Here is a 144179-nt window from a genome sequence, read left to right as displayed (position 1 = left end):
AAGAATGGAGGCAATTGAGTGCTCGCTGCTGTGGTTTAGAACATAGTTCTTAGTGCGTTCAAAAGGATCTTCCATATCTGCCTTGATGCTGACCCTTTCACTAGCATTTTCCTCTGCACCGATAGCTTGTTCCAAAATCTTTAGTTTTGCTGCAGCTGCCTCGTAGTTGCTCTGTACCTTTAAAGCTTCAATTGCTGCCCTTTGACGTGCTGCTTTAGACGCTGCCTCAGCTTCCATTGCCGCCGCTTCGGCTTGCATTGCTGCAGCTTCAGCCTCCATGTCTGCTCTCTTTTTTGCATATGCGGCCTGTACTTTGCTAGCCTCTGCTTCGGCTCGGGCGTTTATAAGCTGTTCACTAAGCGTTGAGTGCCTTGAACTTCGGGATCTAGAGGAACTTTTAGAATGTCTGGTGGATACGGATCTGTGAGATACAGTGTCCTGTGGCTGCGTTAATTTTGCTTCTGCCTTTGCTTTAGTTAGCAGGATAAAGCTTTCTCTTTCCATGTTAAGAAGCTGGACATTGTTAAGTTGCTCTAATGATTCCTCAGTGTTAATGTTTTGCAGAATAGTTTTATATTTATTGCTTGTAGTCTGGTACAGTTCATATGAAGCAGAGAGATGCTTTATGGCGCCCTCTAGTTGCAGTACCTTATGGCTGGGACATGAAATCACATCAATGTGGGTGAGGATTTTATCCCAAATCTGCTTCAAACTGGTTGCTAGTTCAGTTCTCATGGATTCATAGTTCTCTTTAACCTTCCAAGTGGGTTTCACAGAGCGTTTAGGCAATGCACTGGGCTCTGGGTCCTCATCCTGGCTTTCTCCATGTGGTGCATGCTGTGGTGTTTCATCACACACTGAGCCTTTTCCACTCATGATGGCCTAAGGTACACAGGCTTGGCTGTAGCAGTGAAGAGTGTCTGTATACTGTGTGGGGCTGAAACAAGCTGTGCTGGGGCTGTAACAAGCTGTGCTGGGGCTGTAACAAGCTGTGCTGGGGCTGTAACAAGCTGTGCTGGGGCTGAAACAAGCTGTGCTGGGGCTGTAACAAGCTGTGCTGGGGCTGTAACAAGCTGTGCTGGGGTTGAATGCAGACTTCTCATACAATACACACAGTTACACTTCACTATGATCTGTCCTGTGACACAGCAATCTCTGTACAAGCTGCTGGATACGTTCTTTTACTATTCTGGAACGGCTGCAAAGGCTATGAATGTGGTTTTCAGGAGCACATGGCGCTCATTGCCCTGATGAGATTATCCATACCAAATCACCTTCCCAGATAGTTTACTCAGTCACAACTCACATGTAAGAAGATCTGGCGCTGTTTATTAGTCGTATGATCTGTAGAATGTGAAGTTACAACAGGTAAAAGAACGATTCTTCCAAACAGGTAGGAGAGATATCACAAGTCACATTGAATGTACAGCATAGAACACACTGGAACAGGAAAGGGGGAGGGGAGAATCTGAAGCATCATGCAAACTATGGAGTGGCCCAAGAGACAAACTTAAGATGAACATTAAAGAAACAGTACATTATAATAAAACAATATCATGTAACATGACAACACTGAATGAGCGTTGGGAGAGATAAGAGGAAAACCACGAGAGGACAGAGTCACAGAGACCAAGTGATTGAAGAGTTTGAAGAAGGAGAGCATGATCAACGGTGTCAAAAGCCGCTGAGAGGTCGAGAAGAATTAGTATGGAGTAGTGGCCTTTGGATTTAGCTGCGATTAGGTCATTAGTAACTTTGATAAGGGCAGTCTCAGTAGAGTGGAGAGGGCGGAAGCCAGATTGAAGGGGGTCAAGGAGAGAGTTGGAATTGAGGAAATGAGACACACGGGTAAAGACAAGTCTTTCCAGAAGCTTTGAGGAAAAAGGGAGCAGGGATATAGGACGGTAGTTAGAGAGGGTGGATGGGTCGATGCCAGAAGAGAGCGAGCAGTTGAAGATGTGTGTTAGAGAAGGCACGAGACAAGTGGAGAGAGATCTGATAAGGTGAGAAGGGACAGGATCGAGTGGGCAAGTGGTGGGGCGAGAGGAGCAAAGAAGAGCAGCCACCTCTTGGTCAGTAGCTGGGGAGAATGTCTGAAGGGTAGGAGAGGCATAATCTATGTGTGATTGAGAAACAGAAAGGCAAGGAGGGGAGAATTCTTTCCTTAGCTGTTCAATCTTGTCAGTGAAGTAACAAGCAAAGTTATCAGCAGTAAGGTTAGTTTTGGGGGTGGCTACAGCAGGGCGAAGAAGAGAATTAAAGGTGTCAAAGAGACGCCTGGGGTTGCGGGAACATGAACTAATGAGCGAGGAAAAATAGGACTGTTTGGCAAGGGCCGCACTGTATGAACACAATATGAATCTATAATGGAGAAAGTCTGATTGGGTACGAGACTTCCTCCAGGAGCGTTCAGCACAACGGGAGCATCTTTGCAGGTAGCGCGTTGATTTAGTATGCCATGGTTGGGGGCGGGTCCTCCTTGAGGTGCTTGTTTGGAGTGGCGCTGCAGTGTTCAAGGCAGATGTAAGAGTAGAGTTATATATGGAGATGGCCAGTGAAGGACAGGAGAGGGAAGGGATGGACAGCAGTTGTGAATCAATGTCAGCTGACAACTGTTGGAGATCAAGAGAATTAAGGTCCCTCCTGAGTTGAGGGGGGTTAGGCTGAGGTTGTTGGGTGAGGGGGTACATGAGAGCAAATGATAAGAGGTGGTGATCAGAGAGTGGATATGGAGTGTTGCAGATATTAGATACTGTACATGCATAAGTGAAGATTAGGTCAAGGGTATTGCCAGCAACATGGGTGGGAGAATTTGCCCACTGCGATAGCCCGAGGGAGGAAGTAATTGAAAGTAGTTTAGTGGCTGCAGAGGTCAAAGGTGGGTTTATAGGAATATTGAAGTCCCCGAGAATTAGGGATGGAATGTTAGAAGAGAGGATAGGGTAGCCAGGCAGCAAAGTGGTCAAGGAAGAGAAGAGGGGAACCAGGGGGACGGTAAATAACAGCAATGTTAGCAGAGAAGGGTTTGAAAAGGCGAATTGAGTGTATTTCAAATGACGGGAAAGAGAGGGAAGGGGGGGGGGGGTGGGAAGAGGTTTAAAAGAGCAGTGAGGGGAGAGGAGAAACCCAGCACCACAACCTTTACATTCAGAGTTTCTTGGGTTGTGGGTAAGTTGGAGACCACCGAAGGACAAAGATGCAGGGGTGGCAGTGTCAGAGGGGGAGAGCCAGGTTTCTGTTAAGGCTTGTAAATCTATTGAACGAGAGATGAAGAAGTCATGGACAGCAGTGGATTTAGTTATATTGCAAACAGAGCGTGCGTTCCAGAGGGCAGTATTGAAAGAGGATTTAGAGGAACATGAGATGGGTATGAGATTAGTGTGGGTCCTTGGGTTAGTATGTGCTGAGTTTGTTGAGAGGGGACCGGGGTTTGGAGAGACATCACCAGCTGCTAGGAGCAGAAGGATAGAAAGGAAGTGAAGGTGGGAGTAGGATTTAAAAGTTTTGTAGGAGGGTAAGTATGTAGAGGATGTACTTATATTAGTATTAAAATACACTATGTATGACGTTAAATATATATAATATGTATATATATTATATATGTATAATATATATACATATATTATAAATTTATAAATATATTTATTTTATTTTTTAACATGTCTAATTTTTTTTTTTTCCGGTCCCACCAGCAGGCGGACTGTCTGATATTTCAGAAAGCCCCCCTGCTGGCAGATAGACAGCCAGCTATAGGGGCCATGTGATCGCTCTTTGAGAGCGATCACATGGCCCCCGGTGGCCTGATTTGCCATGGGGGGGCTGCCTGGGCTGTGAGGCAGTCCTCCCGAAGCGGAGCGCCGGTAAGGTAAGTATACCGGGCGCTCCAGGGCTCAAAGCCGTTACGGCGTTCTATGCCGCCGCAACGGCTTTAAAGCCCACTAAATGCGGGACGGCATAGAACGCCGTAACGGCTGGAAGGGGTTGAAGAAACAATAACACTTTAATGGTTATTCGCTAAACAATGAATTGGGATGAATTGAAAATTAACTCGCAAAACGTAGTCTGAAATGGACAATCTGTAAAAACGGATGAATAGGAGAATTTTACCTGTGCAGTTATTTATGCTTAAAATGTGAAATTCAGTTTTCAATTCACTATTTAGTGATTAAAGATTTTTAGGTTTTTACTTGCCAGCTAGTTGGTTCTGCTCTGTTCCCAATACCTCAGTTAATAGCTTTATGTTTGTGAAACATTTTATTGATAATATTACACAGACAAACCCCATGGGACGCGCTTGGACTTTCCAGCGTGACAATGACCATAAGAACAAGGCCAAATTGACCTCCGGTGGTTACAGCAGAAAAAGGTGAAGGCTCGGGAGAGGCCATCACAGTCTCCTGACCTTAATATCATTGTGCCACTCTGGGGAGATCTGAAACGTGCTGTTCATGCAAAACGACCAAAGACTTTGCATGGCCTGGAGGCATTTTTCCAAGATGAACGAGCAGCTATACAACCTGCAAGAATTAGGGGCCTCATAGACAACTGTTACAAAAGACTGCACGCTGTCATTGATGCTAAAGGGGGCAACACAGTATTAAGAACTAAGGGTATGCAGACTTTTAAGCAGGGGTCATTTAATTTTTTTTCTTTGTTGCTATGTTTTGTTTTAGGATTGTGCCATTCTGTTATGACCTACACTGGAATATGAATCTAATAAGAAATAAAAGAAATGTGTTTTGCGTTTTTTTTTTAAATTGGTAAATATATTACCAATTCTCCAAGGATATGCAAATGTGAGCACAACTAATTTTATAATTACAATACACTAGTCAGAAAATAATTACTCTGGTAAGCATTCCTAAGAGCGGTAATGAACTAACCTGAACGCAGACCCAGATTTCCCATTATGCCTACATGTGCCTGTCCACTAGTTGAAGTTTGTTTTCAGCCTTGTGTTGTTTTTTTTAGCTTAAACAGGCTGATAGAGATAAGTACCAGGAGCATTAGCCAGTGTCCTCTGTAGTCCAGTCAGCCTTAAAAGTAGACGTAGTTACATTGTTACATAGTTACATTGTTATATAGGCCGAAAAGAAACATGCATCCATCAAGTTCAGCCTTCCTCACATTTGTTTTTGCTCTTGATCCAAAAGAAGGTAAAACCCCTAGTCTGAATCACATCGGATTTTGCAACAAACTAGGAAAAAATATTTCTTGACCCCAGCATGGCAGTCAGATCTCTGCTTGGATCAAGCAGCTATTACCCCACTAATTACAAATCATATCCCTGTATGTTATGGTTTTGCAAGTATTAATCCAATTGCTGTTTAAACATCTGTATAGACTCTGATAAAAACACCTCTTCAGGCAGGGAATTCCACATCCTTACTATTCTTACTGTAGAAAAAACAAATTCCTTTGCTTAAGACTAAATCTCCTTTCTTCCAGTATACGTGCATGGCTTTGTGTCCTATGTATAGCCCTGTTTATGAATAGATTTCCAGACAATGATTTGTATTGGCACCGAATATATTTGTATAATGTTAACATATCCCCTCTGAGGTGACATTTTCTAAACTACAGAGATTTAAATGTGTTAACCTCTCTTCATAACTAAAATACTCCATTACTTTTATCAATTTTGTAGCCGACCTCTGCAAGTTTTCTAGTGCCATGATAAGTTTTCTAGTGCCATGGTGCCCAAAATTGCACAGCATATTCAAGGTGTGGTCTTACCATTAATTTATAAAGAGGCAAAATTATATTCTCATCCTGAAAGCACTTCAACAATGTATATGGAGTGTTCCTTCAAAATATATATCTGAATTGCCAGAGCAGTCATGTTTAGAGTGACCTTAAACTTTTTAAATGAAGTCTAGTCTTATATAACGCTACATCTTGCAGGTACATGTTTTATGGTCACCACTACTCTTTGTCACCTGTAGCTGATCAGGTGGGGGTTGTACACTGACACCATCTGGTTACCTAGCAGTCAGAGATTTTGACTGACAATCAAGGGTCAGGCAATAAAGCTCTCTCATGAGGATTGCTGTGGGATAGTATTGTGTTGCTATCTGGGCAGACTAGATGGGCCGAATGGTTCTTATCCGCCATCACATTCTATGTTTCTATGTTTCTATGAAACTTGTTAATGAGACATAGTTGGTGTTTACAATTTTATAAAAAAGATCAACAGAATCAAAGCAGTAGACAGTGAGTCAGTGCCAATGATTGGGGGGGACCTGCTTCCATCATAATGAAGCATTGAGGTATTCCTTGCTCAGGATAGCATGAATTTTACATGACATGTTGAACACAATATCCAGTTTGTAATCATTTTTTTGTCCATTATAGATGCAAAGGTTAGAAAAGTTTAGTAATACAATAGTTTAAAAATACAGATCTCATCTGACTCTAAAGTATGAAAATGTTAGCATTGCCGGCATTCATTTTACAGACCCAGGCACACAATCGGTTAAACACATTAAATTCAAGACCCCACTTTACAATGCCAGTTATTTAACACAGGCCGCTGTTAAAGGTTTTTCACCACAGTGGAACTGATGCATTTGGATTTCAGAGCAGCAGTCGTCTAGACTACTAATTTTAGAAAGCCGCTTTGCCGATTGACCTATTTGAAACAATGAAGTTAGTTCATTGTAGTTCATTTTGTGGCGTTTTATCGTTTTACTTTTTATTGTAAAATGAGAAAGTTAATACTTAACCCCTTAAGGACCAAACTTCTGGAATAAAATGGAATAATGACGTGTCACACACGTCATGTGTCCTTAAGGGGTTAAAGGCAGACAGAGATTTCCAAGTGAGTTTAAGATTTTAGAATAAAAATCAAATTGGAAACATTCTCTAAGTCAACTATGCTTCCAGTTACTCTACTACTCTTGAATTTTAAATTCACTTTGAATTCACTTGCAATCCTTACTTTAGTGACAAATCCTGTCACAGACATTCACAGGTAATACTCCAGCTTCACAAATATTTTTGATTTTGTTGGCATCATCTATAATTACAATTAACCATAGTGATAAGCACTTGCAAACAGAAGAAAGATGAGCTAATTAACTCTTTAGCACCTGTATCTATAATCACTAATCTTTACACTGATGGAATACGTGTATTAAATATACTTTAAGCACCCAAAAACTTTAGCTTAAAGGGACACTATAGCCATCAGAACAACTACAGCTTAATGTAGTTGTTATGGGGTTTATATTGCCTGTCCCTGCAGGCCTTTTAATATAAACACTGCCTTTTCAGAAAAAAAGGCAGTGGGATAGCATTTGATTGGCTGAGATCTCAGCCCAGAGGATGGAGCCAGCTCAGATGCACCCACGTGGCACCTAGAAGAGGTGAGTAAAAACAACTTTGTATCCAGGGTAAAAGTGGGCAGTGGGTCTAAACCGTTATTTTAAAACTGTAGTGTCACAAATACACGTTTGTTTTCCTGACACTATTGTGTTCCTTCAATTAAAGGGACACTCCAGGCACCCAGACCACTTCTGCCCATTCCAGTGGTCTGGGTGCCAACTCCCACTACCCTTAACCCTGCAGGTGTAATTATTGCAGTTTTCATAAACTGCAATATTTACCTTGCAGGGTTAACTCCTCCTCTAGTGGCTAGAGGGCACTTCCGTGTTTATAGCACATGAAAAGTGTGCTATAGCGTCGCTGGACGTCCTCACGCTATGTGAGGACCTCCAGCGTAGCTGAAATCCCATAGGAAAGCATTGAAAGCATTTTGCAATGCTTTCCTATGGGGAGGTCTAATGCGTGTGCGCGGCATTGCCGCGCATGCGCATTATGTCTCCAGCGCTGGCGGCCGCGCATGCTCAATAGGTCTCCCCCGCCGGATGACGTCGGCGGGGAGGGGCGTGGGCGGACCCTGGCCCAGTGCCGAGGGACATCGGCGCTGGATACAGGTAAGTCACTAAAGGGGTTTTAAGCCCTTCAGCAACCTGGGATGGGGGGTGGGAGGGAGAGGGGACCTGCAGTGCCAGGAAAAAGGTTTGTTTTCCTGGCACTGGAGAGTCCCTTTAAGCAGTTTGGGTGTATAGCTCATGCACCTGCAGCCTCACTGCTTAACTCTCTGCAATTCAGGACTTAAATCTCTGCTCACTTTGTCTCTGTTTATGTACCCTAGTCACACCTCCTCTGGCTGTGGCTCACACAGCCTACACGAAAAAAATCTTTAATTTTCAATCAACACAGTGTGTTTATTTTTGAAATTTTTAGTAATTGAACTTTAATCACAAACAGGAGGCACCTACAGGCTTTAGTAGGCTATTAACGGAGCAGGAGATACTAATTTCAAAATTAGTACAGAATAGAAATTAGACCAGAATATGCAAAATCGAAATTAGAACAGAATATGCCGTAAAGGAAGTTAAAACATTAAATCTTTCGTTACAGGAAGTGTTTAGGAAGGCTGTGTAAGTCACATGCAGGGAGGTGTGACTAGGGCTGTAAAAACAAAGTGATTTAACTCCTAAATGGCAGATAATTGAGGAAATATACCGCTAGTGCATGATCTATACATCAAAACGGCTTCATTAAGATAAAGTTGGTTTGGTGCTTACAGTGTCCCTTTCCTTTAACAAACAGATACTGATACTAATAAACAGATACTGAAAATACAAAGTAGGAAAGTAAAGAGTCTGTCTCATGTTGAGAAATAGTATTTATAGCTGATAAATATGCACACATTGATAAATCGCCCTTTAATCTGGTTTTCCTCTGCAAATGTGCTGACTTGTATATTTATCCATGGCATACATGTTACATAAAGTTAATAAGATCAGGACTTTTCCTCTCTTTAATCTTTTGATCCTAGGCTTGTGGCAGTCATTAATAAAGCTCTTTAACAAAAATGTACTTTTTCCTTTATAGTTTACTTGTGTTATTACTGGAAAGGCTAATCCCAGATGACAGAGACTCAACATCCTTTATCCATGGACACCATCCTGCAGCTGAAATATTGTTGAAAATGTGAACTGATAAAACTCCTCAAATATAGTGAAATGGAATCTCTAACCACAGTTTTTGTATGGCTTCAAACCAGGTATACAGAGTTATTCACCAAGTACTGGATTTTGTCCAGATGGACAAAATACATTGAAATTTACAGCATTCCAACAACATGCAGTTTTTCTAAAGCCAAATGCGGTCACAATTCGGTTTGGCCCATCAGTTTCTACAATATTAGTTCAGAAACATTTGGAAAATCAGAAATATCCACATATGAACCGATTTAAAGCACAGGAATTGAAGATTTATCCTTTACCACATGGCAGCTGAAGATAAACCCGAATACATCTGGCTTGCTTTTTGCAAGTGAATTCATAATTTAAAGCTATTTGCTAGCTAACTAGCTGCTACATGAAAAAAGTAAAAATAAATTCAATAAATAAAAATCCTATGAGAGTAAAGAAGATCTTCATATTACCATAATGGAGATATTTTACCTCCCTATGCCACCTCCTGTCTGACAAATCTCATTAATGTTTAAAAATAGCGACTGGGCAGCCATTGGTTCCCAGTCGCTAGAAAATGCCTCATCCCAAGGAACAGGGGGGGGGGGGGGGGGGGAGGGGGGGAGGGGGGGAGGCAAAGAACCTCAAATGCCCCCACCCATGGGCATCAGAGGGGTGTAACTTTAAATAATCATAACAGAGACCTAGTGTCACCCCTGGTCCACACCCATGGGTGGCAGGTGTGGGCCCTAATTAATTATAAAATGGGGGCTGGTGGACATGCCATTGTACATTCCATCCCACCAAATAATAACATACATCCATGGGTGGCTGGTGTTCCCCAATCCCCTACTTGACCCCACATAGGATTACTTTTTTTTCATGTGGCAACTGGCTAGCAAGTGCTTGGCAATCGTGACATAATTCATTTTCGCAACACCAAATATTTCATTTAACCAACACTAGACACCTGGGAAGGGTCATGCGACTGAGATGCCCCTTGTCACTGCTACTGTTTACCTAGCCATAGATCCACTGTTACTAGCCATTGAGTCATTACCGGGTTATAGGGGTATTCCTATCAGGGATGTAACTATGAAGGTCTTGGCTTTCGCTAATGACCTACTCCAATATACATCAGAACCAGCCACTTCTATACCAACCCTTCTTAACCTACTTCAGAAATGTTATGCCCTGGCATGACCTAAAGTTAACTGGACTAAATCCAGTGCTCTACAACTGGGGAGGGAGCCACCCCCTTAGTCTGGGAGTGTACCATTGAAGAGGCAATCAACTTGGTTGATGTTAACCCGTATATGCAGGGTTAACATCAGGGCATTTAAGCTCATATTCAAGGCCTAGCAAGCACTGTGGTCTGCTTTTTAACTCTATATGGTTTAGTTGGGGAGACAGAAATATCTAAAACATAGAAGTAAAAATGCTTATCGGCACATATATATACACACACACACACAGTCTTTCCCCGAAAAAAAAGACCGGTGGGAGCACAGAGAACTCCTTTTCCGTCAGTCACTCTCTGCAGCAATGCCCATGGTATAAATTTACCGAGCTGGCAGGCTGTGTGATGGGGAAAAAACGTCAGCCATTGAGGGAGGGGGTTGGAGCAGCAAGGAGTGACCGTGGCCAATCTCTTCATGAGCTAAAGGCCGTTGGGATACATGACATCATATCCCGGTGGCCAAGTGCTGTGGAGAGCGGAGGGAAGCTACTATAGTGCAGCAAAACCTGGGGGACCTCTGTTTAGCGATGATAAGAAACAGTAAGTGTGTGTGTAAGAGCCAGTGAATGTGTGTTTGTATGAGCTGATATGTGTATAAGCAGTGTGTGTATAAGCAGTGTGTGTGTGCAAGAGTCCGCCTGTGTTTGTGTAAGAGCCAGTGTGAGTCAGTGTGTGTTCGTGTATGGAAAACCCGATTTATGTGTGTGTATGTATGTGTGTAAGAGCCAGTGAGTGAGAGTGTGACACAAGGGGGTAAAGAGATCACAAAATTGGGATAAAGACACAAAAACATGAAAAGAATGACAAACAGGATTCAATATGCAAAAAGGGAAAAAGAGAAAGAAAAAGGTGTCAAGATGCACAAAAGGGATATTAGACAGACAGGTGAAGACAAATTTTGGGGGCAGCAAACTGTGTCTTAGTTTGTGTAGACAGAAGTCCTTGCATCGGCCCTGCCCTAATAAAAGAAAAAAAAAAAAAAACTATAAAAAACATAATTAAATGCATGCAAGTGTTCATTGGGACATAGCTACTAAACAATGTTTTGTTTTGTTTTTTGGCAGTGGATTGTTCATTTAACAGTTTTTGTTACTGTAATTTATATATCACTAGGTTATTGATCACTTTAAATATATATTTTTTATAGCTGATAAATTTCATTAAATGCATAAAAAGTGAGAGAAAATACAAATATATCTTGCAACATTCCTTTCACTTGTAGATGACTGAATAATGCTATTAAAATAGCTGTGGTCGGAATTCTGATGTTTTCCTGTTTTAAATATGTGTCTGACTGTAAATATAATGTTGACTGTCTGTTGTGCAGTGATGCTTTAACATTCCCCTCTGGCTCTTTGCTCAGCAAATACCAGCCAGGTCTCATTCATTGAATGCAGCCCTGCTCAGTATTCTCAGTGAGCTCAAATGGTGATGTGACAAAACACACGTACTGAGCTCAGTTTATTCCATAGCACTAATGGAAAATCTGTCTGGCAAACTGAGCTAGCTTATGAGCTAACTGCTCTCAATAGTGATTATATTCATTTTTATGTGTTTCATTTTTTTTTTGCAAGCTGTACAGTTTTTTTTTTTTACATTTTCAAAATTAGGATAAATTCATGTAGAAACACAAAAAGGTAAAACGATTCTCTCTCTCTCTCTCTCTCTCTCTCTCTCTCTCTCTATATATATATATATAAATATATATATGATGTAGTGAGTGGCTGAGTTGAGTGGGTGGTATTTATTTTATAGGAAGTTTATAAAATACAAAAAAACTAAATGTAAAATAAATCTGAAATTTACAAGAGAATTGGAAATTAACTGAATTTGATAAACTCTTTGGTTACCAAAGACATACCTGGTCACCTGTGCTTGAATCCGTATATGCAGGGTTAACATCAGGGCATTAAAGCTCATATTCAAGGCCTAGTAAGCACTGTGGCCTGCTTGAGGCCTTTTAACTCTAAATGGTTTAGTTGGGGAGACAGAAATATCTAAAAGATAGAAGTAAAAATGCTTGTTGGCACATCTACTCTCTGTGCAGTCCAGCAGTAGCTGAATTAATCAGTCACATTTTAATGGCTCATGCGTGGTATTGCACTCTCAGAGTTAATCAATCCCTCTAAATGAAATAATAATGTATCATGAAGAGAAAAGGTTTGCACCTTTTCAGCCATTAGAGTCAAGTGATATATATATACTGTCTTTCCCCGAAAATAAGATCGGGTCTTATATTAATTTTCCCCCGAAAAATGCACTAGGGCTTATTTACGGAGGATGTCTTATTTTGGGAGAAAGCAGGTCTATGTTCGGGGGAATTCCTTTGAGCATAGACCAGTTCACTAGGACATGGAATCTCGCAAATCTATGTACTGGGAAAATTTAGAGAACATTTTAGCGAACTAGTGACTAGCGCCTGAGGCTTATTTTCGGTCTAGGGCTTATATTACGAGCATCCTCCGAAAACTAAGCTAGGGCTGCCAGTGTGTAACAGGTTATTGCAGGCTGTCTTGTTATTTTTACTGTCTCCCTTTCTCTGTGGTCAGCAAGAGGATAATTCGACTTGATTAGCAGGTTTTACCAGCTGATCAGGAGGTATATTTATAAATATGCTATTTCTATGTCATGCACCTATTTGCATGATCATTTGCATTTTAGAACACACAGTACTTGTTTTTAAAAAAATTATTTAGTCTTGAAAACGTGCCATTTGCATAATATTCACTTTGGATGAGGCAGCATCCATAAAAATTAAAACATGTAACAGGAAACAAGAAGATATTTATTTTTGTATTTTTTCATGAGTTATTGATATTTAGCAGTTCCATTTATTTATATAGCACCATCTTATTCCACAGCACAGTACAATAGGAAAGACAAGACAAACAAGTAATTCTAACAAAACATGTCTGACATACAGGAACAGTGGAAGGGCAATGCTATGCTTAAATTAGTTTACAATCTAAAAACTCTTTATTGCAGTACAGGACTAAATTAGAGCATCTGTTTATGATCTCACTGTTTCATCAGAATATTTTGCAATTTAGTTGTATAAGAGGCCATCAGTAAGTACTTTTCTCTCTGCCCTATTTGCAAATACAGAGCTGCTAAATAAGATTTCAGTATATTACGTTCTTAGAAGGTACCAAACTGATGACAGTATATTGCAAGGTCTAGTCACAGTTGTTCGCTCAATATTATGGTGTCTCCTGACAAATTATTCCCAATTGTGCCTTGGTAACAGGCCTGGACTAGCCATCGGCAAACCAGCCAAATGACCTGTGAGCCTCCGCAATGGCCATGTGCCAGGGCTGACATGTTCTCTCCTGTCATCCCATGCATCCCATGCACAGCTGGTGCTCCATTAGATTCCCCTACCCCATGAAAATTCCCTATCCCTGTCACTTCCAGTGATGCTATTGCACGGGAAGTAAGCCAAACCAGCTGTAGGTCGGCATACCTATGTGCAGAGCGTGTGCCCCACCAGGAGGTGGGTAGGGGATTCTCCCGATGTGCTGTTGTTGGAGCCATCAAAATACACTACTCTTAACTGCGCATGTGTACAACACATCTGATTCTGATGCATGCGCACTTGCACACTAAAAATACCCTACCCCACCATTACACATGCGCACGTCTGACGTAATGCCAGCACGCCCCCTACACGCGCATGCGCTGTACACAGGCTCCAGCAGCAGCACAGTGCATTAGGAGAATCACCTGCCCCACACAGGTGAGCCAACCTACAGCTTATTTGGCTGATTCGGGAGCTCTAGCTTGCAGTTCCACCGGGTGCCTCTCACAAGCTCAGAGCATTGCCATGGTTACCACTAATTCCTCACTATCAACCACCCTCCCCGAGAAAAGGTAAGAACGGAGGTGGGATATAATATCTTTTTTTTTCTTAAAAAAAATAAATACATTTGCATTAATCTTCCCCCCCACACACACACAACACTTCCCAACATATTTATACATTGAACCCCCACACACTGTATCCAACACACACATTGACCCTCCTACACGCTGCACCTTAGAGACACTGCACCCCCTCATACACTTTGCACCCCCTCACACACACACTCCACCCTTAAAAACAGACACTTCACCCCTCACACACAATTCAACCCCACACACACACTGTGCACCCCTCACACACACATTGCAACCCCTTACACACACAAATACATTGCAACCCCTTACACACACTGCACCAATCTCACAAACACACTGCACTCCTCCCACACATACTGCAACCACACATACACTGCATCCCCCGACACATACACACACTGCACCCCTCACAAACACATTACAACCCCTCACACACACATATGGCACTAGTTCACACACATTGCAATCCCTTACACATATTCCACCCTTAAAAACAGAAACTTCACCCCTTACACACAATGTAACCCCCCACACACAATTCACCCCTCACACACACATTGCAACCGCTCACACACACAAACACATTGCAACCCCTTACACACACAAACACATTGAAACTCCTTACACACACTACACCCCTCACACAAACACACACCCCTTTATACATACACTAGATCCGGTTCACAACTCTGGATCCTCTAAACACACAAATACACATACTAGAAACTCTATACACACTCTGGGTCCTGCATACACACTAGGTCCCCTACACACAATAGTTCCCCATATAGACATACACTGCATTGCTGACATACACACTCTGAATCCCTTCTGCATACACAAGATTCTGGGTAAGCAAACACACAATACATTCCCTAAACACATACTTTACAACCCCTACTACATCCTCTATACACACTATGCCCCCTATACACACACACACACACTTACTTTCTACAGTCCCTAGCCTCAAGTATTACACCACAAGCACAACACAACTGAAACCAACCTATTTACACAAACATCACACAACAATCAGCTCACTGTGACAGCAAACACAGCGCTAGCATGGTAATAAATTTTATCATGTGAGAGCTCTTCAGCAGGGCTCTGCGCATGGACTGCCCTGGAAGAGTTTTGAACCAACATGCTCACTTAGAGAGGGTGTGTGCTTGTCATTGGTGATGACAAAACAACGCCTCTCTGGCCCTGCCCCTTTCTCAGTGGACCGCTGTGATTCAAAAATCCCCGGGCTGAATTTTTTTCCCTGTCTGACCCTGCTTGGTAATAGTTTTCTTTACCTCTTTTAGATAGTGCAATTGTGAGTGTTCAGTGTTATTTGTCTCATGTGTTTACTTGTGTGAATACATGTAAATATTTGTACCTATGTATGTGCATATGTTTGTGTAAAAATGAAGCTTTGTATCTGTGAATATGCTTAAATATGTTTGTATGTATTTATGTTTTTCTGGGCCAGTTTGTATGAATCTATATTTTACCTACCACAGCAGGTGGAATGTCTAAGAGTTAGCTATAGCATTTTTAGCTATTGTGGAATGCAATTTAACAAAAACATTAAAAAAAACTTAATTTATGTAATGATGTAATATAATGTAATAATTCCAAAGCAAGTATTTTTGGAGAATAATCCCATTCTAGACTTTAAGCTATAAGTAATTAAATGCGTGTCCTATGACATATAGAGTCTTAGATAAGCAGAATCCTTAAATATGTTATCTAGAAGTGGAAAAACATCTAACACAGCTCTAGCAATTATGTTGTTACATATGAGATGATAAAGCAGTGAATCACAGGGAATGCTTCTATTTTAAGGCTAGAAACTATTTTAGTTCCAGGGTGATTCACCTTAATTCTAAATGGATTCTGTCTAGTTTCCTAGTGCTTCCTGAGATTTATGGATTTATCCAATTAGAGCCAGTAATGATTGTTATATATACTTAATATTGAAACAAATGGTCAATTAATTAAAATTATGAGTGGTTGTTACACATTTATTTCACTCCTTTACTGCCTGCTTGACTCAGTAGTAGTGTCAACAACATACAGGACAGATCCAATGGGACTTTAATGCTGGAAATTATTTTAGAGAACCATCAACAACATGATTATATTGTGTTCATGGGCTTAAAAAGGGTGTATTAAAAAAATCCTGATAATATTTTCAGCTAATACTGAATGCTGCACCTGGTTAGTTAGACAAAGGCAAAGAAAGAAAATTCCTTCCTTCCCAATGACATAATAGTGCCAGAATAACACATTCCCATTCCCCTCAACACCATTATAATAAATCGCAGATATTTTTGAATATTGATTAAATGGAATGATAGGTTTCAACTCAAGATTTTTCCAATAGGATTGGAGAGGTAAAAGGTGGAATATGTATTGCTTAAAAAGCTCTAGATGTAATTTAACATTGCTGGTTACAATTTTCAAACTAGTTATATATATATATATAGATCAAAAAGTATTAAAATATTACATAATTAAAATATTTGTCCTAATTTTAATTCATTTGAAAAACGAATGAAACAATATTAAAACAGGGCTTCTGATTTACAAATTTATTTTTAACGTTAGAATGTTTCCATACCTTTTCACAAGAGCCACAATATTAAGCTGTAGTTGTTCTGTCGTTTAGAACTTCCCTTTAATTTGGCTGATAGTAAATCCAGTATAGTTCTGAATTGGATTCATCAGATTTTATTACAATACCACACTTGAATAAAGAATAACAAATCTTTCTTTGAAAAGGGGGCCCCAAGTCAAAAGACTATGGGTAACGATTCTCAAAAAAAAAGTTAAATTACCCACATACAACATGTATAACCCAATATAATTGGTAAGAAACAAAAAAGTTTAAATATAAACTTTATTCGTATTTTAAGGGCATATCTAGATAATAGTGAAAAAACTAGACAAAGTGAAAAACACAAAAGTGACTTGTGAAAATGTAATCTTAAAAAGGCGAAACCTAGGGGGTTTGCCTATCTGACAGAGCAAGCGTGAGAAAATATACAAATTCTTGATCAACCCAAGTAGAAAGATAGTATCAAGAAAGACAGCTGTTTAGTAATAAAATGTTATTCCAAGTGGAAGGCTAAAATGTAGCCAATTAACTAGCAGCAGTCTATGGGGATCAGAAGAATAAAGCTTAGCATTTAGATTCAAAATTAGATATATATTGAAAATCAGAGATATTTAAAAAGGTGAATAAATGGTATGGGTAGATACAATGGTAGAGATAATGGAAGATAATGGAAGTAAACTGCTATATTAGTAGAGTCTGATTATAAGGAACAGGAGGGTAGGTGTATACAGTGTTAATTCGCCACCCTCACCTTAATAATTAGGCCAAACTCTACTTAAAAAAAGGGTGAATATGGGATTTAAAGGGGAAAACAGGAGGGTAGGAGTTCAGAACAATAATTACCTACCCCCTTCCCCACTACATACCACAACCTTGATTAAAGGTTACAAAGAAAAAAGTAAAACAAAAAACAAAAATAACCAGCAGTCATCCAAAAGGGCTGAATCAAAATAAATATATATGTGAGGTATCTGGGATTAGTCCAGGTAGCTAACCTAGGTGAATACTGAGTCCGATGGTACCTAAACCAGGGTTAACGCATACCCCGTAGACTCCCTATTGAGATACCTTTCTAAAGGTCCTAATCCATAAACCTTACTCTCATACTCAGGGTGGTACGAGTACTTAGAGGTAAAGGTAAATCCCTATCATATACAAATCAGAATCAGTCCCACACAGATCCTAACACACCCCAAATCTCTCCAGCTGCTTCGAGGCAGCTCTAAAATAAAGAAGCTAAGCTTACTATCCTGGCAAAGTGCTTGATGGCAGAGCCCCTAGGAAACCCTAATTAAAAAAAAAATTGCTTATAACGGCGTCCTCCTCAATTTTCCTGCCCATCTAGTCGTGTAATTTTTTCACAATACCACACTTATTTCCATTTTATCATTTTGACAGTAGCATCTACTGTTAGTAAATCCAGTATAGTTCTCCTGAATTGAATTTATCAGATTGTAGGGAATTCCTTAGACTCTATCTCCCCCTAGTGTTTGAGAGTTGATTAGATAAATAACTAGCTCAGTTACACAAACTGAACTAGCAGATCTTTTAACCCCCGTAGGACGGAGGAAATTGTCTAATTTCTACAATTTGCGCTTGTGTTTTAAAGGACAGTTATAGCTTTCTTTAATATCCTAAATGTATACGTAGAGATTGTAGCCGTATTAGTCCAGTGACAAAGATGTAAAAAACAGATAAAATTCGTATCTTGTAATACCTTTTTTATTGGACTTACAGAATTTATTAAGACAAGCTTTCGGGAGAACTTACTTTCTCAAGTCTAAAGCATTTCTGAGCAAGACGAAACATAGAATTCAAAGTTGAGTTGTGATACAAGGGATAAAGAGACGACATGAGTGCAGATAAGACAGGTTTGATAGAACATAGACACCATTCTTGCAGAGGGTCGTAAATATCTTATGCGAAGATCACAGAGTGAGAGGGGAGAGAGAGAAAAACAAACAAACAGACAAGTAAACAGTGCAGAAGATGGTGCTAGAAGGGGAGTATTAATATAAAGAATGTATGAACTCCCATCCAAGAGTTGCAGGATATGCATGAAGTCCTATATCCAGCATACACAGACACACGCACACTCATGTACATATACATATACACATGTAGTGCATATGTACAAGTATACACAAGAACATATACCCTATACACAAGTACATACAATATACATATAAATACAACCAAATGCCCAAATATATGTACATGCACACCTACATATACATCCACACACAAGCATCAATACATGTACCTACACATATACCAATGTGCCTACACATACATAGACCTATATATATGTATATGTACACATACACCTATTCACACACAGTGCCTTGCAAAAATATTCACCCCCTTGGCATTTTTTGTGTTTTTTTGCCTCACAACCTGGAATTAACATGGATTGTTTGAGGATTTGCATAATTTAATTTATGTTTGTTTTTTTTTTATTGTGAAGCAAACAACAAATAGGACAAAATAACAGAAAAAGTCAATGTGCATAACTATTCACCCCCCTAAAGTCAATACTTTGTAGAGCCACCTTTTGCGGCACTCACAGCTCCCTTAATAAAAATATAATGCCCTTAATAAAAATATAACTCCCCCAGGTGACTAGGGGTCACACCCCTCCCAAAAAAATATTTAACCCCTACCAACCCCCCTTACCCTAAAAATAACGAGGGGGGACCATTAACTAGGTACTTTAATAAAAATAAAAAAAAAAAATGAAACTTACCATTTGATGTCTTCTTTTTTCTAACATCTTCTTTTTTCAGCCCCAAAAAAGGCCAAATAAAAATCCATAATAACCGTTGCACTTTGAAACCCCCCCTCCTCCCCCCCAAAAAAACAGAGTGCAAAAACAAAAATCCATGTTCACCCATGGAGAGATCCGTGCAGCCTGTGCTCCGCAGGGTGGGGGAAGGCTTAGAAAGCCTTGCCCCGCGATGCAATAGGGCTCAGAGCACTCTGGTTGGTTGGTTTAAGCTAACAGGGACTGACAGGTAAGTCTCTACATTTACCTGTCACAGCACTCTGATTGGTTAGCTTTAAATCCAGCCAATCATAGTGCTCTGTGTCATTTTACACAGCGTGGGAAAGTTCTTTGGAATTTTCCCACGCTGCGTAATTTGACTCATAACTCACTGATTGGTTACTTTCAATTGTATATGACTGTTTCTATACAAAAACATTATGGTCTTAATATGATTTTTTTAAATAGTTTTTTATTTACTATTTTAATTTTTTTAATTACTTCTCTATTTTTATTTCCATCCTCTCTTTTAAATGTATTCTATACATACTGCATTTATTATTACATTGCCTGGATGTTTTATGAATATTCTGTATAAATAGGACTATCATCTCCTTAATCATAAAGACCGTGACTTCATATCGTGACGACGAGACACGTGGAACGCATAAAAATGAAGAAATATGGCGTCTGGAATGCATAAACCCGGAAGTGACATGCCGCGAACCTACGAACACTGAAACATACTCGTGAAAACGAGAACCTATCAAACGATTGGCTAATTGAGCTAAGGAGGCGGGTTCGAAGTACCCGTTTTCCGCGCTAAAATGTATTTAAATTGATTGTATGAAGCTTGCACAAACTGTGCACCTGAAGAAGATGTATCTTTATCGTTGAAACGCGTTGTGCTTATTGCTGAACGGCATCCCAGTAATCTTAATGTAAGATTTTATATTATTTTATAATAAATGTTATGTTTTAACACTAACTGGTGCTGCCTTTCTTGTGCCTCTTTCATTTGAGGATCAAACTTCAACCTGTCTGGATCCCCTACAAGTCGCATTTAAAGTGATACTACCTAAGCCAGTTTTTTTATATAACAGGCTCAATAAAATGTGAGTTGGACCATACAGAGATCTAAATACAACATTTATTACTATTACATTGTTGTGCTGTGAGATTTTCTTTTTCTCTTATATTGTATAGGAAAAGCTGTGCTGACATCTTTATTGTTGGGGTATATATACCTTTTTTGTTTCACTTATTTCACATTTATTCACTATATGAAACATTATATGTGTTAAGTGATATACACCTAAAGGTGTTTCTTTCAATTTGTATGCGCTGCACATTTCTTTGTGTTTCTTGTACACCCTGTTCTAAATTATTATGCAAATTATATTTTTCTCATTTACCTAAATAATTGATGTAAATAACAGTCAGCATAATTCTCATGTTATCAACTATTAAGAGGACAATTCAAATTTTATTGAACAAACCTCCTTATGATAACAGTAATTTTTTTTAACATAAAAAACTTACAATGCACTGTTCCAAATGATTACGCACAGTAAGTTTCAAAACACTTTATATGTTGTAAAGAACTGAAAATTGTCATTTGTTGTGTTTGCAGCATATTTACTGAAATCAAAAGCTATTTCAATCAAACTCATAACAACATTTTAACTTTTTAAACATTTTAACAGGTCACGTTACATTTTAACATAGGACCCCTTATTTGATAGCAGCTTCACAAGTCTTGCATCCATTGAACTTGTGAGTTTTTAGACAGTTTCTGCTTGAATTTTTTGCCAGATCTCAGAATAGCCTCCCAGGGCTGCTGTTTGGATGTAAACTGCCTCCCACCCTCATAGATCTTTTGCTTGAGGATGCTCCAAAGGTTCTCAATAGGATTGAGGTCAGGGGAGAATGGAGGCCACACCATGACTTTCTCTCCTTTTATCCCCATAGCAGCCATTGATGCAGGGGTATTCTTTGCAGCATGAGATGGTGCATTGTCATGCATGAAGATGATTTTATTATGGAAAGCATAGCTTTTCCTTCTGTACCAGGGAAGGAGATGGTCAGTCAGAAACTCCACATACTTTGCAGAGGTCATCTTTACAACTTCGGGGACCCTAAAGGGGCCGACCAGCTCTCTTCCCATGATTCCGGCCCAAACCATGACTCCACCACCTCCTTTCTGACGTCGCAGCCTTGTTGGAACAGGGTGGCCGTCCACCAACCATCCACTACTTCATCCATTCCGACCATCCAGGGTTGCACGGCACTCATCAGTGAACAGGACTGTTTGAAAATTAGTCTTCATGTATTTTTCTGCCCAATGCAGCCGTTTCTGCTTGTGAGCATTGGTTAGTGGTGGCCGAATAGAAGGTTTATGCACAGTTGCAAGACTCTGGAGGACTCTACACCTTGATGTCCGTGGGACTCCAGAGGCACCAGCAGCTTCAAATATCTGTTTGCTGCTATGTAATGGTATTTTAGCAGCTGCTTTCTTGATCCGATGCATGAATCTGGCAGAAATCTTCCTCAATGTGCCTTTATCTGCACGAACCCGTCTGTGCTCTGAATCAGCCACAAATCTCTTAATAGTGCGATGATCACGCTTATGTTTTCGTGAAATATCTAATGTTTTCATACCTCGTCCAAGGCATTGAACTATTTCACTCTTTTCGGCAGCAGAGAGGTCCTTTTTCTTCCCCATATTGCATGAAAATGGTGCTCTGCTTAATAATGTGGAAGACTCTCCTTTAGTAGTTTTTCCTTAAATTGGGCTCACCTGGCAATCTAATTATCACAGGTGTCTGAGATTGTTTTCAGTGATCAAAAGAGCCCTGAGACACAATGTCATCCATGAGTTAAACTGAAAAACAAAATATTTAATCTTTGTGACACTTAAATAGAATTTGCATAATAATTTGGAACAGGGTGTATAACTATATCCGTGCAGGGCCGGACTGGGGATACAAAGCAACCCTGGAAAAAAAATCTATGCCAGTCCCATAAGTCATTGCGCCATATATTGTCGCATGTATGATGTCTTGCCACCCCAGATGATTGAGTAATATATATATTGCCTTTTCTAATATAAAATATTGGTCCTTTCAGAGTAAAACGTTTAATTATGCAGTAAGCATACTCACATGCAGACACAGACACTCTAACTGACATACACAAGCTCATTGATACACAGACTCATAGACAATCTCACTGATATACTTAAGCTCATTGACATACAAACACAAGCTCACTCACTAGCAGGCACACACACAAATGCAAGCAAGCAAGCGCACTCACTAGCAGGCGCACACACACACAGCTTAATGTAGTGGTTCTGGTGTCTATTGCCTGTCCCTGCAGGCTTTTCAATGTAAACACTGAGTTTTCATATAAAAGGCAGTGTTTACATTGCTTCCTAGTGACAGACACTCAGATGGTCACTAGAGGTGCTTCCTGTGTCAGTGCGGATTGGCTGAGATCATCAAGCTTGATGATCTCAGCCATAGAGGCAGGGCCAGTTGAGGGGAGACCAGCACGACGTGAGGGGAAAAAAGGTGAGTAAAAACACTATTTTTAAAAACACACAGACACACACACATACCATGACAGACAGACAGACACACACACACCTTGACACACACACACATACCATGACAGACATACACACACCATGACACAGACAGAAACACACACACACCAGGACAGACAGACACACACATACCATGACAGACACACACACACATACCATGACAGACACACACACACACACACACCATGACACAGACACACACACACACCATGACACAGACACACAGACAGACACACAGACAGACAGACAGACACACACACACACCATGACAGACATACACACACCATGACACAGACAGACACACACACTGACCATGACAGACAGACACACACATACCATGACAGACACACACACACATGGGAATTATGTGATTGTTCCCACTAGTGTGTTTTAGCAGGAATTACCTAGCGCCTGATCTATTACACCTCCTTTTACTATTATGCTTATTGAATAGACCAGTAAACGGGTGGACTAGAACGGAACAAAAACTTCTCCATAAAATCACCTTAGCAACTAGATGAGCCATGGCCCAGGATTGGCTCAAGTCCACTATTTTCTCTATCTCAACTGTAATAGACAAAATAAATGACAACTGCCTTATAGATAAATTGACGGCACACGTGAGGAACTCTCTACATAAGTTTGAAAAGATTTGGTAACCCTGGACTGGGAGTGAGTTTGTTGACTGACTGAACCGTTACCTATCTAGTAGAACCCTCGGGCTGTGCTCCCTTCCGTCTGCCCCCTCTGCCCCTCCAATCTTTCATTTTTTCTATATATTAGACAAAAACCTGAATGGGTTGATAGTGAAAAGCCTCATGAGGTTCAGATCCTTATAAGTATCTCAAGGATCGTTTTATTTAAAGTTGGACACTGCTTGATAGACTGTTGATTTTTGAAATATAAAACAATATTCTTGTCTTGTTATTGATATGCTGAACCTTTGTAAAATATGATATATATACCACCCTGCCAGCCAAAAATAAAGAATGGAAAAATAAAATAAAAAAATATTTAATCACATATACCTGCTTTTAATTTCCTGCTGTTTGTGTCCCATTAAATGATCGAACCTGAGCGTCTCGGAAACACAAAAGACACATATTGACGGTATACTTAGCACACTACTATCAAATAGAATCAATATTTTTGGCTCATTAAGAGTAAGTTTTACCATTATGTGTGAATAAATAAATATGGAACATAATATAACATAATACGTTATGAGAAGTTCTCTTATTCTTTGGTCTTAGATTTAAAGTGGTTTATTGAAAACAAACCAAGGAGGGGAATGTTTATTCATACACTTTGCGTTTACTTTCAATTTATTACTTTTTGGGTTATAAAATATCACTACATGTGTGCCTATTGAGTGTATACATGCTGCTAATGCAGACTGCTTTGCTTATAATCTTACTGTAATATACAATAAAACTGCAGACATTCAAATAAACAGGCATGTAGATAGTAATATCTTTATGATGGGTTTTCCAGGATGTTTGTGTCTTCAAATGCAGGTTGCTTGGCTTCCAGCTTTCAGTGCCTGAGCTGCATACATTACAGGGACATTTTAGCCGCGGGGCAAACAAGGCATTTGCCTTGGGCGGCATTTTCCAGGGGGCGGCAAAAAACCCAGCCCCCAAATGCCCAGGGCAAATGCCTTGTTAGCCTCGCGGCTAACTGACATGCTGGGCTGCTGGGCGTGCGGCGCTGGCGTGCGGGCTGCTGGGCGGCTGGCGAGGGAGCACTTCCTCTGAGCTGTCTGCTCAGCTCTCTCGCGCGCCGCAGAGTGAGGCTGGGAGCCGGAATATGACGTCATCTTCCGGCTCCCAGCCTCACTCTGCGGGCGGCGTGCGAGGGAGCTGAGCAGACCGCTCATAGGAAGTGCTCCCTCGCCAGCCGCCCACCTGCCCAGCCCAGCATCCCAGCATAGCAGCCACTGGACCACCAGGGAGAAAGAGAACCCCCCCCAGCATTCCCAAAGGTAAGGAGGCTGGGGGGGAGGTAAAGGGCCTAGGGCAGCACAAAACCAGGATACCCCACTGCATACATATACTGATAAGGAATTATTTTTCTTGTATGTGAAGGCATGGCTAGGTAGGCAAGCTTATGGTACAACATTCTGCAAAAACATGTTTTTGTGATCAAAAACTACAATGATTTAAACATGTAAAAAGCTGTGCGGTGCCCAAAGTACCTGGCTACAAAACTAACAATACAATAATAATTTTTTTTTCTTATTTGGTGATTTTCTACATATGCCAAAATACTTATACTTCCAAAAAACAGTCTTTATTCAAATTATTCTGTTTTTTTTATTAATGTTTATTATTGTACATTTGTGTGAAATGATTATTTTACATATTAAATGCTTTGTTATCATGAAGAGCCATGCACAGACTACTGCAAAATTTTAAATTTCATAGTTTTATCTCACGAGACAGAAAATGCTAATCATTGGATACCAATGTTATGCCACATTTCTGGGTATTGTTTTAAAATAAGAACATGGAGTTATGGAATAAGTAAACTCAATGTATTAGAGTTTTCTAAATAGCACACATTAATTTCTTAGTAGCTGAACTTTTCTAAAAAAAAAAAAAAAAAAATCATTTTCTAATTCTATTTACATACGGATCCGATAATATATATGTCTACTGCATTTTTCTTTTATTGGAGACAACTCTGCATGATTTCTTTGAAAAATAAAAAATTGTCAGAAAACACGTGTTTTTTTGCCATTGGTAACGTGCTGATAGTGGCTGAATTGAGAGAACCCATTAATAGATTTTCATGATATGACTTTAGTATTAAGGAGTTTGCAAGACAAATTGTATGAATCAGTATTAAAGGTTTATACACCTTTGAATAAAACATTGAAAATCATCTCTTATAAAAAAATTATTTTCGTGTATTGCTCTATTTTATTTTACATTTGTATTAAAGGGACACTTCAAACACCACAATCACTAAAGTGCACTATAGTGGCTATCTTACCAAGAGTGCCCTTCCCATTGCAAGTAGTCAAACTATTTTAGAACAGTTTGATTTTTTACCTGGGGTCCATCGGGCACTGCTCCCCAACTCTTCTATGTCAGCCAGAGAGAATGAAGCTCCTGCTTGGGAGCTTACTTTAGCTCTCATTGAGTTAAGCCCTGCACCGCTTACAGCTAAAGTAGTAAAGTAAAGTAGAGGCAGGGAGTATCGTCCCTAGGTATGACGACAAACCGTTCTAAATTCTACAAATACTTACAATAAACTATAGCCATAAAATATTGGAAAGCTAAATACCTAACTCTACAATTATGTATTTTTAACTTTTGTACCAGATGGGCACTCTAATACTGGATTGTATAAAATGAAAAATAACCACATATAGTTGGCATTCAGAGCCATTATAAAATACAGGGTAAATTGTGTCATTCTGTCAAAGATAATAGAGTCAATTGTTTTTTCCTCCCAGGTTTATTTATCCATGGATAAATAGACATATATGGAGTTTATTTCCTGAACCTGGAATTGTAGTAAATATAAGTGAACGTTTTGGAAATATTCTCCAGCTATAGCAGGGGTCCTCAAACTCCGGCCCCCCAGATATTGCTGAACTACAACTCCCATGATTCTTTGAGTTACATAGATAGCCAGAGAATCATGGGAGTTGTAGTTCAGCAACGTCTGGGGGGCCGGAGTTTGAGAACCCCTGAGCTATAGTCACAGGTTGGATATTTTAGTTTAAATGTTGCCATTTGGATTTTAATTTACTACTGTTCAGATTTTAGTGAATAAACTCCTAACTGTTGTATCTCAGTCACATGTTTGATTCGGCAAGGTCAATACAGCCTGTCAAGATGTAGAGGTTAATAAACAAAGCACAAAATACAATGGGTAATAATAGCATCTAGATTTCAGGACATACTTGGAAATTAGTGACAAGCTAAAAAGCACAGTCCCTGGTTAATATTTTGACTATCTAGAAAATCAAGTCATACAGTGTAACTTTCTGGGCCAACTTCTATTCTTATATCTAAATCAGCTCATACCATTTCTCAATATGACAAAGGTACAGCACCTATGTTTTTTGTTGCGCATGCACATAGACATTAGATCCTAATATTTTATACACTATGAACATCTAGTTTATGCACTGGCTACGGACATATAACTAGAACATTGGTGTTGTCTAGATTAATACAACATTTGGAAAGTTAATAACCTATACAAATCACAGTATATATTGCATGCCCTGAAATCTATTTGTGGTTGCCATTTCTACTTGAAGGATGGCTGTCATCATGTGGAATAAAATGTTTTTTGATAGCCATTTGTAGGACAACTCCAGTCGATGGGTCACACTGTGAGATCTCCTCAGCAGATTACAGTTTCCATTTTGGGATTTACAAATGAAAAGTTTTTGAACATATCTTGGTCCATGCTATTAATCAGCCGAGCATCACTACTTGACAATCTTGGTTTCTCATTTAGGAATTCTTTGTCAAAATTAGAGCAGTCATTTGCAGATTTCTAGAAAGTTATAAAAAGAGTAATTCACAAAGAATAAATCTATTTTACAATATCTAGCTATGCAAGATTAAACACTCGATTCCTTGGAACTAGTTTATATATATAATACCATGGGCTCCCCAGAGTTTATACCAGTCCCCTGAATTACAGGTAACTGCGGACACTCTCCCAACCTTGCAGAAAGGGTATATAAGTAATGCTTAGAAAAAGAAGGGTAGAGGATTGATCCACATCTGTGACACTAACAAAAAATGGTAGGATACATTACAGATTCTTGCTTCCATAGAGTTGTCTATAGGGTTTATGACTGGACAATAGTCTATTGGGTAATGGTATGGTAAGACAGCAATGTGGGAGGCATTTCTAGAAGGTATGTTATAGGGGAAGTGTGGATGAAGACTATGTTAAAAGGTAAAACTTGTTTGGTTCAAATATTACAGGACCCGCGCTCTCTGTCACATTCCATGTTGCCATTTCCCAATTTCAGTAATGGTTCTACTTTGTAGTGGGGCATTGATAAAATGATAAAAAGGTACATTTGGAACATAAACTCTTACCACTTTAGGTTTAAATGGTGGCTCAATTTTTCGGTTTTCTAACAGCTCCCAATCAATCTGTTCAAAGAAGCAATGTTGGCGAATATTGCCTTTTACTCCAAGCCTTCGTTCTGGTTCTCTGACAAAGAGCTAAAAAAAAGTACATTTATAAAAATGATGGTCATTTTGTACATATAAGTAACAATCCTTTTTTTGATTACTTTAATAATATTTGTTAACCTGTCACATTAGGGTAGGCTTTTATTATCAGTATTGTCATTACAAGGACAGTTTATGCAAATATAGTGGATCATTTTGCACAGTGGTGGCTTAAATCATTTTTAGAATGTATGCATGATCCTGTCTTAGCTCATAAAGCATAGTAAAAAAAAATCTCAAAAATAATAAACACAAAACTAGAAAGTTATATAAAATGTCACCTATTTTTAAACTCATACAGTTCTCAGATTTATTTTGATGTTTGTACATTTTGTTAAACCCCTTAGAGGGACACTATAGTCACCAGAACGACTACAGCTTAATGTAGTTGTTAGTTGTTCTGGTGTTCTGCCTGCGGGCATTTTAATGTAAACACTGCCTTTTCAGAAAAAAGGTCTAAACTGCGTTTTTAACACTATAGTGACAGGAATACACATTTGTATTCCTGTCCCTATAGTGTTCGTTTACGGACCAAGGCTATTTTGGCTATTTTGAGATACAATGCGTTTGTGACCAATGCCTTTTTGGCATTTTTGCTATGCATGCATTCTACCACAATTTTCCACTTTTTGTTTAAGTGCACCCATACATATTATATATAATTTTTTAAAGGGAACTAGGGCTTTTTCTTGATACCCTATATCAGGGTCAGCAACCAATGGCACGTCTGCCAGAGCCAAACAGGCTGTGGTCAGTGAGAAGTCCTAGTGGAACTTCAGATATCTGCTAGTGCAAACCGAGCGGGGATTGCAAGTTTTGAGGAACAATGCTCAATTTGCACATTGCAGCACTTAAAGGAAGGTATCTCAGATCACTTAATTCCAGCACTTGTGAATGGGAATCCGCACAGGAGTATAGCAGCCAGCAGCAGCTATTGCAGCTCCTGTCCTTGACCTGTATTTCGCATGTCCGGTCCCCACTGGACCCCAGGGAAGCCACCCACACTCCTAGATATACACAGAGCTGTAGAAGAAGCCTCCCCTTCTTCAAGTAGCCCACACACAAACACACACACAGTCTTCACGACCACAGCACCACTGACAATCCACATACATGCACACAACTCCACAAGCATCCTCTCACATGCAATACCAGAAGCAGCGCCACACACCAAACACGCAATGTGACATATCCTCCACACACACAATTACACAAGCAGCCCCCATACACAGCACACATGCATAGGTATCATGAGCTCCCCATGCGGCCGCCAGAACACAGGTAGAAATTATGTGTGTCAGTGTGTGTGTGTGTGTCTGTGTCATGGTGTGTGTGTGTGTGTGTCTGTGTCATTGTCTGTGTGTGTCTGTGAGGAACTGACTCTGCTGGGTTTCAAACCCTGGTTTACATGCTGCTAAACCTCTTCCTTACCAGTACACCAGCCTGCCTTTTGCAAATGTACCTGAGATCTGGTAACCTTGACTCTACAGCATTGGTATCAGTGACAAGTCTCTTCAGCTGTGTCTGGTCATGTGTCTGGTTCTTGGCCTATAAAAGCCACTTCCTGTCTCTGTACCTTTGCCAGATTATTGTGGTTCCTGTACTCTCTAATCAAGCTTGTTCCTGTTTCTCCTACCTGTTGCTGATTTTGGACCGTTTTGACTTTGCTGCTTCTCCTTCCCACTGACCTCGGCTTGCCTCACTACGATTATCATCTCTCTGTTCCAGTCTCCCATCTCTGCTTAAGACCAGAAGGCCACTCAAGGCTCAGGGGCTCAACCACCTGGGTAACGAGTGGCTACCTCTGGCAGAAAACATTGCTGATCTGGCTACTGGACTCCAAAACTTTGTAACATCAATATCAATACAGAATAATCTGGCCCATTAATGGAGACCGTCGGATCAGATTCTGCATTGGCCCAGCAGGTTGCTTATAATGCAAGAACTATGCAGACCCAGGCACAGACCATTCAAGTGCTGCAAGATCAGGTAGCTGAACTGCAAAATGAAGTTCGATCAATGCATAGTGAGCTTACCAGCTACAGGGCACATGATGTTGCGGCTGCTGCTGCTACTACTGTTACACCTGCACAAGATGCCCGCTTGCCTCTACCAGAAAAATTTGGAGGAGACCGCAAAAAATTTAGGGGTTTCCTAAATCAATGCCGTTTGCATCTCATGATGTTACCTAACCGTTTTCCATCTGAAAGAGAGAAGGTGGGATTTATTTTCTCCCTATTCAAAGATGAAGCCCTGGCTTGGGGCTCCCCTTTTCTGGAACAGGACAGTCCAGTCTTGGGAAATTTAAAAGACTTTCTTGAGGCCATGTGCCTAGTTTTTCATGACCCCAATCGCTGTGCTACAGCAGAAGCCACTCTCCTTCATTTACATCAAGGGAGGCGCTCTGTGGCTGAATATGCTGCTGAATTCACACAGTGGTTTGCTGATACTACTTGGAACCAATCAGCCCAGAGGTTCCACTTCCGGATGGGTCTCTCAGAAGCTATAAAAGATGAGCTAGCTCGTGTTGATCTTCCTGTTGAGTTTGATGCATTTGTGCGGTTGGCTATCCGTATTGATCGGAGACTTTCAGAAAGAAGATTGGAAAGACAGGGCTCTTTTAAACCAAGTGCTACTCCTACTTTCTATTCAAGAATTTCTACTCCGACCCCACAAACACCTACAGACTCTGAACCTGAGGCTATGCAGGTAGATCTAATAAGAGGGTCATTATCCAATGAAGAAAAACAGTGGCGACGCACTCACAATTTATGCCTGTATTGTGGTAGTGCAGGGCATTATGCCATCAATTGCCCTAGCAAGTCTAAAAGAACAATAGCTATGACTGCTGAGGGTGCACAGATTCAACACCAATCCCAGATTTCAGACCAACTGGATTCTGTCACACAACCCTTGTTTTCTCTGGCTCAGGGTGAAGAGGGTATGATGACTCAACATCCTCATTTGGTGGTGCCTATCACTTTGCAATATGGTGATAATAAAATTTCAACTACAGCTATGATAGATTCTGGAGCAGGCGGAAACTTTATGGATATTAAATTTGCAGCAGGAAAAAAGATTCAGTCTATCCCTAAATCTTCACCTGTGTTAATGGAAACAGTAGACGGTTCTCCACTTACGTCAGGCCCGGTTACACATGAGACTGTGCCCTTAAAATTGATTCTGGAAGTGAATCACCATGAGTCTATATCTTTCCACCTAATTTCCTCAACACAGTTTCCAGTGATTTTGGGTATACCCTGGCTTGCTCTGCATAACCCACAGATTGATTGGAAGACTAGAACTTTGTCCTTTCCTTCAGAACACTGCTTAATGAATTGTCAACCCTCTAAGGCAACACCTGTTGCCACAACAATTAATAATATGGTTGATACAAACTTAACTAAGCTTCCTCTACAATATCGGGATTTTGCAGATGTCTGTGATAAGAAGAATGCTGATCAGCTTCCACCTCACAGGCCTTATGATTGCCCCATAGAGCTGCTACCTGGAGCTGCTATCCCATTTGGCCGTATATACTCCCTTTCTGAGCCTGAATTGAAAGCACTTCGTGAATACATACAAGAAAATCTTGCCAAAGGCTTTATTCGACCATCTACTTCTCCAGCAGGAGCTCCTATATTCTTTGTAGAAAAGAAAGATGGCAGTCTACGGCCATGTGTCGATTACAGGGACATTAATAAAATCACTGTTAAAAACCGCTAATCCTTGCCTCTCATTCCTGAACTTCTGGAGAGACTTCGCTCAGCTAAAATATTTACGAAGCTTGATCTACGGGGGGCATATAATCTGGTTCGCATAAGACCAAATGATGAATGGAAAACAGCTTTCAGAACCAGGTACGGACATTACGAATATCTAGTAATGCCATTTGGGCTTTGTAATGCCCCTGCAACTTTTCAGCATCTAATCAATGATGTACTACGGGATCTCCTGGATCAGTTTGTTGTGGCATATTTGGATGATATCCTGATATTTTCTGATAATCTTGAAAATCACAGAAAACAGGTCTGCATTGTTCTTGAGCGCCTTCGTACCCACCACCTATACATTAAACTGGAAAAATGTGAGTTTGAACAAACAGAAATTCAATTCCTGGGATATGTAATAACTCCTAAAGGTTTAAGTATGGACGCAAGTAAAATTAAAGCTGTGCTGGACTGGCCCATCCCCAAGAATGAAAAAGATATTCAGAGATTTGTGGGGTTTGCCAATTTTTACAGGCGTTTCATTAAGAATTTCTCTGCCGTTATTACACCTATCACTGAACTTACACGTAAAGGGACTCCTTTTCAGTGGTCCAATAAGGCTGACACTGCATTTTCCAGATTAAAGACTCTGTTTACATCTGCCCCTATCCTGGTACATCCTCAGCCAGAATTGCCATTTACTGTAGAGGTAGATGCTTCTGATTCAGCTGTTGGGGCTATACTGTCTCAAAGGACTGGACCTAAGATGTTGTTACATCCATGTGCCTTCTATTCCCGCCAGATGTTACCAGCAGAAAGAAATTATGACATAGGGAATAAAGAACTTTTGGCTATAAAAGCTGCCTTTGCCGAATGGAGACATCTCTTGGAGGGAGCCACCCATCCAATTACTGTCCTCACAGATCACAAAAATCTGGAATGTATTCAATCAGCTAAGAGACTGTCAGCCAGACAAGCACGCTGGTCCCTATTTTTCTCAAGGTTTAATTTTTTGATTTCATACCGCCCTGGTTCCAGAAATGGCAAGGCAGATGCCTTGTCTAGGATAGCTGACCCCCTCCATACTACAGTAACCAAAGCCACCATCTTGCCTAAGAGTAGATTTTTAGGAGTTACCTTTCCTTCTGATCTAATGTCTCGCATTAAAAAGGGCTACGCTGAAGATCCAGTTTTTCGTGATCCTCCTCGTGATCTTCATATGACCATGCTTAATGGGTTTTGGATTTTTCAACAACGTCTGTTTGTTCCAGAATCAGTGCGACTGGACGTTTTACGTCTCTACCATGACTCAAAACCAGCAGGTCATCCAGGAATCCGAAAGACACAAGAACTACTTACCCGATCCTTTTGGTGGCCTAAATATTATGAGGATGTTAAGAAGTATGTGTCCTCTTGTGATGTATGTGCCAGACATAAGACTCCTCACTCATCCCCTGTTGGCATGCTTCAGCCTCTTCCTATTCCTCATCGCCCCTGGGGATCTATATCCATGGACTTTATTGTGGAACTACCTCCCTCTAAGGAACACACTACCATTCTTGTTGTTGTGGACCGGTTAACTAAGACGAGTCATTTCATACCAGCTCGTGGTCTCCCTTCAGCTAAACAGACTGCTGACCTAGTTATTCAGGAAATATTTCGCTTGCATGGAGTGCCTGATGAAGTAATTTCTGACAGGGGAGTGCAGTTTACATCTCATTTTTGGAAATATTTTTGTTCTATTCTAGGTATTAATGTAAATCTGTCGTCAGCTTTTCATCCACAAAGTAATGGACAGACTGAGCGAACCAACCAGACTTTAGAACAATATTTGCGGTGCTATATTAGTTACCTGCAGGATGACTGGCTGGATTTTCTACCCATGGCGGAATTTGCCTATAACAATGCCCAACACTGCTCCACTTCTCTGAGCCCATTTTTTGCTAATTATGGTTACCATCCAAACTTTCTAGTGAGTCTCCCAATTACTACTTCCATTCCTGCAGTCACTGACCGGCTAACCGCCTTACGAGATTCCCAAGAACTGTTGAAGAAGACTCTTTCGGAGGCTCAGGAATGTTACAAAAGAGCTGCTGATAGGCATAGAAAGGAGGCCCCAGTTTATCATGTTGGTGACAAGGTTTGGCTGTCAACAAAGAATCTTAAGCTTAGGATTGAGTCAAAAGTTCATGGGACCTTTTGAGATCATCGCTCAGATCAATGCTGTCACCTTCCGTCTGCAACTTCCAGATTCCATGAAAATACATCCGGTGTTTCACGTTGCACTGCTTAAACCTTTTCATGAAAATACTTTCCCTGGTCGAGCCCTGCCTGCCCCACCACCAGTCCTCGTGGATGGTGAAGATGAATACAAGGTGGAAAAAATTCTTGACTCCAGGATATTCCGCAACAAGCTTCAATATTTGGTTCATTGGAAAGGCTATGGTGAAGAAGATAGATCGTGGGAACCAGTGAACAATATTCATGCTCCTGATCTTCTTCAGTCTTTCCATGCACAGTACCCTGCTAAACCAGGAAATAGGGCATCCAGAGGCTGCGCCTGTAGAGGTGGGAGTAATGTGAGGAACTGACTCTGCTGGGTTTCGAACCCTGGTTTACATGCTGCTAAACCTCTTCCTTACCAGTACACCAGCCTGCCTTTTGCAAATGTACCTGAGATCTGGTAACCTTGACTCTACAGCATTGGTATCAGTGACAAGTCTCTTCAGCTGTGTCTGGTCATGTGTCTGGTTCTTGGCCTATAAAAGCCACTTCCTGTCTCTGTACCTTTGCCAGATTATTGTGGTTCCTGTACTCTCTAATCAAGCTTGTTCCTGTTTCTCCTACCTGTTGCTGATTTTGGACCGTTTTGACTTTGCTGCTTCTCCTTCCCACTGACCTCGGCTTGCCTCACTACGATTATCATCTCTCTGTTCCAGTCTCCCATCTCTGCTTAAGACCAGAAGGCCACTCAAGGCTCAGGGGCTCAACCACCTGGGTAACGAGTGGCTACCTCTGGCAGAAAACATTGCTGATCTGGCTACTGGACTCCAAAACTTTGTAACATCAATATCATTACAGTGTCATTGTGTGTGTCTGTCTGTCTGTGTCATGGTGTGTGTGTGTGTGTCTGTCTGTGTCATGGTATGTGTGTGTGTATGTGTGTTTTTACTCACCTTTTTTTTCCCCACGTCGTGCTGGTCTCCCCTCGACTGGCCCTGCCTCTTGATGATCTCAGCCAATCCACACTGACCACAGGAAGCAACTCTAGTGTCTGTCACTAGGAAGCAATGTAAACACTGCCTTTTCTCTAAAAAGTCTGTTTATATTGAAAAGCCTGCAGGGACAGGCTATAGACACCAGAACCACTACATTAAGCTGTGTTTGTGTGTGTGCCTGCTAGTGAGTGGGCTTGCTTGTGTGTGTGTGTGTGTATCAATCAGCTTGTGTCAGTGAGATTGTCTGTGTCTGCATGTGAGTATGCTTACTGTATAATTGACATTTTTACTGAAAAATGTAAACAATGTTGTTTCTCAGAATCAGCACAGTCTTTATTTGCAAGGTTGCAAAGACAGCATCTACGCCCCCAAAATCAGTTCTTAAAGGACTGACAGGACCAATATTTTATATTGGGAAAAAGCAATATATATATATATATATCAATCATCTAGGGTGGCAAGACATAGCCTTACATTTTACATGCGACAATATATGGCGCAATGACTTATGGGGCTGGCATAGATTTTTTTTCCAGGGCTGCTTTGGAATCCCCAGTCCGGCCCTGGCAGTGCATCCTGCTGAGTGCTGCAGATTCGCTTGGGGAGATTGAATTCTAACCTCGTTTGGGTTTAGTAAATATAAGAATTGCCAATGTGGTTGGAATTCGGAAATTTTTTATCCAACAGGACAAAATCTGGATTCTATCCAACAGGACAAAATCCGGAACTAGTCAATAACTCCAGAGGAAAATGCCTTTTCTTAATTTTGCGCGTTCAGTTGTTCAGTAGATAACTCTTTATCAAAATGAATAGATCCATGTGACGGACCACCTCTGCCGAGGGATGCTCCTAGCGCTGCTCAAGGACCATCAGCACCACACTTGACGCCACAGGCACCACAGACTCCAGGAACCGCCACAGCTTGGTTGGGATCTCGCCATCTCCTTCCCACCCTGGGACTCCAACTTCTGGATCCAGGAGCGTATGGAAAGGATCTCTCCTCCAGGAGAGTATAGCTGGGGCTCTCCTCCAAGAGAGTATAGCTGGGTCGCTCCTCCAGGAGAGTATAGCTGGGTCGCTCCTCCAGGAGAGTATAGCTGGGTCGCTCCTCCAGGAGAGTATAGCTGGGTCGCTCCTCCAGGAGAGTATAGCTGGGGCTCTCCTCCAGGAGAGTATAGCTGGGGCTCTCCTCCAGGAGAGTATAGCTGGGGCTCTCCTCCAGGAGAGTATAGCTGGGGCTCTCCTCCAGGAGAGTATAGCTGGGGCTCTCCTCCAGGAGAGTATAGCTGGGGCTCTCCTCCAGGAGAGTATAGCTGGGGCTCTCCTCCAGGAGAGTATAGCTGGGGCTCTCCTCCAGGAGAGTATAGCTGGGGCTCTCCTCCAGGAGAGTATAGCTGGGGCTCTCCTCCAGGAGAGTATAGCTGGGGCTCTCCTGCAGGAGAGTATAGCTGAAGAGAGCTCTTACAAGAGCTAGCAGTGATATAACTGGTATAGCTGTTCCCTACAACAAGAGACAAGGCTACAAGTTGAGGGTAAGAAGATCTGAATGCACTGAGGCTTTATTGCTTCTTTTATACAATTTTTCCAACAAGGTTACCAACCATGCGGACCTTGTGGGGCACTGACAACATAAATTCAACAACCAATTATTTACAGACACACGGTAAAACACTCCCATTCATTACAACAAATTCCTCCCCTCTGCTTGGGAGATAATTGAGTTTAATGGCTGGATTAACTCAATTATCTCCAAGCAAAAAACATACTTTTTATACAACTTTTATAACTTGATGATTATACATCCAATATTAATAAACTTTAAATTTTCTGAATCAGCATATTTAGGGGACAAACATATCCAAAAATCATATTTTGACCGACCGCATGCACGTTTTCATGCCCAAAAGAGTTCCAGAGAATCAGGCTGTGCGGCCGGTCTATTTCCCATGTTAAATATAGTTCAAATAGGCGAACGGCAGGCATTCGAATTGTGGAACGGCGTTCGAATTGTCGAATGAGTTAGTTCCAGGGAAGGTAAAACTTCAGCAGTGTTCATCGAGTATCCAATTTTAGTTCCATGAACTCGATGGCAAAACACCCCTGACCGTGTTCGAATTAATTAAAATGGCTGCCGCCACCACGTGTTTGGTTGTCGAATGGCGGCCACTTCGACCACTTCGGCACTTCGGCTGTATCCGAAGTGCCAATTTAAAGTTGCAGAACTGCTCCAATATAATTTACAGGAGCAGAAAGAGTCTTTTAAAATGCAAACTGCTAAAATAGAGTTTTTAGCTGGCAAAATCTCCCAGGGGCCATAGTCACAAGGCAGGAGGCTGGCAATTAGTCCTCTCCAGGCACAAGTGGTGAAGGGCACTTCGCCACAATCCAGAATCAGTTCAATTCGCTATTGAGTCATTCTTTTTCACTTAATTTTAGTGTTGTGGCGATTTGGACATTTTACGCTTCCGAACTGGTTGAAATTTGGACAAAATTCAATTAGTTTTGAAACTAATTGTACATGTCTAATAGCTGTCAGGTGATTGTTATTATATTGTTACTATGTAGCAATTAGTTGACAGCTGTAATGAAAGAATATTATGCTACAGTGTTGTCATCCGCAGTGACAGGTTTAAAAAGGCTATTAAACCAAGTCTTCAGAATTATATTGCTAATGAAGGTGTAATATCAGAAACTACCATATATATAGTAAATTATTGCAGGTACAGAGTAGGATTTAAAGGGACACTATAGTCACCCAGACCACTTCAGCTCAATTAAGTGTTCTGGGTGTCAGGTCCTCCAGGGTTTAACCCTTCACATGTAAACATAGCAGTTTCAGAGAAACTGCTATATTTACATTGCAGGGTTAATCCAGCCTCTAGTGGCTGTCTTCCTGACACCCGCTAGAGGCGCTTCTGCGACGCTGGATGTGAAAATCACATTCAGCGTGCAGAACGTCCATTGGAAAGCATTGATAAATGCTTTGCTATCGACTGTTTGAATGTGCGCACGGCTCTTGCCGCGCATGCGCATTCCGCTCTACTGGGGAGCCGACGTCGGAGTGGGAGGAGAAGTCACGAGCGCCAAGGAAGTCCGGTGCTGGATAAAGGTAAGTAGCTGAAGGGGTTTTAACCCCTTCAGTCCAGTGGGAGGTTGGCCCTGAGGGTTGGGGGGCCTAAGGGTTATATTGTGTCAGGAAAACGAGTTTGTTTTCCTGACACTATAGTGATCCTTTAAAAAGTAAATATCATTTAAAGTGATATAATGAAAATGTATTTAAGCAAATAAGCACCATGTACTGCAAAACTATTTAACTGCAGCCCAAGTACTGCTTGAATGCAATTCATCCTCCAACTCAGAAGAACGTTCTTGCTGATATGCGTTTGGATTCTATGTCACATTAGGTCATTAGACAAAATGACAATATTGAATGGATGCCGACATATAACAATGGTAGAAAGGAGCATTCCGTATTCGCTTCATATAAATCTTTATACACTAAATACAAAAGAAGATTTCCTACAACAGATGCGTGCAGCTTCCTACTTATTAATTCATAGAACTGTAACAACACATAAGCATCTTTTCTAGTCTATAAATAAACACTGAGAGCTGTAAAACTGTAAATTACAATGCTGGGCTTACCATGACTAATAAGTCTTTTGCTTCCTTGCTGAGGAAACGTGGATACATTGGATCATCCATGCGTATAGACTGGAATAGTTGATCTTCATCTATGCCATGAAATGGTGACTGGCCAATTAACATCTCATAAAGAAGGACCCCAAATGACCACCAGTCAACTGAATAATTGTATTTTTGGCCCAGTAAAATCTGTGACAGAATGATATAATGAGAAAAGTACAACCAATGAATAAAACGACTGTTGGAAGACAGGGAGAACATTTCAAGAACAGATTGTTTTATTAGCAGGCTTTAAACAAGACAGTACTTAACAAAAATAACATAAAATACAGTTTGTTAAGCACAAACTGTCAAGAAATTAGAATGTACATGAATCAGAAATATAGCTTTTCAGGAGGAAACTTAATTTTTCCCTCCTCAAACTTGTATTTTTAGTTTTTGGCCAGAACAGATTATTCTTCACTATATGCACCCTAGTACTCATTGCTAAAGGTTTATATAACTTGTTCACAAAGTGGTTTGCCCATAAAGGTTAATTCTAGAAGTACAAACTAGGCCACAAACGATTCTCTGAAAAGTGTACTATAAAAGACTGATGATGCAATCATTTCGACAGACCCAACAACAAATGTCTTGTTTCCTTACTGAAAATTAGCTGACCTCTAAAAATCCAGAAATATTTCTTTAAACTAGAAATACTTTACCTAAAATACTCTAACAAAATATTGGTATAAAATGTATAAACGTAAACAAAAAGTGATTGAAAGTGAAAGGTATTTGAGCATTTTTTAATCATATGTGTTTGTTATGCAATATAGACCTTACCACACACCAATTAACAACAAATTAATAGACAAGACCCCCATCAATTAACAACAAATAAATTTAAAATCTAGTACCACCTACCAATTAGAATCAAATTAATCAGATCTCGGGTGCTGTAATAATTTCTAATGTTTTACATCGATTTTGCCTGCCTTCTGTGTCTCAGAGTTACAAGTTAAATCGGTGGCAAGATGAACTTATCCCTTTTTCTTTACCAATAAAAATGTTAATATGTTATGTAATAACATCTAGGCCATAAAATGTACCTTTTCTGGTTAAATATTTCTATTTTCGTTATTAATATTTATCAGAGAGAGTGTACTTACCTCAGGAGCTATATAATCTGGGGTACCACAGAAGGTGCTGGTCTTTCCATCTTGAAACATGTTCTCTTTGCACATACCAAAGTCTGCTATTTTTATGTGTCCTTCCATGTCCAAGAGTACATTGTCCAGTTTCAAGTCCCTAAAAACACAAAACAAACAAATGCTTACTCTTGTTAGCAATTATAATAATAGTCATTAAGGAATATACGAAGAGCAATTTCATATATGGTCAAGAGCAGTCATTATGGAATCCAATAAAATGTTCCCACTGATTATTTCACTTTCATATATTTCCAGAACTAATGCTCATTACACATGACGCCACTAAACGTATCTATATAAGATAAAACATAGGTTTTGCTCCTAAGTGAGGGCCTCTATAATATACAAAGGCTTTTAAAACATTTTAAGTCATGTTGTTTTAATATTTTTAATGTGCCCTTTTTCATCTTATGGAACTGATTTCTAGACTTGCTCATACGATTTTGTTTAAACTGAAATTCAGTTGTACATGGGTCGATTGGCTGTTAGGTCGAATTCCATATTCCCGAAATGCCATGCCAAAGCAAACTCAAGAAAATGACAAGTGAATGCTTAAAATGCGAAAAAACAAAAACAAACACAATGATTGATGGGGAAAAAAAGATGATTTATCTAAATGCTGATTTTATTTACAGATGAAGTGAGAAATGACAAATAGAGGGAAAAAAAATCTGAATAATTACTAGATATGTTTCCAGACACATTGAGGGGCCCTGTGAAAAAAAATTAAAGATAACACGTGCATAGCTTCTGCCTGGAAACCTATTGTGCCTGTTGGATATTCAAAGAGCACAAATTTTCTTACTACTACTTTTGTATGAAGAAATGTCACATGGGTTTTCCGGAACATTTGACAACTATGATAAAATCCCCTACACAGACTCCTATTTATATATTCACTTGTCACCTGTTTTTATTCACTTAGCACAGAATTATAGGGAACTAAAAACTGAATTGCAATATTCCAGGTAAAAGAGACTCAAACTACGAGTATGCTTTAGTTAAATAAGTTTTCCTGATCAACATCTTTTTCTGCCTTAATTTTGTGTTTGTATTCTTAATTCACTATGATTAGATGTAACAAAAAAATGTGTTCACCACATGCTGAGATCAGTTATCCATCCATTAATGGAGCACATGAAACAAATTCATATTTTGATGTAGAGTCCAGGACTAGATACCATTAAATACAGTCAAAATATAAAAAAAACATCAATCTTCCCCTTCCAACTATGGACCCATATCCCTGCTCCCTTTTTCCTCAAAGCTTCTAGAAAGACTTGTCTGGCTCTCTTCCTTAATTCCAACTCTATCTTCGACCCTCTTCATTCTGGCTTCTGACCCCTCCAATCTACTTAGACTGCTCTGATTAAAGTCACAAATTACCTAATCACAGCTAAATCCAAAGGCCACACTTCATACTAATTCTTCTTGACCTATAAGATGCTTTTGACACTGTTGATTATGTCCTCCTTCTCCAAACTCTTCAATGCCTCTGTCTTTGTGACACTGCCCTCTTGTGGTTCTCCTCCTATCTCTCCCAATGTTTATTTAGTATCTTCTTTTCCAAACATATCTCCTTTCCTCATTCCTGTCTTGGTTGGAGTCTTCCAAGGATCTGTTCTGGCCCCTTCTGTTCTCTCTTTGTACTGCCTCTCTCTGCAAACTCATTAATTCCTTTGGACTCTGCTACTGCCTGTATGCCGATGACACCCAAATATATCTCTCCTCCCCTGACTATCTCCCACTGTCCTTCAATGTGTCACTGCTTGCCTTTCTACAATCTCTGCTTGTATGTCCTCCCACTTTCTGAAACCCAATCTCTCTAAAACTGAGCTTCTTATCTTTCTTCCCCATAATGCTGAGCCTTCTCATTCATTTTCCTTGCAAGTTGATGGTACTTGCATCAGTCTATCCCTGTAAGCTCGTTGTCTTGGTGTTATCTTTGATCCTGGCCTCACCTTTGCGCCTCATACCATGCATGTTTCCAAAACCTGTCGATTCCACCTTAACAACATTGCCCACATCCGCCCCTTTTCTTACACAAGAAGCAGCCAAAAAAGCTTGTTCATGATCCGGTAATCTCTCACATTGATTACTGTAATTCTCTCCTAGTTGGTCTTCCCAGAATCCGAACTGACCTGCTACAATCTCTAATGAATGCTGCTGCCAGGCTGATCTTTCTCACCAGTTGCTCCTCCCATACCTTGCCCCTCTGTCGATCCTTATATTGTCTTTCTGTATCCTTTAGGTGTCAATTCAAAATACTAACCCTTATCTATAAAACTCTAAACAACTCTAGCCCTGTTCCAATTCTTCACTGATTTGTAGATATGCCCTACTCAGTCTCTTCGCTCTGCCAGTGACCTTCTCATGTCCTCTGCTTCCACCCTTACTGCTAACTTACACTTGCAGATTTTTCCTTTGGGACGCTCTCCAATATTCAATTGTTTAAGAAGTCCCCTAGAAACCCATCTATTTAGAAATGCTTATGGCCTCCTAGAGTAACATCTATGTCACAAATGTGTCTCTTCCTCTCTCTTAAAGAGCCACGATCCACTCTCACCTTCCGTTCTTCTGCTTTCCCACCTTGTTTGGTTGTTGTCCCCCATGCTGCCCATTCTGTTTTATACCCCACCTCCTCTAGACTGTACGCTCGTTTGAGCAGGGTCCTCATCTACCTATTGTTTCTGTGTCATTTTGTAAATGTCTCATTTATTGTTAAATTGCCCACTTTCACAATATTGTAAAGCACTGCGGAATAAGTTGGCGCTATGTAAATAACAATAATAATAATAGGAGCTGGCTGTACTGGCTAGTGTGCAGTGGAAATATTTTATTCAATTGTCAAATGCATTGTTCTATTAAGGGATAAAAATTATAAAATAACAAATTAATGGTATTAAGATTAAAATAATTAATATTTTGGCATGAGGTTATTATTAATGGAACGATAATATTTCCTAAATCAGTTTAGTACATGACTTAATGTCAACAAAATACAATGTTTACATAAGAAGACAGGTTTTCTAAAATTAAGAATATAATGTATACTTTATCAGGAAACCCTACAAACTAGGGGTCACAGGTTAAATAGAGAGAAGAAGAAATATTTAGTACCTGTATATCACTCCTTTGGAATGAAGGAACTGCAGCCCGCAGACAATTTCAGCAGCATAGAACCTGCAAGGTACATTACAATAAGGAACTATTTTAAAAGTGCAAGTTTTCATTTGGAAACTAAACAAGCACTAGCTAAAATAAACATAGCTTTTTAATGTACTTTTTATATATTTTATTTGTGTTGTAGATGCAATAGATTTACTGTCTCTACCATTTTATAAACACATCATAAACATGAAATAAACTACCGGTATTTTAGGATTCATCTAGTTACCCATTACTGTAACCAGTTAGCAGGGCCGGATTAACATAGGGGCTGATGGAGCTGCAGCTCCAGGCCCAGGTCCATGGAATAGGCCCATTTAAAAAAAAAAAAATGTTTTTTTTTTTTTTTTTTTTTTTTACACACTACTCTTAGGTTTGCCATCTGCCTGGTATTTTACTGGTTTGCCACCTGACTGGTATTTGAGGCTGCCTGGCCGTGCCAGTATTGCAGTAATACCGGCAATACAAATGCAGGTATTTTTCTCAGAATAAATGGAGATTACTCTGCAATACCAGCACCGGCCAGTAGGGGTCACTGTGTGTGGAGAGAGGCAGGGATAGGAAGTTACAGCATATCCCTGCCTCTACTTACTGATCCGTGGGGGAGCAGCAATACAGCACAGAGTCCAGACAGCAGCTCTACAGCTCAGGTAAGAGAGGGATGGGGGGAAAGGCAGCAGGGACACATGGGGACACTAGGGGACACTGAGGCCCTAGGGGACATATGGGGACACTGAGACACTAGGGGACAAATGTGGACACAGACACTAGGGGACACTGAGACACTAGGACACATGGGGACACAGACACTGGGAGACCTGGAAACACTGAGACACTTGGGGACACTGGAAAACATGGAGACACAGACACTAGGGGACACTGGGACACATGGGGATGCTGAGACACATGGGGATGCTGTGAAACATAGGGACATTGGGAGACACTGAGAAATTGGGACACATAAACACTATGTCCCCTTTTTTCCCAGTGTCCCCATGTCCCCATCCAGTGTCGCTAGTGTCTCAGTGTCCCCAAGTCTCCCATTGTCTGTGTCCCATGTCTCTCAGTGTGCCTAGTGTCCCAGTGTCCCCATGTGTCCCAGTGTCCCTATATGTCCCAGTGTTCCCATGTCTATGTCCACAACTGTCCCCATGTCTCCCAGTGTCCCCAAGTGTCTGTCTCCCAGCCAGTGTCCCATATTCTCCTGGTGTCTCCATGTCTCTGTGTCCCTAGTGTCTTAGTGTCCCCAAATGTTTCAGTGTCCCCATGTCTCCCAGTGTCTGTGTTCCTAGTGTCTCAGTGTGCCTAGTGTCCCCATGTCTCCCAGTGTCCCTATATGTCCCAGTGTCCCCATGTCTATGGCCACAACTGTCCCCATGTCTCCCAGTGTCTCCAAGTGTCTGTCTCCCAGCAAGTGTCCCCAGTGTCCCCTAGTCTCCCAGTTTCCCCTAGTCTCTCAGTGTCTGTGTTCCCATGTCTCTGTGTCCCTAGTGTCTTAGTGTCCACAAATGTTTCAGTGTCCCCATGTCTCCCTAGTGTCTCAGTGTCCCCATTTCTCCCAGTTTCCCTAAATGTCTCAGTGTCCCCATGTCTCTGTTTCCCCGGGTCTCTCAGTGTCCAACGGGTCTCTCAGTGTCCCCCGGGTCTCTCAGTGTCCCCCGGGTCTCTCAGTGTCCCCCGGGTCTCTCAGTGTCCCCGGGTCTCTCAGTGTCCCCGGGTCTCACTGTGTCCCCAGTATCCTAGTGACATGGGGGCACACTGAGACATTGGGACACTGGGAGAAATGGGGACACTGAGACACTGAGAGACTAGGGGACTGGGCGACATGGGGACACTGACACTGTGATACATAGGGACACTGAGACACTGGGTGACTTGCGAGACTGAGACACTGGGAGCAATCCATCTATACAGCAGAATCAAACTGTGAGTAGTCTGTTGGTGATTTTACAGAATTTTCTATGATGTCACTCCTTGTGATTATACAAATATTAAGGCTGGTATTTTTTTCCGAGAAAAGTGGCAATCCTAACTACTCTTCACATACTCTTGCTTAAAGGAGCACTATATGGTCAGGAACACAATCATGTATTTCTGACCCTATTATGTTAAAACCACCACCCTGGCCCCTTCTTGCCTCCCTAAGTATAGTAAAATATAACTTGTATTCAAGTCTGCAGCTGCTGGCTCTGCCTCTAAACTGACTGTCTGCTGACATCATCAGAAGTGGTGGTCTGAGCAAATTACAATACTTCCCCATAGGATTGGCTGAGACTGTCAACTATGCAGATCAGGGGCAGAGCCAGCACAAGTCCAACATAGCCCTGGCCAATCAGCATCTCCTCATAAAGATAAATTGAATCAATGCATCTGTATGAGGAAAGTTCAGTGTCTGCATGCCGAGGGTGGAGACACTGAATGGCAGTGCTGCACACTAGGCAGTACTGCCCCAGGAAGCACCTCTAGAAGCCATCTAAGGAGTGCCCAGTGGAGTTATTTTCTCTGAAAAGACGTGTTTACTGCAAAAGGCCTGGATGGAATGATTCTACTTACCAGAACAAATACAATAAGCTGTAGTTGTTATGGTGACTATATTGTCTCTTTAATTTTGGAAGCTTAAGAGGGATGTATGGAAACAAAACTTGTGTGGACTGGCTGACAATAAAATTAGTTTGGGCAATGCAGACGCTGGTCTCTCTAACACTGTGGCATGTCCCCTTTCTTCTACACTCACTACATACACCTTTTCTCTGTCTCAGACTATATACCAGGAACTTCTGCCTGCTAGTAAGAAGGTAAGGAGACAAGTGGACATGTGAGTGCTAGGGGACCGTCCTTAGAAAGCATGGAGTGAGCGCATTTTAGGGCATGACTGTTTTAGTGTTTTTGGTCAATAAGATCCCGTAATTAGGCCCATCATAATTGTCAGCACCAGGCCCAGTGTGCTCTTAATCCGGCCCTGCCAGTTAGTACTTACTATGGATTATCAGCTATTCATTATTAGCTAATTTTTTTTTGTTAGAAAGCATTCATACAGCATTAACATTATCATGTTCACCAAAACTATCAATTAGGAAAAATACTATTAGAAAAAAAACATTAAAAGAAATCGATCCAAACAGACATTCTATCAGATTTGCTAGTTGCTGGAAATATTGACATATGTGAGGTTTGCTAAAAGTCAGAAAAAGATGCTGCTATTTACTAGCATAGCTTGTTTGTCCACATCCAAACATAACTCACGACTCTCAGGCTTAATCCTGATTTAAGACTTAATACCATGAGAAAATGTAGTGTAAAGCGGCAAAAACAAAACATACTATTTCCAATGGAAAACACTTTAGTTAGACTAATTCATTTTTAGAAGGACACCCTATACCTGAACCAGGGCTGCCATCAGAAATGTTGGGGCCCCTGGGCCCGCCCCCGAGTCTGCCCCCAGGGGCCCAATCTGAGTCCGCCCACAAGGATGCCCTGTGTGGTGTGTAAAATGGATACAGATTGCACATTTGTATAATGGATGTAGTTTTGTGTGTTTTAGATAAAGTGTGTGTTTGTGTAGTGAATGCTGTCAGGGTACCTGAAGTCTCTGCCTCCGAGAGAGGTAGAGACTTAAACGTTTATCCGTCCGGACGCCAGGTTTCTCCTGTTCCTCGTGGTCGACCCGGTCACATAAACGCCGGCCGCGAGGGACTCACTTCCTTATGTAGCATGGCGCCCGGAGACCGACGTCATGACGCCAATCCGGAACGACCTGTCACTCAATCCATTGGAGACTAATCAGGACTCGTCGGAGGCGTATCTATCCCCTCTAGCCAGGGTATTTAAACATACTTCGCCCTGTTGCTCATTGCCCTGTCGTGGTTCTAGCCTGTCTAGTCACACAGTGCTCTGGTGTTTTTCAGTTATCCTTTTGGTTCCGACCCGGCTCGTTTGTCTTACTCTGTTTACCTCTGTTATCCTTGACCCGACTTGTTCCTCGCTTACCTGTCCTCTCGTTCCCTCGACCTCGGCTTGTCTCTGACCATTCTCTATACTCTCCGTACGTTAGTCCGGCCATTCTAAGGTCCGGTATACGTACCCTGTACCTGTTTGTACTTTGCGTGTTGGATCCCTGTCCCGATCCTGACATTACGACAGGGCCAATGGATCCTGCAGGTACAAACAGTCAGGTTGGTTCCTCTGATTCCAGGTTTGACGCCATGGAACACAGAATGGACCAAATGGCCTTAGCACTACAGGCGTTATTATCTCGTGCTAATAACCCACCAGAGGAGACGCGTCCTACTCCAATTTCCTCTGTAAGTTCAGGCCTAGAGGTAGCCACTGTAGGTGCCTCTTCCCGTATTACCCCACCAGTACGCTATGGTGGTTCACCTGAGAAGTGTCGTGGTTTTTTAAACCAGATCAGTATTCACTTTGAATTGCAACCTCGATCCTATCCTACCGATAGGGCAAAGGTTGGATTTATTATCACCTTACTCATTGAGAAAGCTCTGAGATGGGCCAACCCATTATGGGAGAACGATAACCCGTTGGTATATAATTATAATGCCTTTGTAGCTGCCTTTAGAAGAACTTTTGACCCGCCTGGTAGAAAGGTCAATGCAGCCAGATTACTGTTGCGCCTGAGACAGGAGAACCGAACACTAGTGGATTATGCACTAGAGTTCAGGCCTCTGGCGGCAGAAGTCAAGTGGAATGAGCAGGCTTATATGGATGTATTCTTGAACGGGCTATCAGATGTTATCCTTGACGAGGTTGCTACTAGGGAGCTCCCTGAGAATTTAGAGGATTTAATTTCGTTCATTTCTCGTATTGATGAGCGTTTAAGAGAGAGACAGAACACTCGAGAGAGGAACCTGAGACCTGCCTTTAAATTAGCACCCGCATTTCTAAGTCCTGATTCCAATACCCCACTGTTTCCTGAACCTATGCAGATAGGCAATACTCGCCTCTCAGAAGAGGAGAGACAGTACAGGAGAAGGGAGGGATTATGTATGTATTGTGGAGTCAGAGGTCACTTGCGCCTGAATTGTCCCATTCGCTCGGGAAACGCCCGCAACTAAGTTTCTCTAGAGGACAGGTCTTGGGTGTTTCTATTTTGTCCTCTACGCATAATTATAAAGATCACAGGCTTCTGCTACCAGTTTCTTTAACGTGGAAACAAGAAGGGTGGTGGGGTATGTTTGTATGTCAACCATGATTTAAAGCCAAATCTTAAGCAAATTGAATGCGATGAGGAAAATGTGGAAGCTTTATGGGTAAATATCTGCTTGGGGGAAAAGAAGGGAAACCAACTATTGGTTGGGATATGTTATAAACCACCTAATGTTAATATTGACGAGGAACAACAGCTGTTTGAGCAAATTGAGAAAGCTGCAAATCTTGGTAACACTTTAATTATTGGAGATTTTAATTACCCAGACATAAATTGGGACATAGGGACTAGTAGCTCAGCAAAGGGAATTGGGTTTTTAAACTTGTTAAATGACAACTTCATGTCACAACTTGTACAAGCACCAACTAGAATGGACGCTTGTCTGGACCTGGTTTTAACAAACAACGTTGATCTTTTGACCAACATTCAAGTAGGTGAGCACTTGGGAAATAGTGATCACAATATAGTGTCCTTTGAAATAAACTCAAAAAAACAAAAGCACATGGGGTATACTAAAACATATAATTTTAAAAAGGCCAATTTCAATAAGATAAGGGAAGCTTTACAATATATTGACTGGCATAAACTCTTTAGTGAAAAGAACACTGAGGATAAATGGATCATCTTCCAACAAATATTAGAAAGGTACATTTCTCAGTATGTACCATTGGGAAATAAGTATAAAAGAAACAAATTAAAACCAATGTGGCTTAGTAGAGAAGTAAAACAAGAGATTAAAAATAAGAAAAGGGCATTTAAAGCATTTAAATCAGACAAATCAGATGCATCTTATAAAAGATATAAGAAAGCAAATAATGCGTGCAAAAAGGCAATTAAACTTGCTAAACTTCAAAATGAAAAAATGATAGCTAAAGAGAGCAAAACCAACCCCAAAGCATTTTTTAAGTACATAAATTCCAAAAAACCCAAAAATGAAAGTATAGGTACACTTAAAACTGAAACGGGGGTGTTGGTTAATGAAGACCAAGAAAAGGCAGGAATTCTAAATAACTATTTCTCCTCCGTATATATTAAAGAAGAACCCATGGCAATAGATGTGCAAATGATTGCTACTAAAAACTTGCAGAATAATTGTAATTGGTTAACTCAAGACAATGTGCTGCAGCAACTAAAGAAAGTTAATATAAACAAAGCTCCAGGGCCTGACGGTATCCATCCACGTGTACTTAAGGAACTAAGTGTAGAAATAAGTGAACCTCTGTTTTTAATCTTTCAAGATTCTTTTCTTTCAGGAAGTGTTCCGGAGGATTGGAGGAAGGCAGATGTGGTTCCTATATTCAAAAAGGGTTCAAAATCCTTGCCTGAAAATTATAGACCTGTGAGCTTAACTTCTGTGGCTGGTAAAATATTTGAAAGGTTATTAAGGGATAATATTCAAGAATTCCTTGAGAAGAATATGGTTATCAGCAAAAATCAGCACGGTTTTATGAAGCACAGGTCATGTCAAACTAACTTGATTGCGTTCTACGAAGAAGTAAGTAGAAGTATAGATCAGGGTGTTGCAGTGGATGTGATCTATTTGGATTTTGCCAAGGCATTTGATACAGTTCCACACAAAAGATTAGTGTTCAAACTCAAGGAAATCGGTCTCGATGAAAATGCTTGTTCTTGGGTAGAACATTGGCTTAAAAACAGAATACAAAGAGTTGTCGTTAATGGTAAATTTTCAAGCTGGACAGAGGTGGCAAGTGGTGTCCCTCAGGGGTCTGTTCTGGGACCCCTTCTATTTAACATTTTTATAAATGATCTTGAAGACAGCATTGAAAGTCATGTTTCAGTGTTTGCAGATGACACAAAACTTTGTAAAATAATACAATGTGAGCAAGATATTACTTTGCTGCAGAAGGATTTAGATAGACTGGGGGACTGGGCACTCAAATGGCAGATGAAATTTAATGTTGAAAAATGCAAAGTTATGCACTTCGGCGTAAAGAATACACAAGCAACGTATACCCTTAATGGAAGCGAATTAGGGATAACAACACACGAAAAGGACTTGGGAATTGTTATAGACAACAAACTATGCAACAATGTGCAATGTCAATCAGCAGTGGCCAAGGCCAGTAAGGTATTGTCATGCATGAAAAAGGGCATTCATTCTCGGGACGAGAATATCATTTTGCCTCTCTATAAATCACTGGTAAGACCACATATTGAATATGCTGTGCAATTTTGGGCACCTGTTCTAAAGAAGGATATCATGGCACTAGAAAAAGTGCAGAGGCGGGCTACAAAATTAATAAAAGGAATGGAACATATCAGCTATGAAGAAAGGTTAACAAATTTAAACCTATTTAGTTTAGAAAAACGTCGCCTGAGAGGGGATATGATAACATTATACAAATATATTCGGGGCCAATACAAACCATTGTGTGGAAATCTATTCACAAACCGGACTTTACATAGGACACGAGGCCATGCGTTTAGACTGGAAGAAAGAAGATTTCGTCTAAGGCAAAGGAAAGGTTTTTTTACTGTAAGAACAATCAGGATGTGGAATTCTCTGCCTGAAGAAGTGGTTTTATCAGAGTCCATACAGATGTTCAAACAGCTACTAGATGCATACTTGCAAAGACAGAATATTCAAGGATATAATCTTTCAATGTAGGGTAATAACTGCTTGATTCAAGGATAAATCTGACTGCCATTCTGGGGTCAAGAAGGAATTTTTTGTCCTAGCTTGTTGCAAAATTGTGCTTCAAACTGGGTTTTTTTCTTTTCTTTTGGATCAACAGCAAAAAACAGGTGTGAGGAAGGCTGAACTTGATGGACGCAAGTCTCTTTTCAGCTATCTAACTATGTAACTATGTAACTATGTAACGTGGGAGAAGGGAGTACTAAAGACTATGGCCTTGATAGATTCCGGAGCTGCTGAGAATTTTATCGACCAAGCCTTTGCTACTAAAAACACTATCCCATCCCAGTTAAGAGATACACCCTTGGCAGTTGAGGCCATAGATGGTAGACCGCTACTCGAGCCTGTTATCTCTCGTGAGACTATACCCATTAACCTAACGGTTGGTATCTTACACGAGGAGAACTTATCACTTATGCTCATTTCGTCTCCTTCTGTTCCCATAGTCCTGGGGTACCCATGGTTAAAGAGACATAACCCTAATATCGATTGGGAGAGAGGGGAAATACTCTCATGGGGCCAGGGTTGTCAGGAGAGGTGTTTACGCAGGGTATCTCCTTTGGCTGTAATTTACACACCAGACAGTTCTAACCAGTCTACGGGGATACAGATACCTCCTCTGTACCTGGACTTAAAAGCAGTGTTCGACAAGAAGAACGCTGATACACTACCTCCACACAGGACATTTGATTGTAAAATTAATCTATTACCTGGTACCATGCCCCCCAGGGGCAATGTATACCCTCTATCTACTAAAGAGAATTCTGTTTTAGAGGAGTATATTCAGGAGAATTTAGACAAGGGATTCATTAGGAGATCTTCCTCTCCTGCCGGGGCTGGATTTTTTTTTGTAAAAAAGAAGGATGGTTCACTCAGACCTTGCATCGATTACCGAGGTCTGAATAAAATAACCATCAGAAATGCCTATCCTATCCCCTTGATTACCGAGCTCTTTGATCGGCTAAAGGGCTCTAAAATTTTCACCAAGTTGGACCTCAGAGGGGCATACAACTTGGTGAGAATTCAGCAAGGCCACGAGTGGAAGACAGCGTTTAATACCCGCTATGGTCATTATGAGTACACGGTCATGCCTTTTGGTCTTTGTAATGCACCTGCAGTTTTTCAAGATTTGATTAACGAAGTTCTTAGGGAGTTTCAACATGATTGTGTTATTGTCTACCTGGATGACATACTCATACACTCTAGAGAGATTGAAACCCACCATAGACAAGTCAGAAAGGTATTACACAAACTTCTGCAACACGGTTTATACTGTAAGTTGGAAAAATGCAGTTTTGACCAGACCCAGATAGACTTTCTTGGATACGTGATTTCTGGGGAAGGCTTTAAAATGGACCCTGACAAACTTCAGTCTATTTTAGATTGGCCATTGCCTAAGGGACTCAAGGCTATTCAGAGGTTTATTGGGTTTTCCAATTATTATAGGCGCTTCATTAAGGGTTATTCTTCTATTATTGCGCCCATTACCAATATGACCAAACAGGGCGCGGATACTAAGACGTGGTCTACTGAAGCTCTCGCTGCTTTCAAGAATCTCAAAGAACTTTTTGCTTCTGCTCCGATATTAGTCCATCCTGATACGACTTTGCCGTTTCTACTCGAGGTCGATGCCTCTGAGACAGGAGTAGGTGCGGTTTTGTCACAAAGATTAGGGGTGGACAAACCATTACACCCCTGTGGGTTTTTTTCCAAGAAACTTTCTGGGCCTGAGAGCAGATATGACATCGGAGACATTTATTGGAGGGGACCTTACACCCTATTACTATTTTGACGGACCACAAGAACTTGTCCAATATTGGGGAGGCTAAGCGTTTGTCCTCTAGGCAAGCTTGTTAGTCCTTATTCCTGACTCACTTCAATTATGTGCTGACTTACAGACCTGGTTCTAAGAACTCTAAAGCCGATGCTTTATCTCGCCAATATAAACCTTCTACTGTACCTGAACCGGTTCTTTCTTCTATAGTTCCGACATGCAATATTGTTGCTAATACGAATCTCAGGATTCATTCCCCGTTACTGGCCGAGATCATTAAGCTGCAACATCTAGCACCTAAACAGACTCCTGCGGGTCGACATTTCGTTCCTCCTGCTCTTCAACTGGAACTGTTGCAGTGTTTCCATGACAGCAAAGTGGCGGGACATCCTGGTATTCGCAAGACGTATGCTTTGATCTCTAAAGACTTCTGGTGGCCTGCTGTCAGGATCGGGACAGGGATCCAACACGCAGAGTACAAACAGTAGCCAGATACGTATACCGGACCTTAGAATGGCCGGACTAACGTAAGTAGTACAGTATAGAATGGTCAAAGACAAGCCGAGGTCGAGGGTAACAGAAGACAGGTAAGCGAGAGACAAGCCGAATCAAGGGTAACAGAGATAAGCAGAGTAAGGTAAACAAGCCGGGTCAAAACCAAAAGGGATAATAGAATACACAAGCACTGAGTGACTAGAACAAGCTAGAACCACGACAGGGCAATGAGCTAATGAAAGAAGCTCTGTTAAATACCCTGTTCAGAGCAGTAACCACGCCTCCGAGGCGTCCTGATTGGTCCTGCAGCAATTGACTGACAGGTCGTTCTGGGGGAGTGTCCTGATGACTACTTCCTGCCTAGATGCTGTAAAAGGCAGTCACTCCCTCGCGGCCGGCCTAGCATGACCGGATAGACCGCGGGGAAGGGAGCCATCAGACCGTCTGGATGGAGGAACAGCTAAGTCTCTACCTCTTTCGGAGGTAGAGACCACAGGTACCCTGACAGTACCCCCCCCCTCTCAGATACGCCCACCGGGCGGAATGAACCGGGACGAGATGGGAAGCGAGAGTGATACGCCCTGCGGAGACGGGGAGCATGAACATCCTCCTGAGGTACCCAACTCCTCTCCTCAGGACCATATCCCTTCCAATCAACCAGATATTGTACTCTCCCCCGGGAGATTCGAGAATCAATAATAGAGTTAACCTCATACTCCTCCTGACCCTCCACCTGAACGGAGCGAGGAGGGGCTATTGTGTAGGAAAATCTGTTACATATGAGTGGTTTCAGCAATGAAACGTGAAACGAGTTCGGGATGCGTAAGGTATTAGGAAGAGCTAAACGATACGCAACTGGATTGATACGGGTCAGCACCCTGTAGGGTCCAATATAACGAGGAGCGAACTTCATGGAGGGCACTTTTAAACGGATGTTCCTCGTGCTCAGCCATACCCTATCACCTGGAACAAAGACTGGAGCCGCCCTTCTACGTTTATCAGCGTGTTTCTTGACCAACATAGAGTTGTGCACAAGGATTTGTCGAGTTTGATCCCACAACTTCCTCAAATTGGCAACATGAACATCAACCGACGGCACCCCCTGGGAAGGAGAATCCGAAGGAAGAATAGACGGATGAAAACCATAATTCATGAAGAAGGGGCTTGAATGAGTAGAATCGCAAACGAGATTGTTGTGTGCAAACTCCGCCCAAGGAATCAAACCGACCCAATCATCCTGGTGTTCAGAAATAAAGCATCGTAAATATTGCTCAATTTTCTGGTTGGTACGTTCAGCAGCTCCGTTAGACTGAGGATGATAGGCAGAAGAAAAGTTTAATTTAATACCAAGTTGAGAGCAGAAGGACCTCCAAAAGCGGGAAACAAATTGGGAGCCTCTGTCCGATACAATTTGAGAGGGTATCCCATGTAGGCGAAAAATCTCCTTAGCGAATATCTCTGCCAATTCGGGAGAAGACGGGAGTTTAGGCAGAGGAACGAAGTGAGCCATCTTGGTGAATCTGTCAACCACGGTGAGGATAACAGTCTGTTTTTTAGAGATAGGTAGATCGACAATAAAGTCCATGGCCAAACAGGACCATGGTTTCTCTGGAACCTCCAAGGGGTGCAGGAATCCACATGGAAGCGCATGGGGTTGTTTGGTTTCACATGCAGCGATGAACTCCTCAATATCCCTCCGTAAAGCAGGCCACCAGAAGTCCTTAGAGATCAACGCGTAAGTTTTGCGAATACCAGGATGTCCCGCCATCTTGCTATTATATAAACACTGTAAAAGTTCCAGTTGAAGAGCAGGAGGAACGAAATGACGGCCCGCAGGAGTCTGTTTAGGTGCTAGATGTTGCAACTTAATGATCTCGGCCAGTAATGGAGAATGAATCCTGAGATTCGTATTAGCAATGATATTGCATTTCGGAACTATAGAAGAAAGAACTGGTTCAGGTACAGTAGAAGGTTCATATTGGCGAGATAATGCATCGGCTTTAGAGTTTTTAAAACCAGGTCTGTAAGTCAGTACATAATTGAAGTGAGTCAGGAATAAGGACCAACGAGCTTGTCTAGAGGATAAGCGCTTAGCCTCCCCAATATAGGACAAGTTTTTGTGGTCCGTCAAAATCGTAATAGGGTGTAGAGTCCCCTCCAACAAATGTCTCCACTCCTTTAAGGCTTTAATGACTGCTAACAGTTCCCTTTCCCCGATGTCATATCTGCTCTCAGGCCCAGAAAATTTCTTAGAGAAGAAACCACAAGGGTGTAACGGTTTATCCACCCCTAACCTTTGAGACAGAACAGCCCCAACTGCTGTCTCAGAGGCATCGACCTCGAGCAAGAAAGGCAGAGTCGTATCAGGATGGACTAGAATGGGAGCCGAGGCAAAAAGTTCCTTGAGAGTCTTGAAAGCACCAAGAGCTTCCTTAGACCAGAACTTAGTATCAGCCCCTTGTTTGGTCATATTGGTAATAGGCGCAATGATAGAGGAGTATCCTTTAATGAAGCGCCTATAGTAGTTGGAAAAACCAATAAACCTTTGGATAGCCTTGAGTCCTTTGGGCAAGGGCCAGTCTAAAATAGATTGGAGTTTTATAGGATCCATTTTAAAACCTTCCCCAGAAATCACGTATCCAGGAAAGTCTACCTGAGACTGATCAAAACTGCACTTCTCCAATTTGCAATATAGACCATGTTGCAGCAGCTTGTGTAATACCTTTCTGACCTGTCTATGGTGAGTCTCAATCTCCTTAGAGTGTATTAGTATGTCGTCCAGGTAAACAATAACACAATCGTGCTGAAACTCCCTAAGTACCTCATTAATCAAATCTTGAAATACTGCAGGAGCATTGCATAGTCCAAATGGCATAACAGTGTATTCGTAATGGCCATACCGGGTATTGAATGCCGTCATCCATTCGTGACCTTGCTGGATTCTCACCAAATTGTAAGCCCCTCTGAGATCTAACTTGGTGAAGATTTTGGAGCCCTTAAGACGATCAAATAACTCGGTAATCAGTGGGATAGGATAGGCATTTCTGACAGTTATTTTATTCAAGCCTCGGTAATCGATACAAGGTCTCAGCGTGCCATCCTTCTTCTTAATGAAAAAGAACCCAGCCCCGGCCGGAGAAGAAGACCTCCTGATGAATCCCTTTTCTAAATTCTCCCGAATATACTCCTAGAACCGAGTTTTCCTGAACAGACAAAGGATATACATGGCCCCTCGGAGGCATAGTGCCGGGTAGAAGCTTAATCTTACAGTCAAATGACCTGTGTGGAGGCAAAGAATCGGCATTCTTCTTGTCAAACACTGCCCTTAAGTCTAGGTAAAGGTCTGGTATTTGTCTTTCTGTGGACTGAGTAGGATTCTCCGGTATGTTAATATTAGCTAATGGAGAAACCTTGCACAAACACCGATCCTGGCAGCCCTGGCCCCACGAGAGTATCTCTCCTAACTCCCAATCGATAATAGGGTTATGTTTTTTCAACCATGGGTACCCCAGAACTATGGGAACGGAAGGAGACGAAATGAGCATAAGAGATAAATTCTCCACGTGTAGGATACCAACATTTAACTCAATGGGTATGGTCTCACGAAAGATAACAGGGTCTAGTAGTGGTCTACCATCTATGGCCTCAACGGCCAAAGGTGTCTCCGTTAGCTGGGATGGGAAATTGTTCTTACTAGCAAAGGCTTGGTCGATAAAATTCTCAGCAGCACCGGAATCTATCAATGCCATAGCCCTTACTACTTCCTTCCCCCAAGTTAAGGAAACTGGTAGCAGAAGCCTGTGATCTTTATAATTAGGAGTAGAGGACAAAATAGAAACACCCAAGGCCTGTCCTCTAGAGAGACTTAGGTGCGAGCGTTTCCCGGGCGGTTAGAACAGTTCGAGAGTAAATGACCCTTGGCTCCACAATACATACACAAACCCTCTTTTCTCCTGTGCTGTCTTTCCTCCTCAGAGAGGCGGGTATACCCTATCTGCATAGGTTCAGTAAGCAAAGATATCGTGGAGTCAGGACTTGGAAAAGCGGGAGCTAACCTAAAAGAAGGTCTCTGGTTCCTCTCTCGAGTGTTCTGTCTCTCTCTTAGACGTTCATCTATACGAGAGATGAACGAAATTAAATCCTCTAAATTCTCAGGGAGTTCTCTGGTAGCAACCTCATCAAGGATTACATCAGATAGGCCATTCAAAAATACATCCATATACGCCTGCTCATTCCACTTGATTTCTGCCGCCAGAGACCTGAACTCTAGTGCATAATCCACCAGTGTTCGGTTCTCCTGTCTCAGGCGCAACAGTAATCTGGCTGCATTAACCTTTCTACCTGGAGGGTCAAATGTTCTTCTAAAAGCAGCTACAAATGCGTTATAGTTATAAACTAATGGGTTATCGTTCTCCCATAGTGGGTTGGCCCATCTCAGAGCTTTCTCTATGAGTAGGGTGATAATAAATCCTACTTTTGCCCTATCTGTAGGATAAGAGCGAGGTTGCAATTCAAAGTGGATACTAATTTGGTTTAAAAAAACCACGACACTTCTCAGGAGCCCCACCATAGCGTACTGGGGGGGTAATGCGAGAAGAAGCACCCACTGTGGCTACCTCTAGACCTGAACCGACAGGAGAAACAGGGGTATTACGTATCTCCTCTGGTGGGTTATTGGCACAAGCTAATAGAGCCTGTAGCGCAAGCGCCATCTGATCCATTCTGTGATCCATGGCTTTAAACCTAGGATCAGGAGCAGCCAGCTGACTGTTTGTACTTGCAGGATCCATTGGCCCTGTCGTAATGTCAGGATCGGGACAGGGATCCAACACGCAGAGTACAAACAGTAGCCAGATACGTATACCGGACCTTAGAATGGCCGGACTAACGTAAGTAGTACAGTATAGAATGGTCAAAGACAAGCCGAGGTCGAGGGTAACAGAAGACAGGTAAGCGAGAGACAAGCCGAATCAAGGGTAACAGAGATAAGCAGAGTAAGGTAAACAAGCCGGGTCAAAACCAAAAGGGATAATAGAATACACAAGCACTGAGTGACTAGAACAAGCTAGAACCACGACAGGGCAATGAGCTAATGAAAGAAGCTCTGTTAAATACCCTGTTCAGAGCAGTAACCACGCCTCCGAGGCGTCCTGATTGGTCCTGCAGCAATTGACTGACAGGTCGTTCCGGGGGAGTGTCCTGATGACTACTTCCTGCCTAGATGCTGTAAAAGGCAGTCACTCTCTCGCGGCCGGCCTAGCATGACCGGATAGACCGCGGGGAAGGGAGCCATCAGACCGTCTGGATGGAGGAACAGCTAAGTCTCTACCTCTTTCGGAGGTAGAGACCACAGGTACCCTGACACCTGCTTTACGTAGGGATACTAAGGATTTCATCGCTGCATGTGAGGTTTGTACTAAAACCAAACAACCCCATACGCTCCCATGTGGATTCCTGCACCCCTTAGAGGTTCCAGAGAAACCATGGTCCTGTTTGGCCATGGACTTTATTGTCGATCTACCTATCTCTAAAAAACAGACTGTTATCCTCACCGTGGTTGACAGATTCACTAAGATGGCTCACTTCATTCCTTTGCCTAAACTCCCGTCTTCTCCCGAATTGGCAGAGATATTCGCTAGGGAGATTTTTCGCCTACATGGGATACCCTCTCAAATTGTATCTGACAGAGGCTCCCAATTTATTTCCCGTTTTTGGAGGTCCTTCTGTTCGCAACTTGGTATCAAATTGAACTTTTCTTCTGCCTTTCATCCTCAGTCTAACGGAGCTGCTGAACGTACCAACCAGAAAATTGAACAATATTTACGATGTTTTGTTTCCGAACACCAGGATGATTGGGTCGGTTTGATTCCTTGGGCGGAGTTTGCACACAATAATCTCGTTTGCGATTCTACTCATTCAAGCCCCTTCTTCATGAATTATGGCTTTCATCCGTTTATTCTTCCGTCGGCTTCCCCTTCCCAGGGGGTGCCGTCGGTTGATGTTCATGTTGCCAATTTGAGGAAGTTGTGGGATCAGACTCGACAAATCCTTATGCACAACTCTATGCTGGTTAAGAAACACGCTGATAAACGTAGAAGGGCGGCTCCGGTCTTTGTTCCAGGTGATAGGGTATGGCTGAGCACAAGGAGCATCCGGTTAAAAGTGCCTTCCATGAAGTTCGCTCCCCGTTATATTGGACCTTACAGGGTGCTGACTCGTATCAATCCATTTGCGTATCGTCTAGCTCTGCCTACTACCTTACGCATCCCTAACTCATTTCATGTTTCATTGCTGAAACCACTTATATGCAACAGATTTTCCTCCACAACAGCCCCTCCTCGCTCTGTTCAGGTGGAGGGTCAGGAGGAGTATGAGGTTAACTCTATTATTGATTCTCGAATATCCCGGGGGAAGGTACAATACCTGGTCGATTGGAAGGGATATGGTCCTGAGGAGAGGAGTTGGGTACCTCAAGAGGATGTTCATGCTCCTCGTCTCCGCAGGGCGTATCACGCCCGCTTCCCATCTCGTCCCGGTTCCTTCCGCCCGGTGGGCGTATCTGAGAGGGGGGGTACTGTCAGGGTACCTGAAGTCTCTGCCTCCGAGAGAGGTAGAGACTTAAACGTTTATCCGTCCGGACGCCAGGTTTCTCCTGTTCCTCGCGGTCGACCCGGTCACATAAACGCCGGCCGCGAGGGACTCACTTCCTTTATGTAGCATGGCGCCCGGAAACCGACGTCATGACGCCAATTCGGAACGACCTGTCACTCAATCCATTGGAGACTAATCAGGACTCGTCGGAGGCGTATCTATCCCCTCTAGCCAGGGTATTTAAACATACTTCGCCCTGTTGCTCATTGCCCTGTCGTGGTTCTAGCCTGTCTAGTCACACAGTGCTCTGGTGTTTTTCAGTTATCCTTTTGGTTCCGACCCGGCTCGTTTGTCTTACTCTGTTTACCTCTGTTATCCTTGACCCGACTTGTTCCTCGCTTACCTGTCCTCTCGTTCCCTCGACCTCGGCTTGTCTCTGACCATTCTCTATACTCTCCGTACGTTAGTCCGGCCATTCTAAGGTCCGGTATACGTACCCTGTACCTGTTTGTACTTTGCGTGTTGGATCCCTGTCCCGATCCTGACAAATGCAGAGTGTTTGAGTTGTGGTTTTAGTGTGTGTATGGTGAATGCAGTGTGTGTTGTGGTTTTAGTGTGTGTATGGTGAATGCAGTGTGTGTTTGTGTTGTGGTTTTAGTGTTTGTATGGTGAATGTGGTGTGTGTGTTGTGGTTTTAGTGTATGTATGGTGAATGCAGTGTGTGTGTTGTGGTTTTAGTGTGTGTATGGTGAATGCAGTGTGTGTTGTGGTTTTAGTGTGTGTATGGTGAATGCAGTTTGTGTTGTGGTTTTAGTGTGTGTATGGTGTATACAGTGTGTGTTTGTTTTGTGGTTTTAGTGTATGTAAATGTGTAAAATAGGGGGCTGCATTGGGGGGTGGAGGGTGGGAGGGGAGCCTTTTTGGTGGCATTTACATTTCATTCCCCCCTCCCTGCTTCTTACCTGGCCAGGGAGGGGGGAGATCGCCTCCCTGGTGGTCCGGTGGTATAGTGGAGGGAGCCAGCCGCTTTAGAATGTAGACGGGGACCAGCCAGCACATCTTAACTTTCCAGCAGCTTCAGCCTGTAACTCTCGCGAGCTGTGCCTGTTTGCCGCGCGGAGCATTGCCATGGTAACCCGTGACAATGCTCTGCAGGCCACAGAGCTCGCGAGACTTACAGGCACAGGAGCTGCTGTAGAGTTAAGATGTGCTGGCTGGTCCCCGTCTGCATTGTACAGGTAGCCGGGGCCCGAGGTGAACATGTAGATAGTGATAATCGCTATCTATATGTGCACAAATGGAATGTGGGGCCTGGGACTCCTAGAGCAGTCCGGGCCCCCCAGGTCCGCCGGGCCTATGACAACTGTTATGGTTGTCATGCCCTGATGGCGGCCCTGACCTGGACCCACTAGGCTTTGGATTTCTGACTAAATAAATTAGTCTTTTTATGCCCAAGAAACTGCAACGCCATCTAGTAAACATGGAATGGTGTTGTGGTTTATCTGGTATGGAATGGTTTTGCTCTATTTAGAGGTATGTTATTCTGGCATAGTGACAGAGATATACCATTGATTAAATATCATTTTTATTATGCCAAAAATACAGCATTGGCCCTTAGTAAATGAACTATGTAGATACTATATATTATTACAAGCAAACTGTGTTCATTCACAATATACTAGTTATACATAAATTAAATAGGAAAATCTACTCACGTTGCTCTGATGAGATCAAACTTGAGGCAGCATTGAATATGGAACATTAGATCACCACCATTCAGATATTCCATTATAAAAAACAGATTTTCCTATTAATAGAGAAACCAAAACAAAGTGTCAAATTGTAGCAACATATAAACAATAAAACATCATAGAAAAATCTATAGGATTTGGAAAAATAATCTTGAACTTCCCATATTGGAAGCTTTGTGCTGGTAGAGGGATAATATAAAATCAGTGAATCATTCAGGAGACTTCCTAATACAATGGTATAGGGTGGTGCTACAAAGAGAAAAGAGGTCCATGTTTATTTTCCTTTAATGATCATATTGTTCCTAAACTCACTGCAAATCTTGTTTTCAGAATAATAAACCAAGCAGATAACTAAAGGGCAACTAAAAGCACCCAGACCATGTCATCTCAATGAAGTGGTCTGGGTGCAGTGGTCCTTTAGTTTTAACCCTTCAATGTAAACAATGCTGTTTACGACATAAGGCAATGTTAAGATTGCAGGGTTCCTGACAATCACTAGAGGGGCTTCCTCTTTGTTCTTAATTTAATGCTGCTCCGTGAGAACATTTTATTGGCGCATGCACACTAGCCTTCAAATGCTTTCCTTGATCTCCACCAAGTAGGCCGGGACCTGTAGCAAAGAGTCCAGTGTAGTGAGGGCTTCGAGGTGAGTAAAAATACTATGTTTTTTGCAAAAGCAGAGGGCACCACAATAGTTAGTAGGGTACTATAGCTTTAGGAATACATATTTGTGTTCCTAAAGTTATACAATAGTGTTCCTTACGTTCAGGGACTGAAATTTCACAGTTGCTACTAGATACTAATGAGTGAAAAGTTGAAATTCACCACGGTGAGTGTTCCTTGGATCTTCCAAGCTTGCAGTGGTGAGTAACGTTTAAGAATTGGCTAGTACAACATCAAATTATTAGTCCTGATTACGTTAATAATGAAAAAAGGTTATATTTCATCCAATCCCCTTTTGTGCTTTTTTTCCTTGCCAATAATAAAACATTGCATCAAAAAAAATAAAAAGTCAATATATTATATGGAATCTAACTCTAAAGCATCACAAAATGTGGACTTTAAGTAGGCAATTCACATATTTTAATCTCAGTATATATAACTTGGATCATTAAATGACTATACATATAACTGTTGCAAGAACTCTCATGGGACTTATAAATAATGTCAAATGTTGCTTTAAACACACAAGTGTATCTGTAAATGTTTCAATCTTAACTTGGACTCTGTACAACATGATGAATTTTGCACCATAGAAAACATTTCATGCTTACAATAACACTACGATATTTTTCAATGCATTACTTCACTCAATTGAAGATTATCAAAGTCAGAGTCAGCTTGCTGTACTGCTTACAATATTTTATGTTTGGTAGAAGCTCGGACTGAAAGCTGTGAAAAAGCTTTCAGATTACAAGACCTCTTCTCTAGTGACAGGTTTTTAAGCGGTGAGTGACTGTCGGACGGGCAAAAGGTCACAACAGTGTAGAAGATCAGAAATCAATTCTAAATAATCTTAGCAATCCAAATAAAAATGTGTCATGAAAATCTTTTTCCTTTGTCTTCTACATTTTAACCTATCTTTATACCATTTGACTTTTCCAGATAGAAAGAGGATAAACCGGACATAAAATGGAAAGAGTTTACTTTGTATTTTTTGGGGGATAATTTGTTGAAGAATAAGAAGCTATAGTCCAATTAACTGAGCATCTAAAGCAGGGATGGGGAACCTTCGGCTCTCCAGGTGTTGTGGACTACATCTCCCTTGATGGTTTGCCAGCATTACGGCTGTAAGAGCATTATGGGAAATGCAGTCCAAAACATCTAGAGGGCCAAAGGTCCCCCACCCCTGATCTAAAGCATACATTATGCCTTGTGTAAATGAATACAATATTCTTGGTAAAATAAGTTGCATTTTAAAGAAGGTCACAGAAATTCACACTTGACAGCAATAATACCCATATCACATGAGGACAGCAGCCTAGAACAGCATTGGTACAATTGGATAGGCTAATGGATATGAATAGTACATATTAGCCAAGTCACAACATTTCAAAATGATTTTTATGCAAGCCATGGGGACAGCAGCCCTAGAAAATGTATGAAAGCAGCTGAAGATTGTCCTGAAAATATTAATAAATTACTTTATTAATATACGCAAAGCTGAAGAAAGCTTTAAAAATAGAAGCAAAAGTGTATGTGGAGATTATTCACAGAGTACCAAATTGCGCTGGATTGAAATCTGAATTGCAACTTCTTCAATTCATGGTACAGTTAGGTTATTCAGTGTTAAGTTATCTATTACTCACTAAATCCCTCGCAACCTGGACAGTATTTCCAGTATTTCTAAATATAAAATACACATCACCATATTTCAGTATAAAATGTCTGCTGAATATTAACTATAGTTCCCCAAAAATAATTTATCAGCCTAAAGGCAAATAATAAGTGATTAAGTGGTGATTTTGTATCTCACCACTAGGTGGAGCCAAAGCTCTCACAAACTCCCCTTTATATCACTCGCTTCACAACGGATTGACATGTATAGCTTTGTTATGCAGGAAGCAAGAAAAAGAAAACGTTTCACAAACTCAGATATTAGACAGTAATTTATTGTTAACATGTATTAGCAGGAATAAGCTGAAATTGGCAGAAGATTAATTCATAAAACTATAAAGGGTATTAGCTGCTTGATCCATGGATTAATCTGACTGCCATTCTGGGGTCAAGAAGGGATTTTTCCCTAGCTTGTTGCAAAATTGGAAGAGCTTCAAACTGTTTTTTTGTGTGCCTTTTTTGGATCAACTGCAAAAAACTAATGTGAGGAAGGCTGAACTTGATGGACACGTGTCTCTTTTTAGCTATGTAACTATGTAACTATGTCTGAATGTAAATTTCTGACTAACTGAAAAATTAGATTGTTGATCTTCATTTCTTTTTACCATAGGCTGTTTCTGATACACAATAGTTAATAAAACAACATGTTACCTAGAGGTGAAAATAGATACAGAGAGAAAAATGAATTCTGTCTCATGTTTGGACTTCATAGACACACATTCTGGACTAAGTATTTATTTCACTGCTTTTTCTTTTATATGAGCTATCTGAAAGCTCCTTGCTGGATGACTGGTAAAACCCAGGTACGTTTGTTGAAATTCACCACGGTGAGGTGTAACTAGAAACCATGGGGCCCAGGTGCAACTCTCCCCCACCCCCCACAGTATATCTCCCCTCAGCCCTTCCATGTGTCACATTCACGCACCCCCAGCCCCTCCATGTGTTTCATTCGAGTGTGGAATGGTTGCAGGGAATGAGGGGAAATTGAGTCATACTCAGGGAGAGCACTAAGCTTCTCCTGGCACTGTGGCCACTGAAGTGAACCACAGTTATATTACAAATGAAGAAAATGTTATCAGATCTTGTATTTCAGACAACATCAAGCAGAGATCCTCTGGTACTCCAAAAATGTCTGATAATAAAATAAAGAGAAGGGGGTGTAGTACACAATTTTAAAACATATTTATGCATACATGAATGAACAACTTAATTTTCTGTGAACAAAGCATCATGGGAGATGTAGTCCGCAACATCTAGAGTGGTAAAGGTTGCAGATCCTTATTTAAAAAAAAAAAAAAATAATAATTCTTTTTTTTTCTTGTGCATACTTTTACAAACAGGCCTGTAGCGCCACGACAGCGAGTACAAGCTTCACATTGGTATACAATATCATGACGGAGTTGTCAGCACATTTAATTTTATAAAATGTCACGCTTGTAGTACTAGAATAGCATTCATATAGTTTAAGTAGACTATACATATACACATAAGTAGATTGTCGTTAATGAGTTTACTGACTGTTTGAGCTCTCATCAGTTACGTACTAGTGACTGCAGTAAATGAGTATGCATATTTTACCATGCTAAATACAACATTACCATTCAAGTGGTTTATAACTGAGATAATGGGTAGACATCTTTCTTAGCTGCCCAAACCTTGTGAGAGTGGTTGTAGGTTATGCTGGGTTAGAGCTAAAGCATGAGTGGCCATATTGAGTGTCAGCCACACGCTCGACATACCTTATATATTTCCATGGCAGTACCTATTTGCTTTTTGCTATACTATCCACCCAGGGCCGGATTAACATAGGGGCTGATGGAGCTGCAGCTCCAGGCCCAGGTCCATGGAATAGGCCCATTTAAAAAAAAAAAAAAATTTTTTTTTTTTTTACACACTACTCTTAGGTTTGCCATCTTCCTGGTATTTTACTGGTTTGCCACCTGACTGGTATTTAAGGCTGCCTGGCCGTGCCAGTATTGCAGTAATACCGGCAATACAAATGCAGGTATTTTTCTCAGAATAAATGGAGATTACTCTGCAATATCAGCACCGGCCAGTAGGGGTCACTGTGTGTGGAGAGAGGCAGGGATAGGAAGTTACAGCATATCCCTGCCTCTACTTACTGATCCGTGGGGGAGCAGCAATACAGCACAGAGTCCAGACAGCAGCTCTACAGCTCAGGTAAGAGAGGGATGGGGGAAAGGCAGCAGGGACACATGGGGACACTAGGGGACACTGAGGCCCTAGGGGACATATGGGGACACTGAGACACTAGGGGAAACAGACACTAGGGGACAAATGTGGACACAGACACTAGGGGACACTGAGACACTAGGACACATGGGGACACAGACACTGGGAGACCTGGAAACACTGAGACACTTGGGGACACTGGAAAACATGGAGACACAGACACTAGGGGACACTGGGACACATGGGGATGCTGAGACACATGGGGATGCTGAGACACATGGGGATGCTGAGACACATGGGGATGCTGTGAAACATAGGGACATTGGGAGACACTGAGAAATTGGGACACATAAACACTATGTCCCCTTTTTTTCCCAGTGTCCCCATGTCCCCCATCCAGTGTCGCTAGTGTCTCAGTGTCCCCAAGTCTCCCATTGTCTGTGTCCCATGTCTCTCAGTGTGCCTAGTGTCCCCATGTGTCCCAGTGTCCCTATATGTCCCAGTGATCCCATGTCTATGTCCACAACTGTCCCCATGTCTCCCAGTGTCCCCAAGTGTCTGTCTCCCAGCCAGTGTCCCATATTCTCCTGGTGTCCCCATGTCTCTGTGTCCCTAGTGTCTTAGTGTCCCCAAATGTTTCAGTGTCCCCATGTCTCCCAGTGTCTGTGTTCCTAGTGTCCCCATGTCTCCCAGTGTCCCTATATGTCCCAGTGTCCCCATGTCTATGGCCACAACTGTCCCCATGTCTCCCAGTGTCTCCAAGTGTCTGTCTCCCAGCAAGTGTCCCCAGTGTCCCCTAGTCTCCCAGTTTCCCCTAGTCTCTCAGTGTCTGTGTTCCCATGTCTCTGTGTCCCTAGTGTCTTAGTGTCCACAAATGTTTCAGTGTCCCCATGTCTCCCTAGTGTCTCAGTGTCCCCATTTCACCCAGTTTCCCTAAATGTCTCAGTGTCCCCATGTCTCTGTGTCCCCGGGTCTCTCAGTGTCCCCCGGGTCTCTCAGTGTCCCCCGGGTCTCTCAGTGTCCCCCGGGTCTCTCAGTGTCCCCCGGGTCTCTCAGTGTCCCCCGGGTCTCACTGTGTCCCCAGTATCCTAGTGACATGGGGGCACACTGAGACATTGGGACACTGGGAGAAATGGGGACACTGAGACACTGAGAGACTAGGGGACTGGGCGACATGGGGACACTGACACTGTGATACATAGGGACACTGAGACACTGGGTGACTTGCGAGACTGAGACACTGGGAGCAATCCATCTATACAGCAGAATCAAACTGTGAGTAGTCTGTTGGTGATTTTACAGAATTTTCTCTGATGTCACTCCTTGTGATTATACAAATATTAAGGCTGGTATTTTTTCCAAGAAAAGTGTCAATCCTAACTACTCTTCACATACTCTTGCTTAAAGGAGCACTATATGGTCAGGAACACAATCATGTATTTCTGACCCTATTATGTTAAAACCACCACCCTGGCCCCTTCTTGCCTCCCTAAGTATAGTAAAATATAACTTGTATTCAAGTCTGCAGCTGCTGGCTCTGCCTCTAAACTGACTGTCTGCTGACATCATCAGAAGTGGTGGTCTGAGCAAATTACAATACTTCCCCATAGGATTGTCTGAGACTGTCAACTATGCAGATCAGGGGCAGAGCCAGCACAAGTCCAACATAGCCCTGGCCAATCAGCATCTCCTCATAAAGATAAATTGAATCAATGCATCTGTATGAGGAAAGTTCAGTGTCTGCATGCCGAGGGTGGAGACACTGAATGGCAGTGCTGCACACTAGGCAGTACTGCCCCAGGAAGCACCTCTAGAAGCCATCTAAGGAGTGCCCAGTTGAGTTATTTTCTCTGAAAAGACAGTGTTTACTGCAAAAGGCCTGGATGGAATGATTCTACTTACCAGAACAAATACAATAAGCTGTAGTTGTTATGGTGACTATATTGTCTCTTTAATTTTGGAAGCTTAAGAGGGATGTATGGAAACAAAACTTGTGCGGACTGGCTGACAATAAAATTAGTTTGGGCAATGCAGACGCTGGTCTCTCTAACACTGTGGCATGTCCCCTTTCTTCTACACTCACTACATACACCTTTTCTCTGTCTCAGACTATATACCAGGAGCTTCTGCCTGCTAGTAAGAAGGTAAGGAGACAAGTGGACATGTGAGTGCTAGGGGACCGTCCTTAGAAAGCATGGAGTGAGCGCATTTTAGGATGCATTTATGTCAAGCTCAGGGTGCTGCCTGCATAGTATGCCCTTAGTTGGACAGCCTGCAGGATTGGCTGGCAGCCTGACATGCATTCATGCCAGGCTGTCCTTCAAATTCTTTAGACAGACATGCCCCCTTTTTGGGAGGCATGACTGTTTTAGTGTTTTTGGTCAATAAGATCCCGTAATTAGGCCCATCATAATTGTCAGCACCAGGCCCAGTGTGCTCTTAATCCGGCCCTGTATCCACCTCTAACAAAGGTTAAACAAACATTTATATTACTGAGCATGAAATGTAAACACGGCGATGCTGTCTGAGCCTGCTGGGATCTGTATTATAAGTGGTGTCTTTTGAGAGGCAGAGAGGAGCCGAGCCAGGGTGGCAGAGGACAGTATACTGGGCCAGTCCTATGTATGAGGTCTCATTAAGTCCTGAGTGTTCAAGGTTATGGCAGAGTCCTTAGAGTCCTTGTATATAGTGAGCTGCATCACATTCATGTAACCTACTCAAATTGGACTGTGCAGTGGAGGACTTTGGGTTTGGTTAGTCCATACCCAGTGCTGGCAGGCTGCTTGCTCTGATGGATGCGTTGTGCCTCACAGGAGGATCCTGGATGCCGTCATTGCTGTCGTCTCCCGGGCAGGCCCCAGAAGGAATGATGGTGTCCTCCATAGACACATTGTGTTTTACCGCTCGAGGTATGCGTTGCAGCCATCCCCTAGGTCAGCTCAGTGTGGCGGGTAGTTGTGGTAGGCAGATGGCGGTGGATGGTTCCTCCGTGGCAGGCTCCCTCTTGCTGGCAGGTTGCACATATGGCTTGTGTGCGGCGGCCATCTTGGGGGATATCGCCGGGGAGCTTTCCGCAGCAGGGTGTCGGTATTCGGCCCAGCTTAGCGTCATGGTCGTTGCTTGTGCAGACCGGCATAACCCCCCCGGTCCAGAGGGGGGGCCAGACACCGGCCGGAGACCCGGGAGAGCGGCCGTCTCATCCCGGCTCAAGCTCCTGCACGCCTCAGGCCTTCATTGGGTTACTGTAGGTGCCGAGTAGGGTCTTGGGGGGTGTCCCCACGTACCCCAGAAACTGGGGATTTGTGTGGTCGTCGTTGTGGGTGGCTAGTAGTTAGCCTAGTTGCTAGTGGGAGTAGTTAGCCTTCAGTTTGCGCCGTTTTTCCGGCCCCAAACAATCCGTCTTATTTTTATTACTTTTCTACACATGAGAAATATAGACATACTATATTGTTGTTCTATATTGTTGTTCTTGTAAAGATATGGCTGCCTGATTGGGCCGTTCATGGAGTCCAGAATAAGACTCTCATCCTTAGCAAACATTGTCTGTTTATCTCTCTGTGGGTGTATATGGTGCGTATCTAAAGCAAGTCCCACTAAAGAAAACAATGAACCTTAAAAGTGTCACTGAGAAACGTGATAATGATATACTGTATCTCCATTGTAACATAAATCATTCTCTCACTCCTGGTCATATTCAGATTTTATACGTTTATTGGATTAATTACCAGGAGGAGGTACACTCATTTCTTTGACTTTAAGCACTATTCTGCCACGAAAGAAGTAAGGACTGCTGTACATTTCTCTTATGCATGTATAACCTTAAGGTAAAATTTAAACACAGAATCAAAGTAATTGGACCTATTTTGTCTACAATTGGATGTGTCTTGAATTATAACATTCTGCATTTCAGTGCTTTAAATAAGAAAGTAATATTGAATACTATGTGCTGTGGTTTCTTTGTAGAAAGCTGCCAGTTAACTGCTAGAAACAGGTGGTGACATAGTATCCACTAATAGAAATGTTCGCTCTTTAACGTAATCCAACACTATCATACTGAATCTCTCCTTGCGGTTGGCTTTCCCCTTAACCTATGCTGTTACCTGCCACTTTCAGTTTACACAGGAAAGGATACACAAGCAAAAACATATCTAAGCAACTGGAGCAGTTTGCTTAAGGTGGTAATTAAAATGAGTTAAAAAAAGAGGTATTCAAAAGCTGGTGAAACTACTCCGAGTGTGCCATAACTTGCAATTAATAGCAAAATATATTGGTTCTCGCTGATTTACAAATTACATTATACAGCATTGTATTTTACACCTTAATTTGCAAGAAAACCCAATCATGTACCAACTTAGGCGCTGCAAGATTGATATTGGCTAGATTTCTTTATTGAGGAAAAATCATGAACAATGTGAGCACCAACATCTTAATTTGTAAAAAGTAATAACCAAGGGTAAAGACATAGACATTTTGTGCACAATGTACTGCTAAAGGAAATAAACTTAAATCACATGTACTTTACATGAATAGGTCATCTGTGAACCCTTAAAAGCATGTCCATGGAACTGCTATGAGGAGTTTTATAAACATTATATAAACTTTTAGGAAGACTGAAATATATATCATTTTCTCTGTCTCCATGAATCCAAAATTACCAACCAGCATCATAGGATGGTAACCAGGTACCTAGCGGGTTGGCAAGTAGGTCACCATTTACAACCATCCCCCATTTATTCCACTATACCACTTTCTGGTGTTCTCTCTCATTTCAACTTAATCACCCTCCTCTTACTCTTTCTATTTTCAACATTGCCATGTAAGTGCATCTTTAGGATTAACACTAATCTGGCATATTGCTGAGCTTATGGTTACATTAGAAACATTCCATAATTTGCATTGCATACAGAAGAAAGCTCCTGATATCCCATGATGCTTTGTATGCAGAGTGTGTGCATTCATGTGTGTGCATGGTATTACAGATGGCCAGGAGCATAATGGGAACTTTAGAAACCATTAGAAGATATCATTACTAGTGTGCAGAACTTGTGCGGGTATTTCCAATTTAATAATACAACTGACTTGTATAAAATTTATGAGAGAGATATGATGAATAATACATTACTGAAAGTGATGCTGTTTTTCTGTTTGGCTTTGTAGTGGATGCATTGGTAGAGAACAGCTGGCTTTAACATGTCCAGTACCTTGGTTTGAAATGTACAATACAGGTGAGTGAGAAAGGGATGTTCCCAGGCCAGGGAGAGAACTCTTTTTTCCACCATGGTACACTCAATATCATCATCCATGATTACTACGTCTTTCTTCAAGACTTTCATAGCAAAATACTGATTTGCACCTTTCAATTCAGCAAGGAATACCTACAGAGGAAAAAAAGACATTCACTTAACGTGTCGGAAATACATGTTTATGGTATGGTCAGTCAAACTAATACTCATATCCATTTTCTTTTCTCATGATTAATGTTAACATTTTATTTATTGGGGTTAAAATATTAATATGGTTAAAATGTATGCACACAGTTCAAGCTTCTTCAATTCAATGTTTATTAGTGTAACTATAAACATACGTAGTTCTTTATTGTAAATTGAATGTTACATACTTAAATAGCATATACATTATAAATAAAATACATGTAATGTATTACTGTGTATACATGTATCCTTAAACAGAACATATCAAAGGTAATATTAGATATATTGAGATGCAAACCGCCTTCCCATGAGCCTTATTAACCTCTTTACCCACTTCAGATTTGAAGGTCCACTGTGCGCACCATCACCACTACAGCTCATTGTAGTAGTTATGGAGCAAAAAGTCTATGGGCACTTTCCCAATTTTTCTTGTCACATTCATAGTACAGTACTTACACTTGAATATTACATTTGTCTATTCCATACAACCCGAGTGTTAGAGAAAAAAACAACAGATGACACTCACTCATTCTTTGAACCATAACCATTATTATGGTCAAACAAACAAGAAGTGCATATATATTTTTTATGATATAACAATAAGGATATTTATCTGTTTAATTGAGGTGATAAAGAGACTGTTTCCTCCATACTAAAGTAAGAGACTGGTTTGTGTATGGTTAAATACACAGAGTGCTGTGAACGACCGAGGTCTGAAACCAGGAAGTGATGTGGAGAACGAAGTGGAACGCAACACTGCGTTCCAAAAGAGAAAAATCCCGAACCCGGAAGTGATTTGGAACGCACAGTGCGTTCCACGGTGAAACCCAGCCGGAACCCGGAAGTAAAAAGACGCAATGCGAGAAAAAGCCGCCAGAGAAGATTTTGGACTCTATTACCGATTGAAAAAGCCCCAACAGGGGCGAAACGCGTTTCGGACTACCTATTAGCCATTTGGCTACCTTATCTTTTAGCAGATTTTAGCTAAAAGTTTTACATTATTTTACATGCTATTTTTATACAGTATGTTTTTATAGTTTGTTTTCATATTTTGCTCTTATAATAAATGTTGTGGCTTCCTATGCCATTTCCAACTCAGCCAAGAGCCTGATTTATTTAGCTATTGTTCCTACGTAATTGAGTATACCAACCCATCGTGGAATTGTGTGGAAGTCAAGTGGGAGCAGTGAGCCAGGCAGGAGAGGGACATCCTTCCAAAAAACGTCCCAAGGCGATATCAGTGAGAGCCACACGTCATTGGCTCCACGTTTGTGAGTACCTCATTTTGAGAATTCGGCATTGTCCAGCTACACCTACTGTATTACACTATTGTGTGTGTTATATTTATTTTTTACAGATATAACCGGAAGTGTGAATTACCACCTTTTGTATGTATTTATTTATGTTATGTAGAGTGGTGTGAGGGGTTTCCCACTCAGGTGGTCTGTAGCACTCTAGCTACCACACTCGCTTGCATTGTTTACACTGTATACACCCTTTATTCTCACTGTATTACTTTAATTCCCCTCTGTATACATTTGGAATTAACAATGTCATATTTAGAAGATAGAAACTACACAGTTAACAACATAGACCATATGTTTTCTACAAATGAAGTAGCCACCCCCAGCACAGAATATATCAACTCAGATAAATGTAAAATTAATTTGGAAAAATCCCTTATACGGGAGATGAAAATTAAATGGGAGATAGCAACCCTAAAGAAATACGTGAAGGAACGGATCACCCCGAGAGGGCTAAGATTCGAAAAAGACCCTACATTTGACAGGGAAAACGAAAACTTTATGTCAGGATGGAACAAATTACTTGAAGGTTTTTCCTTCAGCGTAATCGGGTACATAGTGTCCAGAAGAGAGGAAACTCTGTTACAGCTAGATGAGGAAGTTAGTATGTGGAAACAAAAACTCAGCGACACCTCCAGCCCAGATATTTTTAACCAAATTGTAAAAGAAATTAAAATAAAAGTAGAAAGAGCTGAAAAAGAAACAATTGCCATTAAAAGAAAAAAATATCTAAGAGACACTGACGATTACAAAACAGGTAACATCAGGTTTCCAAAAAGAAAAAATAACAGACACAATTACAATGACCGAAAAAATGAGAATCCCCGCCCCTATAATGGTCCAAGACACCATAGAGAGTATAGAATTCAGGAAGGACTAAACAGACAGAATAGACAGCCAAGAGACGACAATACCATGAACAAAGCGACTGAACAAAGAATAAGTAGCCAATACAACAGCAATAATAGCAGAGAATATCACCAGTCCCAAAAAGCATCCACCTCAACATATTACCACCCCAATAGGAGTTATAGAGATGTTGTAAAAGAGGGTCGGCGGATAATACAGGACGATTCCCCCCCCAAAAAAACGCAAGATACTCAAAAATACAGAAGAGAAAGACAAGCACCGATAGATTGGAGAAGGAAAGAAAGAAAAAGTAGAAGCAACAGTCCCAAACAAGGAATTAGAGATAGAAAACGTGATCAGCAAAGACAGGAGGAAAAAGAAAGAAGAGCAGACACACTACAAGAGAGAGGCAGAGACAGAAGAGAACCCCCTTTAGAACAACGACAGACTAAGAGAAGACAAGAATGCCCACCGGTTTTTCAGAAGGACCCCACAATAGAAAACCTCAAATGGCAAGAAGAACCCATACTGTGGGAGTCTCCAGGCAAACGCCAGAGATCAAGGGAATTAGAACCGGAGGAAGGAATAGGGGGGAACAAAGAAAAGAGGGGACGAATGTAGATTCCAGTGGAATCTTCAACCTCACAAACAGTCCACTATCAGAAGGAGAAATACAAGTCCTACAAAAAGGGCTGAAGTTTGCTCCAACTGCTGAAATGAATAAATTCAACTTTTTCATAGATATGAACAAATTCATGAGGAGTCTATGTCTCAAAAAATTCTTCAATGAAAAAGAATACAGCACCACTAGTGTAGAAGAACCAAACACAAGTACAAGATACATACAAACCCATTTAAAAGATAAATCAACTTTCTACCCAAAACACATGGCCTCAGACAAGATGAAAACCTTTGAGACCATGGTGATGGGAGAAATTAACAAAATGAAAAAGTTGAACAAATTTCAGCACAATTTATCAATAAAAGAAAAGAAAATATTGGAAAATTTACAGAAGAACAAAGAATTGATAATAAAACCAGCTGATAAAGGGGGAGGGATAGTGGTGCTGTCGAAAGTAGAATATATGAAGGAATCCGAGAGAATCCTATCTGATACAACAACATACAGAAAATTAAATTCTAATCCCACTGAGAGAGTAAAAGAGTTGTTTGACAAATATATTAAGAAAGGAATAACAGAGAATATTCTCACGGAGAAAGAAGGAAAATACTTATCAATAGCCCATCCAAAAATTCCAGTCTTTTATTACCTACCAAAGGTGCATAAGAATCCAGCCAACCCTCCAGGCCGCCCAATTATCTCCGGTATAGATTCAATATCCTCACGTATCTCCGAATATATCGATATACTATTACAGCCCATAGTTACAAAAACACAAGCTCACCTCAAAGATACCATCCACACCCTACAAATTTTGGAATCAACACAATGGAAAGATGGATACAGTTTAGTCACAAGCGATGTCACATCGCTGTATACTGTCATTCCGCATGAGAAAGGGATAAAAGCGGTCGAACACTTTTTAATTAAAGCTGATTTTAGAAGGGAACAAATAAATTTTATTATAGAAGGAATTCACCTCATTTTAACCAATAATTTTTTTTGGTACAACGATACTTTTTATCTCCAAATCCGAGGCACGGCTATGGGCACCAAATTCGCACCCAGTTATGCGAATCTCTTCATGGCGTATTGGGAAGAACACTATATCTTTTCCTGCCAGCCCTGGGTGTCGAATTTGGTGTCCTACCATCGATACATTGATGACATCTTGTTTATTTGGGATGGCCCTATAGAGTTTTTAGAGAATTTTATATTTTATCTTAACGACAATGAATGGGGAATTTTATTAACCTCTACGCACAATCAGACAGCAATACAATTTTTAGACCTACAAATTTTTATAGAAGATGCTCAGATCAAAACTAGAAACTATTTTAAAGAAGTGGATGCCAATGGGTATATAGAAAAATCGAGTTGTCACCACAGGCCTTGGTTGAACAATGCACCAAAAGGGCAATTCATGAGAATTAGGCGGAATTGCACCAATGAGGAAGATTATTTGGCACAGGCAGGAAGAATAAAAGCTCAGTTTGAAGATAAAGGGTACGAGAAAACAACCTTGGAGAAAGACATAGAGGACGTCAAAAATATAACGAGAAAAGAACTTCTGACATACAAACCAAAACCTAATAAACAAACACACTCTAAAGAAATTCCCTTTATTTGCAACTTCAACGGCAATCATAGAGGTATAAATAAGGTTTTAAAAAAATATTGGCACATTTTACATGAAGATCCCATTTTAAAAAACATTTTACCTACTCGACCTAATATAATCTATAGAGGTGCGGCCAATTTTAAAAGAACCTTGGTTCACAGTAGTGAGGGCCCAACCACGAGTACGCATTTTTTAAATCAGAACAAAAGTTTTTATGGATGCGGAACATGTTTAGCTTGTAGGAGCACTAAAAGTATGAAACGACACCTCACTAATTTGAAAGAACATATTAATAAGGATTTTAACATTAGGGACCAACTGACATGTTTTTCAAAGGGAGTGATCTATGTATTACAATGTCCCTGCAATTTACTATACATAGGGAGGACTATAAGATGCCTGCACATAAGAATCTCAGAGCATATAAGAAACATTAAAAATGGGATAGAAACACACAGCGCGTCTAATCATTTTAAGAGACATCACCAAAATAATCCCGAGAATCTGTTTTTCTGTCCGTTGAAAACAGTTAAAAGAGATTGGAGGGGAGGCGATTTTAACCAAAAAATAGGTAAAGAAGAGATGCAATTTATATATAATTTTAACACACTCGCACCCCACGGTCTGAATTCTGATTTTGAGGTGTGTCACTTTCTTTAGATGCATGTAATGTGTGTTTAATTGCATGTTGTTAGAAGCCCCCACACAATGTAAGGGGAGTTTATTTATTTTTTGCCCCCTTCAAATGAGTAGCAGTTAAGAAGACTTCCCCTTTTTTTTTTTTTTTATATATCATCCTTGTTTTTTATATATCATCCTTGTATTTATTATACCCCTATTGGTTATACATCAGATAGATCTGACACACCCTAATTGTTATCACATATATATTTTAAGGTCTCTCCTTCCCCTTCCTTCCCCCTTTTTATTATGGTCAAACAAACAAGAAGTGCATATATATTTTTTATGATATAACAATAAGGATATTTATCTGTTTAATTGAGGTGATAAAGAGACTGTTTCCTCCATACTAAAGTAAGAGACTGGTTTGTGTATGGTTAAATACACAGAGTGCTGTGAACGACCGAGGTCTGAAACCAGGAAGTGATGTGGAGAACGAAGTGGAACGCAACACTGCGTTCCAAAAGAGAAAAATCCCGAACCCGGAAGTGATTTGGAACGCACAGTGCGTTCCACGGTGAAACCCAGCCGGAACCCGGAAGTAAAAAGACGCAATGCGAGAAAAAGCCGCCAGAGAAGATTTTGGACTCTATTACCGATTGAAAAAGCCCCAACAGGGGCGAAACGCGTTTCGGACTACCTATTAGCCATTTGGCTACCTTATCTTTTAGCAGATTTTAGCTAAAAGTTTTACATTATTTTACATGCTATTTTTATACAGTATGTTTTTATAGTTTGTTTTCATATTTTGCTCTTATAATAAATGTTGTGGCTTCCTATGCCATTTCCAACTCAGCCAAGAGCCTGATTTATTTAGCTATTGTTCCTACGTAATTGAGTATACCAACCCATCGTGGAATTGTGTGGAAGTCAAGTGGGAGCAGTGAGCCAGGCAGGAGAGGGACATCCTTCCAAAAAACGTCCCAAGGCGATATCAGTGAGAGCCACACGTCATTGGCTCCACGTTTGTGAGTACCTCATTTTGAGAATTCGGCATTGTCCAGCTACACCTACTGTATTACACTATTGTGTGTGTTATATTTATTTTTTACAGATATAACCGGAAGTGTGAATTACCACCTTTTGTATGTATTTATTCATAACCATTATTAATATTAATGCATTGCTCTCTTTACACAAGAGTTTCATTATTTAGTTTATGATCTAGTTTACACTTATCAGCCACAACATTAAAACCATCTGTCCAACATTGTGTAGGTTCCTCTCATGCCGATGCGATTAGGCATGGAGTCCTCTGAACGTGTTCTGTGGTACCTGGCACCAAGACATTAGCAGCAGATTCTTTAAGCCCTAAAAAGTTGCAAGGTTGGGCCTCCATGCTGGATTTGTTGATCCAGCACATCCCACATATGCTCAATCAGAGTGAGATTTTGGGAATTTGGAGGCAGAGCGCATTATCCTGCTGTAAGAGACCACTGCCATGAAGGAACATCATTACCACAACGGGGTGTACATGGTCTGTAACAATCTCTAGGTAGGTGGTACGTGTGAAAGTAACATCCCAAGTATGCAAAGCAGAACATTGCCCAGAACATAACACTGTCTCTGCCAGCCTGCCTTATTCCCATAGTGCATTCTGTTGTCATCTCTTCCCCAGGTAAACTACGCACATGCACCAGGCCTACCACTTGATCTAAAAGAAAACATGATTTATAAGACCAGGTTCTTCCATTGTTCCATGGTCCAGTTCTGACACTCATGTCCCCATTGAATGACCTTTTGACAGTGGACATGGGTCATCATAGACACTTTGACTGGTCTGCAGCTATGCAGCCCCATACGCATGAAACTGCAATGCACTGTGTGTTCTGACACCTTACTATCATGGCCAGCTTTAAGTTTTTCAGCAATTTGAGCTACACTAGCTCTTATGTGTAATCAGGCCAGATGGCTTAGCCGTCGCTCCCCTATGTGCATCAATTAACCTTGGACGCCCATAAACATTATTATTATTATTTTATTATTTATATAGCGCCAGCAAATTCTGTAGTGCTGTACAATGGGTGGACTAACAGATAGACGTATGTCTTAGGCAGAACGCAGGGGCCTCAACGGGACATACTTGTGTATTAGGGAGTATAGGTAGGTTGGAGCAGCATCATGTAGGGACTTTTAAGCAAGCACCAGAATCTTAAATTGAGCCCTATATCTAACTGGAAGCCAATGTAGGGACTGACAGAGGGGGGAGGCGTGGGAGGTGCGTGCGGACAGGAAAATGAGCCTCGCCTCCGCATTCATTATACATTGCAGCGGTGCAATCTGGAAACACATAAGACCACTGAGAAGGGGATTGCAGTAGCCAAGGCAAGATAGAACAATGGCATGGACCAGCACCTTAGTCGCGTCTGGTGTGAAATAGGGGCGGATGCGAGCTATGTTTTTGAGATGGAAGCGGCAGGATTTGGCGATCGACTGGACATGAGGGGTGAAGGAGAGGTCGGAGTCAAAGAGAACACCTCGGCAGTGAGCATGTGAGGTAGAGGTGATGGTAGTGCCATTGACTTGGAGGGAGACAGACATGGGAGTAGGAACACTTAAGAGCGGAAAGACCGGAAATCTTGTTTACTTGTAGTCCTTCATTGTACTACATTTGGTAGGAACTAACCACTGCATACCTATAACTCTCCTCAAGACTTGCCATTTTGGAGATGCTCTGACCCAGTCATCTAGCCATTACTATTTGACTCTTGTCAAAGCCACTTTCTCCAACTCTAGCTTTCTAAAATGTTGCTACTTATCTTCCCTACTTATTATAAAAATCCTACTTTGTCTCTGTCTCACAGGTTGAGGGTATGGGCAGGACCCCATCCTTGCAAACTCACTGCCTTTGTGTTATTTTCAATTACTGTCTCACCTTTAAACCTCATATCCAGTTTGTCACCAAATCCTGACACTTGCACTTTAAAATCATTGCCTGCACCTGCCCCTTTCTTGCACAAAATGTTATTAAGGAGCTTGTTAATGCTCTGTAAGTTCTCATATTGACCATTGTAATTCTCTCCTTATTAGTCTCTCCAGAAACCATACTGTCTCTCTATAGTACATAATGAATGCTGCTACAAGGCTGATTTTTTTTCTACTCCTCCCTGTTTCCACCCTGATACCAACCTGATTAACGTGTAGCGGTGTTCTTTCTTGGGTAGATCACTTGTGCGCTCACGGGGTGTGTCTATTTATACAAGTAACTCACTCAATGTGACTGCTGCTTAGGACTTCTGATTGACCCCATTCCTGCACTTTTGGGGCTCCAGGAGTGACGTGAACTAATTAGAAAGTACACAATCATATTTAAAGGCATATTGATTCATTTCACATTGCCTTGTTATGGTTTCTGTTATCAGTTCCCAAATAGCACATTATATTATTATTCTTAGATTTTTCTGGTTTTGACCTTGTCTAGTTATATATATATATATATATATATATCTCCATTATCCTGACCATGGCTGGTTATTTGTTTATCCTGATCGTAATCAAGTATGTCTAAAACCCTGACATTGACTATTCATGATTTCCTGTCCTGTGCATGCGTTAAGCCTGGCCACTGTAAAATTGGCTAAAATATTCCTTGTTTCACTTTTAAGAGCCTATTGTTTTAATAGACTCTGTGGATAAGTGTATAGCTATCCTGGCATTCCCAGACATCTCACCACTGTCAATTGTTACATTGGCTTCATGTACCTGATAGGATTAAATTCAAAATATTAACTATTACCTAGAAACAACTCCATTTCCACTACATTTCTTCATTCATTCATAACAATGCCTTTCTTGGCCACTCTATTCTGCCAGTGATTTTTTTTGTGGCTCGCACATATATTTTTAACTCGCATTTGCAGGACTTCTCGTGGGTGGCTCCTTTCCTTTGGAACATGCTGCCTCCCCCCATTAGACTCTTCCCTACTTTTAAAATTGACCTCTTCATAGTAGCCTATGATGTCCAATGACCTTCCAATTCTTCTACTTTTCCATTCTGTTCCTATAATGAATGCATATATGTATATAATATATCTCAGGTGAAATGCTTTAGACTTGAGAAAAGGAGGTTCTCCGGAAAGCTTGTCATTAAAAAATTCTGTTAGTCCCATAAAAAAGATATTACAAGATACAAATTTTATTTGTTTTTTACATCTACATCACTGGATTAATATGGCTACAATCTCTACGTGGATATATATATCCACTTCCTCTAGACTATAAGCTTTTTGAGCAGGGCCCTCATCAACCTGACATTTCTGTTAAAAAAGTATTTTTTTTTGTCTCATATGTTGTTACATTCCTCACTTTAAAGGACCACTATAGTGCCAGGAAAACCTACTCGTTTTCCTGGCACTATAGGGTCTCTAGGTCCCCCCGACCCTTAGGGTCCCCCTCCCGCCGGGCTCTAGGGTGAGGAAGGGGTTAAACACATACCTTTTCTCCACCGCTGGGCTCCCTCGGCGGTGGTGACTCTCCGCCTCCTTTCCCCGTCATCGGCTGAATGCGCACGCTCGAGCCACGCGCGCATTCAGCCAGTCCATAGGAAAGCATTCTCAATTGTTTCCTATGGACGCTGGTGTCTTCTCACTGTGAAAATCACAGTGAGAAGAGCGGAAGCGCCTCTAGCGGCTGTCAATGAGACAGCCACTAGAGGCTGGATTAACCCATTGGTAAACATAGCAGTTTCTCTGAAACTGCTATGTTTACAGCAAAAAGGGTTAATCCTAGATGGACCAGGCACCCAGACCACTTCATTAAGCTGAAGTGGTCTGGGTGCCTATAGTGGTCCTTTAAAATATGGTAAAACAATTGCACTGTATACATGACAATAGTAATAGCAATAACTGCCTATAAACAAAATAAAAGTAACTTTTTCATAAATTATAACTTTAACTGTAATTGTGCTGTAACTACACACATTTACCTTCCCAAAGCTTCCTTTTCCCAGCATTTTATGTAGAACAAAGTCATTGAAGGTCACTTTGATATGGCTGCATGGTTGGTCTATCCTAAGTTTTGAATCAATAGGCTCTTGATACTTAATGTCTTCAACTGGCATCTCCCATGCAATTCCTTGGGGTCCTAGAGTTGGAAGAACATACAGTGAATAAGCTGTACTTTGCGTTTTGATGACAAAATAAGAATGCTAATATTATCGCATTTAATTAATTACCTCCTACATCTATTTTATTTTATTTATTTTTTTATGGGCAACCAGGCTTCAGAAATGTTTATTTCAAACATATTAGCTTTATCTGTAATGTCCTAAACATATTGTGAAAATAGATTTCAAGTAGGAGAAACTAATTACATGTTATAATACTTGAAACATATATCAATATTGTTAACACGTGGATTTTATTTTTACACTGGCATGTTTTATACATGTAATAAGTTATTAAGTTAAAAATAAATGTCTGCCTCTATTTTATATATGTGGGTATATATATATATATATATATATATATATATATATATACACACACACACACACACACCACAATTACCTACCTGTATATATTATACACACACACACAATTACCTGTATATATTATATTAGTAGACCAATGTGACTCCTTATATGTTGACATATTCAATGCACCAGAATTTCTTGTTCTTTTTCATTTTAGAATATCAGTTGTTATAAATTTTAATTTATGGTGCTCTGTCTATGATAACATAACATTAGTTTTTTTTTTGTTTTATCATTTGGGAATTGCATGGCATACCTAGAAATCTTATGTTTGCACATAAAAAGTCACATCAAACATTTTATAGAATTTTATAAACAAAAATAAAATACATGTGTGTGGATTGTTTTATTAAAGCTGGAATAGTGCTACCTTTCTTTTCTGATATAACTAAAGGTGAGGTATTGGTTAAGCTTGGTCCACCAACTTCAACAGGCCCTTCTCTGTATATTCGTTCAGACTCCCGTTGTCTCCTGTCCTAGAGTGAGGAAATATCATTAAGAACACCATACATCTCTATGAGTGTAAAGAAAGATATGACCGTAAAGCAGATATAAAACAGCTTTAAATTTGAATGTAAACAATGCAACTTTTTTTTTTTACATAAAGTCTCCTTAACCCCTTCAGGACGGAGTCAATAGTGCACGTTCTGATCAAAACAAAACGTAAACAAAAACTGGAATTTGCGCTATATGTCTGTTCACCCGTAGTTCCCCTCTTTCATATTATATGCACCCACACTTATTATATATCATTTTGTTCAGGAGAAGCAGGGCTTTAATTTACCATTAACTATTCATATATGGAATATAATTTATTATGAATAAAATAAAAAAAACTGTGAGAAATTTATTTATTTTTTAAAAATGTGTAGTTCCACCTCACATTTTAGCTGTAAATGTCATAATACTGTTAGGTTTTACTGCAACAAAATGCACATATTTGTAATCAGCGATGTCTCACGAGTACAACAGTACCCCCCATTAACAGGTTTTATGTTGTTTTGGAAAGTTACAGGGTCAAATATAGAACGTTCCATTTTCAAATTGAAATTTGCCAGATTAGTAATGTTACCTTTGAGACGGTGTGGTAGCCCAGGAATGAGAATTACCCCCATAATGGCATACCATTTGAAAAAGTAGACAAGCCAAGGTATTGAAAGTGGGGTATGTTTAGTCTTTGTTAGTAGCCACTTAGTCACAAACACTGGCCAAAGTTAGCGTTCATATTTGTTTTTGTGTGAAAAAAGCAAAAAACTAATATTTGGCCAGTGTTTGTGACTAAGTGGCTACTAAGAAAGACTGGACATACCCCACTTGCAATACCTCGGGTTGTCTACTTTTGCAAATGGTATGCCATCATGGGGATAATTCTCATTCCTGGGCTACCATACGCTCTCAAAGGCAACATAACCAATCTAGCAAATTTCAATGTGAAAAAAATGAAACGCAAGCCTTATATGTGACTCTCTAACTTTCCAAAACACCATAAAACCTGTACATGGGGGGTACTGTTATTCTCGGGAGACTTCACTAAACACAAATATTAGTGTTTTAAAACGGTAAAACATATTACAACAATAATATAGTCCATAAAAGTGCCGTTTGTTTGTAAAAAATGCAAAAAACGTCACTTTTACTTAAAATATCATCGTTGTAATACAATTTACCAGTTTGAAACACTAATATTTGAGTTCAGCGAAGTCTCCCGAGTAAAACAGTACCCCCTATGTACAGGTTTTATGGTGTCGTGGAGTATTACAGGGTCAAATATAGTGCTTGCAAATTAAATTTTCTGCACTTTCTCCCTGTGTTGTCAGGCATGTCAATCAAATTTTAATTAATCAAATCACATAATTATGTTAAAAGATTATTTAAATATACATGTAGAATTTTAATATATATACATATATATGTATTTAAATTCTACGTGTATACTAATGTAATTTTTTATGTAATTATATGTATTTATATATATATATATATTTGCGGTTATTTGTATTTTATATATAGATAGATATATATAGAATGCCATTCTAAGTGTATTTTGTTACCAATATATATATATTAATAACAAAATACAGTTAGAATGAAATTACATATGAATATATAATTTATATTAAATTTTGTTTCAATATTTTATTTATTTATTTTATTATTTTATTTATTTATTATTTTAATTATACGTGTATATATATAATATATATATGTACATCTATTATATATATAATATATATACATATTATATATATGTAACATCATTCTAAGTGTATTTTAATGCTAATATATATACTTATATTAGTATTAAAATACACTTTGTATGACGTTACATATATATAATATGTATATATATTATATATATAATATATATACATATTATATATATATAAAAATATTTTCAATTTATTTTTAAACATGTTTAATTTCTTTTTTTATACTTTCTTACCAGCAGGGGGACTGTCTGATATTTTAGACAGTCCCCCTGCAGGCAGATCCATAGCCAGCTATAGGGGGCCATGTGATCGCTCTTTGAGAGCGATCACATGGCCCCCGGGGGCCTCATTTGCCGTGGGAGGGCTGCCTGGGCTGTCAGGCAGCCCCCCAGAAGAGGATCGCGGCGGAGGTAAGTATAACTTACCTCCTGGGGCTCAAAGCCGTTACGGCGTTCCATGCCGCCGCAACGGCTTTAAAGCCCATTATAATGGGGACGGCATGGAACGCCGTAACGGCGTTAACGGGTTAAATTCCTCAGGTATTATTAGTTGTAAAGTTAATTTGTATAATTTCCCAGTACTTAAATGTTTATATCATAAGAGGATTTAATTACAAAAGGTTAAACCGTAAGGTTATGGAAATGGTGAGCTAATTGTGCTAAATATTAAGACATTATAGAAATGTAATAATGGACCAGAACGTGCATGTGCTTTATTACTATTTTATAGGAACACTATAGGCACCCAGATCACTACTGTAACATCGCATAGTAAAACTGATTCATCATCTGATTGGCACAGCGCAGCATTTTGCCCTGCATGCGTGTTAACCTCCCAATGCTTTCCTATAAAAAAGAGAGACAGAGCTTGATCAAGGAGACCAGCACTTTTACTTAAAAAAAACCCTTTTTAACCCTGGCAGTGCCTAAGGCACAATAGCATTAAGAATACATGCATACATATTTGTATTCCTAACACTACAGTAATCCTTCAACTAAATTCTCATCTGCTCCTATGATTTATGCATGACTTACGCCCACCACCTCTAATATCAATCCTATTCCCCAGCCAGTTACATGACATTTCCAAAGATGTCACATATATCCATAAGGTACTAAGTGATCACCAAGTCTCACTCTCCCTCAATAGTTTCAAATTCTCCATCAAAACTCATGTCTTAAAAGAGACTTACAAAGTATTTCACTAAACTAATTATAGTGTCAAATGATAATTTTAAGTCTACTCTACAGATATCCTCTAATGGTTTCACCTACAGCACTATGACAGAACAATTTGCACAAAGAGTCAGGCATTAAAGGACACATGTTATTTAAGTAGCATGTGACTAACATAGCTGCTCAGTCAAATAAAAACAAGTGAAATTTACTCCAAAAAAAAATATCATTTAAAAATCATTACGCTTCATTAAATGTAAAAAAAAAAAAAAAAACAACTTTAACTATTATCTAGATTTAGAAGGATAAACTGAAGAAAGTTCAGAACTGAGATCAATTTATTTATAGATCGATATTTATCATGCATAGATGCTAACCATGGTTCAGTCATATGAGAAATATAGCATGTTTTTGGTATTTCCCCTAAATGTAGTACATTTTCCATGTGTAATGGATAAATTAGAACCATCTCAATAGTTCTGCTCCATGTCAAAAGATGCTTTAATGATGATTTGGCCATAAACACTACATTTAAAAACATGAAGATGTTCTGTAAATTCACTATTTGTTTAAAAACTGCAATACTCCATCATATTACATTATTATTAAAATCATCTCAAATCAAGTAAAAATGTGAATTTGGAATATTTGCTCAAGTGAAAATTGTCAGGAATTCAAAGTGAATTTAATATTTGAAGCTTGAAGAACCGTACTAGACACATTCTCGATGCTTCCAGTTCAGTTGCTATGGCCTTAGATATGGCCTTCACTCTGAATGTTTGCTGAATTCCCAACAATTCTCACTTAAATGAATAACCAGAGAGAAAGAATTCTCCCCCAAGTTTGACGGTCATTTTCATTGAACTGATGGAATACTCAAAGATGAGTAAAAGATTGAACTTGATGCAATTGAATCTTTGCACATTTACTGAATATACAGGGAACAAGGTAAACAAATATATACATCCAGCTACAGTACATGATATTTCTCTGATAATTAAAAATACAAATGCTATCCTTACCTGCTGCTTGCTTTCTACAAATGCCAGTGCTTCCGCCATCATTTTTTGGTTAATCCCACAGAGGTTTGCTACTTTGCTTTGACATTTATGGTGAACATTCACACCACACTCTTTAAGGAAGTAAAATGGGAGAAATTTGTTAATGCTATGAGCATCGCAAAAGTGTTACTTTTTAAACACTTTATATAAGAATTTTGTTTCCCTTCTACAAATATTTCTAACCATACAAAGCTACATATGCATATACATATTGCATTCTCTTAGCAAAGTAAAGGTTTAATAAATTGCGATTTTTTTTCCATTGATGTCTATAGATAAATCGCCAATCAGTAAGCAGATATGAGAATTCAGCAGCCCTTAGCGTGAGGAAATATATAGGAAAAATAATAATATAGAAAAAGGTATGGCCCAAATTATTATTATTATTATTTTTTAACATATTGGTAGTCTCTACAATAGGCTACTGAAAAAACATCTTGACTTTCCACATATGCTCTGTCCTTAAATAAAATGTAATCTAGCATGTAATTAATAAAATTGGACTTGTGATTAGTTTACAAATGATTTGCATAAACAAAGTTCAAAATATTAGATGACAGAACCTGTTTAATTATTTTAAAACCCCACTGTTTTTATTTTTTTTGGGGGGGGGGGGGGGGGGAGGGGGTAGAGGGGAAAGGGAATGGAGGATGGGAAGTGGGATTGGTTATTTACTTGATATCATTTAAATATTACAACAGACATCTTCAGTTTCTTTTTCAGTCATCCCATAAGGTTATTTTGTTACTAATTTTGTACCATCTCCACCATCAAGAACAAGTCTAAATTGGCCTAGATGTTTATGTCAAGCTTTTCAAATAATTAAATATTTCTGGATAAATGTTTTAAAATATTTTCTTTTAAATATTAAAATAATAACAAAAAAACATGTAAAAATATAAAAATATATATTTTTAAATATGAAATCATTTAGAAGCATATCCTTCCTGTCCTGTTGTGATTTATACCCCACCTCCTATAGACTGTTCGTTTGAGCAGGGTCCTCTTCAACCTATTGTTCCTGTAAGTTTTCTTGTAATTGTCCTATTTATAGTTAAATCCCCCCTCTCATAAAGCGCTACGGAATCTGTTGGCGCTATATAAATGGCAATAATAATAATATTAATAATATAAAAAATTCCAAATTGATGCCAATGTGCCCACGGTTTTGTACAAAGTACAAATGATTATTTTTATTGTTTCGCAATATTTTAATAAGACTAATATTTTACAATGATGAATAAATTCAAATGCAGTGTGAATGCTATGTAACTGTCTCCATTTCAGTAGCTTGTTCTTTTTATTACCGGTGTATGTATCTATATAAAACTGACAAGCAAGGCTCATGTAGCTCTACGCATAAACGTCAGACTCTTAGAATGTGCTTTTGTCCTTGGTTAGAACATTGGGAATAACTCACTCCACAGGGGGTTCACAGACTGTGTGAGACATCTTTAGTGCCTTGTGCAGCATTGCTAGATTAATTTATTGCTGTCAATAATAGAAGTTCAGTACTTACCAGCACACTTTAATCCCTGCTTTGCAAAGCCCCATAGAAGTGTCCCGCAGTGTTCACAGAAGGTCGGGCTTTTATAATTGTGCATTTTAAACCTGTGTGGCATGTCTATCTTAAATCGTTCTTTGTGGAGCTGTGAAAAAAGGGTCATCGGCAAAAGTGAGCATGCATATACAGTACCTTGCTTTAGGAAACTTAAAAATCAGGTGCGTACATGCAAGTCGTGTACTCTCTGGTGAACATAATGAATTATGTAAAGTATTTCTTTGTAGTTTAATTACATTTTTTTAATGTAAACAATTTAATCATTGAAAAGTTTAACCCTTTTCTGAAACTCCTGACATCTAAAAGGTTACATACTGTACCATCTAATAAATATGACATTTACCAGTTACAACTACACGGGCCTTAAGTTCAGGTAAGATAATAACTGTAAGGTTTTCAGGTATGTTACGTCTTATAGCAAGGGGTGTCAATCATTTTGGAGAATAGTAATAGGAATACATAGGAACATTTCTTGCTGTTTTGAATATTGAAATCTGTTTCAGCTATACTGGCTCTAAATCCTTAAATAAACAACAAAAATATACATTTCTTAAACCATTTTTAAGTAGATAACCTCTGTGAGTGCTAAAAAAAAGAAGTACATAAATAATCCTACTCTTTGCAAACAAAATGCTTAAATCCTCCATATTAGCAAACTACATCTTGTTAAAAAAATTATTAAAACATTCAGTAGGGCCCAGGATGTATATGGTACATCATATTTCCCCATTTCCAAGGTGGCAATGTGAGAGTTAATAAAATAGCTAATGGGCAGCCATGTTGGGGAAACACACCAGCTGCCATTGGGTGGGGACCTTCCAGGCCTCCCTAGCATGGCCTGCATCCTCAGTGTCTTCTTGATGTGTCTTCAAGGACTAGGATGCCAATGACATAATTCCTGGGTATGGACAGGACCCAAGCACCCAAGCACCCAATAAATATCCTACATTTAAAAAGTTGGGGGTGGTTCTTATAACATCAGTGACTCAGTGACAGTGTCACTTAACTGAGGTGGTGTGCCTGATGTCCCCTCCCTATTAAAAATCTACTAGAGCACAGAAGTGCTGCTCAGGCATTCCTGTGCTCTTTGAAGTACCATTCACTATAACAGTATGTTTATTTGTGGACCATGTCTTTACCTTATGTTTATTTGTTTATTTCCCATTCTAATAAGGATCAGCCTCTGTGCTGCCAGTCGGCTATTTAGTTGCCCTGTCTCCAATCAGGCCATCTGGCTAATGTTGTCTCCCAAGGATGTGTTAGACTCTGCACGTCAAGCTCCATCCCATCACCAACCCCTGACACCAGTATGGCATCCCAGGATGAATCTCTATCCTCACAAAACAATTTTTATACTGAGAAATTCTCCCCCCCCCCCCAATATCCCCATACTACAAGTGGATGCCCAGTCCCAAAAAAATAGCCTGTAAAGAATGGGTAGCTAAAATATAGATCCTGAACTGTTGTAAAATATCATCCCCTATTATGCTTATCCGGTTTGATATTTTCAGTTAGCCTAGAAAAAAAGACTTTTAAGGGCAAATGACGTGAAGCCATCATTATAATATCAACGTATATGTGATTTTATGCATGCAAATGCTGTTCAACTTATATACTATCAGCATCTCTATAGAGCCTTATGGAGGCTGTTTTTGGCATTAACTGGTTAAATTAACAGGCCTATATATATATATATTTAATTCTTAGTTAAGCCTGTTAATTTTACCAGTTAATGCCAAAAATAGCCTACATAGGGCTCTATAGAGATGCTGATAGTATATAAGTTGAACAGCATTTGCATGCATAAAATCACACACACACACACACACACACACACACACACACACACACACACACACACACACACACACACACACACATAAGAAAATCAACAATCACATTAAAATTTGTCTTTTTATTTCTTTTAAATGATCTGACTATGAATAGATACAAAAAAACAGGTACTGAATGAAAATCCCTCCAATGAAAATCTCAATTATTTACATACCACTGTTTCATTACTATTGACTGCAGATCCTGTGCATTTCGCAATTACTTTATCAAGGCATTTCTTGTGGATTGATACATTGCATTCTGCATAATGAAAAAAAAATAATTTTAAATCAATAAGTTCATTATTTAAAAAAATAAGAGTTGAATACATTATTTTAAGGTTTCTTACGTCTGCACTGATATCCTTGTTTGTTAAGGCCCCTGGAATAAACAGAAATAAAAATGAAAAATGGAATTAAAATGTAACATATGTTAATGAGATTAAGAATTTAAATGTATTAAACACCAGAAATTATCTTTCTCTCTTTCTTGCCATAATCTAGCAATTTTCTCCTGCACAATGGCCTACTGTCCTGTCTAAAATACTACATACTTAAATATTTGGCTATACCAATGGCATTCCATTCTTTATATAAGAAATTAGTTCCTACTCTGATGAGAACTTCTGGAGGAAATTGCACAGCCACCGAGAATTCACTATGATGGCAACCTTAATAGTTACTACTATGCTAATAATTCAACAAGTAACCCACTATTCTCATGTGCTCTCCGCTATGCCAAATCAAACAAAAACTTCTATTCTTTTCAATAAATTGCTAACTCGTGACCATATAAAATCCCACACTCCATTACATCTCTGCCCAAACCCAAATAATCTCTCTCTCTCTCTCTATATATATATATATTCTCTGCTTATCTCCTTTTCTGAAGAGTTTACAACTTTGTCTGTCACTATCTTGTTTTTCTGTATTTAAAGGTACCCTCTTTAAGTACTGAAAAGTGAATTGGAGTGGTTTTATTTTATAGTTACATGTTTTCAGAAACCCAGATCTAATTATCAAACCCATAAGTTTTATCTATTGCCTATATCCACTTTGACCAATGACTTATTACGTTCAGTAGAATGTAATACTGACAACAAATTTGCATCCCAGACATCACTATACAACTTTTCCCACAATTCTCCACGGTATGCATTGCTTAAAAAGGTAGGAATTCTGGACAGGGATATGCAAATTAACCTTTCAGCTATTACTCTTGCACTAATTTCTGGAATTAAATCTATAAGAGTTAAGTATCATGGGGGCTTTGGGAAGGATAGCATATTTGCATAAGTACATAAAAACTGTGAGCATTCATTATTCAAAATGGCAGTGCATATCACAGTAGGTGGACACGGGCTGCTCTTACATTATTGTTATTTGTAAATAGAAAAAAATATATATATAAAACAGTATTTACAGGCATGAAGACACAATAAATTATCAAAAACAGAAACATGGAGAATTCCTCTTCAATTATATATCTTTTAAACCAACTTTTAAAGATACAGACCTTGCTGGGAACTGATTAGAACCCTACTTAAAATAGTGTTTAATTCACCCTTTAAGAGGGCTGAGCTACATATTTTAAGTTAGTTTGTTCCTGAGAAGATAAGCAGTTCACCAACTTGGCATATACATGCTAATAGCATCTCGATTATACGGCTATTAGAAGTGCACGTTATTACAAAGTATCTGTAGTAAATAGCTGTGGCCTATAGGAAATCATGTATAGATAAATATATGTTAATAAAACAGATACAAATCATGACAGAAGAGATTTAAGCAGCAATGCTTTTGGTAGCTGTGTCTCAGATCTACTGTTTATTTCAATCTGGTACTTTGAATAAATGTAAATTAAGCCCTATTAGTATTATAGCTAATACATTGCACTGTAAGGCAATGTCCCACAGAGGGTTTTATCATTTTATAGGTCTATTTAATATTGCAATATCCCCAGGAAACAAATATAACAATCTAATAAAGCAATATTTGAAAGTGCAAATTAATTTCATCCCCCTTTTCCATTACTTATAGATCTTTCATTTGTACAAAAATTATACCCAAGAGAAAAATGAAAGAAGAAATAATCAGGTTATCTAATGATAACTAATAATGTGATTTAGACTTTTTTCTAGTCACTCTCTATTGCATTCATCTCTCACCAAACCAGCTGTATTATTATTTAATATTTGATGTCTCCTACGGCCTTATTGTATTTTAGTACACATTTTTTATTGCATGTTAACCTTGTAGCTATAAAATATGATGGCCTGAAGTATGAAATAACATTTGCTAAACCCAGTGAATTATAGTGGACTCAAAGCTGGATCACAAAAACAGCTTATTGGGAAAGATCTCAAACACAGCTATATTTACAACTTGGCTATTTTCGCTTTAATGTTGCAATTTGCTTTTAATTACTTCACTATTTGCTATTTATTGAATAAACATATATGTCTCAAACATATGTCACAATCTGGACTAAAAAATATCTGTAACTTGTATTAGGCTTTTTATCATGAGAAGTCCCATTTTGTTAAAGGGATATTATAGTCAACAAAACAACTTTAGCTTAATGAAGCAGTTTTGGTGTACAGAGCATGTCCCTGCGATCTCACTGCTCAATGCTCTGCCACCTAGGAGTTAAATCACTTTATTTATGCAGCTCAAGTCACACTTCCTGTAATGATACATCTAATGTTAACACTTCCTCTACTGCAAATTCTGTTTAGTTCAGAATTTCTTATCTCCCGCTCTGTTAATAGCCTGCTAGACCTTACAGGAACCTCAAATTAAGGTTCAACAGGAGATAAAAAAAATCTAAGTAAGTTACATCTGATCAAAAATTAAACCATTTTGTTTTCTTGCAGGCTGTGTCAGCCACAGCCAGGGGAAGCGTGACTAGGGCTGCATAAACATAAATAACAATATTTAACTCCTAAATGGCAGAGTATTGAGCAGTGAGACTGCATGGGCATTATCTATACACAAAAACCGCTTCATTAAACTAAAGTCTTTTTGGTGACTCTAGTGTCCCTTTAAAGATTTAGCAGATGACATCACAATCTATGACAGTCTAAGCACAGCCTGAGCACATATAGACTTTGTTTAATTTCTCATTCTACTCTATGCTGACTTCCAGAGCTAAGGTGTAGGGAGCTCAGTTCAATGATAAATAGGTGTTGATTTCTACATGTAATTTTAGTTTTCCCAACTCACAAATACATATTTATAAATGTAGGGTATATATAAACATAAGTAAAATACTGTGATATGACAGTTCTGCTTTAAGTTTGGATGGTGTTATTTTCATGGTCTGGCATACAGTGCATGTAATTGGAATCCAAGAGGGTGTGTATGGCATTAGAAAACATGCCCCTCAATCATAATGGCATTTATATATCAGGCAGATTTCAGTGTAAGCACCAAGAAAGGCTGCATAGGTCAATATGTCTAATGCTACCCCTTTTCACATATTTAAAGCACATGCTATTTTTGATTAAAGGGACAAAACAACTTTAGATTAATGAAGCAGTTTTGGTGTGTAGCTCATGCCCCTGCAATCTCACGGCTCAATTCGCAGCCATTTAGGAGTTAAATCACTTTGTTTATACAACCCTAGTCACACATCCACAACAGCCTTCCTAAACACTTCTTGAGAAGGAACCTAAATATTTTAGATTCCTTTATTGCACAGTCTGTTTAATTTAGAATTTCTTAACGCCTGCTCTAATAATAGCTATCTGGAGCTTACAAGAGCCTCTTGTGTATGATTAAAGTTACATTTACAAAGCAGGGGATAAAAAAAGTCTAACACAAATTAACATCAGATTGTATTTTTTAAAGCAGGCTGTGTGTGTCACAGCCTGGGGACGTGAGGCTAGAACTGCATAAACTGAAACAAAAGGGATTTAACTCCTAAATGGCTGAAAATTGAGAGGTGAGACTGCTGGGCATAATCTATACACCCAAAAATTGAATTAACCCCTTAACACTGCAGCCAAATGTACAAGTTGTGAACGAAACAAAATGTAAACAAAACCTGGCATTTGCGCTATATGTCTGTCCAACCGTAATTCACCTCTTTCATATTAAATGCACCCCCCCTTATTATATATCATTTTATTCAGGGGAAACAGGGCTTTCAATTAATATAAAATATTTAGCTATGAAACATAATTTAATATGACAAAATGGGAGAAAATACGATTTTTTTTCATTTTTTTGGTTCTACATGACATTTTAACTGTCAATGTCATAACACTGTTTGCTTTTACTGCAATAAAATACACATATTTGTATTCAGCAAAGTCTCACGTGTAAAACAGTACCCCCTATGTACAGGTTTTATGGTGTTTTGGGAAGTTACAGGGCCAAATATAGCGTGTTACATTTGAAATTGAAATTCGCCAGATTGGTTACGTTGCCTTTGAGACTGTATAGTAGCCCAGGAAATAAATTTACATCCATAATGGCATACCATTTGCAATAGTAAACGACCCAAGGTATTGCAAATGGGGTATGTCCAGTCTTTTTTAGTAGCCATTTGGTCACAAACACTGGCCAAAGTTAGCGTTAGTATTTGTTTGTGTGTGAAAAATGCAAAAAACACCAATTTTGGCCAGTGTTTGTGACTAAGTGGCTACTAAAAAAGACTGGACATACCCCATTTGCAATACCTTGGGTTGTCTACTATTGCAAATAGTATTCCATCATAGGGGTAATTTTCATTCTTGGGCTACCATAGGGTCATAAAGGCAACGTAAGCAATCTGGCGAATTTTAAAGTGAAAAAAATGAAACACAAGCCTTATATTTGACGCTGTAATTTTTGAAGACACCATAAAACCTGTACATGAGGGGTACTGTTGTACTCGGGAGACTTCGCTGAACACAAATATTTGTGTTTCAAAACAGTAAAAAGTATTGCAGCAATAATATCGTCCGTGTAAGTGCTGTTTGTGCGTGAAAAATGCAAAAAACTTCACTTTTACTGGCGATATCATCGTTGTAATACATTTTACTGTTTTGAAACACCAATATTTGTGTTCAGCGAAGTCTCCCGAGTAAAACAGTACCCCCCATGTACAGGTTTTATGTTGTCTTGGAAAGTTATAGGGTTAAATATAGTGCTAGCAAATTAAATTCCCATTACTTTCGACATGGGTTGTCAGGCAGGTCCCGCTAATTGTAATTAATTAGGATACCTAATTATGTAAAATTATTATATAAATATATGTGTAGAATTAATATATGTATATATATACATATGTGTATATATAAGTATATATATATATATAATTTTTTTTTAATATTTTTATTTATATATAGGTATATATATATAGTGATATATACGTATATATTTATGTATATAGATATATATATATTATTTCGTTATAAGTGTATTTTGATATAAATATATATATATTAATATCACAATACAGATAGAACGAAATAAAACACATCTATATATTTTTTTATATTTTATTTTTAATTATTTTTTTATTTAATTTTTTTACGTATTTACATATTTATATTTTTTATATTATTTATAAATATATATATAACAATATTTATATATATATTTAATCAGTATCAGTCTACGTGTAATTTGATATTAATATATATATATATATATATAATTATATATATATTAATATTAAAATACACCTAGACGGTGTATGTGTGTATGTATATGTGTATATATATACTTAGATCATATATATTTAATATATATATATGATCTAAGTATATAATTTTTTTTTTTTTACACTGTTTTAACATTTTTTTATTTGATTTCCAGCCAGCAGGGGGACCAACTGTCATTACAGTTGGTCCCCCTGCTGGCAATGCAGCAGGCAGCTAACCCTCGCAAGGACCTCACTCTCAAATGGCCGGGAGGGCTCCTGGAGGGCGGACGTGCCGCGGGGGGCTCCCTGGGAGTCCCCCCAACCGCGATCGCCGGCGTGGGATCGCCGGCGACCGGGTAAGTTACAAAAAACCGGAGGGCGTACTATTACGCCCTGCGGCGTTTAGAGCCGCTTTTAAAAGGACGTAATAGTACGCCCTCCGGTCATAAGGGGTTAATCTAAAGTTGTTTTGATGCCTATAGTATCCCTTCAAGGTTCTGGAATTGTTATCTATTTGCAGGTATAATATTGTAGAATGATATGCATAAATGTGCAAAGTGCAAAATTTCAAGCCGTCCGCAGAAAACATCCCAATAACAAAAATATATAAATAAAAGCAGTTATACATTGTAAAATAATGATACCATAATTACCAAACAAATTCATGACAAACAGAACAGAACGTAGGCTGAGGGAAGAATGTTGCTGTAAATTCATGATGTTTGACATTATGAATTTTGGCCTGTTTGATGGCCCCACGGCGTTGACGTAAAGCAAACTGACTTTCTGGCTCTGATTCATAGTGTCCTATGGGATCTGTGAAAATATAATATGATAAAAGAGATTTATGTTAGAAGACACCTCAGGTATTTGTTCCACAGACAAATTGAACAAAATTATAATGATGTGCCATTGTTTCAAGAATAATTTATGTAGTGCTTGTCTAGTGAATAAACTATGTATGAGTTAGTCAGGACTAAATCATATTTTCACTCTTTTATGAGAAACATTAAAAGTTAACAAAATCATACATAGAGGTAACTATGTTAAAGGCTTACACAAAGCATGTCTTGTCTTTTTACTCTTGTAAGAGACCCCTGGCCATTGAACAAGCCAGTAACAATAGTTGCAGAGAGGCACAAATGAAAGAACTGTCACTTTAATTCCTAGCTGTATCCTGATTCTGCCTATATTGTTGTGGTCTCGTTAGACTAAAGCAGGCTTCCCCAAACTCCGGCCCTCCAGATGTTGCTGAACTACAACTCCCATGATTCTATGAATGAAATAGATAGGCCGAGAATCATGGGAGTTGTAGTTCAGCAACATCTGGAGGGCCGGAGTTTGGGGAAGCCTGGACTAAAGCTTTGATTTCAAATAGAGACAAGAAAATTCATGGATAAGACTAAGCTGTTGGAGATCTGTATAAGGTCACTAAACTTTAAATATAGAATAGGCATTTGTTTTATAGTTTGCATATTTAATAGAACTTTATACAATACATATAGTATATGACCACAAATAATTTAAACATTGGTTATTATATAGCAATTGTCTCATGAAAGTATATTGATAAATGATAGGGGTAAATGTATCTCTGACTGAGATATAATCTATTGCATCATCTTTTTTATTATAATGAGTTTTTAAAGTCCATGTTAAACCATGGTAACTCCATGTTAATTATTTGTAAGAATCCCCTTAATGACACATAAGGCTCCATGTTATTAGAACAATCACAAATTACAGCAAGTGCATATATTATAGTCTACTTAAATGTCGCAGGCAATTTTATTGCCCACATGATGGAATTATGTCTATGAAAATGATCTACCAATATAAAACGTTTAAATGAGAGAGAATTGTATCAGCTGTCAAAACTCTGCTAAAGGACCATGCAATTTTCCCCATCGTAGCAGCTGCCTGTCAGTTCATGACTATAACAGTTAATATAATGCTATGGATAGCCCAATCAATATACCATAAAACAAATATTAAATATTGTGGACTCTGGTATTATCAGAGAATATGATAACACTGAGAATGGCCAAAAACCCAATAGTTTACCCTTTGGTTAGTGCCCACTCAGGTCTATAGAGAGAACCTATAACATGTGCACATTTGACTGATTTCACCCAAATGGGGTAGTGTAGATATGAAATATTGGCACTACACCAGTCCAACAAGAGAAGGGAGGAGAAGCAATATGAACAGTTCCATAAATCTTCATTGCAATATGAATATATTTATTCACACAATAAGGAAGGTGAAGGGTTAGCACACCAGGCAGGCATTTTTCACAAATGCTGGAGCTCCATAAGAACATGAATGCATTTAATGAAAAGACATTACAAATAAGAAAACCTCCATCAATAATCCAGAAAGGGGGATTCCTGGGAATGTTCCAATGTGATATATTTAGCTGGATCTGTTCCCTTGCAATCCCTTGATAACAGGGATTTGGGGGGCAATCAGGACTATTAACTTAAAGTAATCTATTTAAATATATTTTAGTATGCAATACCTGTAAGCATTAATGCTTAGGGAAAGATAATGGAGCAGCTTCTGGCTCCTTGTTTGCTCCACCTGAATTGTGGTGAGGTGGAGAGTAGTCTTTAACCAGTTGCCCCTTCCTCAACTTTACGTGCTTTGCGATAGAGGACAATAAGCCTTTCTTAATTAGCGCTAAAGGGTTGCATTATTCCTAGCTGGAATGATTAAGGATTGCAATGATGGCTTAGGACCTAGTTAAATTTACTTACAAAGTTTTAGTTTAGTGTCTTCAGAGTGTATTTGTAGTTGGTTTAGGTGGATTTTGTTTGTGTTACACAAATGTAAGATTCGCAGCATGTGCTCAATTGGTTTGATTTTGTTTACATTTCTAAAGCAATACACTAAATTGTCAGAAAGATATATATATTTCTAAAAATGTTCTAGTATTTTTTGGAAAACTTAAGTTTTATTGTAGATTCAGAGATACAGAGAGAGAGAAGTACAGAGAGAAATTAATCGGGATGACTCGCACTCGTTGTCACTCCGGCAAAGTTTACATCGATCATCATCATTATGCAGGTAACTTGAACAGCTAGAGCATCAATTAGCGTTTTCCAGGACAACTATGAAAGAGTGTCACTATGAGGCTTGTTAGTGTACTAGGTATCTGCTATTGAAAGGTGCGATTTGATGACATCTAACTGGCTCTCAATCCATTCAGGCGGGGCGACGATCCGGGATTGTGCTGGACTGGCCTCAATAGGGCCCCGTCTGGCCATATATTGGAGTAGTCACATTGGGGAATACTCTATCTTATAGAAATTTATGGGTGAGGCTCCCAAGGGGCAACCCATGTCCCAGTCTCCCATGCCTCCATTAGTACGAAATATGGAAATCATAATGGGGGTTGGTCTAAGCTGTTCCCTCATAACAATGTTCTAGTATTTTAACTAATGGTATTATTGCAGTATAAAATGTTTACTAAGTGTTTCTTACAGTGTGTTGTAGTGGTTATGGTGTAAGGAGTGCCCTGAAATCCCCCCATTGTTAGTAGTCAACCAGTTTAGAATGGTTTGACTTCTTACCCGTGCTTTGCGCAGCATTATTCCCAGCCTACACTACAAATATAGGTGCACTGGAAGCTATCTGGCAGTGCAGGTATTAACTCACTGGTTAAAGGCGATCAGGGCACACTCTCAGTCAATTAGCTAGCCCTACACTACAGGGCTTAGCTCAGGAGTGCTAATGGAAACTCCCAAGGAGAAGCTTCCACTCCAGTAGCTGTGGGATAAGTTTGACTGCTTACAATAAGCACATTTACAGTGAGTTCCCACCCTTATCTGTCTATATCATCTATCTGCTATGTTCACTAAGTAAATTCAATAGATTTATTCTTTTGTTCACGTGCTGTCACTCCAATTTACAAAATTTCTGAAAGATCCATTGCTTTATCTTGTTTTTATTTCATCATTTGATTCCGGAGGCTTTAAAATCTCATGCCTTAGCCTGCCATTAATAGCAAACACATCTGATACAGTAAAATATACATGTCTGCCTCTTGTCAATTTTGAAGCACTCAAGCTAACATGTTTGCTGTTAAAGAGTATACTCTGAAATTAAACATTTACTCGCCTGACTGTTCCAGGAAGTATCTTGCATTCATTATCATTCTGCCTTGTGGTTTGAGTTCTATCTGTACAAAACAGAAATAGGTTGTACATTTTCCATCACATTTAACACATTTTAAAAACATAATTCTAAATCATTGTTGCTTCTTTCCAGTGAAAGATTTCCACGGAATTTCAAGGTCAGTGACCTATGAGTTACTATTATTTGAAATGGTGCTGGAAATGTCTTTTTAATAAACCATTAAAATATAAAGGACATACAGTACTCAAAGGCAAGGTCCAGGTGCGTGAACAGCATGGAGAACAGGAAATATACAGAAGAACACACCATCGCTTAGTGGAAAAATATAGTAAAAAAAAATGTAAACAATGAAATATAATATTACAAAGACACCTACAATTTTTGAAAAAGGGAATCCTGTTGCCCAGTATCAGTTACTATACAGGGGGAAGAAAAAATACAAACTATATTTAAATTCACTTTAATTATGATTGTTCTATTTACAGAGTTGAGATTGGGTTGTGGAGAGATGGAGGTTAGAGGGGAGAAATCATTGCTAATTTGATCAATCTTATCAGTACAGTGGCATGCAAAAACTCTTGATGCGAGGTTAGTGCCGATAAAGGTTACAGTGTGGAGGAATAGGTAATTAAAGGTATTGAGAATGCATCTGCAGGCATGTGAATAGGTGCTGATGAGAGAAATGTTAATGAAAATAGAGGGGGGTGCTATAAGAACACAGGGTAAGTTTGCAATGAAGGAAGCCCGGTATGTTGTGAAACTTCCTGAAACAATGTTCTGCTGTATGAGAAAATCTTTGGAGATAATGGGTAAGCTTATCTTGCCAGGGCTCCAGGTTTCTGTGGGCTCAGATTGGTGCAGCCATATCCAGAGAGGTAGGAAAGGCAGAATAGTAGATAAAGTATTAACTGAATGACACAAGAAAGATAAAAAAAGGTCAAAGAGGAGACTGGAGAGCAGAGGAAATTTGATGCCGATCAAGGAATCTTAGGTTTCTGATAGGCCAAGATAAGTTAGGTTTATGATTTTGGCTGAGGGTCACTTTATCAACACAAGTTAAGAGAAGGTAATGAGACAAAGGGAAAAGTGTGGTCAGAGACTGCAAAAGGTTGTAGAAGTTGACGTCAAAGGACCATTATAGGCACCCAGACCACTTCAGCTCAATGAAGTGGTCTGGGTGCCAGGTCCATCTAGGGTTAACCCTGCAGCTGTAAACATAGCAGTTTCAGAGCAACTGCTATGCTTACACTTGGATTAATCCAGCCTTTAGTGGCTGTCTCATTGGCTGCCCCCTTCAGCCTGGCGCGAGTAGGACCGTGAGGGTGGGCTAGGGGAGGAGGGGAGGTGGGTTTCCTGGCACTATAGTGATCCCTGCACTACAGTGATCCTTTAACGAGATGCTAGGGTAATTAACAGTGATGTTGAAGTCACCAAGGATGAGGGAAGGAATGTTAAAAAAAGAGAAAGTCTGGACATACTTTGTAAATATACTTATACCAAATCAAAGGATTCTATTCCTTTACAGAGAGTTGCTACATGCTGATAATTCACTGTTTTTTTCTAACTCATCTATTTTAGTTTATTGGAGAGCCCTAAAAAAAAATCAAAACTGGAAAAACAAGTTTAGGGCACAAATAACGATTTTTTTTATTTTTTATAAATGGATCACATTAACCATTTTTTTTTTCTGTAGAAAGAAAAAGTACAATCTAAAAAACAAAGCCCTAAGAATAAAATTGTAATATTATTTCTGAATACCACGGCAGTTCTAATAGAATAAATATCTTAAATTGCTACTGTCAAAAGTCCTGAATATATCAGTTTTCTTTTTCACAATGTATTTGTATGGAGTGTTAAACAGTGGGCTACAAATACAAAAATAAAACTTAAACTCTATGCATCCCAATAACTTTGCAACATTTCAAATGTGATGATGCAGATATGTCTAGGTCTCTCTGTTAGGTTTGCAAATCACTGGAGCTAAGCCTGCTCTTTGAAACAGTGACATCTAGGAATCTAATCTTTTTTCACTGTTTAACGTATATCCAACAGGTGACATCACTTCATTCTCTGACCCAGAAGAGAGTGTAAGCTGAGTCTTGGGAGGTCATTACACACAACATGGTTTTCAAACATGTGAACTGGGCTGTAAACAAACTGATAGCAGTCATGTTATTGCATCTTATTCAGCAGTTCAACTCCTCCTATGTGCTAGGCTGGCACCTAAAATATTCCATAAGCCTCTGCTGATCACAGGTTTAATAGGTAAGAGAAAACCTCCTAGACAAGAATAAGAATCTCCATGCCAGGGTTGGGGTGGGGTTTGGGTAGGGTCTGCCACCTGTGTTTCTTGCTTGTAGAAGCATTGCACTTTTAGGACCTTGAAATGGAAGTACTTTTCATTTTATATTTTTATATAATTTTTAAATGCATTATCTACTTAAATGAACTACCATTTTCTGCTTAATGTGCTTTTTTAAACAAAATGTAGTATTCATGGTCAAATATTACTTTTAGGAACTATAAATACAGTCAACCCACTGAACAAATTAAAATCATGAAATCCTTGAATGCTATGGCTTTACTCATTGAGAAAGGGGTTCTCTAATCACCATAACCACTACAGACTGTTGAAGATGTTATGGTGCTAGCAGACTATGGGTGCTGCCCATGGTTTACAAACAGTTTGACACAATATTGGAGGACACTGCCCACAGTTTACCAGTACCATAACCACTAAAGTAACCTGCAGGGACTGTTCCTTTTATTATCAATAAAATGGCTCTCACCCATATTTCCATGTTGCCAGTGTTCTTTTTGCAGCGCTCTGCCAGTGAGTTAAGCTCTATGGTGGTTTCTGAGACTACTCCATCAGGCTTGCCTTTGACGATGATATGCATTACCCTTCCTTTACGAATGTGAGCATCAAATGTGCTGTCCCATGGTGGGTACATGGTTGGTTTCTTCTGGACATATATCTTGCCATTCTCTGTTTAAAAAGGAACATATTTTGCTTAATAACTGAAATAGAATTTACAGTATAGTAACATATCACACTTATTTTGGCTTTTTAAAAATAATTCATACAGAAAACATTTTTACAATTTCCATTTTGTTTTTAATGAGCACACATGATATTTAAGATTAAAACTTGATTTCTTTCATAACATGAATGATACACTGTTAAACATTTATTCAATCCATATCTAGCTTTTTACAAAAAAAGTACCAAATCAAATTAAAGGATATTGTTTTAAAGAAACACTCTTAGCACCATAACCACTAAAGTGTGCTGAAGAAGTTGTGTTGTAAGGAGCCGAACTGTTAATTAACTTTTTTACTTCGTACCTGTGGGCTATCATGCGCTTCTCCCTGCCTCTTCTCTGCTGGAAGGAATGCTATAAACTCCTGCTGAGAAGCTTTTGTTAGCTCTCCAGGACTATGTCCTGCAGTTCAGAAGTTGTTCATTTGCTGAGAGTATCAGCGATCATGTAATGTGGAGGCCTGACAGAGAGTGCCACCAGTGGACCCGGATAAGTAGTCAAAATGTTGCTAAATAGTGTGACTCGTTGAATGATGGGGAGCGAAGCAAGGGCACGTTTGAGCTTATGGTGCTTAAGAAAGTTAAGAAAAATCAAGCTTTCCTGAAACACGTGGATGCTTATGCGAGTGAAGTCCACTTGGGGACTGTATAGCTGTATGGACCATGTAATTGAGTTAGACATAACTGACCCGTGCTCTAAATGTAATAAGAACAATATAAAAACTGAGCTTGAAAAGAGGTTATTTAACCCCTTAAGGACCAAACTTCTGGAATAAAATGGAATCATGACGTGTCACACATGTCATGTGTCCTTAAGGGGTTAAACTCCAAAGTGCCAATGTTAGCGTAGAAAATTATGAACCTATGGATATTATAGTTGCAAAGGGTTAATACTATCCTAAACTACATGGATTGATGAGTAATGAGGACTCGAGGAGACATATGTTAAATCTTTTAGAATCTGCCCTAAATATATTGAAATTTATTTTTTGTAAAGTCAGTCTGTTAGGTTAGCAGTTTTATAATTACCGTGATGTTTCAAATAGTCTGAGCTATATGGAGAATGTTTATTGATTATTTGGGAGATTTCGTAACAAACTATTCAAATATCCTAGAATTTGTCCTGCTGAATTCAGGTATGATACAAAAATAAAGAATGGCTTGCCAAACTTCCTTCTTTAGGATCCAACAAATATAGTTTTCAAAATAGAAAAGAATATGTAGGGAATTAATATATATATATTGTTCTGTATAAAGTGTCTGAAATAATATGCCTCAATTTACAGAGTATCTTAATCCCTGCTGCTATTTGTCCTACTCCCAATTATCACCTTTAGATTGTAAGCTCATGCGCCGTCTTTCCCGGCAGTTTGAATAAAAATCTGTGGTAGGGCCCTCCTATAACTTTCTATCACTTTGTCTAACTATATATTATAAAATATCGACACATACTTGTTGTAGTTGGACAGCATTTCTAAATATTATGGTTCTTTAGAAATAAAAATGAATTGAATAATAAACTGGCTGAAGCAGCCATTGCAATGCAATTCATCACTAAATGGGTTACCTATCATTTTCCTATGATTAGTTATGAAGGGCCATTTCATCCAAATTTGGGCCGTGAAGGTTATCGGCAAATTCCTGATCTTTGAGACGAAATGTGGCCAAATCACAAACCACACAAAGCGCACAATGAAGAATAATGGGAAAAAAAGATGATTGATGTCCATGGGAAATGTTGCTAAATGTGGATTTTATTCACAGATGAAGTGAGCAGTGAGCAATAGAGGAAAAACAAAGAGGAGCAGTAAAGAGTAATCTACATTAAATATTTAATAATTATATATAAATTTAGATTATTTTTTTTACTGCTCCTCCTCTTTTCCCTCAAGTGGTCACGTTTTCTTTTGATTTGTGAATCAGATGGTGGTAAATACTCCAATCAGTGTACTGTATATTTATATTATGCACTATACTGGTTGGCCCGTTTTGCGCCTTTTACTTTGTCTTGTTTGTTTTCTGAAAAGCCAAACTGCCATATGATTTCGGCTATCCTGAAGAAATGGTTTGGCCGAAATGTTTTTGTCACTGGGACAGTCTAGTCTGCGCTAAGTCTAGTAGTGAATCACATATAGGGGCTGGAGGTGGGTTGGGAATGTCACATATGGAGGGGCCGGGGTGAAATGAGACGTGTGGAGATGTAGAAGGGGGGATGAGATTTGTGGAGGTATAGGGGGGGGATGACATGTGTGGAGGTGTGGGCGGGGAGGGAATGAGATGTGTGTAGGTGTAGGGGGGGAATGAGATGTGTGGAGGTGTAAGCGGGGAAATGAGACATGTGTAGGTGTAGGGGAGGAATGAGAAGCATGAAGTGGCTAGAGGTGCATGGAGGGGCTAGGGACGAATGAGATGCATAGAGAACTGTGGAGGGAAAAGAGAAGTATGGAGGGGATGAGTTGGAAATGTGATGCATGGAGGGGCTAGGAAGGAATGAGATGCATGGAGGGGCTAGGGAGGAATGAGATGCATGGAGGGGCTAGGGAGGAATGAGATGCATGGAGGGGCTAGGGAGGAATGAGATGCATGGAGGGGCTAGAGAGGAATGAGATGCATGGAGGGGATATGGGGGAAATGAGATGCATGAGTGGCTGGGGGGCAAGTGAGATGCCTGGAGGGGCTAGAGGGGAATGAGATGCATTGAGGGGTTATGGGGAAAATGAGATTCATGGAGGGGCTGCAGGGAAATGAGACGCATGGAGGAGGTAGAGAGTAATGAGACGCATGAAGGGTTTCTGGGGGCGGGAATGAGGGGCATAGAGGGGCTGAGGGGCTAGGAGGGGTGAAGCGAGGGTGTGAGGTAGGGCAATTTTTCCACTGGAGCCCAGTGATTTCTAGTTACGCCTTGCACACTGCACCAACTGCATGGCAATAAATCTAATCTTGAACATCATAGGGATTCAGAATCCCGATATAAAATCACAAGTAGTTTTACATTTTTTAAAAAAAAAAAATATTTATTAAACAAATAGCAATACAAACAAACAAGCAAATAATAAATGTCAAAACAATGGTACGGACCATATTCATTTTAAAACATAAAACAAAAGCAGAGGAAGAGGAAAGAAGAGAAAAGGTGGGCTGGAAGATGGGAAAGATCTGCAGGCTAGAAGGTAGTCCACGACGGCAAGGAGAGGGTGGGGTCATGACACTTTATGACTCATTATAAAAATACCTATTCTTTCCCAAAGAGCTTTTTTTTTGTTATTGCTGAACACTAATTGTTCAAAACTGAATCTATGGTAGGGCACTAAATGACATAGGGAGCCAGACAATGATAGCAGGTCAGATTCCAGGTCTAGCCAGCATCCTGACCTTGTGGGCGACTGGCAAGCATGTATCCGGTCTAGGGAAGGGAAGGGAGATCCAAACCTCAAAGGAGATGAGATATGAAACAAAACAGTTTCTGCTCCTTTGTAATGTCTGCCCTAGCTTTGAATTGTGATATGATGATTTACTACATCTTTAACATAAATTTTAAAGAATATGATGTGCCGCATGAAATAAAGGTTAATACAAGTTATGCATGATTTGGAATGTTTCACTAAATGCTGTGATTTCCAGAGAAGTAACAGCTCTATGAATGGGTCTTAAGAATGAGAGACCCTACACATATTATACAATTTGTCAAGTTCATCTATTTTAGGCTAACAGTTCAAATTCTCTTGGAATGCACTTTAAATTCCAAACAGTTTTCACTTGACTGTATAACCCTGTAACTCTGGTATCTATGCTTATTTCCATTTTTCTTGTGTTGTGTGTGCATTGATATATTCTAACTGCAATGTCTGTGAAAATGAGAGAATATCTCTGGTAACTGTGACAAGAAATCTTGGTCTCAGCATAGAAGATTACTATGGGACAGTGAACATGTTTAACAAGTAGGGGTGTTTACCTCTAGTTTCTGGATCAAAAAATGAACATGTGTCATGTATTATGGGTATCTTGTAAGGTGATGTTTAGGTATAAAGACTATAAATGTGCATGTAATAGTTTATATTGCAGAGTGCATAGATTTGGTTATTTGATACCCAGAGAACTTGCACAGCGCATATCTAAATTAAAGACCTTAAACTCATAGCAATGTTAACATTGTTAGTTTGCAATGGATACCATGGTTACTAACAATAAATAATGTGTAAACCGCCTGTGAATTAAAGGACAAGAGTTTTCTATCTGCTATGGATATTCACTTCTGCATGGTCCTGATGAGGCTGTTTTGCATCCAGATCTGGTCTCAAGCTTGAGGCCACTTAACACATTTTAAAGGTAGCAGCAGTCCATTAACGGTTGCAGGGCTAGTGACCAGAAGCCTATTTCTCTATTGCAAAAACAGACGTACAACAGATGGGGCAGAGTGCTGCTTGCTCTGTAATCTAGAGCGCGATTCCTCCAGTATCTCCTTGTCTTCATGCTGGGAGAAACAATGTAGCCTAGAGTGTGGCTCCTCCAATGTCTATTTGAATTCACGCTGGGAGAAACAATGACGTGGCCTGCAGTCCAGCACTTTGCTGGACTGTTATGATGGCTTGAGGCTACACCTCCTTAAAAGCCCTAGGCCCACTAGGCATTTGCCCAGCATGCTCTAAGGCCAGTCATGGCCTGTAAACCATATTAAGATCTTCACACTAGCCATGAACCCTCTCCTACCTGACAACCTAGGCTGTGGCCTTGGTGGCCTTGTGGGAAATACGTCCCTGAATGGACGGGTAATATAAATCAATCCTGGACTGGATGAATCAATCATAGGAGCATCTTTTGGACATGAGCAGGTCACCCAACCTCAGAGTACTGTCCCCATCTCAAGTTGGTTGCCTGCTGTCCTGTGTCTAGGAACACCAGGGAACTGTCTCCAGCCACTACAGCATGAGTACACTATTTGTGGTATTTGCCTTCAAGCTGTCAGTCAACCTGACATGCCTTGATGCCACATTGACGTGGTCTTTCTTTAGACATGCCAGACCCCAATCCGGGTGTGCCATTTTGGGCATCACCAGTTATTCAAGGTAAGTGGAATGATGATAATGGAAGGTATACATGTGTCATGTTGCATATGCAGTAAGCTGCCCTCATATAATACCAAGGATGTAAGGCTTGCATCCTGTGCTGTAATAGTCAAGGGACTTTTAGAAACTGTAACCCACGTTGAGATACTCTGCCTGTTCATGCAGAATATTTAACTCTAATTCATTCAGGTTTGAGGTAGTGTGGGATTCATTAAGTCTGGCATTGAAATTCATTACATAGATGGAAGACAACTCAAAAGATTTAATGACTATTGTACTGAACTTCAAATCTTGTTTGTATTTGTTATGTATGTATGAAGGTAAATCTGTTGGGAGTTGAGACTCGGCATCCCACTTTAACATAACTAGCTTAGTACTGAAAGATCTGGCTTCCATTTACTGTATTTGCTGGATAGTTTCACTAATTTATACAAAATGTAAGGATTTTAAAGTACTACGATGCTAAAATCTGGAATTTTGTATATATCTTTGTTTTGATACACTATAGCTGTTTTTTTTATTTTTTTAGGAAGTCATTAAAACATACAAATATATTATGAGCTCACCCATGGTTACATTAGTGTTGACAGATACTACTGCTTACACCTGAACTTATATAAATACTACGGCATTCCACAATGCTATCTAGCCAAATTTTGCATCGGAGGTTGCTTACCATAGAATGCTCTGTGTTTGGGAACAACATTATAAATTTGGCTGTTATACCAGGCTATTCATTCAACTTAATACTGCTACAATACAGACTAAGTACATTATGGACATTTTTGAGAACAGTTTTATTAACATTAAATGTAACATACACTTAGCAATTCTTACCTTTTTAACTTCTATTCAAGAATAACAATATAAACATTTAATACATTATGTACCTGATTCAACAACTTCTTTTACAAGCACAGCACAATAAGGTTTCTGGATCACCTCTCCAGTAGACTGAAGGCAAGGTCCAACTTCAAAATTGGAGAGGCTTATTCGTAGAAATGGAGACATATCTATTCCTGCCATGGAAAGAAAAGAAAAAAAAAACCAGGAAAGTTGATTCTATATAAATAAATATACACCCAACCTCCGGAACAGTTATCTCTAACAGACAGAGTCAATGGGAAGTGAGCTACTGCAAAAAGAAAAAAAAAAAAAAACCAACTTAAAAAACAACACCGATATTTCCCTGGTGGAGGAAACTGTGCAGTTGTCTATTTGTTAATAAACTTGTGTCACTATGCTAGTCTAAAACCTGCCTTTCCTGAATTAGCTTGACAGTCAGAAAACATGGTCAGTAGCACCTGTTGTGATCAGTTTAATAACACCAAGCCTACTGCAGTACTGTAATGTGATATTTATGCAAGCCATATCATAACAGGCAGCACAGAGTTCAACCAGAGGCAGTTCAGCAGTTTTAATTAAAGTTCGCACACACTATACACTGAACTCTTATGGGTTAGTAGCAACTTGAACATTTAGGTTAAACAGGGAGCTTGTAGGAGAAAATCTCTTATCTCAGTTTTTATAAATGATATTATTGCTTGTGTGCAAAAATATTACATGGAGCAATTATCTTTTTTTCCATCAGATCTTTAACTATGTACCTTTAAAATGAACTGATTTCTGGACAATTTACTACTTTTTGGAAAACCTATCATATCTCCTATAAAGAGCTACTCTAAGTCTAGGCTCATGTCAAAATAAAAAAGACCTTCTTTTTGTCATTCTTTGTTAAGTTTTGAAAAACAGTGTATAACAAAAATGATTACCATGCAGAGAAAAATATAAAACGTGTGCATCAAAATGTGCAATAAAGATTATATCCATTGTATGCAAGAACAGTAGCCAAGAACTTGTGCCAAAAAGTGGCAATATGGATATTCTATATATGTATCTCTCTCTCCCTGTATTTATATTTATATATATATATACATACACACACACAGATTAGCATAGGGTACAGTTGTACTCAAAAGTTTGCATACCCTGGCATAAATTGTGAAGTTTTGACATTGATTTTGAAAATATGGCTGATCATGCAAAAACATTTTTTTATTGAAGGATAATGATCATATGAAGCCATTTATTATTGCATAGTTGTTTGGCTCCTTTTTAAATCATAATCATAACAGAAATCACCCAAATGGCCCTGATCAAAAGTTTACATATTCTTGAATATTTGGCCTTGTTACAGACACACAAGGTGACACACACTGGTTAAAATGGCAATTAAAGTTTTATTTCCCACACCTGTGGCTTTTTAAATTGCAATTAGTGTCTGTGTATAAACAGTCAGTGATTTTGTTAGCTCTTACATGGATGCACTGAGCAGGCTAGATACCGAGACATGGGGAGCAGAAAAGAACTGTCATAAGACCTGCATAACAAGGTAAGGGAACTTTATAAAGATTGAAAAGGATATAAAAAGATAGCCAAAGCCCTTTGGGCTTTTTGCTGTAAACACTGTCTTTTCAGAAAAAATACAGTGTTTACATTTCAGCCTAGTGATAACTTCACTGGCCACTCTTTAGATGGCTGCTAGAGGTGCTTCCTTAACCCCTTAAGGGCACATGACATGTGTGACATGTCATGATTCCCTTTTATCCAGAAGTTGTGTCCTTAAGGGGTTAAGCTGTCTTGCCTAGTGTGCATCACAGCATATCAGCGTCTCCACCCTCTGCATGCAGACACTGAACATTCCTCATAGAGATGAATTGATTCAATTCATCTCTCTATGATGAGATGCTGATTGGCCAGGGCTGTGTTTGACTTGTGTTGGATCTGCCCCTGATCTGCCTCCTTCACAGTCTCAGCCAATCCTTTGGGGAAGTAGGGCTCAGAATAACTATTCTGATTATGTCAGCAGACAGCTTGCAGGTCTGAGGCAGACAGGGGATGACAGTTCTCAAGAAGAAACACTAGCTCTTGATTATCTTCAGAATTTTGGTCAGATAGGCTTAGCTTCTGACCAAAGAGGATTTAAGACAGCTGCCCCCATAGTACACAGATAAGCCAGAATATGAACTGAAAAGAGATATTTTATATAATAATTACAAACAATACACACAAAATCTACAACACAGGAAAGCTTTTATGTTAAATAATAAAAACTATGATCAATAGATCAATATCAAACAGAACCCCAGGAATGGACTGTTGAGCTAACAAGATCCATAACAGAAAATAGAGAAATGGAGCCATCAGTTATATATGGTTAAATGACCAGTATTAGTTATGGAGACCATTGATTACACGAAGAGCAAACACATTTCTGACACCAATTGGTCCGCTTGACCATATCTCTTCCTTTATACTAAGAATTGCTACAAACCCCTCTACAATCTAGAATAGTTATAACATCAGGAGACATTGCTGCCAAAACATACATTACCCTCATGCTTTGTAAAAACAAACACATATCAACATATATAAGTCAACTTTTGGTTTCTATTAGGAGCTAATAAAAAAAAACAACAACAAAAAAACAACAAAAAACAAAACAAAGTACCACGGGACATAAAGGTTGAGACACAAGTATACTGTGAGTGTTACTGACCATTCATGACAAAGTATTGGTGGAAAATACATATCCATGTTTTATATATATTTGAATCAAAGCTAGCTCATGTCAAGAAGACATTAGGCATTAATCAACAATCAAGTAACAATGGCAAGGGATGCAGAGTGAACCCTAAAGACTGAATAATGTACAACCATATAGCCAACCATTTTGCTATACTGTGTAATTAAAAGTCATAGAAGCAATTGCAGTTACTCGTATTCCTACATAAATTTTATTAGGAAATTTCTGAGCAGAGGACAAGAAAAGTCACATCTCCAAGACAATGTCCTGCATGAACAAACAGCTTAACTCTTATCTTTTTTTCTTTTTCTTTTTTTCTTTAAGTGTCTCGTAGTACACAGCTTGCCAAGTGGATAATCAGCAGTGTTCATTAAGGATATTATGTTCTAGTGAAGCACACCTGGTCCTAAGTGTTCATAGAGTCATTTACAAAGCTATATAGTAGAAGCTATTACAATGAGGATGAATAGAGGGGAAATAAGGAGATGTAGAAAAAAAAATGAATCAAAATTTAGCACACAAAAAAATAATAAAGATAGTTAATTTGCAACTTCTTTTGTATGATTCTATAAAGTACATAAATACTTCGAAAATTTACAAAATTGATGTACAAAATGCAAGTTAAGATTCAGATGACACACTCAGAAGAAAGGACCCCGTTCCCGTGTCTCCAGCCAAAAAAGCTAGCACTGCACCAATACTGTCCAAGGGCTTAACCAAATGGAATTAAACAAAACAAAGAAATGAAAAAGAACATGGTAAAAAAAAAAATCACCAAATTTTAAATAATATTTCTGATTTGTAAGATTCATTTGATCATGTGCAAAAATATAATTTATGGGACGATTACAATGGAAACCAATGGAATGCTCCTACCCTCAAGACTTCCTTAATTAATTATTTTCTGGGCAGTATTCATGTGGAATAATAAACTTTTTATTATGGCTGATTCTAGTTTGTCACGTGATATCATATGAGTCCAGAGGAACATTTTCTGTATGGCCCATGCTATGAGAATACAGTAATCAGAAGATAGAATAGCTATTACTAAGCTTCTCTGATTCCAGACTATTGCACATTACCAAAATGCCAGCTGATAAATGGATTGTATCAGAACCTATTTTAATGGCTCTCATTTCATGTATCTTAAAAATAATGATTAAGTTGACAGTATATTTGTCAGTTGCTGCCAGGCAGCCAAGGATCACCAATAATGCAATTCATCTCTGATAAAATTAATTTCTCATTTTGATGTAGTCATGCGACAGTATAGTATTCAGTTGTTTGGTATCTAAATATTTAAACAGAAAGTACCTTGTGTGAAAGAATATTTTCCATACCTCCCCCCCTCCCCAGTTTTGCTATGTTCATGCAGGATGTTAGGTTTCTCTCTGAAATTGTAGATAATGTAGCTTGCGAATAAAGATTATATAGAGCAGCACATTAGGTTTCTTTGAAGTGCTGTTCGTTAGCTTAGCAGTTCCTGTGGCTCGTCATTTCTGCGGTGGTTTACAGGTTTCCTGCTACCGAGTTAAACATATTGGCAGGTTATTGTGTTATGCACATGCCCAACAATGTCAAAATTACTTTGTGGGTACAGTTTCTACTGAGTAAATACATTTATAGATTTATCATCTCTGACTGTTTTGGAGGTGTGTATATATACTTAGGCCAAGCTACTAATGAAGGTTTCAGAACCTAAAGAGAGTCTTAAATTAAAGGGACAGTACAGGCACCCAGACCACTTCATCTAATTGCAGTATTCCCCTTAAAGGGACACTGTATGCACCCATACCACTTCAAGGTGCCAGCTCCCATCACCCTTAACCCTGAGCATGTAATTATTGCAGTTTTTATAAGCTGCAATAATTACCATGCAGGTTTAAGTCCTCCTCTAGTGGCTGTAACCAGACAGCCACTAGAGGGACTTCCGGGTTTTTAGATGACGTTTGGTCATCTCAACCACGCTGGACGTACTCAAGCTATGCATGAAGACCTCCAGCATTGGAGGAATAATGCTTTCCTATGGGGCATTGAATAATGCTTTCCTATGGGGAGATCCTAATGCGTGTGCAGCCATTGCCGCGCATGCGCATTAGGTCTCCCCCACCAGAGGATGTTGGTGGGGGAGGAGCCGTGGGCGGAGCTGAGCCAGCACCGAGGGACATCTGCGCTGGACCCAGGTAAGTGACAGAAGGGGTTATTAACCTCTTCTGCACCACGGGGGTGGGCCTTGACAGGAGGAGAAACTATAGTGCCAGGAAAATGAGTTTGTTTTCCTGGCACTATAGTTTCCCTTTAACCCTGCTGTAAAAAAATAAAATTGAGTTTTAGAGAAACTGCAATGTTTACATTGCAGGGTTAAAGACTGTATCTAGTGACTGTCTACCAGACAGCCTAACACTATAGAATCCCTTTAACATTTTTTTCACAATTTATCAAAACTGCTCCAAGATAGAGTGCACCTAATTACTCTGACTAGACAATGTGTTTGGAGATTTGACTGGCAGGAGAATGTTGTCTACATATTGAAGGATGTCAGCTCTCCTAAAGTATCATGGCTGCTACAAGATCTAGGAGGAGTTTGGTAAATGTATCTGGGCCATAATTTTAAAATTAAAAAAAAAGAAAAGTGTTTGTTTTGTTATTACCTTAAGTAAGATTACATTTGTTATTGAACTATTACCTAGTTGAAGATATTAGCCCCAGTGCAATTTTAGTATATCTGATAATTACCTTTCTGTTTTCTGTTTCTTTTTTAACTTTAACCTCGTCCTTTTTATTACAAATTCCTTCTTTCATTCTTTGTTTTTAAATAACAATCCAGCAAGCTATGCAATGCACTGACAAACTATTAAACCAATTGACAAACTGTTAAGATTGTTTTTACTCTGCGATAATTATATTGGCACTTTTATTTTATGTAGCGTGTAACAAAACAATTCAAATGAAAAGAATTCTATATAAAAAAAAAAAAAAACATCTTTGAGCTGAACATACACTAGCCCCTTCAATTGTATTTTCAGATTTTCCATCAGTTGTCTTGGAATCTAAATTTGACTGAAAAAAAAAAGATAGATTTTTTGTATGCCGAAAGATGTTTGAATCTTCAGCAACCTTTTTTAAGTCATTACCCAAATGCATCCCAAAAGCAGGTTCTCCTGGAAAAAGGTGCACAAGTCAGAAAAAAATCCACTTCTAAGAACTCAATACTGCAAGTTTAAACTCTAACAAAAAGTAACATTGGTCCTTGCACTCTATTCTGTTGAAACGTATAAAACAGAAGTAGTAGTTAAAGTTCACATTCTGAAACTGGTTTATCGGAGATACATTCTTTACCACTATAGAATTCTTTTCAAGTGCTCCATTTTATAGGTAGTACTCTTTCAACTCAATAAAACATGCATTACACTGTCACCACTCCTTCTGCAAAATTCCTTATGTCTGACACTTCTTGACACTGGGTGGAGCTCAGGTAGTCAAGACATGTCAATCCACACCAGTGACGGCTGCAGGGAAATTGGCTCTGTCTATGGAGGATCCCTATGGAGGATCTCTAATATGCGAGAGTACAGTGGTGAACTCGGCTCCTGGCAGCTGAACTGCCAGTATCAGGAAAGGGACCATCCGGAAGCGGATGGTGGCGCACAAAAGGGACAGATTCAGGTAAGTAGAACTCACCTTTGTCTGCCCCTCCACCCACTTACCGGACCCCCAGCAGCTATGTCAGCATCAGCATGGTAAATTTTGCAAAGTCTCAAGATAGGGACAGTGGAGCTTTAATTAGCAAGGTTGCCTCAAAAATGCATTCATTATGAGTGATGACCAGGTCATCTGACATGTAGACGTCCAAGATCCAAGAACTAAAATGTCACATGGCTCTGCAGTTGTTCTAGATTGACCATTTTCTGTATAGGCTTCCTTCCTGAATATCACAATATACAGTATTTACAGTTAGGGCAAGTATATATATATATATATATAAAGTTTGGACATGTATATAAAGGTGGAAAGAATTTTCATAATTGGTTGCCCTCTAAGGCCTTATTACATGCAGAACAGTGGCTGAACATCTGAAAACTTTTCTCCAGGGTTTTGCGTCGATGAAAAAGAACATAATCCATGTCAAAGTACAAGCTTCAAATATAGAAAGGTAATGGAGAAATGATGTGTCCTTATCTAAATTCTTTGATAAATGCCTTCTAATATATTGATCTACTAATAAATAACTAAAACTGAAGCATTAGAATTTCTTTAATATAAAATATTTATATTTAAATTTATTTTAAAGGTAAGTAAGAACAAAGATATTTTTATTTGTAATCTTTTATTTTGACTTTTCATCTTGTTAATTGACAATTTTCGAACTAACCTACTTTACTATGTTTTTTTTTTTTTTGTTTAATGCGGTAAGTGAAATAAAACAATTTTTCTGTAGTATGTTATTTTGCACATGGATTACTAAATTGACTTACCAACCTAAAAACATTTTATATTGATTTTTATATTGATTGACTGAGTACTTAAAAGGTGTGAAGACTCATCATACATCATGCATATTTTGCATAAAATAATTCCCCCAAAATGCTAAGAATGAGATCTAGAAGCCACATAAGTGTTTTATAACAACTATAGTTGAACTAGTTAGTGAACTTGATTTAATGCACAGAACCTCCCCCTTGACCATTGGAATCTTATGACAACATGGTGCCAGCTGAACATAATACTGAAAAAAAAACTCACCTTCTAGATGCTTCTTCAATATTATTTCCATGGACAGCTTGGATCTGAGCACCCAAGTTGTCCAAATAGCGCTCAGATCCCATGAACACAGCCGAATCGCCACCGTGGTAAAGTTTTGACCGCCTGCTCGTGAGGCGTCTGCCCAAATCAGTTCCAGAGGTTCAGTGGTAGCGGTCGGTCAATTTTGGGAGTTCCAAACTGAACAAAAAGACAAATGGTTCCCCTGGCTCATAGGTAGCGTTTGTTCGCCTTGTTTGTGCGAACAAACCTACCGAACAGCGCTCTCCTGGCTTGTCGCGGAAAGAAGCAGGCGTTTGTATGGTTTTACTGGTGTTCGAGAGGGCGAGTGCCCTGCTTAGAGTTCCAGACACTCGACAACCAAGTCCCGCTGCCTGTGTTCGTGCGACAATATGGCCGCCGTTTTCGGTTATACGGGAGAGCACTTACTTATGTGGTTTCTTTGAACTTAATGAGCCAGTGGGGGTGATCGCTGTTCGGTAGATTTATCTACCGAACGCAGGGACAGTAACTTGGGGAATAAAAGTATATAGTTTTGTCACAATAACCATATAAATAAATAAAATATAAGGAATATCTCCAGATATTCCGTAAGAGCAGACTGACAGTGGGCTAGCATCTGCCTAAGAAATTCTAATCAATATAGAGAAACCTTGAAGCATTGAAATAATCCACCAGGACCATTGGGTCTGTTCTTTTCTTTCACCTGCTATTTAGTTCCCTAAATATATACCTCCACCCTTATCACCATACAGGTAATCCAATCTCTGGTCCACCAAGATCAATCAGGATTTCAGCCAGGTAGAGCGCAGAGAGATTAGCATGATATTGGTGTTTAACCTCATGAACTCAGCTCGTTACACTCTCCTTCTCTTCGCTAACATGGAAAAACTATTCAGCTGGGTAGGCTGGAAATTTTTGCAAGCCATTTTATTGTCTAGAATAAGTACTTGGATCAGTGCAATGTACAGTGACCCAAAAATAAGGATTCATATTATTGATCTGTCTTGGGTAGGCACCAAGGCAGCTCACTCTCCTCACTTTTGTTTATCCTGACATTTGAGCCGTTGTTAATGAGGCTTACAAAGTAAGACACTAGAGCAAGGGTATATGAGGACTGCAGAAAGGTAGTTTGAGCTCAAAGTCACTGAAGACATGTTATTCATCAGCCAGAACGGCCTTTTCTGAAAGGGTTTTGTGCTTGACAAAGATCCAATTGGGGATTGAAACGTTGCTGCATTTGTTGTGGTTTGCCAATAAATTTGCTGCTTAAAGGGGCACTCCAGGCACCCAGACCACTTTTGCCCATTGGAGTGATCTGGGTGCCAACTCCCTTAACCCTGCAAGTGTAATTATTGCATAAGAACAATGCTTTCCTATGGGTAGGTCTAATGCGCACACGGCCATTGCCACGCATGCGCATTAGGTCTCCCCCTGGCTGACGTCTGCGGGGGTGGAGTGTGGGCGGAGCCTGATCCAGCACCGAGGGACATCGCTGTTGGATTCAGGTAAGTCACTGAAGGGGTTTTAACCCCTTCAGCAACATATTACTATCAAGTTACTCACTTTCTTAAAGGGACACTATAGGCACCCAGACCAAGTCAGCTTATTAAAGTGGTCTGGGTGCACTGTCCCAGCACCCTTAACCCTGCAAAACTAATTAATGCTGTTTTTTATAAAAAAAAAAAACTTTTTTTTATATATAACTACCTCTTAGACAGCCACTGGTGGGAATTCTTGGTTATTAGGTGACTTTGGTTGCCTAACTGATGCTGTACATCCTTACGCTTCTGCAACTTACCTGGGTCCAGCGCCAAGGGACATCTTAGATGTTTCGTTTGCTTGTATACTTTAAAAATAGAAATCCAGGGCACTCACTTATCAACTAAACAGCTACTTTGATGCTGACAAATTTGACTAGTTTTATTAAAAACACCTAATCTAGGCAAAAAATAATGGGGGTTTAGTTACACTATATGATCATACATTGCATAAGCCTGCCACAAACGTCAATGTACCCCATCTTTGGCAGGTCCTACTCTCACTGCCAACTGTCTACTAAATGAGCTACTCACTTGGGGAAATCCTTCCATCTCGAGTTCTCTGCAGTACAAGTAGGGTCCTGAGATGAGACACCTGTGACAGGGGGCGGTGCAAAACCAAGGAGCTGGCTAGACTCCTAAATATATATGGGAACACAAGGGGCTGGCTGCACTCACCTAAACATGCTTAATAGGGTGCTGCTGGGGGCCAATAAGTACAGTAAAAATAGAAATCCAGCGCACTCACTTATCAACTAAACAGCTACTTTGATGCTGACAAATTTGACTAGTTTTATTAAAAACACCTAATCTAGGCAAAAATTAATGGGGGTTTAGTTACACTATATGAAATCCAGCGCACTCACTTATCAACTAAACAGCTACTTTGGTGCTGACAAATTTGACTAGTTTTATTAAAAACACCTAATCTAGGCAAAAAAATAATGGGGGTTTAGTTACGTTTGCACCGCCCCCTGTCACAGGTGTCTCATCTCAGGACCCTATTTAAGCCTTGTACTGCAGAGAACTCGAGATGGAAGGATTTCCCCAAGTGAGTAGCTCATTTAGTAGACAGTTGGCCGTGAGAGTAGGACCTGCCAAAGATGGGGTACATTGACGTTTGTGGCAGGCTTATGCAATGTATGATCATATAGTGTAACTAAACCCCCATTATTTGTTGCCTAGATTAGGTGTTTTTAATAAAACTAGTCAAATTTGTCAGCATCAAAGTAGCTGTTTAGTTGATAAGTGAGTGCGCTGGATTTCTATTTTTACTGTACTTATTGGCCCCCAGCAGCACCCTATTTAAGCATGTTTAGGTGAGTGCAGCCAGCCCCTTGTTTGCTTGTATACTTTGCCATGAACTGTCCACTTTCCCTGGACCACTTACTTTGTTGACTCCTAATACCGAATTTCTAACAGGCCTGGCTTCAAATTCATGGAGTTTACTAAGTCAGTAAACGTTTGCTTCACATTCCAGCACTTCACTCAGGGGAGTATCTCCATTGAACATACTGGCTGATTTTGAAAGATCATAAACACAGGGAAAATGCCTGCAAATAGGCATATAAACCCTAAACAACATTTTAGTAACTCCAACACACCTTGGACATATCAGGTATATGGCCAATTGGGGGTTGATATGGATAAGGTGTTTACAGATTAACAACGGACAAAAGGTTTTCATTCTTGCTCGTCAATCTTCCAAGATACTAAGTGTGATCTACTAATATGAGTGTACTGTACCCCAAATATATCCATCTGATCTCAACTGCATGACTGATGAATGTAGGAGATGTTGGACAGGTGTCAGAACTATGTGCCATATTTGGTGTAGTTACCCTGTACTTGTCCCGTTGTGGTGAGTAGTCCACAAGACACTCAACATTGATGTTGGAAGGGACATCCCCTCCAACTGCAGGTGATGTTTTGAAATTCAATCTAATTCCAGTTACAATAAATCTACTTTAGAACCCTCACTAAATGTGTCTAGGATGCTAAACCCTCCAGCAAGTGTAATTACAGTCCAAGATAATTGATGAAGGTCAGAAACTTTTCAAACAACATGGCTACCCTGGACTGATTTCCTCTACATATGGGGATGTCATTAATGGTTGCCTACCACCTACTTGAGAGCACTGGTGAAAGTTGAAGCAGACCCCAACCACTTCTCCCCATGTTCCCCTTCATTATCTCTTCCTATCACCTCTCTACCTATTCCTACTCCTTTTAACTTATTCCCTTTAGTCATTGGTTTTCTCATGGCATGTGATTACTTATATATAATTTGTCTAGCACAACGGGGGTTATGTCTAAAACATTTTGTGTTTTGAAAAGTGGTCTAAAGTACTAAAGTGGAGCAATCACCACAGAAACATAGAATTGGTAACTTTGATTCTTTATACAGGTGTGCTCCATTTTTAAGACAGATATTACGATTTTGCAATTCTTATGTCTTTCTTGTTTTTTACCTTAAATTGTATTTTTTCTTAAATAAAGATGGTAAAAATTAATTATACTCATTTATCAAATGCTCATTTGGAGTGTATTTACTTACCTACTAACTTACTTGAAAAGTTTATAAAATGTCTAAAAGGAGATCATTTTGAATATTATACACCTATAAAATGAAGATTTAAAGAATTCATGTTTAACCCCTTAAGGACCAAACTTCTGGAATAAAAGGGAATCATGACATGTCACACATGTCATGTGTCCTTAAGGGGTTAAAAAAGTGTGACATCCAGTTAACTGAATATGAATTATTTCACGATGAATTGTACTTAATCATGTACCTGTATCGTCATCACATCACTAATATAAAAACCACAGAGACCAGCGCAAAATGAAAAACGTCTTTCAAATAGACCTTTATAACAGAAGTTCACACATCGATAACCTGTACCTGGAAATCATATATTGACAATCCCTCTCACCTAAATCTCACAACAATATTACCGATTAACGGTTTGTAAAACTCAATAGGGTTGCAGAAGGTTCTGCGATAAAAATATTTACATTAAAAAGGATCATATTTCTTATTTGGCATAACAGTAAAAATCATAAATCTGTCTTTAGTGCATTCATGACATCTTTGTCGGTTGAGATCTAAATAAAACCTCATTGTTCATGGAATTAAAAGGAAAATACAGCTCTGCACAGTGATAAAGTAGGTCAACACCTAATGTAAGATAAATTCGGAAAAGCAAGTGGAAACTAAAATCTATACACTACAGAACTTCCTATTCATTTGAAGTAAAACACAGACTAAATTATATACGGTATTTTTCCAATTCCTTTGATACCTGGAAATGACCTTTTTTTCACCAAAACAAATGCAGTCACTGACTTAAAACCAGTATGTACGAGGAGTGTGTGTATGTAAGAGTATGGGGAATAGCTCTGCTCAATTCATTTAATTTATTTTAAATTGATTTGTAAATACATGCATTGTTAGTTTTAGCACAACCAATAATTGTATTTACTAGAGACCCGTATAATCTCAGTAATTAAGACTATGGCTAGTCATTGATATACTTGCCAGCCTTGAAGAGGAACTAGGACCTTTCTGGAATTTACGCCACTGAATAAAACTATAAAAGTCACCGATAACTTTTGTTAATTTTTTTTAATGAAATACTCTGTTTTCCTTTAAGTTTATATTAAAGATTTTCAGGGTTATCCACTAATGTAAGGATTTAACGTGAATTCAAGGGGAATTTCAAATTTAAGGCCAGACTAGCTGATCTTAGAGAATTTTTCTAGTTTGGCTATTTTGACCTTAAATCAGAAATTCACTTTGCATTTGCCTTGCATTCTAATTTTACTGAATAACCTTGTTAGCAAATGACATCAGTACCACACAAGGCATAGTCAGAGAAACATTGTTTAATTTCTCCTCTTCACTGAATGCATTTTCTGTGCAATTCTTCTAATAAATCTTTTTTTGCTGACAATAAAACACAGCAGGAGATTATGTTAGAGCTTAGTGACAGGAGTAACATAATATCTGCCTGAAATACAGAGAACTAGGAATTGTCACCCCCTACCCATATGGGGCCCCGTGGAGTTGTTGGGAGTGAAAATAGCTCAGTGACAATGCTTCAGATATTACTGGTAGTTACTGGTTTCGTTAATATTTGTAGATGCAAATAGACTTAATATCTCCCTGGCTTCTTTGACAACTTGCTTCTCATATGCTGTCTGTCCTAATATTTATGGTTCTGAGGTTTTGCCCCTGAACACGCATGTATATCCAATATAATTTAGAGGCGTGGAAGGTTTAAAGTGGTCAACAGTGGTTTAAGTATATTTATCTCTTTATGAATGAGATTACATTGCATGGAAAAGTCCTTACGAGGGCTTAAAGTTTGTTTTTTAAGTTTGTTTTAGTTTTTTTGCAATCTGGTAATTTTTTTATTTATAAAGTTGCAATGGGAATTTAGCCTTTTTTGGGGCTGGAGAAAATACGTTTTAAGAAATCATCTGATAGTAAGTTTTACATGAATTCAGTTTATTGGTAGGCAGGGTAATTTTATTGAGGGGTGGCTTGTGAAAATTATGGGGTCCCTATTAATTTTATATAATAGCCCCCACCCGCTGTCTATGGGTGTGGGCATTGGGAGCAAACTAAATCTCCGCCATTTTATTATTTCAATTATAGGTCCCCTGGGGTGACAGTGGACCTTAAAACGGTCAATATTTATCAACCATATTAGTCATTAGATTTAAATCGAGGCTTACGTTGGTAGTTTGATAAATAATAATAATGTTATAATAATAAATGTCAAATATCACTTTGCTAACTAGAGTATTCTAACCTTTTAATTTTTTTTTTTTAGCATTTTTATGACTCAGATTAATGTGAAAAAGTTATTACTCACAATCCTGCTTCAGAAAAGTGGGTCAATCTCCTGGCAGAATTTAGCAATTTAACGCATTCAAAGTGAATCCCTGGATTTTTTGGCTAAGAAGCTTAGGTTTATTACACATTCTCTGTTTAGTGTTAAAGTACTTGAATGTTTAAACTTTGCTTAACCTTTGGTACCACTGAGGATTGTCATAATCTTACAAAGGCTCATACATTGTTCAACTATTATCATGGATACTATGCTATGTTTTAGTTGAATTTCTGGTTATTATTATTATAATTATAATTATTATTGGTATTTATATAGCGCCAGCTTATTCCGCAGCGGTTTACAATACAAGGGGAATTTACCAAATGAGACAATAACAAAATGTAACAGGAACAATAATTGTTGAGGTCCCTGCTAAAACGAGATTACAGTCTAGAGGAGGTGGGCTATAAAAACACAATAGGAAGGGTATTGAGAGAGACAGCAAATATACATGATAGAAAAGTAGCAGAAATGGAGGTGAGAGTGGAGAATGGCCCTATGGGAGAGAGCAAGAGGAAGGTTCAAGAGATAGAAGTTACTCTTGGAGGCCATGAGCATTCCTGAAAAGATGGGTTTTGAGGGACTTCTTAAAGGATTAAAGACTGGGTGAGAGTCTGACAGGCGTAGGCAGGCTGTTCCAAAGGAAAGGAGCCGCCTGTGAAAAGTCTTGCAGGCGTGAATTTGCACTAAGGGTGTGAGCAGCAGACAGGAGAAGGTCACCAGTAGAACGGAGAGACCAACTTTTTTGACATGCGCTTTTCTGGATTTTTTTTTTTTTGATATTCTGTCTCTTTCTGTTAAAACTAAAACTTTTACCATTAAAATTGTAGACTGACCATTTCTTTGTCAGTGGGCAAACATTCAAAATCAGAAGCAGATCAAGTACTTTTTTCCCTAACTGTATTTTACCAAGACTGGTTGTCATATCAGAGTGAGCACTATTAAAGTGTCAAACACCCTCCCTATCAATCAATTAACAAACTAACACAGAAATTAACTACTTTGTCTAATTGCATATATATATAGACCACTTCAGTCGGAGAAGATAATACAACCCAACTAATAAGCACTGTACTGAGAGAGGCATAAACTAATCCAGGGTTGCCCAAAAGGTAGATACTCCGATGTTTTAAAACTACAGTTTACATGATGCTTTGTCACTCTAAAGAATTCTAAAAGGAATGCAAAGCATCATGGGAGTTGTATTTCTACATCATCTGAGGATCCATGTTTTGTGCACCCCTGAATTGAACTAAAAAAAACTGTACATAATCGTCTGATTATATACATATAATCAGACGATTGATTCACAGATTCTCTGACAAAGTCCTTCAGTTTTAATTCAGTTTAACCAAAATACTCTGCCTTACGCAAGATTCATGTAATAAGGTAAACATTTCTTGAGTTGCAATTAATATATGATCATATTGTGTAAGAGTGCAAAGTAATCTGCTTGTTATGCTCCATCACAAGTGTTGCATTTACATTTGATGAAATGATTTATGTCAGGATACTGGAGAATCCAACACACAGAAAGGAAAACCCAAACACAGCTTACAAAAACTCACAGTATAGGTATTCACATTACTTAGTATGACCAGACTTAACGTAATACACACTTACAAGCAGCTGGGACAAAGTCAGCAACAGTCTGAGGTCAGTGATTAGAGAGACAACAGAACTATAAGGAAAGCTTGGGTCTAGCGACACATAGTTCATACGATCAAACAAAGGCGAGTGCAAAAACCAAGCAATAAAATGTACTTTCAGGTAGCAAGAATCATGGCACGATCAATGCTAGACCAGTGAGTTTATATAAATGCCAAGGAACTGCTGTTGGTGCCATAATTGCAACACCAGAATGTGTGTGAAGTATGTTACTGGAATGATGTGGGAATGTGCGTGAATTATGATGCTGGAATGATATGGGAATGTTTGTGAATTATGTTACTGGTATGATGTGGGAATGTTTGTGAATTATGTTACTAAAATGATATGGGAATGTTTGTGAATTATGTTGCTGGAATGATGTGGCAATGTGTGTGAATTATGTTGCTGGATTGATGTGGGGATGTTTGTGAATTATGTTACTGGTATGATGTGGGAATGTTTGTGAATTATGTTGCCTGAATGATGTGGCAATGTGTGTGAATTATGTTGCTGGAATGTTGTGTGAATTATGATGCTGGAATGATGTGGGAATGCTTGTGAATTATGTTGCCTGAATGATGTGGCATTGTGTGTGAATTAAGTTGCTAGAATGGTGTGGGAATGCTTGTGAATTATGTTACTGGAATGATGTGGGAATGTTTGTAAATTATGTTGCCTGAATGATGTGGCAATGTGTGTGAATTATGTTGCTGGAATGATGTGGGAATGTATGTGAATTATGATGCTGGAATGATATGGGAATGTTTGTGAATTATGTTGCCTAAATGATGTGGGAATGTTTGTGAATTATGTTGCTGGAATGATGTGGGAATGTTTGTGAATTATGTTACTGGAATGATGTAGCAATGTATGTGAATTATGTTGCTGGAATGATGTGGGAATGTGTGTGAATTATGTTGCCTGAATGATGTAGCAATGTATGTGAATTATGTTGCTGGAATGATGTGGGAATGTTTGTTAATTATGTTACTGGAATGATGTGGGAATGTTTGTGAATTATGTTGCCTGAATGATGTGGCAATGTGTGTGAATTCTGTTGCTGAATAACTCATTTGAAAATAAAGCAGTAGAACAGCATAAAAAAGGACCTGACAGCATTATGCTTCAGATTTGCTGCAGAAATCACATATGGCATCGCTTGTCATTCCTGAGCAGCAGGCAACTTGAGATATTCAAAAGAAATTATGCTTTGATAAATATCTGACAGCTTCCAAAATAAAACATTTTCACTCATCTTTATATCCACTATATTTTGCTAAATGGTAATCCAGAGCCTGTGTGCCTTTGTTATAGGGAAATATTGAGTAGAGGGATACGATGGCTATAATGACAAAAAGGGAACCTTCTTCATGTCGTACTCCTCTAGGACAGTCAAAATGTACTTAATATCCCTAATGTAGTTATAACATTTAATTACTAGGTATAAATAGACTTTCCAAAGATCACGCCATGCACCATAACCAGTACAGTCCAATGAACAGTCCACCTCTCACAATATTCCTAGTCAAACCATTTAACAACTTTTTATTCCTTACTGTAAAGAATCCCTTTAAGAACAGGAAGGTGCTCACTAACTGGGAGTGCTCAGCTGACACTACACTGCTGGATTTAGTTTAGGGGCGCTAACTTACATATTGGTTCAGCTTGTGTCTGGGTGTCTAAGCACCATAACACTATAGCGGGCACTAATGGTTATGACATTTGGAGTGTTCTATGGGCATACGGGGGTGGGTGGGACCCTGCCTTTATAATCTTGGGCAGAGGGTGAATGATCAGCTTGACCCAACACGTTGACATCCATCTAAATTCCTTCATCCATTTAATATCTAAAATCAGTATTAATCTCATTCAAAATCTAGTAATAGGCTCCTGAATTAGTACTGATGTCTGGCATTAGCTACATAATCACATATGTATAATATAACTATAGCACCTCATTTATTAGTTTATCTGTCCATGAGATTTTTGTCTTTCTCCAAATTTGCTGATAGTTGACTACCAGTAGTATGTACCCTTTAATGGATTTAACAGTTGTATGTACCCTTTGGCCCTATCACTTTATGTCTTGATAAAGTATATATAGCATATACAGAAACATGTGGTTACCTAGAAGTGCATTCCCATTGTAGCTGTGTTTTGAAGTCTGATAATAATAAATACCATGAGTGAAACAATAAAGGTGCTATTTTTTTTTTTTTTTTACGATTCTGAAGTGCTGTGTTAACCACTCCAACCACGGAGGGCTGTACATAATGAATTCCTTCACCAGATAATTTCAGATCGGAACTAGATAAAATGGCCCATGAAGTTGGAATTTAAAACAGTCAATTAAATTAGGTATGAATAACTATGTATAATGGAGTTATAATTACGGTTAGTTTTGACTCATTTTCCATTACAAATTTGTACCAGGTGCCTATAATATCCTGTTAAATACACAGTTCATGTTTTTTATTTGAAATGTTAGATTGTTATAAAAGGTTATAAAAGATTGCTACAATAGCAATAAGGCACAGCATTTGCTCAAACCACACAATCCAAATTGTGTCCTAATCACTTCTAGGAAGATAAGTAAAATATAGTTCATATATTATAGCAAGGTTCATTCACTAAAATCTAGCAGTAGTTAACACCTTTTGTCACTTGTTTTTAAATATTGGAGACAAGTCACTCAACTTGATATCTGGTATTTAGAAACACACTTTAGTTAGTTAAAAGGGGCATGCATTAGTAGACAATTACTATTTTAAACCAGCAAGTGAACACCTTTAAATAAATCTACAAATCAAAATAAAGCAGAAAAACTTTGATAAGTATTTAATACACATTCATAAACTTTCTACTAACTACAACTACAAACGGATTGCGTTATTAGGTGTGACTCTCATCTAGGGTAGTTTCTTCAGCCCCCCTTACCCACCCATCCTATTTTAAGACTACTCCACTAATGACAGAACCAGTGTATCATAGTGGAGCAGCGGGCGAGAGAACCTTGACGCCAAGCCTGCTCTGTATGAATCACACGGATCAGACTCCCTCTGTTCATGATGTTTCAAGGTGAAGAGATCTTCCAACTGCACATCTGTCAGCCATGCCCTATGCACTTTTCCAGCATTCCTAGGGATAGCAAACTGATTGGTTAGATCAAGGTCCCCATGCAGGGGCATATTAGCCGCGAGGCAAACAAGGCATTTGCCTTGGGCAGCATTTTTCAGGGGGCGGCAAAAAAAGCCGCTCCCAAATGCCCAGGGCAAATGCTTTGTTAGCCTTGCGGCTAACAAGGCATGCTGGGCTGCCGGCGGGCTGCTGGGCAGTGCGGGTGGGTGGGCGGGCGGGCTGCGAGGGAGCACTTCCTCTGAGCAGTCTGCTCAGCTCCCTCGCGCGCCGCAGAGTGAGGCTGGGAGCCGGAATATGACGTCATATTCCGGCTCCGCCTCCCAGCATCACTCTGCGGCGCGCGAGGGAGCTGAGCAGACAGCTCAGAGGAAGTGCTCCCTCGCCGCCCGCCCACCCACCCGCACTGCCCAGCAGCCACTGGACCACCAGGGAGACAGATACCCCCCCAGCATTCCCAAAGGTAAGGAGGCTGGGGGGGTTAAATTAAAAAAAAAAAAATGTATTAAATATGTGAGTGAGTGAGTGAGTGTGTTTGTATGTCTGTGTATGTCTGTTAGTGTGTCTGTGTGTGTGTGTGTATGTCTGTAAGTGTGTGTTTGTTAGTGTGTGTGTATGTCTGTAAGTGTGTGTGTATCTGTTAGTGTGTGTGTGTCTGTTAGTGTGTCTGTGTGTGTGTATGTCTGTAAGTGTGTGTCTGCGTGTGTGTGTATGTCTGTAAGTGTGTGTCTGTGTGTGTGTGTATGTCTGTTAGTGTGTCTGTGTGTGTGTGTATGTCTGTAAGTGTGTGTTTGTTAGTGTGTGTATGTCTGTTAGTGTGTGTGTGTGTCTGTAAGTGTGTGTGTGTGTATGTTAGTGTGTTTGTCTGTTAGACTGTGTGTGTCTGTTAGACTGTGTGTGTGTGTCTGTTAGTGTGAGTGTGTGTGTGTATCTGCTAGTGAGTGTGTGTGTGTGTGTTAGTGTGTGTGTGTGTGTTTCTGTTACCTAGTGTATGCGTATTTGTCAGTGAATGTGTGTGTGTGTGTGTATTTAGAAGGCGGGACGGGGGAAGGGTTGGGTGGGGGTGGCGCGGGCGGGGGGAGAGGGTTGGGTGGGGGTGGCGTGGGCGGGAGGGGGGCGCCTGAGTTTTGTCCTGCCTAGGGCAGCACAAAACCAGGATACACCGCTGTCCCCATGCAGTTGGTGTGAAAAAAACACAAGAAAGAAGAAGCAGGTAAATAGGAAAAAAAAATTCATATTTACCTGCTTTTTCAGTCTTCAGATTGAGGCAACTGTCTCATTCAAAGTTAAAGCTTTTGAATTAGACATTTGTCTTAAGATGATACATGTCCCTTTAATAGCTCAATATCATATGTCATTGCGCCTGGACACACACCATATATAGCCTTCAGCGTAACATGCAATAGCAAATCCTAAGCTTTCAGTTTCGTAGAAGAGTTGAACAGTCTGTGAGTAATTAGTTTTAATTTACCCCACTTAGATTTATAAGTCTATAATATAGGTGAATCATCAGTATTAATCATTTTTCCACTACAGAAAAATGATACTGCTATTCATTATATTCGATGCACACAGATGGCTCATTTTTCAGAAAGATATTACTGTTACATATGCAAAAAGAAAGGTCACAATGAGTCATCTACACAGAGGGAGTACAGGTTCTTGTTAGTTTCATTGTCCATGGGAAGGCAAGCAGGGGTGATCCTATGAGGACCTCTTTCATTATGCAGTAACAATATAGAATTAGCAGGAGCCTTTTCATTTTTCTGTTTTTGTGGATAAGTCAGACTTACTTTAAGCTAGAGCTCTTTAAACATCTTGATCTGAGACATAGTAATTTGTCTGTACAAAAATTGCCAGGGACTTGTCTTCAAATCCTGTGTCTCAGGCAATTACTCAGAACATGATTACAGTACGTGATGAAAAAAAAAAAAAACTTGTGTATTGTGGTGTAGACATCAATGCTGTGAGGATACCCCAGCAGAGTCTACTTTTCACCTTTATCATGGGCAATGGCTTAAAACATTGCAAGTTTCATTATTCATAAATTCATAAAAAAAAAAAAAAAAGTATTTGTGGCAATCCACAATTAAAAATATACTGCCGCTGAAATCTGCCGCCACAAGTGATTGAATACAGTCTGCAGCCAATGATTTATCTCTAATCATCACTCACATGCACACAGAATTCCCTTGACAACAAGTACATCAATAAGAGTTAAAGGAACACTATTAGTCTTGGGAATAAAAAAGCTGTATGATGCCCTCCCCAACACAATTAAAGTGTTAAAAACCCTTCAAAACTAACCAGATTCCAGCGCTGAAGTCTCTTGGTGCTGGTACAGTCTCCACTTCCTCCAACCTCAGCGGAGAGGAGGGTACATAATGCAACTAATTAGCAAGCACCACTTGCACATAAATCTTTCTCCATGGGAAGATTCCTCCTTTGAGAGATTTAAAGATACTGGACCTCCTCATGCACAGTGTGAGGTCGTCCAGTACATAGCCACTAGAGGCAGTCTTAACCCGGCAAAATAAACATTGCAGTTTCTTCAATGAGATGAAGTGGTCTGAGTGCCTATAGTGAACTTTTAACATATGTACCTGTCAGTTTTGTTGCAAAAAAACCAAAACAAAAGAATCGAAGTGGTAAGGACTAATGACAATATTTGATGTAAATAAAAATCCATTGATCCATCCTGCCTTGTGTCAGCTGTTCAGGCTGCTAGTTGAGTGATGGTGTGAAGAATATTTTTGTTTTATACAACAGATCCTTCAATAACTTGAGCATTGTTTGAAAACCACAGCATCATTTGGTGTTGCTGACTGTATCTTTCTATGTTTTTAGCACATATTATCTCAAGCTGGCTTCTTGAACACGATTTTCCCATTCACCAAATTTCAATTATACAGAGCACTTTCCTCTGCTGAAACAGGAGATTTGCAGCATGAATGTGCATTTGTCACCTGGTTCTCGCTATAGTATATTACATCACAGTTGTTGACGCAAGTTTACCAGCATGGTATTTCAGTGCATTAAAATCTACTGTAAAACAGTGTGTTCATTTTCTTCTATTTCAGAAAGTCATTCTTGCTGAAACAATATTGCACCATGTAGATACTATGTCATGATCTTAAAGGGATACTCCAAGCACCATAACCACTTCATTAATTAGAAATGGTCATGGTACCTGCAGTCTGTATGTAAAGCATGCCACTGTGAAATGCTGTACATACAGAGATTAACCCCTCTGCTGCTGGATGTGTAATTCCACCTTTATAGGCAGGATAGAGATGTCATTACCTAGCCTAGAATTATAGTTCTGGGTTGCCAATGTTAATTCTGTTAAAAAAAAACACATTCTGGTGCCAGAGTCCCCCATCCATGCGGCACCTGTCCTTTCATTTGTCCATCCTCCCTGACTTCCCTCACCCTCCGGCAAAGAAGATCTATAGAATTTGGCCTCTGGATTATTATTATTAGTAGTATTATTATTATTATTGCTATTTATATAGCACCAGCTTATTCCACAGTGCTTTACAATAAGAGGGGAATTTACCAAATGAGACAATAACAACATTTCACAGGAACAATAGGTAGTTGAGAACCCTGCTCAAACAAGCTTACAATCTAGAGGAGGTGGGGTATAAAAACACAATAGAAGGGTATTGAGGGAGACAGCAAACAGACATGGAGGGAAAGGAGCAGAACTGGAGGTGAGAGTGGAGTGTGGCCCTTTAGGAGAGAGCGAGAGGAAGGATTGACAAATAGAAGTTACTCCTGGAGGCCATAAGCAATCCTGAAAAGATGGATTTTGACTGACTTCTTAAAGAATTGAAGACTAGGGGAGAGTCTGACAGGGGTAGGCAGGTTGTTCCAAAGGAAAGGAGCCGCTCCTGAGAAGTCTTGCAGGCGTGAATTTGCACTAAGGGTGCGAACAGCAGACAGGAGAAGGTCACCAGTAGAGCGGAGAGACCGAGAGGGGGCATACCTCTCGGAATCAGTGAAGAAATGTAAGAGCGGCTAGGGTGGGCTAGAGCTTTATAGGTAAGGGTTAGTATTTTAAATTGACACCTGTAGGGTACAGGAAGCCAGTGTTAGAATCGACAGAGGGATGAGGTGTGAGAGGAGCAACAGTCCAAGAGATTGAAGAGTTAGGAGAAAAAGGCCATGATCAACAGTGACAAATGAAGCAGAGAGGTCAAGAAGAATTAGAGAGTAAGGTAGGTTTTAGCTGTTTATTTTTTTAAAGGGACACTATAGTCACCAGAACAAGTACAACTTACTGTAGTTGTTCTGGTGAGTATAATCATTGCCTTCAGGCATTTTCATGCAAACACTGCCTCTTCAGAGAAAAGGCAGTGTTTACATTGCCCCTAGGGACACCTCCAAGTGGCCACTCCTCAGATGGCCACTGGAGATGCTTCCTGGGGCAGTGCTGCATAGTAGGCAGCACTGCCGTTCAGCGTCTCCACTCTCGGCATGGGGAGGCTGCATTTTGCTCATAGAGATGCATTGATTCATGCATTGATTTGAAGAAGTGCTGATTGGCCAAAACAGCATTTGGCCCTGCCCCCATCCAGCCTCCTTGCCGATTTTAGCCAATCCAATGCTTTCCCTATGGGCAATTCTGATGAGGTCATCAATGAGGCAGATCGGGCGTGGGGCCAGTGCCAGCGGATCCGTACAGTGCTGGAAATAAGGTTAGTTTTAATTCCTTTTAAGGGGGTTAAGGGAGGGCAAACCACCTAAATGGTAGGTTTAGCACTATAGGGTCAGGAATACATGTTTGTATTCCTGACCCTATAATGTTCCTTTAAGTTTAGGGGCAGACCAGCAAGACAAGGGTTACTTGAATCAAAAACAGTGCATTATAAAAAACACTGTTTTTTGGTTGGAGTAACTCTTTGAAATGCCTCATATAGATTACAAAATGCAAATGTATCAAACAAAGAGTTTGATATTGTGCTTATTAGCAATGCAAAAAAGTAAATCAGAATTTCAAACCAAAATGTGTAGAGAATTACTGCTTGTTAATTATTCCATATTGGATTATCATGGGTGTGAGATATTCACATTAATTAAACTATGCAAATGAACTTATGCATGATTAGACTGTTAATTAATGTTTTTCAATTTGATGTTAACGCTTCTACATTAAGTAAAACACAACATGTATTTTTAAGATGGATGTTACTTTATCATATTACAGCAGTTCCATGTTTTGTTTATATTTGGAATAGATACTTCACTTTAACCCCTTAACACCGCAGCCAAATGTACAAGTTGTGAACGAAACAAAACGTAAACAAAACCTGGCATTTGCGCTATATGTCTGTCCAACCGTAATTCACCTCTTTCATATTAAATGCACCCCCCCTTATTATATATCATTTTATTCAGGGGAAACAGGGCTTTCATTTAATATCAAATATTTAGCTATGAAACATAATTTAATATGAAAAAAATGGGAGAAAATAAGATTTTTTTTGATTTTTTTCGTTCTTCATGACATTTTAACTGTCAATGTCATAATACTGTTTGCTTTTACTGCAATAAAATACACATATTTGTATTCAGCAAAGTCTCACGTGTAAAACAGTACCCCCTATGTACAGGTTTTATGGTGTTTTGGGAAGTTACAGGGTCAAATATAGCGTGTTACATTTGAAATTGAAATTCGCCAGATTGGTTACGTTGCCTTTGAGACTGTATAGTAGCCCAGGAAATAAATTTACACCCATAATGGCATACCATTTGCAATAGTAGACGACCCAAGGTATTGCAAATAAGCGATGTCCAGTCTTTTTTAGTAGCCATTTGGTCACAAACACTGGCCAAAGTTAGCGTTTGTATTTGTTTGTGTGTGAAAAATGCAAAAAACGCCAATTTTGGCCAGTGTTTGTGACTAAGTGGCTACTAAAAAAGACTGGACATACCCCATTTGCAATACATTTGGTTGTCTACTATTGCAAATGGTATGCCATCATAGGGGTAATTTTCATTCTTGGGCTACCATAGGGTCATAAAGGCAACGTAAGCAATCTGGCGAATTTTAATGTGAAAAAAATTAAACACAAGCCTTATATTTGACGCTGTAATTTTTGAAAACACCATAAAACCTGTACATGAGGGGTACTGTTGTACTCAGGAGACTTCGCTGAACACAAATATTTGTGTTTCAAAACAGTAAAAAGTATTGCAGCAATAATATCGTCCCTGTAAGTGCTGTTTGTGCGTGAAAAATGCAAAAAACGTCACTTTTACTGGTGATATCATGGTTGTAATACATTTTACTGTTTTGAAACACTAATATTTGTGTTCAGCGAAGTCTCCCGAGTAAAACAGTACCCCCCATGTACAGGTTTTATGGTGTCTTGGAAAGTTATAGGGTTAAATATAGTGCTAGCAAATTAAATTCCCTATACTTTCGGCATGGGTGGTCAGGCAGGTCCCGCTAATTGTAATTAATTAGGATACCTAATTATGTAAAATTATTACATAAATATATGTGTAGAATTAATATATGTATATATATACATATGTGTATATATACGTATATATATATTTTTTTTTTTTCAATATTTTTATTTATATATAGGTATATATATAGTGATATATACGTATATATTTATGTATATAGATATATATATTATTTCGTTATAAGTGTATTTTGATATAAATATATATATATTAATATCAGAATACAGTTAGAACGAAATAAAACACATCTATATATTTTTTAATATTTTATTTTTAATTATTTTTTTTATTTAATTTTTTTACGTATTTACATATTAATTTTTTTATATTATTTATAAATATATATATAACAATAATTATATATATATTTAATCAGTATCAGTCTACGTGTAATTTGATATTAATATATATATATAATTATATATATATTAATATTAAAATACACCTAGACGGTGTATGTGTATGTGTGTATATGTGTATATATATACTTAGATCATATATATATAATATATATATATGATCTAAGTATATAATTTATTTATTTTTACACTGTTTTAAAACATTTTTATTTGATTTTCAGCCAGCAGGGGGACCAACTGTCATTACAGTTGGTCCCCCTGCTGGCAATGCAGCAGGCAGCTATACCGGCCATGTGATTGTGAGGTCCTCGCAAGGACCTCACTCTCACATGGCCGGGAGGGCTCCTGGAGGGCGGACGTGCCGCGGGGGGCTCCCTGGGAGTCCCCCGAACCGCGATCGCCGGCGTGGGACCGCCAGCGACCGGGTAAGTTACTAAAAACCGGAGGGCGTACTATTACGTCCGGCGGCGTTTAGAGCCGCTTTTAAAAGGACGTAATAGTACGCCCTCCGGTCTTAAGGGGTTAAAGTGACACTCCAGAAAGCAAAACGATTTCATTTAAATTAAGTTGTTATAGTGCCCGGAGGCCCCTCGTGGTACTCTTATATCAATGGGCTCAGTGAAACACTGCAGCCCTTGTGCTGTTTTCAGCACCCCGGCTTCAGAAGTTTCACTTTCAGGAAGCACGGAGTCCCTCTGGGCAAGGACACTGCTGATTGACTGAGAGTGGTCGGCTGATGCTCTCAGCCAATCAGTGACTCTCCATTCTCTAAACTGGGTTGAAGAAACATACCTTTTCCAAGCTACAACTTAGGGGTTAAACCATTCTCAAGCTGTTTAAGCCCTTGAGGTAAGAGTGGCTCCAGGGGCCTCTTGGCACCATAACAATTTAATTTAGATTAAGGTGTTTTGGTGCGTGGAGTGTCCCTTTATTGGGTCATCGGTAATGATTTCATATTAGATCTAGGGTCACCCACTACCATACACTGACAGCCATTGTATGGAAGCATTTATCTCTAGGTTTTCATTAGTGAAGCAAAACTAAAATTGCAAGAGTGCAAGAGTAATGCATGTAGTGGAACCAAAGGGTTTAAGTCATACTTTGCATTGATTGGACCTGTTCTAGCTTTTTGGCTCAGAGTCCGGAATGTTAATGATGGATTCTGCACTCTCTGAGTATTGCCTAAAGCCTGGACAGCTGCCGGTACTCTGAAGATCACACTGAAAGCAATTGCTATTTATTGTGGTTTACAGATGGGGTATCATGTCTCAAAGTCTGCTCTCAGTAAGTGCGAGATCTCTAATATCCAATCTATAATAATTGTAAAAAAAAAATGCCACGAAAGTTAATATGAGGAGATCCTGAAAAATTATACTGTTGGGTACTCGGCAACTGATATTTATTGTTTCTAAAATAATTGTTATAATTATAATCAATAATTTGATGATTTCAGTGCTGTAATATTGTACATATTTGCAATGACTGTACTGCATGATGACATCCATAGAAAATAAGATACTGTGATAACAGTTGCACTTAAATGTAATGCTTACCACCAAGTGTGATTTCTAAAATATATGAACATTAATAGCAGGGAACACTGTACGATTTGATATAATGTGCCTAATAAAGCTGGCATTTGGTGTAAGTTAGGAATTATTTTGCCATGGCACTAAGTACACGTTGCTTAGTTTCAGGTCTCAGAAAACCACAGCATATGAGGTTTTCAGGACATCTCTGTTATTATATAGCAGAGCATCACAAAAACAAGAAAATAGCTCCTTCATGGAGGAGACGCTTTGACAAATGGCACCCCAATACTTCATAACCAAACTATGCAAGGAAGAGAAAGGTATAAGAGGTTAAAGGGATACTCCGAGCATCAAAAGACCTTTATTGGAATGATGTTGCAATTGTACAAGGAGGTCCCAGGCACAAGCTTCTATGAAGGGTTTAACAGAACGGTTTAACCTCAAAGTTTTAAATACAGTATCCGATCACTCTGACCCTGAATTTATGATGTGTGGATCAGGAAGAATCACACCAGGCACTGCTAATAGGCTGAAAGCATCAGTTCACACCCAGTCTGGAAGTTGCCGGGTCTGAAAGATTTTGGAGTAAAAATATTTCTTTAACCCCTTTCTGGTAAGTCAGAGCTTAAGACGTCCTCGCACCAAACAATTTACGTCTTATGAAGTTGTTATGGTGTCTGAAGTGTCCCTTTAAGTGACCAAATAATTGCCTGTAAATGTGTGATAATCAGTAAATAGCTCTCTAGTTGTCTAGCACATCAGATATTCAGCAAAGGGTGAATATTCTGCTATTCTGTATGTCAGAAGGATGCATGATGCTGTTGTAAGCCCAGCATGACAAGACATATATGAGTGATTTCAGTTAGGTTGACCTATTTAAAAGGGAACTTCTTACTTTACACCACTGAGAATCACCCATAACTTATGTTAACTTTTTTAAACATTTTTTTTCATTAAGAGATACTCTGTTTCTATTAAATGTAAATTAACGATTTAGCAAATTACATCATAAGCCAGTTCAGACAAGGCAAAGTGAGGGGAAACATTGCAAAGGAGAAGAAGAAATAGAAACATTGTTTTATTTCTCATTTTCTCTGTGTGCGTTCTCTAATCTGACTCCCAGGTGCGTAGGGCGGCACTTATAACAATGCTTGACAGTGATCTAAGAGGGAGGAGCCATGTTGAACGATAAAGAATGGTTTTCTACATTTATTTTTCACACTCACGTGGTTTACATGTATACATAGTTTTTAAATATAGGGATAAGTAAACACAATATTAAAAATCCTGGGAAGTCACAGGTCTCATTTAAGGCTAAAATGTTGCCAGGTTTTATAATCTTTGCTGGGGTAAAACACAGAGACAAAATATCGGTGTTTCAAAGTGATTCTTATAGTCTCATGAAACAGGAAGTAACATAATATACAATTTAGTTTTCATTGTAGTAGTTTCGTGGCTACCTACAAGACTCAAAAGAAAATGTGTAATGTAATTTAAACTTGCAAGGCAAACTATACTGTCCACAATACAAACATGTATTCATGACACTATAGTGTGAAACCAGGTATTTAGGTTCCTGGTCCCCCTTAGATCGCAGTAAAAAGGTGTTTAAACTTTTTTTTTCCATGCAGCGCCGGTCTTGCCATGGCTGGCCCTGCCTGGCTCTGCCTTCATGGCTGAGATAAATCTTGATTATCTCAGCCAATCAAATGCTTCCCATAGAAAAGCATTGGGAGACTATTGTGCTGCGGGGCAAAACGCCCTGTTGCGCCAATCAGCATCTCCTCATAGAGATGCATTGAAATGGAAAAGGCAGTGTTTACAGTGTTCAGTCTGCAGGGACATGCTATAGACACCAGAACCACTACATTAAGCTGTAGTGTTTCTGCTGACTACAGAGTCCCTTTAACTTGTACATAGAAAGAGCTCTCCTAATGGAAGGACATGCACACTTCTATACTTTCAAAAAGCCGCTTCAATTCACTAATTGTACATACACGATAGTCAGGTATGCAGCCATACCCCCTAATCATGTATTTCGATTTTAGCCATTTTAAATTAAGTTAATTTATTGCAAACACATTTTGTTTGCAATGGCCGTCAGTTGGTTCTGCCATGCTAGTGTCGGCTCAGCTATATTAGGGACAGACAACTGCAAATGTTCTCTGGGTAACTTAGTTAATGTTCTTAGATTTGTGGGTCATTGTACTAATAATTTCTACGTGCTCTATAGCTAAAAAACAATCCTTAAGATTTCTATCAGTTTGTATGTACTACGTTATTCAGACAAATGAAAGAGCTTTTTTAGATACAAGATATAATGGATGTTAAATTAGTTGAACTAATTTTACATCTACTATTTTATTTACTATGTATAGACCTACAAGTATTTTCAAAGCAATAAGTCTATAAAATTGCATTAACCCTTTTGTAACCATACCTGTATTGGAATATCTTAAAAAAAAACTGTCTCCAAAGAACAAGTACTCACCCTTATGGCATTGCATTTAGGTGATTGCAGTACTGTTATTGACAGTATTTAGGATCACCCAGTCCCTAAACCAGTGTCCACATGTCCCTCATGTACTAGTACTACAACCTCACAAACAGTAGTACAGTGGAGTGGAGGTTCCAGATAACTACAATTTAATTTTCCCTTTCTTTCCACTGTCCTTCCAACAAATCCCTTTAACGTTTCTTAATCACTGTGGCTATGAATGACAAAGAGACACAACGGTACATACAGACACTGCCCCAACTTTATCTTTAGAAAAGTATTATATATTATACCGGTCTTACAGTGATTGTGAGTGACAGAGAATTTTTGGGGTACAAATAAAAACTGACCTAGCTGCTCTATCACACCCACAAACCTATAGTCCACCCACCTTTAAATAAATGAATAATATTTTATATGATACTATAATAAAGGACCCCTTATCTATCTATCATATACAGCAACACCCCAACAAATAAATATATATTTGAGATGTTTCCTTGTTGCTACTATTTATACACTAATCGTTATAGGCTTAAACTGTAGAAATAAATGTTTTCCTCAAATTTCCAACATTGTATTCATTCTAAATGACAAAATAAATATGTATAATATGTGTCAATTCACTAAGTAAGAATTTAGAAACTATGCCAAAATTGCTATAGACTCTCAGGGTGAAAAAACATAATTAGTTCTTCAGGAGTTTAGAAGGTTGAATTTAATTAACACAGCACAAGCGAGAAAGAAAAGAAAACAAATAAACACAACTATTTAATGAATGTAAAACAATCAAAAGGTAAATAAATTTGTATTATGAATTAACCTCAGTTAAGAGGTTAGTTGTAATTATATTGCTTTACCAGAACACCGTGTTTATTGAAAGCTTCTCAGGTCTTTCACAATGGCAAAAGGAAATACTATTTTGTAATTCCTATTTACTAAATATCAGTAGAGTCAGCAACAATATATTTTGTAAGAAAGGAATACAGTAATTTCACATCATTTCCATTTAACCTGAATCTTATGAATTCTTTCACAGCACTAGCCTCTAATTTGGAATCAAATCTAAAATCTAACCAGATTACATTTAAATTTGTCAATTCTTTCCTAGCTGAGATGTACACCATAACATGGAAATAGTGAGCAGGGGATTTAAAAAAAATGCCTCTACTGTTGGCATAATGTATACAGCAGGGAAACCACCGTTAACTGCTCAGCACCAAGTTCATATCTAATAGGGGAGAAGATCTAAATCACTAAATCATTTGCTACAAAATATATACAATGAGGCGAAAGAAAAATCATTGTTCAGAAGATTCTGCACCCATAAAATATATTTTCAACACTTGTTGAAACTCTATCTGCATCAAGCATTATAAGTCATATTATTATGAAATAAAATATTCTTGAAGAATACATTAGTTAACTCACCAACTGAGTATTACATGGCTCTAATGAGACCTAATGAAAACCCCAACTCGTCAAGAGCCTATTGTGGATGAATTAATTTACCTGTAGTACCCAGGCTTCCTCAAACTCCGGCCCTCCAGATGTTGCTGAACTACAACTCCAATGATTCTATGAATGAAATAGATAGGCTGAGAATCATGGGAGTTGTAGTTCAGCAACATCTGGAGGGCTGGCGTTTGGGGAAGCCTGGTTATACCTATACAATGCTTTAAACAAAACATATTTTAATCTCAAGCATAACAAATCCTCAGTCCTATATTCTGTTTTAATTCCTGCTGTAATCCTTAACACAAATTAAACTAGTAAGTACACTGACCCACTGTATACGGATGTAGAGCTGGTGACAAATTAACACATGCAGGTTAAATCTTTCACAGCATAGGAAACCAAACGACCTTTAGTCTGACAGAGCATCAAGGGAAATGTAGTTCAGAATCACTTGAGGTGCTAAGGTTAATTTCTGCTTTATTACATTAAATTCAAAATGGTCCAGCACAGGTGGAAAGTAGAAAAATTGATTTTATTCACACCACGAGAGGACATTTTGATCTTTAACTTTTGCAGTTGCATTACATTATATTGCCAAACTGACACTCTAGTCTATGACATATTGGCACCACAAAATCCAATAAAGAGGACTGTAGTCTATCAAATAACATACTGCTATTTCCAACAGCTGGAATTTGTTTGACTGTATTTGTAAGTATACATTAAGTTGCACAAATAAAGTGCATTGAAGTAAAATTTGGAAACTACACACCATTAAACAATATTCAATATAACATTGAACATCACCTGTCGTGCTAGTTTCTGTATGGAAAAGATTTAGCAAGTGACATCACAGTCCTGTTCAGTTCAGGCACAGACAGGGTACACATTGCTGATGAGGAGAGCAGAAACATTGTTTGTATTTCCTCTTGCACTACAATATTCACAATGATGCTCAAGAGGTAGTAATGGTACAACCAGACTCAGAATGAAAAGGTGTGGATTTCTATTTTTAATTTCATTTTTCCGACCTCAGATACACATATTTTCTAAATATAGGGAATGAGTAAACATAATGTTAAATATCCAAGGTGACAGTTCCTCTTTAAATAAACTAAGTGAATAGAAGAACATAGCTAGTTTTGTCATAATTTAACACGATTCAATTTAAAAAAAAAACCAAAATCCAAATATTAGAAGAGAATATCATCTCTAAAGAAAAATAGGAAACCTACAAATATATATTATTAGTATTTGGTTTATATATTAACTGTGATTTCTATTGTGTCACATTCTTGTCAAGCACTGAAAACAATATTTTCACGACAGAATAATATGTATAGGTGCGTGGTGTGATATATGTATATATATATATATATATAAATACAAAAATACCGGCACTCCAAGGTTTTCATTCAGCTAGGTTCTATATATATATAATGCATAATGAAATACTATCTGTCCTATCTGTAGTCCTTAAAGGGGCAGTTAATTCTATCTGTCCATATATAAAAACTTTCATAAATACATGTCAATGCACAACTTATGCGCACTGATACCCACACACAAATGTGTCTACAAACACAAAAAGATCTATTTTACAGCCTAATAGCTTGTAGAATGAGATAGCATGCTATATATATTTATACACACACACTCACACTGTACAACATGCATACAGTACCTTCACTGCAGCTGCAAGAGCTGTTCTTGTCGTCCTCTATATCATGACACTGACAGCTCTATACAACATCAGACACCACAGCTTCCACCTCCCAGTCCCGCATTAACTTTTTAGACACTCCTCTAAATTAATTAACCTTTTCATTACCATGGGACTATGAATGCACAGTCAAAAGTCACTCAAGCTGTTTAGTAAACAAAATTACACTAAAGCTATGTATTTGTACAAATGTTAAAAAGGAGAATTTAACATGAGTTAAGGAACACGTACATTATCATTTAAAGCTTAATATTTTTATTCCTTCCCTTCTGCACCTAATTTATGTATGTTGCTTTGTACTTAGTAAACCTACATTAGAAATTCTTAATTATATGATAAAAAAAAATAGATCTGACTGGTTATTATAAAGATGTGTTACGCATTATATATCTTACACTTTAAAGGGAAACTATAGTGCCAGGAAAACAAACTCGTTTTCCTGAGTCAATAACAGGGGAGTAGAGTAATATAAAGCAGTAAAGGAAAACAAGAAAAAAGAAAAAAAAAAGATAGACAGAAAGTGAAAGAGAGAGAGACCAGCAAACAATTAAAGGAACACTCTTAGTAACATTACCACTACAGACCACTGTAGTGGTTATGGTGCCAGGAGTGCCCTGGCACTTTTCCATTGTAAGAAGTCACACACTGTTTTTGTACAGTTTGATAACTTACTCAGGTTCTGCCAGGTGCCGGTGGTCACATCCCCCTACATGTGGCCATGCAGATGAATGTGGATGTCTCTGTAAATGAATGTGTCAGTAGACCGTACAAGGTCCTGCTTTGCTTCTGCTGAAGAAGACTGCATGCAGGGTATGTGACAGTGAGTACCTGGCAGAACCCAGGTAAGTTACACATAGGAAAAGTTTAATCTTAAAGAGGCACTCCAAGAATGAAATAACAACCTATGCTACTGGCAAAGGCGTTATGGTGCAATAAGTTCCTTGTCTCCTTAAATTTTGTTCATTATAGCTTACAAAAAGTGCTGCAGCAATTACCCTGCCCCCACATTGTTATATCATAGGGAGCATTACACTTCCCTATAACTATACATTTTATTTATTTATACTTTTTTACTTCATGTGCGTACATTTGTAGCACACACTATAAAGTCTTAAATAATAATTGTCATGAACTCCACTACTCTCATGCAGACAAGAGACTTGCTTCAGAAGGTAAAAGCGTTAAAAATAAAGCGCTATTTGTTTGTAATAGACAGAAAATATGGATTTTAAAAATCCATCTCAATACTTCTTACACCAAATTAGATTACAAGCCGCAAAACACATTTTAGCAGAAACTATTATTATTATGATATTTATATAGCACCATCAAATTCCGCAGCGCTTTACAAATGCCTATAAATTCACAGTACTAGTCTCTTTGGTAACAATATTCTTATATAAGACAAAGGTAATTTGTAAACTTAAAGGAACAAACATAGTCACAAAGCCTACAAATACAAAATATGTTACAAACCATTATACTAAAAATGGAAGATTAAATAAAATGGGAGAACATTAACAGAAATCCCTTATACTCACTGTAGTGGCAAAGTACAATTTTTTTTCTTGCCTTCTAGAGCTTTCAGTGGAAAGTGAGGAAAATGGAAATCCACTCCAAATGGATTACACAGTTCTTTGGGTTTAATTTGGGGTTATAGTCACTTTTCTGCTTAGCCCGACCTTCCTAGGGCAGAGTGTATAGGAATTTCAGTAATATACAGGTATTTCTGATCTCTTAGAATTAATGACCCCTTCTTACAGTACACATTGTAAGTGTGTTGCTACCTCTCAACTCATCTGACAAGGTAGTAATATTGCAAGGTAAATATTACTATACTGAGACCAGACACTAATTTCTCTATACGGTTTCTAAACATGCATCAATTGCTCCATCATTTTAGGTCATTTCAGTTTTAGGCAGCCAAATTAATCCTTACCATGCTGTAATCAATCACCCACCCTCTATTGCATGGGTCCTCAAACTCCAGCCCCCCAGATGTTGCTGAATTACAACTCCCATGATTCTCTGGCTATCTATGCAATTCAAAGAATCATGGGAGTTGTAGTTCAGCAACATCTGGGGGGTCGGAGTTTGAGGACCCATGCTCTATTGGGTAACCAATCCACACATCTACTGCACACATCACACCAGTTAACCATATTTTGATAATGAAACAGAAAATACATGCCACATTAATGTACAATATTTTTTTAAGGAACAATGAATGATGCCCACTGGGTATAGCAATAAAATAATCTACTTTTTCACATTGTAAATCGATTTCATTTATACCTTTTTATGGATGAAGCCACTCACAAACGTTAAACTACATGTAATATCTACTAAGAATATGCTGAACTGTGTATAAAATATACTCCCACTGAAAACAACGGGAAATATTTTTCTGAAAACCTTGACACTTCTTGAACCGTGCAGAAGATGCAAATTTGTAGTCAGCAAATTAGAGAAATTTACAGATGAGCATCACTGGGATGCAAGCTATTTTACTGCAGTTTGCATGTCTTAATTGTAATGATAGTGGAATAGTTTATCATTATAGTGATTGGAAACAACCTAGCACATGAATTACTATATCGTTAACCACTGAGCGAAGAAAACATGTTGCTGATTAGATTA

The 144179-nt window shown here is 39.3% G+C and overlaps 1 protein-coding gene across 3 annotated transcripts; it reads right to left on the bottom strand.

Annotated features, from left to right (window-relative positions):
- Positions 1-26791: 26791 nt before the first annotated feature.
- On the bottom strand, positions 26792-141557 carry PRKCQ (protein kinase C theta). Of its 3 annotated transcripts, XM_063448281.1 has the most exons (18): positions 141501-141557; positions 108804-108932; positions 102597-102796; positions 99790-99850; positions 96321-96483; positions 90383-90414; positions 90209-90294; positions 88159-88288; positions 86601-86710; positions 82564-82669; positions 81645-81802; positions 71416-71589; positions 61649-61740; positions 43209-43271; positions 40047-40185; positions 38896-39084; positions 28185-28313; positions 26792-27627 (listed from the first exon to the last, which is right to left on the bottom strand). In XM_063448281.1, exons 2-18 carry the CDS (start codon positions 108922-108924, stop codon positions 27472-27474), a joined length of 2109 nt encoding a protein of 702 aa, XP_063304351.1. In that variant the 5' UTR covers positions 108925-108932; positions 141501-141557; the 3' UTR covers positions 26792-27471. The 3 variants fall into 3 exon arrangements, with proteins under 3 accessions (XP_063304351.1, XP_063304350.1, XP_063304352.1); XM_063448280.1 differs by lacking the exon at positions 141501-141557 and having other exon boundaries at positions 108804-109115; XM_063448282.1 differs by lacking the exons at positions 108804-108932; positions 141501-141557 and having other exon boundaries at positions 99790-99846; positions 102597-102667.
- Positions 141558-144179: the final 2622 nt, after the last annotated feature.

This window comes from Pelobates fuscus, chromosome 3, assembly GCF_036172605.1.
Source record: "Pelobates fuscus isolate aPelFus1 chromosome 3, aPelFus1.pri, whole genome shotgun sequence".
NCBI classification, from domain to species: Eukaryota; Metazoa; Chordata; class Amphibia; order Anura; family Pelobatidae; genus Pelobates; species Pelobates fuscus.
The sequence above is the reverse complement of the archived record's forward strand: the minus strand, read 5'-3'. Positions and strand labels throughout refer to the sequence as shown.

What these genes read in the sequence shown, in the direction of transcription:
- PRKCQ (XM_063448280.1), bottom strand. Translation starts at nt 108,939, where the DNA reads ATGGCAGGAATAGATATGTCTCCATTTCTACGAATAAGCCTCTCCAAT. An exon ending in AAAAGAAGTTGTTGAATCAG is followed by an intron (nt 102,797 to 108,803) that starts GTACATAATGTA and finishes CTTTTTAAACAG; the next exon opens with AGAATGGCAAGATATATGTC. An exon ending in GAAAAGGAAGCTTTGGGAAG is followed by an intron (nt 71,590 to 81,644) that starts GTAAATGTGTGT and finishes TTTCCTCTGTAG; the next exon opens with GTATTCCTTGCTGAATTGAA.